The sequence below is a fragment of the Salvia miltiorrhiza genome, chromosome 4, assembly GCF_028751815.1.
Source record: "Salvia miltiorrhiza cultivar Shanhuang (shh) chromosome 4, IMPLAD_Smil_shh, whole genome shotgun sequence".
Taxonomy (NCBI): Eukaryota; Viridiplantae; Streptophyta; class Magnoliopsida; order Lamiales; family Lamiaceae; genus Salvia; species Salvia miltiorrhiza.
The window spans coordinates 24,237,494-24,381,672 of NC_080390.1; the positions used below are offsets into that span (position 1 = coordinate 24,237,494).

Sequence of the window (144,179 nt, forward strand, 5' to 3'; positions counted from 1 at the left end):
AATTGGCATAGTTATAGACTTGACTAAAACATAATCAGTGTTTGCAGCGGAAGGCATGACTGAGATACATGTATGCAGATATATACCCTTTCTGAGCCTATTCTAAGTTCGACAAAAGCTCCACTCAGCAACACTTCATCGTTCATCACAGCTCAACCTGCACATTTATAAACATATGCAGGGCTAAGTACAAAAGTACTTAGTGGGCAGTTGCCAAAAACTAAAATATAAGCTTAACATTTTATTAACAAACCATATATAAGAGACATGAGCCTTCTTTCAAATCCTTTGTTTACTAAACATTTCCAAAACCATAAATAGCGTGAGTGCATTCTTCATCATCGAAAGTCCTATTAATAAGCATCGTGTCGTGAGGAAGGCCTTCCTCAACGAACACAGGCATCGCGCCGCAAGGGAGGCCTCCCTTAGCGGACACGGCATCGTACTGTTGGGGGACCCCAACAGACGCTAGCATCGTACCGTTGAGGGAGGCCTCCCTCAACGGACGCTTGATCGGCCAACCCTCTCATTGACTCACGGTCGCGTTGTGTATTTAAATCCCGGCGGAATAGCTATCCGCTCAAAATTCAAACTCGTTAGCATCGTCACATTTCAATAAAAAGCATAAAGCCTTCAAGCGTAACAAAGCATAAATCACATAGGTGTAACAAAGCGTAAAGACTAAAGCGTAAAATATTTAGGTGTAAACATCATAGCGTAAATTACTTAGGCGTAACAAGCGTAAACAACATAGCGTAAAGCATTTAAGTAAAACAAAGCATAACTCGATTAAGCGTAATAAAGCGTTACTCAATTAAGCTTAATAAAGCGTAATTTATTTAAAAATATAATTTAAAATTTTAAAGCATAAAAACTTTAATAGTTTTACAATAGCATTTTATTTTACGCGTAATAAATGCCCACCTGATAGCAAGGATTTGCTAAGGCGCTGTGATTCCTTGAATAGCTCTCACTCTCGCGCTTGTCCTTTATTACGAGAATATAAAATAAGATATTGACTCGAGGAAAATTCTCAATTAACGAGAATGCATGTGTAATTTAACTATGTGGGACTCTTATTCAAGTAATTATTATTCAGGAATAACAATCCAAGAATTTCTATCTTTCATCCAGACTTATAGGATTTAGGGCTCGTCAATAATATTGGATTAATAACTTTAATAATCTTCTTAGTTTAGGGTATTCTAACCCACTTGCTAATTAAATAAGTCTCGTTCAAAAATAATCCATAACTAAAACTTCCAAGTCCAAATAATCACTCAATTAATCTGAAACTACCTTTTAATCGGGCTTAAATAAAATAGAGGAATAATAACAGCCCAATTATTCAAGAAAGTTCGCACTATTAAGCCCATCTGAAATATGTGAGGAAAATCAGGCCCAACCTGAAGTCTAAAATAATTACTGCCCCCAACAGCTTTAATAATCGGCCCATTGAAGAAAAATAATTCAGCCCATCCCTTAATAAAATCTGGCCCAAAATACTTAACTCCAACCCAAAGGTTTGGCCCAAACCTTCATCCTCAAAACTCACGGCTGTATAACAGTCTTCTCTCTCTCTCTCTTTCTTCCAGTGGTGTCGGCCGCTGTGGCTGAATCCGGCGAGCCGCGCTTCCTTCTCCTCGTCTATTCATCTCTCTTCCTTCACCCTTTTCAATTTCTCACCCCAAGTTACACGCTCAATTTCAAAGATTGAGCTCTAGCTCCTTCCTTCAAATCGTCGCCGAGTCTCCCCTTTTGCAGCAGATCCGCCGCCGCGGTTCCCTTTCCGGCGAAATCTGCATCAAGTCGTTGGATTACCGGCGAGGCCGCAGCCGGCAACTAGCGCTGCTCCCTTCGTCTCTGACTTCCTCTTTTTTTTTTTCCTCCCTTCCCTCTCTATCTCTGATCGTGCTCTCTCCTCTCAATTTGCACGACCTCAGCCGTGCATCCTCCTCAACAGGCTCTGCCATGGCCGAGTCCGGTGAGGTTGGCGTCGGCGTCAGCCCTTGCCCAAAACTCTCTCATCTTCCGTGTTTCTTCTCTGAAATTTCAACTCCAGATTATACCCCCAAATCGAACCCTAATTCTTTCATCATGGACTACCACCGCTGCTGTCCTCTTCGGTGTAGACGGGCTCGATGCCTCATCGCGCCGCTGTTGTTATAGTCAGATTCCAGCGAGGCAGCAAGGGATCGCCGCCGTCATTCCCTCGGCTCGACTGAACAGGTACATCGATCTAGTCCCACTTCCTTTTCTTCTGCTCAAGTTCACTTATCAAATCTACGTTGAGTCTTGGTTCTCTATACTATATGTGCAACGGATTAATGGCGTTGTGGTGTTGCTACTGTGTTAGCCTTTGATTTCTAGATTACAGTGGAAATTATAGACGCATAGGACATTCTACATGACATGGGTAATCTATATTACTGATACGTGATTTTGCTAAGTCCATTACGCATATACGTCTCAATTCTATATTCTGACTTAACAAATAGAAGCATGCTCTGTTGGTGTAAAACATGGACTGAATAACTGAGATTAGCAATTACCTTGTGTGTTTTGGGCTTGGTTGGCTGCTGTGCTAATGAATTCAGGAGTGAATAAACTGAAACATAATTGTGGATTTTGCTGAACCATTTCAGGCTGAACTCAAGAAGAAAATGGAGAAGTTTAAGTTGAGCTTACCTCTTGGGCTCCAGATTGTAGCTGAAATAAACTCTCTATGATTTTTGGTGCATAAAGGAAGAAGGGAGAATCGTAGCTGATGATTTAAAGGGTGGAGTTTTTGGCTGATTAGGTGGACTTCCATGTGAGACTTTGAGAAGTGGAGTATGCATAGAGTGCGGCTGAAAGACCTCCTAGTTGTACCTTAGCATGGCTTCAAATATTAAATTGTGGCTTTTGCAGGGAAAAGAGCATGGCCTTAGCAGAGTTAAAGAAAAGGAGTGATATGCGTGTACTATGCATATTTTATTTCTTGACTAGCTTGTAATTTTATATTATAATTATTATTGTACATTATTTTTTTATTATAGCATATGAAATGATTTTTATATAAATTATTTTTAAACTTTAATTTTATTTGACCAAAATGAATTGCTGGTACAGTTCAAGTATTTTTGTTTGTTAGAATACGTTTACTTTGATGGATAAATTTATCAATAGAAAAGAATGGATAACAAAAATTTATGCTTTTAAATATCTCATTTCTTTTCCCACGTTTTACATAAAACATAAGCGTATCATTTTTTCTTCCTTATTTTCACTTCAAAGATGGATAACATTATCACACCAAAAATGGAGGGATAATATTATCCATCCTTGAAATGAAATAAGGAAAGAAAAATAGTGAACTGGTCTTTTGTGTAAAATATGGGAGAATAAATTAGACATTTAAAGACATAAATTTTGTTATCCATCTTTTTTCATGGATAAATTCATCAATCAAAGTAAACGCACCCTTATATGTTAATTTTTTGTTGAAAGTTAAAATAGATTGCATTTTTATATAAATTTTTATTTGATGAAATTTTCATAAAAAGTTGATGTGAGGTTGGAGATTTTAGAAAAGTAGTAAGAAAAAGATTTAGCTTTATTTGACATAGAATATAATGAAGGATTGATACATCGTATTTTTTGTTAATAGTATAAAGGAAAGATTTACTAATTTTATAGGAGTGTAATTTTTATAAATTGATAGACAAAATTTATGATCACATTTTATATATGAACATCATCTCATTCGAACCTTACAAGACGTTTGAGCATCATCTTGTCTATAGCTTGAAATATCACATTTGACTTTTGTACGTCGAACTTTAATCATTATCTTCTAAAGCTTGTTATATGAGATTTGGCTTATGAGTATCATCTCATCTGCAACTTGAAAAGATAACACTTGACTTGTAAGCATCATCTCATTTGGAGCTCGTAAGACCATAACAGAGTTGTGAGAATCATCTCGTGTGGAGCTTGAAAGACCATAAATGACTTGTGAGCATCATCTCGTGTGGAGCTTGAAAGACCATAACTGATTTGTGAGCATCATCTCGTCTATAATTTGATAGGCCACAGCTGAGTTCTAAGCATCACTGATTTGGAGCTTGAAAGATTGGAGATGAGTGCTAAAAATTATATCATTTAAAGTTTCAAAAGCCATAATTAAGTTATGAACATCATTTTGTTTGGAACATGACAAACCACATCTAATTTGTGACCATCATATTGTTTGGAGCCAAAATACTCGTAAGACCATAACTGACTTATGAGCATCATTTCGTATAGAGTTTGAAAGACTATAATTGACTTGTAAGCATCATCTCGTTCATAGTTTGATAGATCGGAGTTGAGTTCTAATCATCACTCATTTGGAGCTTGAAAAGACCGCAAATGAATGCTAAACATTATCTTGTTTGAAGCTTAAAGGATCAAAATTTAGTTATAAGCATCATCTCCTTTGAAGTTTGGCAAGCCACTTATAACTTATGAGCATCATTTTGTTAATTTGGAGCCAATTGAGTACATCTCGTATGAAGCTTGATAGACCACCTCTGACTTTTTAACATTATCTCGTAGAGTTTGAAAGATCAACGTGAATTTTGAGAATCATCTTGTCTATAGCTATATAAAAACTGCATACTATATATATTTTATTTAGGTTATGAACTGAAAAGGTGTCATAAACATTCAAATAGCATAATTTTATTTTTATAAATCTATTTTGCATAGATTGTACGTTTGTTAAAATATCGTAAAACTAAATATTGAATTATAAAATTAATAAAATATAAATAACATAAGAAAAATAAAATTTATTAATTCATCATCTTAATATTCACATGATTCAATAATTTAATTTGTAAAACTTTATAAAAAAAAGATTTAGGATTCAAAATTTCTTTAATGAAAATTGCATAAAATATATACTTCTGTTTAGGTTATTAACTCAAAAACTATCATAAAAATCAATGGTGAGATTTAAATTTCTTCATTTTATTTTTACAAATTTGTTTTTATATAGATTTTATATTTTCTAAAATTTAATAAAAAAATATCATAAAAATCAATATGAGATTCAAATGACATCATTTTATTTTTATAAATATGTTTTAATATAAATTTTACATTTGCTAAAGTATCGTAAAGCTAAATATTGAATTATAGAATTAATAAAATATAAATAACATAAGAAAAATCATGAATGGAGATTAAGTGTTCTATCTAGATTATTATGAGATTATTTGGAAATGAGGATTTATTTCAAATTAATTTGAAGAACTTATTTATTTAATATATATCTTAGTATCATTTTCTTTATTTCATATGACCAAATTAAATTGAATAACCTATTTATTTAAAATATATTCAAGTGTCATTTTATTTCTTTTATATAGCCAAATTCAATTGAATGTGGAAAACTATTGCAATTATATATAAAAAATATATATGAAAAACTATGTGCTTGAAATACATAATTTAAGTATTTCTTTATCTAGATCTTTAGTGATTAAGTTCAATAGAATATTAATGTGAGAATGATGAAAAGCTAAAATATGAATGAAAATTAAGCTTTTTATTTAGGTTATGAGTTTAATGTGAAAATGATGATTATTTCAAATTATATACATGATCAAATTAAATTGAAGAACTTATTTTTTTATATAAATGCAATTTTATTAAAAAAAGGAAGGAAAAAAGAAAAACCTAAAAAAACCATTGAAAGCACAAAAGGAGCAGACTAAGGGTCAGGCCTCATTAAAACCTTTTTACGGAAAACCCAGTGGGAAAAACCGCAAAAAGGAAAAAGAGTACCTGTCTAAAAAAAAAGGAGAGAGAGCGGAAGAGAAAGTTTCCAGAACTCCGGCCTAACCATCGTCCCCAAACAGTCTTGGCTCTCCCTCGAAAAACAAACGAAAACACAATGGTAAAAGGCCGGTGAAACGCCGTCGCCAAAATACCAAAACAGGGAAAGCTACACGGCCGGTTAGACTCTGTCACCGTTAGCACAAACCAAAAGACCAAAACCAACAAAGGAAAACTACCCGGCCGGTTATACGCCGTCGCCATGAGTTTTCCAAAATTATGATCAGAAAAAACACGGCCGGTTATATGCCGTCGCCGGTTTAAACCAATCAATTGAAGAACTTATTTATTTACTATATATCTTACTATCATTTTCTTTATTTTATATGACCAAATTAAATTAAATTACTTATTTAATTAAAACATATATAACGATCATTTTATTTACTTTAACTAAGTTCAATTTAAGATCTATTGCAATTATAAAAACATGTGGAAAACTATTTGTTTGAAATACATATTATAAGTATTTCTTTATCTATATTTTCCAATGGTTAAATATAATATCAATGTGGAAAAATAGATGACCTAATGTCTACATGAAGATTGAGCCTTTTATATAGATTATGAATTGATGGAGTTTAGGAAAATTTCAATGTGGGATGGATGAAGAAAAAATGTAAAAATGCCATATAATATAGAATTGAGAATGATCAAAATACTAACTTGTGGGAGTGCCACATAGGATAGAGAATAAAAGAGAGGTCTTCAATATATACGGACTGACATTATTGAATAAATTTTATTATTGGTCAAAGTAATATTAGATAAATTAAATTATTTTTTAATAAAAATATAACTATCTATTTGGCCAACTAAAAGTTAATTGATCAAATTAAATTGATGAAGCAAATATATAAATGATGAGATACTACACAAGTATTTATATAATCTTTGATCAAGATGGAGTTTAATTAAAAATCAATGTGGGATAAGAGATATGACTTGTGAAACGATGAGAATGAAGGAGAATGGAGAACTTTTAAAATGATGAGATTCTAGATATGATACATTAGCAAGCATTTTGACTAATCGATATTTAATTAACAATTATAGCAATGTAAATATAATCGATACATTTCATATTTTGTATTTTTTTTTTGGATTGATCGTATGCTTCTTTATTGATTAGTATTTTTATATTTATATGTATTATGAATTACTTCATTAAAAATAATGATTAGATATTATGTAAATATTATTATTATATATTAAATAAAAATATAGTGCGAAAATTTAAAATTACATTATTATATATATATATATATATATATATATTAGATATGAATTTTCCAAATTTATATGCGTCTTATATAAATGCACATTAATATTGCTTATGTAACGGTTAAATATATAAGGAAAGAAAAACAATTATATATATACAATGATTAATTGAATTAATAATAATAATTTAAAACATTAAATGTAGTAAACAAAGAGAATACATAATACTTGTAGAATTCAAAGAGTGTAAAATAAAGAATTGTGAGAGTGTCACATAGGAGAGAGAAAGATTGTGGACTCTTTAACATGTATCTATCAATTCTATAAAGCAATACATTTTTGAGAGCCCACAACAATTCTCTATCCTACGTGGCGCTCTCAAAAGTGTCTATTTCGATTTATCTAAATTCTACCTTTTACGCCTTCGAAAAAACTCAGCTTCTCACAGTAATCAATCTGCAAATACCTTGATTTGGTATTTTCTCCCCATCGCTTGATCTATGGCGCAAATTTCTCTCTCCATATCAATGCAAATGCCCTAATTTGGTATCTAACGCTCTACGATAGGAGCCTCCGAGGCATGCCAGCTCTTCTCTGACGCCCTACCATATATGCGGCCTCTCTTGCTCTCCCATCGCCTCTCTCCCACTCCCAAATCTATAATCCTAAGTCGTCGCCGCGAGCTTCGTCTCCTCCAGTCGCCGCCGCCGCCGGCTGCAGCTCACCAGGGAATGCCCCATTCTTTTCAACATTGAGCTCAAACACGTTTGGTTCCAGAACCGCAGGTGAGTGATAAAAAAAAATTACTCTTGATTTCTAAGAACCATTCATCAATTTAATTATCATTTAGGTTCTTGCTCTTTTTTTTTTTCTGATTTTAATGATGTAAATTTCGATTTTTATGATGTTAAATTTGGAGATGGAATATATGTGACAGCTGAAAAGGCATAATAGATTGCTATTATAGACACGTCGAATCCACTCCCATTGGTATGATAAATACAATATGATGCCAATCCTGCAGTTGTTATTGATCAGGTAAAGAGGTGGATGAGAGAATGGAAAAGTGTATTTGAGGTTTTAACAAAGAATTATCCAATAAAATTAACCAAGAGATTTACTTGGATGAAATTATTTTCTTTCTGATTGAGAATAGAACTATGTTGTAAATGTCAGTTTTTTTAGATAAAGCATGACAATCCATGAATGATTCAAACATATCTTTTGTATTCACTATGATATTCAAATGAATGATTATTAATTTTTTATGCAATGATATGCATAACCAGTTATTAAAAAATAAACAAAAACGTTCGGTGGAAAAAAATTTCTTGGAATTATTGTGTATGTTTTATTAGCCTATAATGCAATTGTTTTTCTTTACAACTGCAGGTAAAATTCCGTATTATACCATGCCTCCCAAGAGGAATGCAGATGAGCCTTCTGAGGCAAGGATCGTCACTGAACTTGCGAAGGAATTCAACATAGATGAAGTTTATAGCAGCGAATCAAGTATTATAGGCAGTTTGAAATCAGTGAATGACTTCAATCCAGTTGAAGTTCCTTCAAATTCCCCTTTGAATTTTGATATGGTGATGCTTGAGGTTGGCTTTCTCTCTGAAGTTCATCTCATATGATAGGGCCTCGTGTGTACCTGTGTGATAACACTCATATTTCCATGGTTTTTAATGTTCATATGATGTTAATTTTATAGGAAATTGAGTGTTGGATGATTGTTTTGTGCTTAATTTGCTTTATCTTGTGAAACATGATTCTTACTCGAACTTTGAAGGAATTTGCAGATTTATTGAGTCCGAATTTGGAAAACTGTGCTGAAATAAAAGTTGTAGATCGTCTCAATACGAGTTCGTGACCACAAACGGTTTGTAAATCCGAGTTCGGACGAGGAAGATATGGCCGAAACAAGAAAGTTGCGCGCAGCAGTGAATAGTACCCGACGGGAATTTCCGAATTTTCGGGATTTTGCGGGATTTTCGGATTTTATCAGTATTTTCGAGCTCTATACTGTATTTATCCCTTGTGCCTATATATAGGTCATTTCCCTGACCTATTAGACACATCTTTTCACATCTCTTCACCTCCTTTCTTTTTCTTTTTTTCAGTTTTACATTCAGTTTTCATAGATTAGATTTATTTATGCAGATTCAAGCTGTTCATCCAGAATTTATTCCGGGTTTTATCTATTTCATTTATTTTAATTGCTTTCTACGTTCTGTTGCCTGTCTACTACTTAAGTTTGTTTAGGAGATAGATAAAGTCGTTTCGTTGTGTCAATCCCTGTGGATACGATATTCGGTTACTTATTATTTTTGCTACAACTGCACCGTGTTAGTTGCGGTATTTTGTGCTAATAATTTAGTGATCACTGTGTATCTCCTCAATAGACTCCAGATCAGCGTGATCTCTGCGTCTAATTGACTTATGAAATATGATTAAGAGTTGATCAAGAAAGCTCTTGGTCATGTTAACCGATTAGTGATTTCCATTTATGCAATTACTACTATTTATTCACTATAATCAATGATACGCAGGACAAAGAACCACCTCATGGCAATGATGACGATCAGCCCATGGCATCTGGAGAAGAAGATGGAAAAGTTAATGCAAAGGAGAAATCTGGTATTTGTTTTAGTTCCATATGGGCTTTTCTTTTCGAATATTTGATTTAGATTAGTTTAACATTGCCATACACGTGAAGCATATTATTTTCTTGATTGGTTATATAGGTTTAAGCTTTATTGAATTGTTAGTGGTGTAAATCAAAGATAATCCGGAGAGGGAGCCTGAATGAGCTTTCATCTTTTGCTGAGAAATAAGAAAGTTGCATACCTGAGGATTTAGACCTTGCATCTGATTTATGATTCCATCCTATACATAAAAGACAGAATATTAGTATCTCAAATTACTTTCGAAAGTACAAGGAAAAAAATGGTAAAGACTATGGAAGTTTAGGGAAATGAGAACTGGCAGTTTGCATGCTACTTGGTAAAACCGGGGTATATCAGAGGTGGTACATATCATGGTGTAAAGAAAAACTAAAAAAATTAGGATAAATATGAGCTTGAATGAAAAAGATAGCAGACCTCTAATATCCCTGGCTTTATCTTTTGATTATATATAGTTATGTTATAGATGACTTTTTCATTATTTCTTTTTCTTTCTCTGTACCTATTTAACTACACTCTCTAATTATTCTACGCAATTGCTCTCTTTCTCTATGTGTCTGCCAAATCAGCGTTTCTTAGTGCTACTATAGATTTAGTTCAGCTAAGATTTTCATTAGTTACTACAATTTTTGAATGTTGAGTAGCATATTTTATAAGAAAATAACAAGACTTTATCAAAATTGAAATATATTTTTGCATGCTGTCATCTTCAGGTTCTGGAGTTGGTCCAGAAGTTGGGGAAAATACTTACTCTGCAGTGGCTATAGGAATAAATATATGGGTGGCCAACGATTATGTACCTATGGTTGAACCAATACTTCACTTATTTATTAGAATGTTCTTTATATTGAGATGCATTACTTATTATTTGTTATTTTGCTGATTTAACCAATGCTTTCAATAAATTTAGATACGCTATGCAATAGCCCAAAGACCCGTTTTTAGCTTCAGTTTGAAGGGCTAAATGAAAGGGACATTCTATGAAAGGGATCCAGACTCGCCTTATCTAATCAATGCCTTTCAGCTGATTGGAATGTCCTCGTGCCTCGACCTTTCTGGCTTCTTTGAGAAAGAGGTAATTAAGGAAGCTCGAGTCATGCATGTTGGCATAAGTAACGATTCTTATACCTAAAATATGTAAAATATGTACATACTGCCAGTTTGTTTCTGAGAGGAATATCAGGTTTACATCAAATCACTGTCCAAAAGAATTACTGGAGAGAATTGAACATACAGTTGTAGAAATGGGATTTCATGCCCATAAGAAAAACGGAAAGGTCGGTTTCATGCCTTATACACTTAATCCTCAGAGAGTGTTTGTCCTATTCCTATGGAATCCTCTCTAACAGTGTGTCTTAAATATGTATAGTTGAAAGTCACGCTATAACTCAAAGATCAGAAAGCACCAAAAATTCTCTCAGTAGCTGCAGAAGTGAGTGAGAGTGAATGTGGAAGGAGATGCTGGTATAGCTAGCTTCCCATGGTCTCTTTATTCTGTTACTTAGGCTCTTCTTATTTTAGTTGGTGATTAGAGACGATGTCATTGTGTGTATGTGGCATAATTCTATTGTTACTAATATGATAGGCACGATCATGCGAGGGCTGTGGAGATTCTTACAATTGTCTTTGAATAACCCAGAATGACAATACATGGATTCTCTTAGATGCATGAGTATTGCTCATTTGTATTCTTAAAAATGTATGTTTTGAGAAAACAGTATAGTATGCATCGAATAGTATCTATTTTACAACTATCAATATGAATTTTTTGTATCAAGAACTGTTTCAGCTATGGTGCTGGCTTGCTCGGTTCTTTGGCATCCATGTGAATGCTTGGCAGTATTGATTCCATGGCCGATGGAGCAAGAGAGGTGATCAAGTATGTTTTCCATCAATTTTTCTTTTTCTTTGATCATTAAAATTTCTTAGATAGTGGCCTACATAATGTGTGTGTTAAGTTGCATTGTAGTTGTGCATTTTTTGTTCCTTTGGTTTTTGTTCGATTCAGAACTTCTCATTGCACGGGAGTAATGGAGCAGCCAAGACTGTTGGTCACATATTACAAGCTTTAGCATGTCTGCCGATTTTATTGTCCTCACTCTTAAGATGAAAAGTTATATTCAGAACAACTTATGAATAGTTTGTAAGTTGCCATACTCTACATAATTTGGTTGTTGTTTATCTGGGTTATGGGCTTCTTACTAAGAATTTGTATGTGTTGGATCAATTATGTGCATAATAATTTAAGCCTTGCAGGGATTCGAGTTCAGAGCCTTAAAGAAGGTCAAATCACAATGGATATTGACTTACGCTGGGGTGGTCATCCTACCAAAACAAATCTGTATTTTGCATCAAGTTTAGCACATCTGATTCCCTTAACATCCTACTCTTCTCATCTCTCTCAACTACTCTGGTACCTTTCATGCCAGTTGGAGATCCCAAAGCAGTTATTTCATCCAAATGTATTCAATGGCTGAATAATTCTTTTCTTGAATATATTGGAGAGGCTTGTCTCGGCAGAAGGACAACAACCGCCTTTACACTAGGTAGGTTCTTATCTATAGTCATTCTATGACCATGTAGTTGGACTTGATTTCATTAATACTTTTGTGTTCCCTTGCTTTCCCCGGGTTTGGGGATGTGAAACTTCAAAACCCAGAAAACAAAGCTTTTTCCCATAAGTTCCATAAGAATTATGCGGGGAAGATTTTGGCGTGCCATCTAAATTTGTTGAATGTGATCCGTGTTGGAGGCTATTTGCCTGAGATAGTTATCGATCTTATCTTGCAATATCTTAGCAATAGGTTCATAATCAATCTTGTATTACATGATTACTCTCTCAATTCCCGTCCCAACCTGTTTTCATGAGCTTATATTCATCTTTGAGCAAGAGATAGGGGACTTTAGTACCTACCCACTATTTTTTAGAATGGGCAGCAACAAACTGTGGTACAAAGCTCATAAATATTAATTACGATTTGTCGATTACCAATACTATGGCATGAGTAGTATGATTGAGTACAGTGACTTTCAAATAAATCCAAGTGTAATTTTTGAAAATGAACACCTACGCTAATTGTTGAGTTAATTTTAAATACAACTAAAATAATTACCTGTCGAAATTCGATGGGTTACACATTAAATTATAAAATAATATATTAGTTTAGAAAAGCAAATCAATTTTTGTAAGTGTATTATGTCAATTATATGTGTATTAAAATTTAAAATGTATATAATATATTGTTTTATCAAATCAAACTATAGAAATGCATATAAGTTTTGAATATATAATTTGTATGTTTAGTATAATACGCTTATCATTGATAGAATATGCTTACAAAAATTGATTTGCTTTACGTAAACTAATATACTATATTATATTTTATCTTAATATAATGACAAAAATAGATGCGAGATTTAAATTGTATCATTTTATTTAGATTTTATAAGCATTTTTTCGCAAAGTGTATGCTTCTTTATAACTGCAGACGAGATGATTCTTAAAATTTAGTTTTGGTATTTCAAACTCCAGACAAGATAACGTTAAAAAGTCAAAGGTGGTCTATCAAGCTTTATAGAGATATACTCAAAACTCAATTTTGGCTCCAAACAATATGATACTCACAAGTTAGAAGTAGTTTGTCAAGATTCAAACGAGATGATGCTTGTAACTTAATTCCGGCCTTTTAACCTCCAAATGAGATAATGCTTAACACACAGCTCCGATTTTTCAAACTTCAAATGAGTGTTGCCTAGAACTAATCTCCGATCTATCAAACTATGCACAAGAAGATGCTCACAAGTTAGTTATGATTTTTCAATCTCCACACGAGATGATGCTCACAAGTCAGTTATGGTCTTACAAGCTCTAGATGAGATGTTGCTCACAAGTTAGTTTTTATCTTTTAAGCTGCAGATGAGATGATACTAATAAATCAAATCTCATATAACAAGCTTCGTATATTATTATGATTAGAAGTTTGACATACAAAATGATGTTCAAAAATCTTGTAAGGTTCAAATGTAAATATGTTCACATGTAAGATGTGGTCTTCAATTTTACCTATCAATTTTAAAAAAATTATACTCTTATAACATTAGTAAATCTTTCCTATATATGATTAATAAAAAATAAAATGTAACAACCATTTATCATATCCAATATCAAATATACCTAAATCTTTTTTTTTCCTTTTTTTTTTAAATCTCAAACCTCACATCAACTTTTTATGAAATTTCATCAAATAAAAAATTATAAAAGGCAATCTTATTTAGCTCTCAACAAAAAATTAACATGTAATTGACGAAAATTGTTAAGATTATTATAGTTTGAACTGTACCACCAATTTATTTTGATCAAATAAAATTAATAAAAAAATAATTTACATAAAGACCATTTCATATGCTATGATTATAAATAATGTAAAATGATAATTATGATATAAAATGATTTCCCGTCGAATTTCGACGGGTTACACACTAGTCTCTTTTATATATTAATAGATTTTGTATACTATGTTGATAGTGTAGGAGACCCTAGGGAGTGGAAAGAATAATGATGATTGTAAAGTAAATAGAATTGAGGTGACTAATAAAAAAAATCATCTGGCTTGATTAATATTAATTAATCAAGTATTTGTAAAACTAATATTGGGTTCTACTAAATAACGACGCTTCGTTATAACTCTCTACGAATTAAATATCTAATTTAACTCGTTCTTATAGTTCGGAATTAGATCACGACTTCCAAGTAAATAATAGAAATAATATTTCTATCGCATATAAATTAATAACTTGACTTTGCTAAGTCAGTTATTAAACTGGATAATAAATTATTGAATGCTTCAATAATTCAATTGCGATCATATCACGCAATGGCATCAAATTCAGATTTCTGAGCTGAATTAGTTGATAACTAAACACTGGATTTACCATAACTGAAGATGCAATATAACAATTATCGCAATTACTGGTCTTAATAAAAAATAAAAGAGCGGGCTACTACAGTTTTTCAATATATTTCAATTCTTTCAATACGATTTCTTATACTGTTACTGACTTGAGTGTCGGAGGCCCTTCCATCGACACCCCCACCGGTGTTCCTAGAAGGGCTCTAACGTATCTGTGGTTTCAGGTTGCTAGTGCCCACCGTCCAGGACGACCCCGACGTCCTTATCCGTAGTTGTTGGACGTACCCCCAACATTAATAATTATAGCAATATAAATATAATCGATACATTTCATATTTTGTATTTTTTTTGGATTGATCGTATGCTTCTTTATTGATTAGTATTTTTATATTTATATGTATTATGAATTACTTCATTAAAAATAATGATTAGATATTATGTAAATATTATTATATATTAAATAAAAAATATAGTGCAAAAATTTAAAATTACATTATTATATATATAATGGATATGAATTTTTCAAATTTATATGCATCTTGTGTAAATGCACATTAATATTGCTTATGTAACGGTTAAATATATAAGGAAAGAAAATTACTTATATATATAATGATTAATTAAATTAATAATAATAATTTATAACATTAAATGTAGGAAACAAAGAGAATACTTGTAGAATTCAAAGAGAGTAAAATAAAGAATTGTGAGAGTGCCACATAGGAGAGAGAAAGATTGTGGACTCTTCAACATGTATCTCTTTTATATATTAACTAGTGTATTACCCGTCGAAATTCGACGGGTACATATTTCTTGTAATTTATATATTTTATGTTATTCTTATGATAATTATATAAAATAATTTTTTATGTAAATTATTTATATAATTAATTAAATTAAATTAAATTAGTAATACTGTCACACCCCAATTCTTGAATGAATAAATATAATCGAGGTGCAACTAATTCATATAAATAAACAAGGAACAACCTTGTAAAAACCCGAAATAGGATAGAAAGTCGGGCTATGCCCCTTTGGATCACAAGTTTTGTTTCATGCTTCTAACAACCGACATTCATTGGCATAAATTAAGTAGTGAAGAGTCTAAGCTCGGTCAGGTATATCATTTGAAATTTAACATGAAGATCTTAAGTTGGGAAAACAAAAGACTGATATGAGTAATTGCTACAGCGGAAGTCTATCATAGGAATTTATCGCTAGCCTCAGCTCCGTCCCGTCAGCACCGGCCAGCCAACCTGAAAACATTTGAAAGTATTTTTGGGCTAAGTACTAATGTACTTAGTGGGCATGCATTTTCTGAAACATCTCATATTTTAATAAAGACAGTTTATCCAATCATACTGGACATGACTTAGAAGGTTTTAAATTGAAATAACTTCTAAGCATGTTAAAACATTTTCTTTCATTTGTGCGCACATGTCACACTCCCTTTCTGTTACTCGCTGTGATCCCGGACCTCTAGCCACCGACGGATCTCTGTCTCCCGCTGACACTTGCCCTGAGGACGTAACTCAGACAAGTTGAATTGACCTCGGGACGCTACCCAGGCAGGCCTGATATTTCTCATGCTCCGGAACACATCCAGCCGAGCACCCTTATAACGCCTCTGGTTAGAGCCCGATGGAGATCAACCCACCGAGTCAACTAACAAGTGTACACAATTCTCAAACAACGTATTAGGTCATAAGAGAATCTCAATTGATTAACTGCGCGAGCCTTAAACAGAGCAGAGTGCACATAAACATTTTATTGGATAAACAGTTTTCATTACATTAAATAAACAATTTGCATTTCATTGAAACATTTAGAGCTTAATAACTCAATCATACTTTGTACATTTGGAAAGTAATGCCCACCTGGATAGGCAAAGCCTGAAGATCATACACATAAAAACCTGTCTTGGGAAAGCAGCGCTAATCCCCCTGGTCACAAAGCCTACAAGAAATTCTATTCTTAATAGGTCTCGTGAAGCTAATCTTAAGTCATGGTGTAGTGCTTATTATTCTATGATTCACTTAGCCGGGTTTTTAATGAATAAATAATTAAAAACATTTCTCTTGAGTTAAGAACACCAACAATATTCTTACTCGACTTTCTTTAATAATTGGAATTATAATTAAAACCAATTAAATCATAAATTCTCTTATTGCAAAATATAATACAATTTCATGTCTTGCTTAACATATAATAAGTAATTTACTTAAAATATGCACATAATAATAATTTAATATTATTATGAAAACTAGTCTTTGAAATAAATTAATTAAACTAATTAATAGTTCAATTAATTAAAATAGGGAAGCCATTTAAATAGATTAAATAGAGCCCATGCTTAAATAAATAATAACCCATATAAATTTAAAAGATGAGGCCCAACTCAATAAAATAGGAATGGCCCAGACTGAATAAAATAAATCGGGCCCAGCTAAATAAAATTAAAAATCGGCCCAAGCTTATAAAAATCGCAGCCCAAATCTATTTAAAAAAATCGGCCCATCACTAATAAAAATCGGCCCAAGTCCCTCAAAGCCCAACCCCCTTCCCTTCTTCTCCCCCCTTCAGCCGCTACGCACACACACTCACAACCTTACGCAGCTTTCTCTCTCCAAGGCTCCGCCTCTCTTTCTCCCTCGAATCTCCTCCGGCGGACGACGCCGCCCCTTGACTCTCCTCTCCCTCAACTCTCTCAACTGCCGGCACAAGGCGCAGCAGGCGCAACTGCCGCGGAGCGCCGCCGTCTCCGGCGTCCTCGCAGCAGATCCGCCGCCTTCTTCCCCGGTGATAGCAGCCGCCGCCTGGCCTCCCTCGTTCTCAGTCAGACGGTAGCATCAAGGCCACCGCCGACCGAAGACCCTCCCCTTTTTTTTTCTCGCTTGACTCCGGCAGACAGCAGCAGTTCACAACCGCCGCCGTCACCTCCCTGACTCAACTCACTCATAGTTCGCTCTCTCTGTGAGAACAGAGCACAACACCCAGCCCTCGCATCTCTCTCTCTCTTGGTCGAACAGCGGCGAAAAACGCCCGCCATCGCCGTCATCCCCTTCCCAACTCACAGCCATCTCCGACCTCCGGCATCAACTGACGACCCCCGACTCCAATCGCACACAACCCACTCCAAAATTGAAGATAAATTTAAGGCTTCAAAACTCATTTTATTCTATTTTCATTTAATCAGGCTTCATATATATATGTATATATGTACACAGATCATGAATGCATATATGTTTTCGTATAACAGTTATTGTAGATGAATGTGTGTATGGGTGTGATTCTTGATTGGGCAGCCGAAGTTTGTGTGTTCTGAAATAAATGGAGAATACTATAAAAACAAGTAGTGAAGTTTTTAAAAGATGAAACCTTGTGATGGTTCTTTGAGTTGGCTGAGGCTTCAGTGATCTGCAAAGCATTTCCAAAGCATTTCTTGAATTGATTGTTGTGGGTTGGAAGATGGAAGCATCAACCCAGCTATGTAAGTTGCGAAAAGGTGGGTGTAGTGGGTATGGGAGTAGGTGGGTATTGAATTAAATAAAATAAAATAAAAAGTCTTTCGGGTTGTACTATGAAAACTGTAATAATCTTCAGGGTTTACTAATTAAAAGCTCGTGAAAATGCTTGAATGCTAAATTAAATAAATATGCAATGCATATAAATTCAATAACTAAATTTACAAATGTTTTTGTAAATCATTTTTGTTGGAATTAAAAATAAATTCTTTTTCTCATTCCGGCGTGAATCATCTTAAATCTAAGTTTAAAATAAATTCTAAATTTAGCTCGGGAAACGGGGTATTACATTCCTCCCTCCTTAAAAAAAATTCCGTCCTCGGAATTGCATATCTGATAATCTAGCTGGGGATACTAGTCTTTTATTTCATTAATCTCTTTCGTGGCCTTTTCCATCCTGTGATGGTTCCACTACATGACGAGAACAATATTATTGCCTCGTAAAACTTGAACTTTGCGATCAAGTATCTGGACTGATTTCTCTTCATAACTTAGGTCCTGACTAGGACTACTTTATCTGGCTTAATCAAATGCTTTGGATTAAACACATACTTTCTTAACTGAGAGACATGAAACACATTGTGTATGTCTCCAATACTGGGTGGCAATGCCAACCTATAGGCTACAGGGCCTATCTTATCTAGGATCTCAAAAAGTCCTATATAACGGGGTTGTAACTTGCCCCTCTTTCTGAAACGTATAACTCCCTTTGAGGGAGAAACTTTGAGGAAAACTCGATCTCCAACATTGAATTCTAACTCCGATCGGCGTTTATCGGCGTAAGACTTTTGTCTATCTCGAGCTTCTTTGATTCTTTGCTTGATGTGGTCGACCTTCTCAACCATCTGTTGGACCAGTTCAGGACCTAACAGCTTTCTTTCACCCACTTCATCTTAGTAAAGTGGTGAACTACATTTTCGGCCATACAAGGCCTCATCTGGATTATTCCAAATGTTGCTTGATAACTGTTGTTATAAGCAAATTCTACGAGAGATAACAAATCCCCCCAACTTCCACCTTTGTCTGCAACAATCGTTCGTAACATAACTTCTAGAATCTGAATCGTTCTTTTTGACTGCCCGTCAGTCTGAGGGTGGTACGCTGTGCTGAAGTTCAGCAGAGTGCCCATGGCTTCTTGTAAACTTTTCCAGAAACGCGATGTGAATCTGGTGTCACGATCTGACGTGATAGATACAGGTACACCGTGAAGGCGTACTATCTCTTTGACATATAACTTTGCAAGTTTCACCAATCCAAATGTCATTTGAATTGGCAGAAATCGTGCTGACTTTGATAATCGACCCACTACAACGTTATATCTCTTTTCATTCCTGTTCATCAGAAAATTTTCTTTAAATTCTGGTGCATCTTTGTACTGCCTGGGTGTGCAGTGTATGGAGTATCATGAGCCTCGCTCATAATCGCGTTCTTTAACTCTTCTTTGTGTGGCACACACAATCTTTCACCAACCATAAGTGCGTTATCATTTACTTCAGTGAATCCTTTCGTTTCATTCGTTCTTGCAGCGAGACGCATCTTCTCCAAGAACCAATCTTCTCTTTATGCTTGCACAATTCTTTCTCTCAAATCAGGTTTAGCTGTCAGTGCAGCTACATAACCCGATACTGAATCTGGGGAACAAGAAAAATCTCTAAACTGAGTGAAGCGAAGTCACGAATCAGCTCCTTCTGTTGGGTAATGAAATACCCTAGCTTAGTCTTCGTCTTTCGACTCAGGGCGTCAGCTACTACATTTGCTTTTCCTGGATGGTAACTGATGGTGCAATCGTAATCCTTTACTAATTCGAGCCATCTTCGTTGTCTCATGTTTAAATCCTTTTTGCTCGAAAAAGTACTTTAAACTCTTATGATCTGTAAAGATCTTACACTTAACTCCATAGAGGTAGTGTCTCCAAATCTTCAGCGCGTGCACAACGGCTACTAATTCTAAATCATGAATCGGGTAGTTCAGCTCATGGGGCTTCAATTGACGAGACGTATATGCTATCACTTTCTGATTTTGCATCAACACGCAACCCATTCCTAGTTTCGAGGCATCAGTGTACACCTCAAATTCTTCATTCTCTCCTGGTATTGCTAACACTGGTGCAGTAGTCAGCCTAGTCTTGAGCTACTTAAAACTTTGTTCGCACGCTTCAGACCAAACATTTTTAGTCATTTTTCTCAAAAGTTGAGTCATTGGCCTAGCCAATTTCGAGAATCCTTCGATAAATGTTCTGTAGTAACCTGCTACACCGATAAAACTTCTAATCTCATTGACATTTGATGGTGCCTTCTATTCCTTGACTGTTTCGACCTTGGCGGGGTCTACTTTGATTCCTTCAGTCGACACTATGTGACCGAGAAACATAACTTCCTTTAACCAAAATTCACACTTGTTGAATTTGGTAAACCATTTCTCATTGCGCAGGGTTTTGAGTACGATGCATAAGTGCTCTTCATGTTGTTCTTCGGTCTTAGAGTATACGAGGATGTCGTTGATAAACACTAAGACAAAACTATCGAGATACTGATGGAAAACTCTATTCATTAGGTCCATGAAAAATGCTGGGGCATTCGTTAAATCTAATGGCATCACTGTGAACTCGTAAAGTTCATAACGCGTTTGAAACGCTGTCTTTGGAATGTCTTCTCTTTTCATCCTGAGTTGGTGGTAATCAGATCTTAGTAAATCTTGGAAAACACACCGGCTCTTCTCAACTAATTTAACAGGTCGTCTATCCTCGGAAGAGGATATCTATTCTTATGAGCTTGCTTCAACTTCTTATAATCAATACACATCCTTAGTGTATCATCTTTTCTTTGACATCTTTAATTAGTGCTCCCCATAGTGACATACTATGTTGCATGAAACTAGGTCTGGTGAAAATTTGGTAATTCATTGAGAAAAATATCTTTGTACTCTCAAACCAGTTGAACTTCCTTAATTGTTTCCTTCGTCCTAAGTCACCTTCTCAGATTGACCAGGGAATTCTAACATCAAACTTTTCTCATCGTCTTCGTAACTTTCACTTCGAGGATTAATGGCACTCCTTCTGCCATGTAAACTCATTTTCCCATTTCCAAATGGTTATTTAATGGGGGTTTTTAAGTTTCCATTGTGGTGGCGTTCCAACTTTATTCTTGCTGTAGCTTCTGGAACTTTAGCCAAAGCATTCACTCTCTTAGCTTGAGCTTACTAGCCTTGGGGTTGGGTTATACCTTAAGTGTAGTTATAGTGCTTTCCTTCTATTTAAGGGTTTCCTCTATTTCTTTCATTTCATTTCCTTTTCTTTACCTCCATCTTGAGGTGGTGTACATATCTTGTTTGTGCGTGAACTTTTTACTTCTCCATTTGTTGTAGTGACTCGGTGGTGAGAGTCTCGTTCATTGCTTGTTCCTTCATAATATCTCCTTGGTTCACTAGGGGAATTGAATATCTCATGACACGATTCATTCACGAACTCCTTTACGCATTTCTTATTATTGTCCACCATGTGGACCACATATTGACAGCTGGTTGAAAACTAATGATAAACTGAGTAATTCTAATCGCTACTATACTTATCGTGATAAAAGAATATTCTATTGTGACAACTATATAGTACGAGTCTCTATATATTGTGATGATGCTCTACCTCGAGATCAAAAATCTTAATTGACAATCACCGAGATCTTAGTCATGTGGGCTGGCCAGACCCAACAAAACAAATCACTCAGTCAAATGGAAGTTTCGCCCCCAATCATGTCAATTTCTAATTCATGTAAGGCTCTGGTCAAACTTCTAACTTAAAACACTTACTAATAAGTACTTCATCATAAGTTACTGATACTATGAAAGTCCATTCTATGTCGTTCTAGCCAAGCTATCACGACTAACATCATAATCATAAGCAACATAAGTTCTTATGTGAAAAACTTAATCTCACTGCTATTGAAATAGCTCAAGTGAATCCTTAGTCTTAAGGCATTGCCTCTATGTTGTAACATATCTATGTTAAACATTGCTATCTTACCAGTCTTTACTTAAATCGATCAAGCGGTGCTATCACGATTAACATTCTCAAAGCATTCTTGGGTGGTACTCAAACAGTTTGTAAGAGGATCCACCATTCTAATCGTATAGGCAGCTAGCCTAAAACGACAACATAAAGCTTTCTCATTCGTTCATTCTCTTTGAAACTTGAAACATGTTGACATTAAATGCCACATGAAACTTTTCTATTGCCGGAAAGATTCAAAGAATCTAACTCGACCATACATCTGGTATTCGTGAAAGGCTCAATAGTCCTAAACACGACTTTAACTCATCTTATCGTTAAGGGCTCGGGTAGTCCCAAACACGATACTTACTTATCTTATCGTTAAGGGCTCGAGTTGTCCCAAACACGATACTTACTCATCTTATCGTTAAGGGCTCGGGTTGTCCCAAACACGATACTTACTCATCTTATCGTTAAGGGCTCGGGTTGTCCCAAACACGATACTTACTGGTTACATGGGTCGGAGACCCAAAATAACAATATGAAAGCGATTAACAATTCATAACTTATAGCATATGGAAAGCGGTAAGCAATTCTCATAGCATCATTCATTGAAAGCGCACACTTTTTCTTTTCTTGGAAACATTCATAACATCTGAAATACATATATGTATATTTTGAAACTATTATCGTACCTTGGTTGCGGCAGTGTGACGGTGAGCTGAGGGCTACTGACATTCTTAGAAGTCTAGAGATACTATTCTAGACTCGACATTGAAAAGCTTATGGTTATCAGAAACATGAAAGGAAACTCATGCTCTGATACCATTCTGTCACACCCCAATTCTTGAATGAATAAATATAATCGAGGTGCAACTAATTCATATAAATAAACAAGGAACAACCTTGTAAAAACCCGAAATAGGATAGAAAGTCGGGCTATGCCCCTTTGGATCACAAGTTTTGTTTCATGCTTCTAACAACCGACATTCATTGGCATAAATTAAGTAGTGAAGAGTCTAAGCTCGGTCAGGTATATCATTTGAAATTTAACATGAAGATCTTAAGTTGGGAAAACAAAAGACTGATATGAGTAATTGCTACAGCGGAAGTCTATCATAGGAATTTATCGCTAGCCTCAGCTCCGTCCCGTCAGCACCGGCCAGCCAACCTGAAAACATTTGAAAGTATTTTTGGGCTAAGTACTAATGTACTTAGTGGGCATGCATTTTCTGAAACATCTCATATTTTAATAAAGACAGTTTATCCAATCATACTGGACATGACTTAGAAGGTTTTAAATTGAAATAACTTCTAAGCATGTTAAAACATTTTCTTTCATTTGTGCGCACATGTCACACTCCCTTTCTGTTACTCGCTGTGATCCCGGACCTCTAGCCACCGACGGATCTCTGTCTCCCGCTGACACTTGCCCTGAGGACGTAACTCAGACAAGTTGAATTGACCTCGGGACGCTACCCAGGCAGGCCTGATATTTCTCATGCTCCGGAACACATCCAGCCGAGCACCCTTATAACGCCTCTGGTTAGAGCCCGATGGAGATCAACCCACCGAGTCAACTAACAAGTGTACACAATTCTCAAACAACGTATTAGGTCATAAGAGAATCTCAATTGATTAACTGCGCGAGCCTTAAACAGAGCAGAGTGCACATAAACATTTTATTGGATAAACAGTTTTCATTACATTAAATAAACAATTTGCATTTCATTGAAACATTTAGAGCTTAATAACTCAATCATACTTTGTACATTTGGAAAGTAATGCCCACCTGGATAGGCAAAGCCTGAAGATCATACACATAAAAACCTGTCTTGGGAAAGCAGCGCTAATCCCCCTGGTCACAAAGCCTACAAGAAATTCTATTCTTAATAGGTCTCGTGAAGCTAATCTTAAGTCATGGTGTAGTGCTTATTATTCTATGATTCACTTAGCCGGGTTTTTAATGAATAAATAATTAAAAACATTTCTCTTGAGTTAAGAACACCAACAATATTCTTACTCGACTTTCTTTAATAATTGGAATTATAATTAAAACCAATTAAATCATAAATTCTCTTATTGCAAAATATAATACAATTTCATGTCTTGCTTAACATATAATAAGTAATTTACTTAAAATATGCACATAATAATAATTTAATATTATTATGAAAACTAGTCTTTGAAATAAATTAATTAAACTAATTAATAGTTCAATTAATTAAAATAGGGAAGCCATTTAAATAGATTAAATAGAGCCCATGCTTAAATAAATAATAACCCATATAAATTTAAAAGATGAGGCCCAACTCAATAAAATAGGAATGGCCCAGACTGAATAAAATAAATCGGGCCCAGCTAAATAAAATTAAAAATCGGCCCAAGCTTATAAAAATCGCAGCCCAAATCTATTTAAAAAAATCGGCCCATCACTAATAAAAATCGGCCCAAGTCCCTCAAAGCCCAACCCCCTTCCCTTCTTCTCCCCCCTTCAGCCGCTACGCACACACACTCACAACCTTACGCAGCTTTCTCTCTCCAAGGCTCCGCCTCTCTTTCTCCCTCGAATCTCCTCCGGCGGACGACGGCAACCATCGCCGATCACGCCGCCGCCCCTTGACTCTCCTCTCCCTCAACTCTCTCAACTGCCGGCACAAGGCGCAGCAGGCGCAACTGCCGCGGAGCGCCGCCGTCTCCGGCGTCCTCGCAGCAGATCCGCCGCCTTCTTCCCCGGTGATAGCAGCCGCCGCCTGGCCTCCCTCGTTCTCAGTCAGACGGTAGCATCAAGGCCACCGCCGACCGAAGACCCTCCCCTTTTTTTTTTCTCGCTTGACTCCGGCAGACAGCAGCAGTTCACAACCGCCGCCGTCACCTCCCTGACTCAACTCACTCATAGTTCGCTCTCTCTGTGAGAACAGAGCACAACACCCAGCCCTCGCATCTCTCTCTCTCTTGGTCGAACAGCGGCGAAAAATGCCCGCCATCGCCGTCATCCCCTTCCCAACTCACAGCCATCTCCGACCTCCGGCATCAACTGACGACCCCCGACTCCAATCGCACACAACCCACTCCAAAATTGAAGATAAATTTAAGGCTTCAAAACTCATTTTATTCTATTTTCATTTAATCAGGCTTCATATATATATGTATATATGTACACAGATCATGAATGCATATATGTTTTCGTATAACAGTTATTGTAGATGAATGTGTGTATGGGTGTGATTCTTGATTGGGCAGCCGAAGTTTGTGTGTTCTGAAATAAATGGAGAATACTATAAAAACAAGTAGTGAAGTTTTTAAAAGATGAAACCTTGTGATGGTTCTTTGAGTTGGCTGAGGCTTCAGTGATCTGCAAAGCATTTCCAAAGCATTTCTTGAATTGATTGTTGTGGGTTGGAAGATGGAAGCATCAACCCAGCTATGTAAGTTGCGAAAAGGTGGGTGTAGTGGGTATGGGAGTAGGTGGGTATTGAATTAAATAAAATAAAATAAAAAGTCTTTCGGGTTGTACTATGAAAACTGTAATAATCTTCAGGGTTTACTAATTAAAAGCTCGTGAAAATGCTTGAATGCTAAATTAAATAAATATGCAATGCATATAAATTCAATAACTAAATTTACAAATGTTTTTGTAAATCATTTTTGTTGGAATTAAAAATAAATTCTTTTTCTCATTCCGGCGTGAATCATCTTAAATCTAAGTTTAAAATAAATTCTAAATTTAGCTCGGGAAACGGGGTATTACAAATACATTTTAAATTATATTAATCTCAACAACTTTTAGTAATTAAATTATTAATTTTGTTGAGATCATAAAAATACCCATTAGTTTTCATATGAAATTTTATAAAAAGTTGACGCGTAAGGAAAAAAAAAGAGTAGAAATACATATAAATTTGACATAGATTGATTTTGTTGCATGTAGGATTGATTTGTTGCATTTGTTGTTACACGATTTATTAATTTTGTTCAATTTTTTTTATTTTGCCTTTTGACCATAATTTTATATGGAGTTTGAAAAATCATAATTGAATTGTGAGTATCATATAATTCCGAACTTCTAAAAGCATAACTAATTATGAAAATAATCTCGCCTGATATTTAAAAGACCATAACTGATATATCGAACATTGTATCATTTGGAGTTTTAAGACCAATCAAGTTGTGGGCATCATCTCATCGCAAACTTGACAGATCACCTCTAACTTCTGAGCATCATCTTGTCTGAAACTTGAAAGAGAATCATCTCGTCTAAAACTTGAAAGAGCATCATCTCGTCTGGAGTTTTGAGCATTATCTCATCTAGAGTTTGAGAGAGCATCATCAAATATGAAATTATATTCAACCATGACTCCAATTGTCAACTATCTAACAAACATAACTCTAACAATTTAGATATTTTATTTATATATGTAATTTTATTAATTCAAACTCTAGAGAGAAAGGAAAGAGAAGAGTTCTTAAAGCAGTAAAAGAGAGAGCGTGTGCTTTATTTCATCGTCGTAGGTATTTATAGGCATTACAGTCGGGGTAAAGTAGTAAATTCGTTTGGTCATCTATTCCACATGCTCGCCATTAAACTAATTATGGCTATTATTAGATTATAACTTGTCAGGTCGTTGTCCCCTAATTACAGAGCTAGATTATGTCCTTATCATCCCGCTCTGTCTAGTATCTCTGGATTTCCTTCCTTGGGGCAGACTTCTACTCTTTGGCTCCGCTCTGCTAAGTAGCTCCGCCTTCTGGCGAATTGTCTCTGGCGTGTGGCTCCGCACTCTGGCTCCAATAGCTTAGCTCTGACTCTGGATCTGGCAATTTCGCTCTGGCTCTGACTCTAACGACTTAGCTCTGACTCTGAATTTGGCGACTTGGCTCTGGCTTTGACTTTAATGAATTAGCTTTGGCAGCTCTGGCAACTTGGCTCTGGCCCTCTGCTCTGGTTAGCTCTGGCTCTGGCAGCTCTGCTCTGGAAGCTCTGCTCTGGCAGCTCTGCTCCGGAAGCTCTGCTCTGGAAGCTTTGCTCTGGCATCCCTGCTCTGGTTAGCTCTGGCTCTGGCTAGCTCTGGCTCTGGCATCTCTACTCTGGCAGCTCTGCTCTGGACTTTTCTCTCTGCCTATTTCTCACAGCTTCTTTGCTCCCTGCTGCTCATCTTTGGTATTCCACTTTGGTATTCCAAGCAAAGCCACGTGTCCTGATCTTAGGACCTTGCATATTTCACCCCTCATCAGAGTTGATAAATCATATTGCTTCCATGCAACAATCACAACACGCTTGATAGCAGATGCCAAAATTCTTTCCAAAATTTGTTCTTTCTAAAATAATAATCATTCTATATTTAAAATAGTGAAACATGTTATTAAAATAGGAAACTAATTTAATACTTACCATAGGTATGTAGGAAGGATCACGGCAGATCAGGAAATGGAGGTATCAAAACAGAGAAGTCGTCGGTGGGGTGGGGTCGACAGCACGATGGACGAACTCCAGGGCTCAGCGGTGACTCGGCGGCGAATGAACCGCAAGCTCAGCGGCGACTATTTAGCCGGAGTCTAGAAGAAGGAACGGCAACGGGTTATAGGAAAAAGAAATCTTAGGGCTCTTGTATTAATTGCTTCGAATGGAGAATTCTCATGGGTTTAAGAAGTGGAAACAAAATCGAACTAATTAAGGAATGGAAGAGGGAGTCAGAGATGAGGCGGAGCAACGCCGCCTGAATTTAAAGGGAGAGAGAGGCAGGCAGTTTAAGGGGGGAATTAGGGCTCGATTTGAGTGTGCAATCGACTTTAGAGAGAGAAAGTGATTGAGAGAAGAGAGAGACAGTGAAGGGGGAGACGACGCCGACCGGATTCAGGGACGGCGGCGATGGGGTGAGGAAGAGGGAGGCGTGACTTTTGTTTTAAAAGTGAGAATGAGAATATATAGATTGGATTCTCAAATGCCCCGTTGGAGATTGAGATTGAAAAGAAAGAATTTAAGGCCTAATCGTATTATTATTATTATTATTATTATTATTATTATTATTATTATTATTATTATTATTATTATTATTATTATTATTATTATTATTATTATTGTAGTAATGGACGAACAGAAACAAATAAAGTTTGCAGAAATGAAAAATATATTTTTCTTCCCTATATAAATAAAATGTATGGATTTATTTTATAAAAAATAAAAATAAAATTTTAATTATTTTGATAGACATAAAATAAGATTTTGTTTTAAAGTAATCAGTTTATATAATTTGTGCCTTATTATACAAACATGTAAATCAATGACCGGACCCGTTTATAATTTACATATATGTGCATGTCTCAATTCAAACTTAATTTAAAATTAATTTTATTGAAAATTAAGAATATAAATATTATATATATATATATATATATATATTCATACAATATAATATATTGCAACATATACATATAATATGTACGCTATTGAGAAATATAAAATTAATAACATATATACATCTAATCACTAACATTCAATTAAAATATTTTATCGTATATAGATTATAATTTTTTTCTTATCAGACATGTAAATCTAATTTTTATCTAGAAAAAATTAATAATAAAATTTATTAATTTAGATTATATGTAATGTTAATATTATTATTATATATATATATATACATTTATTATTAATTATATCTATTATGATTAATGAATCTTTATATAGAATGTAATAGTTAATTAATTAATAAAGGATGAAGATTATATATGGTAAATTTTGAAATGGTGAGATTTTAGATATGCCACATAGGTTAAGGTTTAATCCTATTATATAATAGATAATAGATGACTAAAGGCCTCTATTTATTAAACTGCGATTTTATAAAAAAGAAAAGAAAAAACCTAAAAAAACCCTTGAAAGCACAAGAAAAGCAGACTAAGGGTCGAGCCTCATTAAAACCTTTTTACGGAAAAAAACAGACTAAAGGCCTCTATTTAAAGAGTGATAATCTAAGGTTTAGGGATTGATCATCACTCTATACTAGGAAATATATAAATATATATATTTCTACAACACTATCCCTTGAATGATTATTCCTAAAAAGATGTATAGTTAAAATATTGTCAGGAAAACTCAATGAGATAAAACATGGTTGAAGGAAAAAGAGTACAATTGCTCCCCTTAAAAATAATCATTGTAGATCTTTGACTTAACACATGACGATCTTGATGTACCATCTTTAAGTCAACGATCATGTTGATGTTTGTAATGCTTTTGTGAATAAGTCCATCAAATTATCACTTGGGCGCGTGTGTGGGATGTTGATGTCCCCAACATAGTTGGGTTGTCCTTCGGTGAAACTAATCCGCACAATTTCATGAAAACTTCTCATTGGACATTATTGTTTTGATGTTCATGCATCGTTAAAAATCTTTCCGAAAAAACCTTGTGAAAAAAATACGGTAGTGTAAAAGAGTATATGGCACACATTAGTTCATGTGTTGCACTAATTGTCTCATTAAAAATCTTAATTAGAAAAACCTTATGAGAAAAAACTTAGTTAAGGGAAAAGAGTACAAGCGTTTTAGCCTTCAAGATCATTTGACATTTAGGTATGGATTAACATTGATAGATAAAAATAGTAAGGTTAATATCTTGTTTACTTTGATAGATTGAAACTTTGAGATATCACAAGGCCTTGATCATTTATATTATTTAAACTAGTTTTGTTGATTCAAATCCCATTGAAAGGATGAGAATAGAGAAATCATACTTTTGAGGATAAAAATACTTAATCATGCAAAATAAACGTCTCCTTAAGTCAAATCTTCAGGATTATTTTTAGAAATTATTCCTCCCCCACAACATAACAATCATCCAAGTCTTTTACACTTATATTGGATAAACATATTTATGCAATGAGAGATTTAGTGAAATAATTATCTATTTATCACTAATTATATTATAATTCATCACTCTTTTAGAGCTCACGTGGGTAAACATGTTTAGGTAATGTATGCTACACTATACCTACACAAATATGTGCAACACAAATTGTAGGGGTGATGAACGGGTCGGGTACGAGATAACCGTACCCAAAGTTCGGGTACCCGTACCCAAAATTTAGCATTTACCCGTACCCAAACTCAAACGGTATTTGGTTAATTACCGGTTAAACGGGACAGTTATATGAATCGGTTAAACGGGGTAACCAAAATACCATAAAAAAATTTAGCTATGTTAGAGGGTAGTCATTTTAGTATATCGATTTTTGGTTAACAAAATATTTTTTCTTAAAAAATCATAACCAAACCGAAAAATCGCAAATTTCAAAATTCAAAACCAAAACCGAACCAAAACCAAATTAACCCAACCGAATTAATATTTCAGTTAGGTTTCATTTCAAGTTTCGAATTTAACTGAATTTTGCTCACTCCTAGTCAGCACTTAACTAAGACCTTTGACCGCCTCAATTGCTACTACAACTTCCATGGAGGAATCTCAACGACAACTTAAGAAAGTCAAGCGCACACAGAACAAGTATGAACCGGGTGCCAACAAAAGACTTGAGAATCTTGAAGCATATGTTCATGGCATACTTGAGAGGATTACAATTGTTGAAGAAGAACAAGAAGACCTCGAAGGAATGCAAGCTACCCTCCAAGAACTTATCAATGAAACCTCCCAGACTGATGATGCCATAAAGCGGGTAGGAAACAAAAGAAAAGCAACTACTGCATCCACATTTGCTCTAGCTGCCTAAAGAAAAGCCATCACGAAATCAATAAAATGCAGACTGATAGATTCCATCGAAGATGATACAAATGACTAAAACCATCCACTCTATGAATCAAGGATCCAACAAAGATGAAGATGACAGCTGATGATAGACATTTTGCACAATAGAAAGAAAAAGAGAAGCAAATAATCTGTACTACCTATCTCTCTTGCGTCAAAATATGGAATGAAGCTGAGCTAGTCACCTTTCAAGAAAAATGGTCAAAACAAACAGCACATCGAGTCAGAATTGGAGATGCATGGGCAACCAAGCACTTCAAATGAGAAGTATCAGAACAAGAAGTGTTTGGCGAATGGAATAGAATAAGTGGCAAAAGAACTTTTGATGTTTGGAGAAGAATAAAGAACTAAACCAAGACAAGGATTGGACACTTGTACAACTAACAAAGAAATGGAAGTGTCTCAAGCTCGAGTTCATTATTTGGTATTTATATTAACATGGACTCGCTGAAAATTTGGCTGATGAAGGTTTCCGCCACTTTATATGGTATCATCCTGACAAAGAATTAGTAGACACGGTTCTCTATGTTTCGTTAAGAAATCATAAGGAAATCTTAGTACCAAAGAAGGAACCTATTCTTCATCCTATCATAGTAAAGACCGATGCCATCAACAAGAGCCTCATCGAAGACTTCACTATCCATGCTATCCAGGTGAAAGGCATAAATTCCCAGATTAATACTAAAGAATTTAATGTGGTGAGAAGAAAAATGATGCACTCTTTGGACAACTGACCGATGAAGAGAAAGAAGAGAAACAAACTGCTGAAATAAGAAGTCAAGTGAATCACCTTAAGAAGAATTGATACAAAACTAAATGAGTTGTAATAGATAGTACATGATGTGCTCAAAAGCTCTTTTATATGATCTTTGAAAATAAATCCTATCATATTATATCAGTTTTCCAGTTTATCCCGATGGTAACTTCTAATTGTCTAAGATTTCTTCTCTATTCTTACTGACTAACCCCTACTGAAATTGGTCTTAAAATAACAATGACTTTAGGATATAAACAACTGAGGGGGAAGTACTAAGTAGTAATAAAAAGTTATGATATCAGTTCAGTCTGAGAATATCAGTCCAGCCAAGAAGGGGAAAGACTGATTCCAGACTAGCAATACAAACTTTACTCTAATATGAGAACCAGCTTGGAGCTTCATCTGACGATCAACAACGAGCTCCAATGCTGACTGATCGTACTAATCAAGCAACACGACATAGATTGATCCGAGGCACAACTGCCAGCTCACCAAGCATTAGACGCTCAGACACGACCCAAACCGATAATTTTAAGACTCTTATTATTATTAGCTTTGTTGATATGGCTATGCTTTCTCTATATCAACATGATTATAAATCGTAATACATATGCTCTGATACTCGACATTATTATGATAATTTAGAGAGTCTAGGTTTGTCATAACTTGTGCATTATTGCTCTGGTACGTTATATGTGCTTAAAATTATGAAGATGACTTATCTTTCACTATATGATACAATATTTAGACAGTTATTTTTTTTTCTATAATGTTAGTAGTTTTGGGATCATCAAAAATGGGAAGACTGTTGAAATTTTTTTGATGTTTTGATTAGATACCAAAACCCCTAAACATACAATGATACGCCAAAGCTTTATCTTGTAGATTGCAGCTCATTTATTTGAAAGCGTGCATTTCATATTTACAGGATATCATTTTAGTGAGTGAGTTGGTGGATCAGTTGGACAATTTATGAGGCCAGATTGAAGGACCGAGGTGTTCTTCGTGTACTAGAAGATCAGGTGATACCATCCTATTGAAAGAGTGGCCCGCCCAATCTATAACTGCCACGTGAGCCCTAAAATTGGATAAAGGAAAAACGAAGTCAACCTACCAGACGTGTTGGAAGAGGTGTTAAGAATCAGAGAGGGGTGCATTAATTTGTTATCTAAAGGAAATATTAAATTTGAACCGATCCTTATCTTTAACACGCGCCTCCGGATTAAGTATTTAGGATATCAAACAAAAGTGTATTACCCTAAATACGTATCCTATCTTGGGTTAATATAGGCTACCAATTATTGATGTAGTTCCTCCATCCCACATGCAAAATTTTTCGACACGTTCTAAATTTATCCACAATAAATCTCTTATATTTTATTCATACTTTTTCAACTTATTTGCAAAAAATTTCTTTATGATCTACCTCTCATATCAGAACAAAATGAAATATAAACACATTCAATTAACATTTTTTAAAGGCTTAAAGTGTTTTATGTCCCGAACTTTCAGCGTTTTCCATAAAATATCCTGAACTTTCATTTTCTTCTAAAAAACCCCGAAATTTCATTTTTTTTTCTTTCATAAAATGTCCCGCTATACAAAATTTGAAGACTAAAAGATTACAAAAAAACTCCGAACTTTCAACGTTTTCCAACAATGATGGCTTCTAATATGATTTTCCAACAATGATGGTCCCCAAAATATTTCATTCAACGAGATAAGTCATTTTTGCGTTATTGAATTTTGCATAGCGAGACATTTTATAGAAAAAACTAAAAATTTGAATTTTTTTAGAAAAAAATGAAAGTTCGAGATATTTTATGAAAAATACTGAAAATTCGGGACATAAAATACTATTAATCATTTTTTAAATTACATTTCATAAAAAATGCCGTATGTGTTTGCGGGAACAGAAAGTATTTTTTTTAATAAAAAAAATTAAATCAAATTTCAAAGTTTTCCTAGAAAATGAAAAATAAAAAACTAACTTACAAAATCTGTAGGCTTTCATCGCAGTGAAGGGGGAAGCTGAAAATGGCGGCCTCCAATTTCTCTCTCTTATCTTCTTCTTGCTCATTACGCATCAAACTTAATCCACTCCTCTTCTCCACGCAACCACGTCGCCGTATCTCTCTTTCTCGCTCTTACTACTTTCGTTTCAGAAACGTCCGCTTCACTACTGGTACTATGGATTCGTTTTGTTTGTGTATTTGTTAATGTTGCTGTATTTTTTGCTTCAGAAGCTGGAAATTCGTCGCCTTGTTTATATATCATTGGAATTTAGGAATGTCATTGTTTTTCTGTAATAATCTTCTAGTACAGATAGGATTGGATGCTTGTTTGAAGCTGGCTCTAGTGTGTTGCATTATTTGTTTTAATCGCTTTGTAGGTTTATTGTAATTCGGTTCATGAATTTTATGCATCTGCATTGCTTGACTTTTTTTTAATCATTACTTTCAGTTGCTGGGACGGGGGATAGCGGTGTATTTACATCACCGGAAGTAGCAAAAGCTTTTGATTTTACGGCCGAAGAGAGGATATATAAATGGTAATTCATGTGTTTGTTTATGCTTCTGGTAGTTTTGAGTTTAATTCCAAGTTACATTGCAGATGAAACGAGGAAATAATATTTGTTCTGCCATTCTGACGTGTAGTGGTGTAAGAATGGAAAGAAGAGGAAGGTTTCTTGGTATTAAATGCTTCAGAGAAAAACGTATAGCGTTTGAAGAACAAAATACAATGTGCTGATGCTTTAGTCTAGTGTTTGTGGCATTGAATATTGTATTGTCATGCTGATTCTTCTTTGTCTTAATACTTTGAAATAGAAAGGGATAGTACAGGATAACTTTGATTGGTTTTTGGAAATGACTCCTCACATTTACAAGTTTAATTGTCAAAAACTTCCGAAGTTATTTCTTAATGAATGATGAAAATCTCATCTCAATCGGGCCTTATTAGTATCACACAAAATGGCTTTCTTGTAAACTAACCACATTTTTCTCTATGCTAATTTTAAGCTTTGACATCCCTGTTATGGATTTAGGTGGGAGTCTCAAGGATATTTCAAGCCAAATCTCGAGAAGGGAGGTGATCCTTTTGTAGTTTCAATGCCACCACCTAATGTAACCGGCTCGTTGCACATGGGACATGCTATGTTTGTCACTCTTGAGGTTGGAAAATGAAGATGCCTTTGACCTATATTTCTCCAGTTGCACTTTCATCATAATTACTTTTTTGAAATTTTGTTCCGGTTTCCTGGTTAGTTTGGTTCCTATTTTAGTATGTAATATATTACATAGTCAAACTGTTAGTAGCCTTAGGTTATCTCTGTCTCTCTTATATTGTCCCAATGTTACTAGCCTTTGGTTTTTCTCTCTCTCTCTCTCTCTCTTATATTGTCCTAATGGTACTAGTCTTCAGTTACCTCTCTCTTTCTCTCTCACTCATCACTTCTGAGGGTCAGGATATGTAATTTTGGCTTGAGCTGTACTCAATCTTTGTTGTGTTATGTGAACATTGACCACATTGTATCCTGGGAATTTAATGTTCATTTACCAATCGTCTCCTAGAATAATTACTTCTCAGGAGAAGATTCATTGAATGATTAGTTTTAACTTTTAAGCATGGAAACTTCCAATGGCTTGCTATTGTTAAAGAAACAATATATACAATTGTTGAATATGCATATAAATTCTCAATAATTAAATCAGCATGCTTACCGGTATCAAATAAAGCAAATATTGCCCTAAACTTCATAATTCTCTGTACACCCTATAGGTTTGAAATACCACTTTTTCCGTTCTTTCTGTTTTACATGTGACAAGACTAATGGTAGATTCAAGTGGTTGATTTGCCAGAGCCCTTACTTTTTATATTGTATAGTCAATAATGATATTTTCTCTTAACCTGTATAGAGTTTATATTTTTGGTTTCCAGTCAATTACTAAAAAACTATAAACTGTTGCTAGAGAGTATTGCAGCACTAGTTATCTGTCGACTAAGGTCTAACATATCTAGTTAGGATGTCTTTTTATTTAGTGCACATTGCTGATGTATGCACATACCATGGCTAAAAGCATTGTTCTTTTAGGTCGCCTTTTCATTTTCTTTTTGGGTGGGGTGGGTGCCGAGGGAGTCAAATTTGTAACTATAAAGTGAATAATATGTGATAGCATTTGCCTTACTATACTTTAAGCTTGGAAATATGAATACTTGAAGTATTTGGAAAATAAAGATAGTAAACGACCTTAAAGTTTCCTATTATTGATGGGTTTAGCTTGTGTATTGTCTGCTCCTATTTCATCACTGTCTACAGTATTATCTGCTTCTATTGTCAGCAGGAATATGTTTTATCTTTCTATACATTCAGATCAGGCATATCATTCCATATTGCTATAAAGATCGACGCTTAGTATGTTGCTGGATTATATGAGAATAGTTTGTAGCCTCATTGTTTCTGTAGATTTTGGAACTTTTGAGCTTTCGAAAAAAAAATGGTGTTTTAATTTACAAAAAGTAAAGGGAAGTTTGGGCTATGGTTTCATGGCTCTCTTTTGGCTTTCCTTCTTTTGCTATTCATCATGTAATGCTATTTCTTTTCTATGTCATTTAACTAACCAGTTCTCCCGCACACATAACTAAATGATTTAGCATTTAAAAATTGCACAGCAACATCTTCCGGATTAACTCTGTTACAAATGTAGGATATAATGGTAAGATACAACAGAATGAAAGGGAGGCCTACACTTTGGCTTCCTGGAACTGATCATGCCGGGATCGCAACCCAGGTTGATGCTATATCTAAAACTTCTGTTTTTCTGTGTATATAAGATCAATGAGTTTTGTAGAATTTCTTCTTTTAGCAACAGTTTTTCTTTCGAAAAAGAAACTTAATCCCAGTTTTGTTTCTCAGATTCTAGAAATTTCCAGGACTATCAGGTTATGTGTTTTATTTACATAATTTTGTTCCATGAATAATAATAGGATTGTTGTGTTCTAGTTTGTAGCATTATAGAGTGGTTAAGATCGTGCTGTTTAGTTATTCAAGACAGTGATCGCATGGGATGGTCAAGGGGTCCTGGTTTGAGTTATTTGTCCATCTCATCTTCAATCATTTTTGCTTTTCAGTGTTATCAACTTTTCCCATAAAAATATGTATCCACCCAGAATTTCTTTTAAAATACTCCTAATTATTGTCAGCTACTTGTTTGTCAGTCCCCAACTTTGACATCTGGCTGCACCAGTGGCTGTACTTCGTAAAAACTAGGCCAGTGTCATCTGTCACTTACATTTCTTTGCGAGTATGAGTTACTGATTCCTGTTGGTCTGTAAGTTTTGAAAAAAGAGCTATTCTGTAAATTCTTGTACGGACTAACTTCTCTTTACTTTCAGCTGGTTGTGGAAAGAATGCTGGCTGAGGAAGGAATAAAGAGAGCTGATTTGGGTAGAGAAGAATTTACAAAAAGAGTTTGGAAATGGAAAGAAAAGTAATCTATTCATCCTGCTTCCCTTGTACTATTTTGACCTTACTTTTTTGCCTGTTGTGCCTTTAATTTTAAATTTGTGAAATTTGTCAAAACCCTTGCTAATTTTATAAAAGTGGAAGTAAATTCTTGTAAAATGTCTTGTGCTGTTGATTTGCTAATCTTGTGCGGTTCTTTTCCTTGTGATCTTGTGTGGAATTTGTGAAATGCAGAACAAGTGACTTTTCATAGTTTTGAAAATTAACATGGATTTAATATTGCAAGTTTATTTATCAGCTTTGACATGTAGGCATGGCTGGTATGCAGGAATGAAATAGGAATGGAATGGTCATTCCTATGTCCATTCCCAATCCTATGGCTGGTGTACAACTTTTTTTATGGGAATCATCATTCCCGATGGAATGGATATTCCCATGAATATGATGAGATTAGTCATTCCTGCCCTCTTCTATGGTATTGTATATTCCACGAATATGGATTAGTCAAAAATAAAATTTGATTTCTTTTTTATTGAAACTATCTTTATTTTTTGACAAATTTAATCTCATCTAATAATAATATTAATAACAATATATATTAACAATAAAAATAAAAATAATAGTAATAAATAATGTAATATTAATAATACAAATAATAATAAGTAATAAATAGTATAATACATAATTGTAATAATAATAGTAACAGTAATACAATAAAAGTAATAATAATAATAAATAAATAATATTAATAGTAAAATAATGATAATAAATAATAAAATAAATATATAATTAATAATAATAAATAACTTTAACTATTACTATAAGTAATAATAATAATAATAGTAATAATAATATTAATTATGATGATAATACAAAATAATTATAATTATTTCTATTATTCTTGTTATTATTGTGTTAACTCCATTTCATTCCTATCTATTTGTTCCTTGTAGATACCAGTCATGGAATCCTATTTTTCATTCCATTTCATTCTCATTATCATTCCATTCCTAAATCCATTTCATTCCCATCTAATTCCATTTATGCATGCCAGCCATCAGTACTCCTTATTACCTTAATATACTTTTCTTTTTCCTTTTTTTTTTTTAACCCGTATTGTTGTGGTCATCATTGTCATTTATCTTTTCCGTATGCTGGTTGGCTTTCAGATTGTTGGTTTTAGTTCTTTCCCTTGGAAGGGGTGATGAATTGGGTATAATATTTTCACAACCTTTTTTTTTCTCATCCATTTATCCTCTTGTATTGAAATTAAGGAAGAGCGGTTAGAATATTTATTTATGTTCTTTTTTAATAATAACTTTCTTTGGGACCAATCTGTTCCATGCAGAACCATGAAAAGTACTTCAACTGCTCCTCCCTACTCTTGCTTGCTCATTAACTGCCCCAATTTATGTAAAGGGATCTAGGACTAGAGTTAAATAATCTACCAAATGCTTTAGAGTTTATCAGAATTGTATGCATGTGCATAAGGTAAGTGAGTTGTTTCCTTGGGTATGGTTAGTGAGATATCACAGTAGTTTGCCAATTCATTTTTTTCAATAATGGACGACCATGTGTTGCCCTTTTTGTGATGAGTTGTCTTATGTTAGTGTTACTCTAGGAACTTGCTGCCACTTCAAAGTTAGGTGATTCACTCTGCAGTCTCTGATTTTTCGTATTGATTCTAGTATTGAAAATGCTCATTGTCGTACTTGTAGATATGGTGGGACAATAACAAATCAGATAAAGAGACTCGGTGCTTCTTGTGATTGGACCAGGGAATGCTTTACCCTTGATGCTCAGCTGAGTCGTAAGGCCATTTTTCATCCAGTAAATCCTCCATCAACCATGCATTATTGATAATTGATAATATATCTGCATTCTAAGTCATATAACATAGTGAACTGTTTGGTTCAAAGCTATTATCTATTGGAGGTCTTGTTGGTTATCTACGCTACACTTATCTCCCTCTGCTACTTGCAAAGTTCAGTACTGCCTCCTATCACCTGCATTTAGTGTTTCTTAAAGATTCATTTTTGTACTGAAATTCACTCTTTCAACTTTTTCAGGAGCCTGTTGTTGATGCCTTTGTTAGGCTTCATGAGAAAGGTCTAATCTATCAAGGTAGGGACAATTTACTTTGGACCCATGTCATAGGGGTTGAATTATAACTTGCTTCTAGGGTGTCCAGTTACTCCAGTATAAGAATGCAATACTTCGACCTTGTTAGGAGTAGGTTTGTTTTTTCTCAGTGTATAACAACCAAAAAATGAAATGTCACGACTATTATTTTCTGCGGGAATCATCAGTTATATTCTTTAATTGTGGTCCCGAGAAGAATAAAAGCTATCACATCCTGACAGAACTGCATAAATCCTGACAAAATTAGTATAACTGCAAAGCCCCAATCTTTTGTTTTCTTTGTGGAGGACAAGTCAATCCAGAATAGATAACTTATTAACTGTTACAATCTAGATAACATTCTGTTAAGTGTATGAATGTTTTAGTGTACTGTTTAATAATTAAGAGATCATTAGTTTTAGTTCTTGTTAATACTCTAGCAAATAACTTTCGGGATTAATGTCTTACCTTTTGGTTTTACATTTGTTTCATTCTAATTGGCCTTTTGAATTTATGTAATTGAAATGCCTATAACAAATAGATCATTACAGGATCTTACATGGTAAACTGGTCCCCTAAATTACAGACTGCAGTTTCTGACTTGGTATGCAAATCATGACCTTTTTTTCCAGTTTTTACCTCCTATCAGCATCTCTATTGTTTCTTTGATGTGTGATCAATCTTTCTCTTAGGAAGTGGAGTACTCAGAAGAACCAGGTGCTCTATACCACATTAAGTACCGTGTTGCTGGTGGTACAAGGTATATTCATTAACAAATTATTGCTGATCAATGAAATTTAGTATTGCTTCCAGTTTATGGTTCATGAGGTTCCCCTTATAAATGTCTGTCTTAGACTTCATTTTAACATATGTGTATATATGTGTGTGTGTAGTTTCTCTGGCTGCTCAAACATCTAGCATTGTTTATAATGATATTTTACCTGCAGAAATGTGTGGACTTGGTTTGTCTTTTGCTCAACATAATTTAGTTTTAATAACTTTATTATAGCAGTGTTTCACTCTAGACTAGAGGTTATTTTGGCTTCTATTATCACTGACCCCCCTCGCCCTTTCTTACCTTCTGGTTGGTTTTGAAACTGCCCTTGAAATCTGTGTCATTCACCTAAGAGCATGTCATATTGCTATTTGGTGCCTAGTAATTGTTGATTGCATTTCAAAATGTTGACTTTGTATTCGACTTGGCATGTAATGCTATAACTTTGTGTCAAAGCTCAACTAATCAGGAGCCTTTATTAATCTCAAGTGTCATTATTGAAAAAACATGCAAAAAAGTAGATCACAACAAGTGCTCAGTGAATGGCAACTAGAATAGTTCACTTATTATTGCATGAATACACGCAGGCCGCATATCTGGCTACGATACCAAAAATTATGTATTGTAACATTTCTGCCTGATAATCTTCTACTTATGCTCGTGTCAGATCTGCATTAAATTTGTGTCTAGTATCCTTCCATTCTTTTATCGTTGGTTAAAAAGGTTTAAGTATTATACTCAATGTTGGAATTAATTCGTAAATGCTCTATGTCCAGATGAAGGATTTGTAGAAAGGAGTGAGCAAATAAAAATGTTTAGTAGGAAACCTGAATTCACGTGTCATCGATGAAGTTGGGTATTGAATCTACTAATTGATCACCTGATTCTGAGAAAAGGAAATAAATTAGGAAAAGAAGTATATTCCGACATGAATCAATATGAGAGCTTATTGTAATCCTATGAGGATTAGCGTGCAGCAGCAACCTACATATTTCATTCTCTTAAAGCGAAGAATTTTCTCCTGTACATCACAGGGATGATTTTCTGACAATCGCAACTACAAGACCAGAGACTTTATTTGGAGACACAGCGATAGCAGTGAATCCTGAGGTAACTTTTTATTGTTCTGATGTATATCATCAAAAAGTTCCATGAATCAATTTTTCGTTTGCTGCATAGAGTGATCCCATCTGAAGTGCATTACTTTGGGATACACTAAATGTAAATTCCTCTTCTTGGATTACATATTTGGAGATTCATTTTGGTACATGGAAAAAGATTCCCACATACATTTTTCATGTAATGTCTCATAACAAAAGGCTAGTGGTAGGTGAATCTCAGTAATGGATGCTATTTTTGGAAACAAGTCAGTCTACTGATATATTCTAGTTCCTTTTATCCTACTGTGCTAGTTGGTACTTGGACAGAACCTTCCTCCCTTCCATATTATTTACCCTGCAGATAATTTCTATCCTCAATAACTATGCCTCTCCATAAATCAACTAATATGTGAAAATCAAGACAAGCAAGTGGTAGAATCATGGGACTATAAATATTTTGAGGGCTTGTTGCTTAACGCCTCACAGACTAACTGTCCTCCTTGTTGCTTCTAGCAGAACTCAAATGTTTTTCTTTATATTTAAAGCGGCATATAAGAGGTACTTGACATTATAAAACACATATAAGAAGGGGCCATGTGAGTGTGTAATGAAACTAGACAAAATTTAGGGTTGCCTTTGGGGTCTGAATCCATAAATATTCTAAAATTGTCTCCCTAACAGATTTAGTTAGACACTTGTAGATGTCTTTATAATCTGTATGGGGTCAAGTTATCGAGTTATCGTTATCAAAATAAATATTTTGTTTCTTATTCCAAAAAGAAAATCAGTATTTAATTCAACTCTATAGGTGGTCGCTTAAAGCTCTTGGCCGTTGCCTGTTGTTTCCACATGCATAACTCAGATTACTTTAACATTTGAGCCCCCTCCCCTGAAAATAAAGTGGTTGAAGCATTTTTTTAATCTACATTTAGTTGCTTTGTTTAGTTTATGGTCTCATCTCAAAAAAAATGTTTATGTTTCTCAGGATGAACGATATTCCAAGTACATAGGGAAGATGGCTATTGTGCCAATGACTTATGGTCGGCATGTCCCCATAATATCTGACAAGGTAAAAACCTTCTGTCATGCTTGCAGTAGCTGCTGCTGTTATGAACCTTAAGCTACCTCCTTCTGTAGATTAGGGGAAAATATTGGTGTTCAATGGTCAAACTTCGGAAATATGGGCGTATGATGCTATTTGTTGTATTGTATCATATATAGGGTTTAACTGACTAATGACTATATTAGGACAGGTTAGGAAAACTGGACCAGTGCTCATCTTATAGGCTGCCTTATAGTATCTAATATTTTATAGTTGTCTTCCATCTATAAGACTCTTGTATATATATTTCATCCTTATGTAATTATAATATGTGGTGAAGGTGAATTATTCCAGTATCTTTCTGATTTTGAACTCACTGGTTGGAAGCAAGTCAATCCTGTGAATAGAGAGACCTATTTCCTTTCCTTCCTCCTGTAATCACTCGTGGTGAGGCTGGGAATTTCTGTTATCATGTTGTGTTTGACGATAAAACCAATAGCTTGATTGGTATTATCTTCATAAAAGTGGAAATTATCTACTGATAAGTTGATTTGCATTCTCTTCACGACCCAATATCTTGTTTCTCCTCTTTTTGGCTATAAGCTTATTGAGTAGAAATAAATAAAGAAATGCTTGTGTGATCTAGTCAATGTGACTCATTCTTTCGTACATGAGTGGTGATGTCCTATTTCTCTATATAATTTTTTGTGGATGATGCAGTATGTTGATAAAGAGTTTGGAACTGGTGTCTTAAAGATAAGCCCCGGACATGATCACAATGATTACCTACTTGCTCGGAAGCTTGGTCTTCCCATTCTTAATGTCATGAACAAAGATGGAACACTAAATGAAGTTGCTGGTTTATACTGGTAGTTTTGAGATTAGTGTCAAACTGCTTGAAGTGGCATACGACTTCCTATTTCTTCTAATTAATTTTACTGAAATGACAGTGGTCTTGATCGGTTTGAGGCACGAAAGAAACTCTGGTCAGAACTCGAGGAGACAGGTCTAGCAGTGAAAAAAGAGGCCTATACCATGCGAGTTCCTAGATCGCAACGTGGTGGAGAGGTGTGCAAACTATTAGATATGGGTTTGCTTGAAGATGCACCTTTCTATCTTCCTTCTAATGCAAAGTTTCTTTTATCAGATAATAGAGCCTCTAGTAAGCAAGCAGTGGTTTGTGACAATGGAGTCCCTGGCAGAGAAGGCTCTGCAAGCAGTGGAAAAGGGAGAATTAACCATTATGCCTGAAAGATTTGAGAAGGTATGTAACATTAGTTAACTTTTTCGTGTGCTCGTCATTTGTTTGTTTAGCCTTATCTTGTAATTCTCAATTCAATGTCAACTGCTAGCTTTTGAAGCCATTGATTTTCTTGATGTTGCCTCGTCTTAAGCTTTAGCTTCTTACATTGCTGAGCAGACCTAAGACATTACTCCTTTAATTTCTTTTAATTGGGTTTTTAAAAATTTAGTTATTTGTTTGAAGTCGGAGTAGTATTCTCACTTGTGTATGTTATGGTTATAGATATATAATCACTGGCTATCGAATATCAAGGACTGGTGTATAAGCAGGCAATTATGGTGGGGGCACCGCATTCCAGTTTGGTACATTGTCGGTAAAAAATGTGAAGAGGACTACATAGTTGCTAGGAGCAGTGAAGAAGCTCTTGAAAAAGCTCGTGAAAAATATGGAAAGGATGTTGAAATATATCAGGACCCAGATGTTCTTGACACCTGGTTTTCAAGGTCTGTTGTCGAGCAAATCAACTGATTGCGATTGTCCATCTTATACCTTCCTTTCTCTGTGCAGTGATATTTCTTCTTCTCAAATTTAAGACTGTTTGAACTTAGAATAAGTTATAAACTACCCTGAGTAAGAATGTAGTTTGAATAGTACCTACTACAGTTTGGTGCCAAAGCAGCTGGCTATTCTTATAAGCAATAGTATTCAAAGTCTTATCATATTTCATATAGAATGAAGAAGAAATTGCATATATCGATAGAATATTAATTTTCTGTTGGCAATTTCGCTTTTATCATGTACTGCTGCGTGTTTTCTGGTACAACGAATCGTGTTACTTGGGAGATGTTATTTTCTTAAATGCTTTGCCAAATTATTTACATCTTTACATGTTGCTCAATTCTTCTGTTTTTAGTTGTCCAAACTGTTGGTAATATGCCAACTAGCGAGATGGTCAAACTAACCCTGTTTGTTTTCTCTTAGTGCACTGTGGCCTTTCAGCACTCTTGGTTGGCCAGACGTGTCAGCAGAGGATTTTAGGAAGTTTTATCCTACATCAGTTCTTGAGACCGGGTACTGACACCTCTGCTTGTGCTTTACCTGTACCTTGTGCATATCTTTTAATTGTGCAATTTTTACAAGAAGACCATTTTATGTACTATAAATTTTACTTTTGCATTTATATTAAAATGAAAAACCAGTTACAGACTTACAGTTACCTAGTATCAGATAAAACAGCAATGGCAACTCATAAAGTTTTTTTATTTTTTATTTTTATTTTTTTATTTTTTTATTGCTTTCGACTGCTGCAGCACATAGAAGAGTCTCTATTCATTAGAATGACATTATTTTGTGACCACAAACGTATATCTGGCACCAGGAAATTATGTTATGATTGGTATTCATCTGATCTTTTGTCCTGACAGTAGCACATCTTAGTTTGATATGGGCGCTTCATAATTATCAGCCAGATTCATGCTCCTGTAGTGATATATGTGAACCCAATAAACTGGTTTACTCAGTCTTCAGAAACTATGTTATTCTTACTATTTCTGATTCTTTTCTCCCTCTAAAAGTGACTGTCCTTTTGAAACATAAAGACAATAGAACTGCTTCATTTGAACAGGCATGACATATTGTTCTTTTGGGTGGCAAGAATGGTGATGATGGGGATTGAATTCACGGGCACAGTTCCATTTTCAAATGTTTACCTTCACGGACTTATACGAGATTCTCAAGTAAGCAGCAGAGTGAGGCACAGGATGATGCCTCACGAGGTTATGTGTCATTGATTCTAGTGCCTCTTTGATAATTGTAACCATCTGCTATTAACATAGCCTTTTAGCTTGACTGTGGGTTCATAAATCCTTTTTGTGCTACAAAAGCTTCTGCATTTATCTCTAATGCAAGTCTGGTTGGTGTTAGTTTAGCATTTATTCAGTATTTCTGTTGCAAAGTCAAGTTTATGCTTCTCTTTCGTCTGCTCTCTTGCTCTTACTCTAACTTGATTCATGCTCTTAAGAACTGGGTCATATGCTTTGATGTATCAGTATTATGTTTCCCTTTTCCTAATTTTCATGATGAGCCATGACAAAATAAAACGGACTAGGCAGGAAAGTTACTTTAAAGGGTGTATAGATACAGCTAGTCATGCAGGTGAAGCGTTCAGAATGAGAAGAAATATTTTTATCACCAAGATGTTTGCTCCCTCTGTAGATCCAATTTAAATCAGGATGGAGTATTGATTGAGTTTTTATGTGTATCTTTATATTCTTTTCTTTGAAATAATAAATGATAGTGGTGCTGCTACCCATTATTTTTTACGTTGAGTACTTTGGAGGTGGGCAAATGCTTTAATTTTAGCTTCTAAAAGTTGATTGGGATAATAAATTTGGGCAGACTATAAATTGTGCTCGTGGGCAATAATTAATTAATTATTAATTACTATTTGTTAGTTAGAGGTTAATCAATTTCCAATATATTCAACTCCAACTGTGGTTTATTAATCCCAATTTGGATTTAATTTGTGCGGACACACATGAGCGTGCCTCATTTTAAAGTCATATTATGAACTATTTCTAGATCAGAGAATATAGTTTACTTTTGATAGAATATCCTTACTGATGGTATTCATATTTTTGTAGGGTCGCAAAATGTCTAAAACACTTGGAAATGTTATAGATCCACTTGATACAATCAAAGAGTATGGTACTGATGCTCTAAGGTTCACTCTTTCTCTAGGAACTGCTGGCCAGGTCGGTTTCCTCTAGATATTGTCATCATATTAGCTAATGTCGAATATTATTATCGATGCTGTGTAATGGTCGGAAAACCTGCATATCGCTGTAGAATATGTTTCAAGTCCCAAAAACTGTCTGAATGTTCTCTTATTAATTTTTATCCTGTTCATAGGATCTCAATTTATCAACTGAAAGGTTGATTTCAAATAAAGCTTTCACCAACAAACTGTGGAATGCTGGCAAGTTTGTGTTGCAGAATTTGCCTCCTCAAAGTGATTTATCAGCTTGGACAGCTATTCAGGACTATAAGGTTCTTTGATCTCTTAATTTTCCAAACAGCGAACATTGCTCATCGATCTGGTCCATGCTTCTACTTTGTGCTATAAATATATTGACGATTCTGAGAATTAAGGTTGTAATTTTGCAGTTTGATGAGGAAGAGTCGCTGTTCAAGCTACCTTTACCAGAATGTTGGGTGGTGAGATATAATCATATGGTGGCATTATTATAATGTTTGAGCATTCTTTCACTTTTCTAATGAAATGTGATTTATGCAGGTGACAGAGCTTCATATGCTGATTGATGCTGTCACCATGAGTTATGACAAATTTTTCTTTGGAGATGTGGCCCGGGAAATTTATGATTTTTTCTGGGCTGATTTTGCTGATTGGTACGTCAAATTGTTTTGATTTGTCCTTGTTTTTGTTTTAAGTTTCCCATCTCAAAGTAAATGGGAGATCCACAAATCATTTGAATTGGCTGCATGAATCCTCTTCTAACTGCACCTTATAAGGGGCATCACTGAACATCAAGTTTAGATCCTTAACCTCATGGGATGTAATTGCTGAGCTCTCTCTTTGAAGATCATAGATTGGACAACAAAAGTGTGCTTTGTTAGCTTTATTTATCTCTTGATGTGTGCATTAAGATTGAAGCAGATCCATGTGTTCCATAAGATGTAAATCATTACATTGACAGAAGCTGGTCTGGGAATTGTAGCTCAGAAATCTTGAGATGACATTTGTGTATTGTAGAGGGTGTTTGGCTAAGCTTATTTTAAAGAGCTTATAAGATGTAGTTTCTTAAGAACTTATAAGTTGTCCAAGTGTTTGGATAATTTTGCTTATAAGCTAGAGAGAGAAATCATTGTTAGACAAAGAAAATCGAAGAAAGATGAACTTGAGAGGTGTATGATGAAAATAAAAATTATAGTTGAACAATATTTATAAATTAATTGTTACATATAAGATTATAAAAAAATAAGTTGGGGTAGAAGAACTTATTTTTTGGGGAGCTTATAAGCTCTTGGAGCTTATTTTAGATCTTGTAAGCTGTTTTAGGAGCTTATTTTACCAAATACATTGAAGGAGCTTCTAAGGTTCTAAACAGATTATAAGCTGTTTTAAAGAGCTTATAAGCTCAACCAAACACCCTCTTAGTTGAGGTTTAGCAACAGTTTAGACATGCCTTCATTCTGTAATATTTTTGGTTTTTTGCTTGTGTTGCTATTGCCTATGTCTTATCTCATGCTTGTACATCTGCATAAAAATTTCTTTCAATGTTTGTCGCCCTGCCAAATGCTTTTGCCATTATTTCTGGTTTCTTCCTTTTCACCAGACTCGCGCTTACTTTTCTGGTCAGGTATATTGAAGCAAGTAAAGCCCGGCTTTATAGAGCAGATGCTTCAGCTGCTTCTGTTGCACAAGCAGTTCTGTTGTATGTCTTTGGATGTATACTGAAATTACTTCACCCATTTATGCCCTTTGTAACGGAGGAGCTCTGGCAGGTAAAGAAGTCTCAGATTCGTATAGGCATTTCTCAATTTGCTTGCAGAATTATCCATAATATTATAAGGAGCTATTGCACAACAAGATGCACCGCCTCATCACTCACAATAACTATTGGTTGTCAGAATTTTACATGCCTCAGTTTCATGCTACAGTTATGCCACAAGGAATGCAGTTTAGCTATTTCACACAGAGCCCCAGTATTATAGGTCCTTGATAGAACTGTATTGCTAAATTATACTCCCTCCGTCCCCCAATTTAGTATCCATTTGCGAATGACACGGGTTTTAATAAAGTGGTTAATTGTGTTGTGAGTGGAATAAGGGTCCCACCTTTGTGAGAGTGTTAAAGTGAAAGTGGATTAAGTGGCCCACATTTTATAGGGTTATGTGGAGTACTTTTACTAAAAATAGAAAGGGATACTGAATAGGGGGGCCGACTAAAATGGAAATATGGATGCTAAATTGTGGGAAGGGGGGGAGTACCTTTAAGCTTTTCTGATCTAGCTGTTTGAAACTGGTCATAGTCTGCTATTGGTCACCAAAACAACATATTTTATTCGCAAAGGCAAAAGAACTCGCTTTAGTCCAAAGTCTACCTCATTCTTTATGCCAGGCGCATGCTGTACTATTTCAGCATTAAAAAGTTCTGAAGATGGATTGATATTACATTGGATTAATATTACATTTTTTATTTGTTGTAAATATATCTTTCAACTAGTATTATATCCTTTGTTATGTGGACAATTCAGATATATTCCCAGTATTTTTCAGCTGTGCACTGGCATCAATTCATAGCTTAATTGCTCCGTAGAGCCTCTAGGGTGCACTCTTTTTTGTTTTTCCGAGGAAAAAAACATCTGCAGCTCACTTAGATAAGAAACATTAGAGGTTTCAAATTAAATTACTCAGGGAACACACTTCTGGTATAACCGGCTTTAAAATATCTACATCTCTAATCAACTCATTCACAGAGTCACCAGTTTGGTGATAACACTATAGTCATACATTAGAGCTTCATTGGCCAATGTGTCTCTTCTCAGTAAAGGAAGTATTCATGTTATAATGCTGTTCAGTATTTGCAAATAGACAAGTCTCACCCATCAGATAACATTTCGGGCTGGAAGTCTAGATGTTCAAACCTATCCGTGTTATTTCTCCTGATTTTTTTTCTTTTTTTTTTTCTTGGATTGGAACTCTGCTGTTTGACATATGACCCCTCTATACATTTGTATTCTCCAACCAGTCATTACCCAACAGAAAAGAAGCTCTTATAGTATCAGCTTGGCCATCAACTTCTCTTCCAAGGCAAGCTGAATCCGTGAAGAAATTTGAGAATTTACAGGCTTTGGTAAGTTTTAAACATTTTCTTATTTATCTGGTCATTGAACAGTCATAGGATTCTGAGGATCTGGCTGATTGTTTGCATCTTTTGTACGATCTCAGACAAGAGCAATTCGAAATGCACGGGCAGAGTACTCTGTTGAACCAGCAAAGCGCATATCTGCATCAATTGTTGCAAATTCAGAGGTTATCCAGTACATCTCTGTAAGTTGGCCAATTCTTCAGTCTATATAGCTTTTGTTATTTGTTATGCAATTTTATCTATATGAATTCACATTATGTCCATTTTGTGGTACGAATCATGATGCAGAAAGAAAAGGATGTTTTGGCTCTTCTCTCTAGACTGGATTTGCAGAATGTAAGCTTTACCCAATCTCCCCCAGGTAGCTCTTGCCAGTTGCCATCAATGGAATCACTTTTACGTCTTGTGTAACCTCGCTTTGTTTTTGGCTCTTACGATGTTTTGTCATGAAATGATTTCCAGGAGATGCCAGTCAATCAGTCCATCTTGTTGCCAGTGAAGGTTTAGAAGCTTACCTTCCACTTGCTGACATGGTAGATATCTCTGCTGAGATGCAGCGCCTTTCCAAGCGCCTAGCTAAAATGCAAACCGAATATGATGGACTTATGACTCGCTTGAGTTCTCCAAGTGTAAGTAGTCGAAGATCATTATGTTGCGCTTTCTTTCCTATTTTCTTTTTCTTTGGGAAGAAATTTTTTCCTATTTTCTAGAGCCCGCACAGATTATACCTGACCATGCTTATGCACTAAAATGGATCATAACAAGTGAAAAATTCAAGAAGTCTAGTTATATATACACACACTTGTAAAGTCAGTTTTCTTCTGCATTTACATACTTAAAATGTTGTACAAAAACTCGTGGTGCCATGTAAAAAGCTGTTACAATGGCACTGTAAATCTTCTCTATTCGACAACAGAATCAATTAGCAGAAAATAGATTGTCTTTGTAGAAACCACACGTAAATGTCATAGAGAATCACATGTCTACCATTCGTGTTGATTGTTGATGACTTCCATTTCTTTCCTATGAATTGCTTTAATATGGAAAGCGCAATTGCTGTCCGTTGAATGCTGTTAGATATTTGCATTCAGTGACTCCATAATTGCTTATCTACAGTTTGTTGAGAAAGCTCCTGAGGATATTGTTCGTGGGGTTCGAGAAAAAGCAGCAGAAGCAGAAGAGAAGCTAACTTTAACAAGAAAACAGCTAGCCTTTCTCCAGTCCACAGCTCTCGTGCCAAATCAATCTCAATGAAGTCGATGGAAACAAAGAGAGTGAACTGGTACGATAATTCCAACCCATACTCGATTTATTCCATAGCACGTCTAGTAAAGATAAGACAGTGGATGGTCTAATTTTCTTGCCAAAAGATCAAACCTTATCGTCGTCCTAGTACAGTTTGCTGGGATTTCTCAAACAGCACCAAAGTTGTTAGTGATCTACTACTAGGGCCTTGCCTTGAAATAGAAAAATGAATTGATGTACAGTTATTTGGTTTCCAAAGCATGAAATGTGTAGCACATATGAATGCCAGTGAATGAAGATCTAACACGTCCCCTTTGTTAAAATACTAACTTTTACAAAGCTTTTCAATTTTTCATTCGAAAGCAGAAAAAAAAAATCAATCCCTATGAATTATGCTCCCTCCGTCCCGCTTCAAATGATCCAAAAAAATTAGGCATTAAAATTAAGAAATATGTGATAAAGGTGTAAAGTGGTGGTGGGATAACCAAGTCCAATTTTATTTCTAAATTTGGATTAGGTCATTTGAAGTGGGACAACCCAAAATAGAAATTGGATCATTTGAAGTGGGACGAAGGGAGTAGAAATGATTGTGCCATCTAATGTGATCTTCTTGTGGAGCATTGGAGGAAATGAGGAATAATTTTTTATCCTCATTTTATATATATATATATATATAGGGAGAGGATCATGTGCGAACTGATGAACAACGATGTTCATGTGCGAACCAATGAACAAATACATAAAATACATGAACAAAAACGCATGAGCAACGATGTTCATATGGAGAACCATGAACAAATACATAAAATACATGAACATAAGCACATGAACAACGATGTTCATCACATGAACAATGATGTTCATGATTTAATGTTGAACAATCGTTGTTCATGTCCAAATAAAGGGCTGTGATTGGTTCCCCATTCTCACAAAAAGATGTAATTCTCACTTGATCCCATCCCTATATATATATATATATATATATATATATATCTTTGCAAATTTATGTATCTGTATTCACGCTTAATTTAGTCTCGTTAATCTAATTAATTATTTCTGTATTTGTATTCGAAATAGTTTATGTTAATTATTTTATTTTATGTTGGCAAGAAAAAATGTGAATATTTTACTTAGATGTTCGTTTTTTTGTTACGCTTGTTCAAAAAGTTCTACGTTAAATATTTTATGTTAGCAACAAAATTCAAATATTTTATTTAGTTGTTCGTAAAAAAATTACGCCTGTTCGAAATGCTTTATGTTAAATATTTTATGTTAGTAAGAAACATTCAAATAGTTTATTCAGGTATTCGTAATTTTTTTACGCTTATTCGAAATGCTTTATGTTAAATATTTTATGTTAGTAAGAGAAATTCAAATAGTTTATTTAGGTGTTTGTAATTGTTTAAAGCATGTTCAAAAATGTTTTATGTTAAACAAACGAAAAAAAAAAATCAGATTTCATAGCAGAAAGGAAAATAAAAGCGAGTCGCCGAGAACATAAATAAACAAAACACAATTTATAAATGAACAGATATATTCAAATTTATTGGACGCATAATATCCCCAAAATTCCAAAATTGCTCATTCAATTTAACGAAAAAGAAAATAGCAGTGCACATTATTGCCAAAGACTAGATTTTGCATTTTCAAATTTCTTCAACAAACCAAAGTTGAATTCGCCGCCTCCACCGCTGCCAAACCCTCGAACCTCGATCGATGAAGCCTACCTCCTCCAGGTGTGCACAATCCTCTACCAACAATAAAATTCCCCAAACGCAAAGCTGAACACCAAAATCACAAATCAATTAAAATATGAAATAGAGATAATTAAAACAACAAGATCTCAACAATTGTCATCTCGTCGTACTCCTTGGTCGGCCGCACACCGAATTCAATCACTCCATCAGTGCAACCGGCGAATTCGCTCCCCATCATCACATGGCGGAGATGGAGGCGGAAGCGCTTCGCTGCGCCGGAAGCGATGAGAAAGGGAGAGAGAGAGAGAGAGATAACGGTGAAAGAGAGACAGAGGGGTGGCTAGGGCATGGTGATGGCTCCGCCAATGGTGTTCAATCGAGAGAATATAGGAGATGGCAGGGGAGCGTGGCTGTGGCGGCAGAGGGAGGCGGAAGCACCTCGCCGCACCAGAAGCAGTTTTGAACAAGAGAGAGGCATCGGTAAGAGAGAGAGAGAGAGAGAGAGAGAGAGAGAGAGAGAGAGAGAGAGAGAGAGATGGCAGAGTGGGAGGTTGTTTCTCAATGGCAGTAAATGTTGGAGTAATTATCGGTTCTTCACTCTTTTGTTGATCTACAAAAGTTACTCAAATACCCTTTAGTAATTAGAATGTAATTTTCGACAATTTTAATTGATTAAAAAATCTATAAATTTTGTTAAATCATAGGGTTAATTGCATGAAAATACACGAACTTTAGTCACTTTTTCATTCTGCACACCGACTTTGAAATTTACATTTTAAACCATGAACTTTGCATTCGTTCCATTTTTTCCTTAAAATTCACCTCCGGCCATCGGAAATCTGAGGTGGCGCCACGTGTATGTGACACGTCATTAATGTGTGCTGACGTGTCTAATATTCTCTCTCTCTAATACTCTCTCTCTATCTACTTCTCTCTCTCTCTTTCTTTTCTCTCTCTCTCTCTAATATCCACCACCGTCGTCACAGCCGCCTCAGCCTCAGCCTTCTCTCTCATCCCCATGCACAATCGCTGCTAAACCCCTATTATCAAACAAAATTATGGAAACGAGGAGATAGATCTTGAATGGTGTGAAGACATTGTTAATCGTTTCATAATCGGTCCGCTATGATCATGGCGGACATAGTGAAGCAGATCCTCGCGAAGCCGATCCAATATGCGGACGAGGTGATCAAGCTTGCGGATCAGGCGAGTTTCATGAAGGCGGAATGCGGGGAGATCAAGGTCAGGACCGAGAAGCTCGCCGGCCTCCTCCGCCAGGCCGCGCGAGCCAGCGGCGACCTCTACGAGCGCCCCACGCGCCGGATCATCGACGACACCGAGCAGGTCCTCGACCAGGCCCTCACCCTCGTCTTCAAGTGCCGCTCCAACGGCCTCCACCGCATCTTCACCATCACCCTGTCGCCGCCTTCAAGAAGGTCCAGCAGCAGCTCGACAACTCCATCGGAGATGTCTCCTGGCTCCTCCGCGTCTCCGCCCCCGCTGACGACCGCGACGATGAGTACCTCGGCCTGCCCCCCATCGCCGCCAACGACCGCGACGATCCGGAGAGTGTGGAGCACATCGTCAACGCCGGCGTCTGCCAGGTGGTGGCGAAAATCCTCAAGGAAGGGCACATGAAGGTGCAGATTGTGGTGGCGTGGGCGCTGTCGGAGCTCGCCGCCAACCACCGCAAATGCCAGGATCCCTTCGCGCAGCACAACGTCATCCGCCTCCTCGTCAGCCACCTCGCCTTCGAAACCATCCCCGAACACAGTAAATACGCCATAGCCAGCAAGCACTCCATGAGCTCCATCCACTCCATTGTTATGGCGAATTCAACCCCAAAAAGCAGCGACGAAGGTGAAGAGAAGCACACGAGCGTTACCAATCACCCCATGGACAACCAAATGCCTAGCCAAATGCACAACATCGTCACCAACACCTTGGCGATGAAATCCACCATGTTGCCTAACAAAGGCGCCGCCGGCTCCCCGAGCCACTCCGACGCCGGCGAAAAAAGCGGCAAAGTTAGTAAGCAGCAAAACCAGTTCATCAACCACCACCACAAGCACAAGATGGTGCTTGTGGTACGGAAGAAATCTGGTAGATGGACTCCAAACCCTACGGCGACGTGGAGACGGGTCTCGGCGGCGGTCCGTGCGGCGGCAGTGGCGGCGGCGGCCTCGAGTTGTGTGGGACGAGGGAAGCGCGGGGACGGAGGTGAATATTAGAGAGAGAGAGAGAAAAGAAAGAGAGAGAGAAGTAGATAGAGAGAGAGTATTAGAGAGAGAGTATTAAATATTAGACACGTCAGCACACATTAATGACGTGTCACATACGCGTGGCGCCAAAAGGTGCCACCTCAGATTTCCGATGGCCGGAGATGAATTTTAAGGAAAAAATGGAACGAATGCAAAGTTCATGGTTTAAAATGTAAATTTCAAAGTCGGTGTGCAGAATGAAAAAGTGACTAAAGTTCGTGTATTTTCATACAATTAACCGTAAGATCAAGTGGTTTTGATGGAGGAGATTTATTCTCTAATCTCTATAGATAGGTGGTTTCTTTGTTGAACTTGACCATATATATATATATATATATATATATATATATATATATATATATATATATTTCTATTAAGTTCGATTCTTTCAAGTAGAACTACAAAATTTGGAGAAATGTGTTAATTTTATAGATTACTTGAATATGCAATGGAGGAGGCTTCACACATTGTTCTGTTTTGTAATATGCATACTGTATCAATGAACTCTGTATATTGTAAAGTAGAACAATGCATATTATAAAATTGAACAATTCATCTCGTAACTATAAATCTTGAAAAACATGAATTTTCGACAAAAAAAAAAAAAAATTGGGGGAAGGGGGTGCGTGTAGGGGTGGATGGGGAGAGGGATAAAAAAAATCAGATTTGTCAAAAAATGCAATGCATTTTTTGTACAATTTAATGCATTTTTATGTGTAAAATTATGCATGTTTCTGTGTAATATTATACATGAAAAATAAGTCAATTTCAAAAATCTTGAATTTTTTTTTTGTTAATATTAAAAAATTATATATAGATTTTATCTTTTTGCAGATTTTGCATTGGAAGGCTTTGGAAGCTCCTTGCCATGTGTCACTCTCCTAGCATTTAAAATTAGTGTAAAAAAAAAAATACTCTCTCTGTCCACCAAAAGTATAACAATTTTGATGGACACTACATAAAATTGGTGGTGATTTTTATGTAGAGGAGAACGGGTCCCACCATAAAAAAATACTACATAAAAAAAAAATACTATCTCTCTCCTTAGCTTATTCTTGGATGCCTTCTAATTTTTATGAATGTGTGGAAGAGATGATTTTTGATGTGAATTTCGGGTTAATGTTGAATGGTAGTTATTCTGGTTTTGCTTTTGATATATGTTTCTCGTTTGTGCAAAGAAGTATGAGTTTTGTTGCAACACGGTTGTAAGTAAGTAAAATGTGATTTGTCCGGTAGATGTTAGAGGGAGTGTTGTCATTGTGATTGCCTACGATCGTATCCTTATATGTGAAATGTTTGAATGCTGGAAGTATTGACAGTTCTGAACATCTGGCCAGCTCTGAAAATCGTGGAAGCTATGAGTCTCTGCTCCACTAGTTTAACTATGAGCATGGGAAATCACGTGAGAAGACTTTGGATTACATCCAAATGGTTTTATTCCACGAATTATGGCTCAACTGTTGAAATCTAAGTGATTAAGCACACAAAGTTGTGAAATGGAGATACTGATTATAAAGGCGATCACATTAGGGAATTCACTTCTAGCGAAGAATTAGGTCTGATCGAATTATTTGCATTACTACTGTGTTGCTTCTTAAACTTTAAGTTACTTGCATGATCTGAGATATATGTGTTGATTGGAAAATTTTGAATTGACTTGTTGAATGTTTGGATGGAAATAATCATCGTGGAACACTCTCTTCCTTAGATTCATACTGATTTTGCTTGAAGACAAGCAAAAGGCTAAGTGTGGGGGGATTGATTTATGCCTAATTGTTCTTAATTTGGGGGGTTTGATTGTGCTAAATTTGAGTTAAATATTCTGGAATTTGGTGCGTTTATGAGTCTGTTTGATGTGTTGCAGGAGATTTTGATAAAATAGGAGAAAGAATCATACTTTGGAGATTTTGGATCAAAAATGCTTGTTTAGGCGCAAAGTGGTGCACAGTGCTGAAAATCCCGTGCCAGAGCCAGAGCTGACAATCCATAGCTAGAGCACACCGCATCCAGAGCTGATCAATGCTAGAGCTGACCAAACGCTCCAGAGCAGAGTACATCTCCAGAGCAGACTACATCTACAGAGCATAGTACATCTCCAGAGCTGACTTCGTGTCCAGAGCTGACAGTTGTGCGCTTAGTAGCTAGCGCTGGCAATCACGCGCAAGGATGCCAGCACTGCTCCAGAGCTAGCAAACACTCGCCAGCGCTGCTGTTACTTGCCGAGCACTCTTTCCAACATGAACTTTTCTTTGCTGTCACGATTCTATCTCTTAGGCCCAGTTTGGCTGGGCCGTTCTTGATGGTTTTTAGGGTTGATGAAAGGTAGTCTATATAAAGGGCTTAATGTTCATCATGAGAATTATCCTTCAGCCTTCGAACCAAGATAATCTTCTACCTTAGGCATCAAAACATTTTACAGTTTTCTCGTTTTCATAGTTCTTCAGATTTCCGAGTTTTGTTCTAAGTTAGCGTTCAATTCAGTTTGTTTTAGTTTACTGTTTCAAGTTGTAATCAAGTGACAGTGATTCGCTTCTCGCGACGATTTCGGTATTTATTATTTACGTTAATTCTTTGCTTCTACTTGAATTATGTTTTGCTTTCAATTATGCAATTTCGTTTATGTCAGTTTAGATTAGAAGCTTTTAATTACAGTTGTTTAAATTCTTAGCGTAATATCGTTTAAATTCGAGTAGCTTTACTTTACCGTTTAATTCTGCCTAGGGTTAGTAATTTATTTATGCTTAAGTATTTATGTTTCACCTAGCTAATTCCGAGTTTAATTTCACGTTAAGTTTAATTTACAAGCGTTACTTTAATTTTACATTTTTCAAACGACAACCTTTACTGCTTTCGTTGTGATACAATTAGAAGCCCTGTTAAATCTTCCTTGAGAGACGACTTGGGTTAACTTACACGTTACAATAGATCTCGTCCTATTGCGAGTCAATCTAGCGTAGTGTTTAGGTTGAGTCAGCTCGCAAGAGAACGAGGTCAATCGTAGAGTGACAAGTTGACCCAATTCGTATTCCACGAGAAAGACTTAGCAGGGCTAATTATCTATGTGTTAAACATGTAAAAATAATAACACCTAAACATTCTAACCAATTTTCAAGTGATCAAGCAGTGTATCAAAAACAACGAAAAATAAATTCTAGATAATAAAACAAACAGAAATTCAAGGATTAAAGATTCTAGGACGACGGATCATCTTCTTGGGAAATCAATAAACTCGTGAAGATCATGCACAATTAATAAAATCACAAAATTCTCCTAACGTAGATGCTCAAACCATAGTTTTCACATTCAAGTATGAGTCTACGCTAATTAAATTACATGAATTCATCAATTATTAGACTACACGTTTCCGATTAAGTCTAATTGCAATTCAACCACGGTCAAGCAACGAGTTCTTCTCTCGATCTCACACGTTGCAAACACAATCAAGCAGTGATCAATTGCTAAATAGAATATCAAACAATTGAATCGGATAAAGTGCATCAATACATCACAAGCAAATCAATTAAACCCAATTGAATCTCCAACCCTAGATTATGGAAATTAGTTCATCATGCTGTAGAATTCAAAGTAGGAGAAAAAGTAAATCATGGAATTAAAACAAAGAAGAAAGATAAAGAAATAATTGCGAAATTCAAAGTGCAAATCCGTTCCAATGCGTAAAGAAAGTGAAATAAAATGATAAACTAAAGTTCTCCTATTGTTCTTGCTTCAAAAAGGGGAGAGGATGGAAGTTCTAAGTGAAAAAGATATATTTGAATCTCTAAAAACCGCCTTTCTTATGAGAAATCCCGTCAGAAAACCGTCAGGGTCAACCCGGTTGACTGGTGCGCCGCGGCTCACTCAATATTCTGCTCATTTTCCTTCAAGCAGCATCCCCGATTCATTGTGAGCCATGGTTAGCAAGGCTCAAGCACTCTCTTTTGCATCATTGTGAGCTTACTTCACAATCTTCAAATGCTTTAACATCGACATTCTTCATTTAACACCTAAAGCATCACAATTAACCATTAAGCTCAAATTAACACAAAATCACCACTACTCTACACAATGACACAAATATGACTAAACAAATCCCCCCACACTAAGCATTTGCTTGTCCTCAAACAAAAATTTAGTTCAACGTAGTAGAGTTTGAACTTAAGAGACTTCATTTCCGGTTAACTCAACATAGACATCATATCCTCTTCAGAACCATGGTCAACCATTTCCCAACATTAATGAAAATCAAAATTAACCCGAAGCATGTTACTCGTCTATGAGATAATCAATCGGATCAGACCCAGCCCCCCATAAGAAGTCAATTACCTAATGCAACTGCTTTTATCAACAAGTCTCTGTACATTTATTCAACAAAAACGAAAAACTAAATGAGGTACATCCCTCTTATTCCCAAACTTTTTTTTTCTTTCTTTTGTTTTTTTTCTCTCTTTTTTTCTTTCCTTTTCATTTTTTTTATTTTTTATTTTTATTTTTTTAAAGGCAACTCCTCAAATTCCAACGAGTACAAAATCTCAAGAATGAACTACAACCAAATCAATTCGTACAAGATGAAACACTTCTGAATTAGAGACAAGTATTTAAGCAACTGCAATGATAACACTCATTCAAATTTCAGCCAGACAAATCACCTCAATCTTATTTCATAAACTTGCTCCACAGCAACAAGTATAAAAAATGACCTCATCTCAGTTAAGTCACAATCAACAATGAGTTCCAAAGGTTCAACTCAAATCTACGCGACTCAACCAAAAATAAACTAACTTAAATCAAACCTCTACTATGCAAAACTAAATTACTGCAGGGATTCACAAATACTCACACATTCCAACAAAACAAATATCACAACACCCACAAACTCGTCAATTTACATAAGGAATAACGACCCCCCTCCCACACTAAAACTGAGCAATGTCCTCAATGCTCAAGTGCAAAGAAGTAGTGCAAAGGAGAAAAACGAAACTTTCCTGAAAATCGATGAGCCAGCAACGGTGTGATTCATTGATGGCCCGCGGGTGATGGATGGGGATAACGCTGGGTCCAAGAATCCCAGCTAGTCTCCAACGCAGATATCCTCTGATCCTGAGTATCCAAACGCGCTAACAGGACTCTGCGAAAATCACCAATGACATTGTCAAAATGAGATTGAAAAGCAGTCATAGATGTATCAAAATGGTGTTGTGTGAGTGGTGCATCAGGGTATGTGAGGGCTATCTCGGGTGAAGCAGTGGGCTCCGCCTCGTCTTCCTCGTCCCCATCGTCTGAATGAGAAGATGGACCAACGCCTTGTGCAATGACCGCGGCAGCTTTTGCATTCGCATACTTGATGACGCAGTGCCGTTTATGATGGGGAACAATAGTGTGCCTATCCTTGATGAAATTTCCCCTCATAAGCACTTTGTCAACAATGGACCGAAAATAAGTTGAATCTTGCTCCGGAACAAATTCTGTGCCGCTTGGAATAAGCTTGAAATGAACCGCTAAACATGTGATGATTGGAGTCAAAGAAACATGGAAAGCACTCCGACGCTTAATAAGATCAAGCTGGGACCAAATGAAGTATATAGGACAAATTTTGTCCTTCCGCTTTGCACTCCACAACAAGAAAACTTCATTGGCATTAACTTTATTCCCTTGATCTTTCCCTGAAATATTGTAGGCAAGAAATTTATGCACAACAGCTAGTGCCGGATCCTTGTTGAAGCTACTGAATACACCCGATGCATTTCAATTATCACACCCAAATAAAAACTTCAAGGATCCGACACTAGCTGTTGTGCATAAATTTCTTGCCTACAATATTTCAGGGAAAGATGAAGGGAATAAAGTTAATGCCAATGAAGTTTTCTTGTTGTGGAGTGCAAAGCGGAAGGACAAAATTTATCCTATATACTTCATTTGGTCCCAGCTTGATCTTATTAAGCGTCGGAATGCTTTCCATATTTCTTTGACTCCAATCATCACATGTTTAGCGGTTCATTTCAAGCTTTTTCCAAGAGGCACAGAATTTGTTCCGGGGCAAGATTCAACTTATTTTCAGTCCATTGATGACAAAGAGCTTATGAGGGGAAATTTCATCAAGGATAGGCACACTATTGTTCCCCATCATAAACGGCACTGCGTCATCGAGTATGCGAATGGAAAAGCTGTCGCGATCATTGCACAAGGCGTTGGTCCATCTTCTCATTCAGACGATGAGGACGAGGAAGACGAGGCGGAGCCCACTGCTTCACCCGAGCTAGCCCTCACATACCCTGATGCACCACTCACACAACACCATTTTGATACATCTATGACTGCTTTTCAATCTCATTTTGACAATGACATTGGTGATTTTCGCAGAGTCCTGTTAGTGCGTTTGGATACTCAAGATCAGAGGATATCTGCGTTGGAGACTAGCTGGGATTCTTGGACCCAGCGTTATCCCCATCCACCACCCGTAGGCCATCAATGAATCACACCGTTGCCGGCTCATCAATTTTCAGGGAAGTTTCGTTTTTCTCCTTTGCACTACTTCTTTGCACTTGAGCATTGAGGACATTGCTCAGTTTTAGTGTGGGGGGGGGGTCGTTGTTTCTCATGTGAATTGATGAGTTTGCGGGTGTTGTGATATTTGTTTTATTTTGTTGGTATGTGTGAGTATTTGTGAATCTCTGCAGTAATTTAGTTTTGCATAGTAGAGGTTTGATTTAAGTTAGTTTATTTTTGGTTGAGTCGGCTGGATTTGAGTTGAACCTTTGGAATTCATTGTTGATTGTGACTTAACTGAGATGAGGTCATTTTTTATACTTATTGCTGTGGGGCAAGTTTATGAAATATGATTGAGGTGATTTGTCCGGCTGAAATTTGAAGGAGTGTTATCATTGCAGTTGCTTAAATACTTGTCTCTAATTCAGAAGTGTTTCATCTTGTACGAATTGATTTGGTTGTAGTTCATTCTTGAGATTTTGTACTCGTTGGAATTTGAGGAGTTGCCTTTAAACAAACAAAAAAAAAGAATGAAAGAATGAAAGGAAAGAAAAAAAAGAGAAAAAAAATTGAAAAAAAAAAACAAAAGAAAGAAAGAAAAAGTTTGAGAGTTTGGAAATAAGAGGGATGTACTTCATTTAGTTTTTCGTTTTTGTTGAATAAATGTACAGAGACTTGTTGATAAAAGCAGCTGCATTAGGGAACTCACTTCTTATGGGGGGCTGGGTCTGATCCGATTGATGATCTCATAGACGATTAACATGCTTCGGGTTAATTGTGATTTTCATTGATGTTGGGAAATGGTTGACCATGGTTCTGAAGAGGATATAATGTCTGTGTTGAGTTAACCGGAAATGAAGTCTCTTAAGTTCAAACTCTACTACGTTGAACTAAATTTTTGCTTGAGGACAAGCAAATGCTTAGTGTGGGGGGATTTGTTTAGTCATATTTGTGTCATTGTTTATTATTAGTTTAATAATTTTTTATTGCAAAAGTTGTGTAGAGTAGTGGTGATTTTGTGTTAATTTGAGTTTGATGGTTAATTGTGATGCTTTAGGTGTTAAATGAAGAATGTCGATGTTAAAACATTTGAAGATTGTGAACTAAGCTCACAATGATGCAAAAGAGAGTGCTTGAGCCTTACTAACCATGGCTCACAATGAATCGGGGATGATTAGAAGAAGATTGGGAAGAGAAGGCAGTGAGCCGCGGCGCACTAGTCAACCGGGTTGACTGCTTGAAGGAAAATGAGCAGAATATTGAGTGAGCCGCGGCGCACTAGTCAACCGGGCTGACCCTGACGATTTTCTGACGGGATTTCTCATAAGAAAGGCAATTTTTAGAGATTCAAATATATCTTTTTCACTTAGAACTTCCATCCTCTCCCCTTTTTGAAGCAAGAACAATAGGAGAACTTTAGAGCACTCCCAGCAGAAATCCCAAAATTATGCTCCTATATTCCTCCCTAAAGCTTCCCTATTTAATTTTAGGATCTCGATTTTATAAATGCATACACCAGATCTCCTATTTTCTACATAAAAATAATAATTATGTGTGGGCCCTACTAATTATAAGCTTAAAATAAATTTAGGGTGGGTGTAAATTTAAGATTGAATTTAGGTAGGTGTAAAAAAATTTGTGGCCCCCATCCAATTTAGGGGATCTGCTGGATGCATTTTTTATCTTATTTTCAATTGTTTTAGTCTAAATTTAGAGTTAGTGATGCATTTAGGTGATCTGCTGGGAGTGCTCTTAGTTTATCATTTTATTTCACTTTCTTTACTCATTGGAACGGATTTGCACTTTGAATTTCACAATTATTTCTTTATCTTTCTTCTTTGTCTTAATTCCATGGTTTACTTTTTCTCCTACTTTGAATTCTACAGCATGATGAACTAATTTCCATAATCTAGGATTGGAGATTCAATTGGGTTTAATTGATTTGCTTATGATGTATTGATGCACTTTATCCGATTCAATTGTTTGATATTCGATTTAGCAATTGATCACTGCTTGATTATGTTTGCAACGTGTGAGATCGAGAGAAGAACTCGTTGCTTGACCGTGGTTGAATTGGAATTAGACTTAATCGGAAACATATAGTCTAATAATTGATGAATTCATGTGATTTAATTAGCGTAAACTCATACTTGAATGTGAAAACTATGGTTTGAGCACCTATGTTAGGAGAATTTTGTGAGTTTATTAATTGTGCATGATCTTCACTTGTTTATTGATTTCCCAAGAAGATGATCCGTCGCCCTAGAATCTTTAATCCTTGAATTTCCGTTGTTTTATTATCTAGAATTTATTTTTCGTTGTTTTTGATACACTACTTGATCACTTGAAAATTGGTTAGAATGTTAAGGTGTTATTGTTTTTACGTGTTTAACACATAGATAATTAGCCCTGCTAAGTCTTTATCGTGGTATACAACTTGGGTCAACTTGTCACTCTACGGTTGACCTCGTTCTCTTGCGAGCAATCTAGAGAGTATACTTTAGGTTGAACACAACGCTAATCCACCTAGTCACAAAGCCTACAAGAAATTCTATTCTTAATAGGTCTCGTGAAGCTAACTTAATATCTTAGGGAAAATGCGTAATATTGTATGATTCGTCACGACGGGTTTCAAAATTTAATAATAAAAATTGAAAACTAATTCTTAAGTTAAGGACACCAACAATATCCTTACTCGATTTTTCTTTAATAATTGGATTTAATGAAAACCAATTTAAATTATAAATACTTTTATTTGCAAATGCATAATGCAAATCATTTCATATTTAATGCATATGATAAGTGACTACATTTAATATATGCACAAAAAATGTTACTCCCTCCGTCCCACGAATCTTGACACGTTTTCCTTTTTGGGCCATCCCACGAATCTTGACACGTTTCCTTTTTTGGCAATAATTATTACCTTCTCTCTCCTACTTTATCACCTTTATTATATTCTCTCTTCTACTTTATCACTTTTATTACATTCGCTCTCCTACTTTATCAATTTTATACTTTATTAATTACACACTTAAAACACTAATCTACAACTTCTTAATTCCCGTGCCGAACCCAAACGTGTCAAGACTCGCGGGACGGAGGGAGTATAATTATTATGCATCATCCTTAAAATAATTAAATCAAAGGCCCTTTTTAAAGAAACATGCAGCCCACACAATTAAATAAAAATCAAGCCCAAATAAAAATAAATCTGCAGTCATGATTTAATAAATAGGCCCATTTTAAAATAAAAGTCAGCCCATTTCATCTCTATCCCTGCCTGAACTCCGGCGACAAGGCCGACGCCTCGCCTCTATCCCTGCCTGAACCCTAGATCCCAAAATCGCGGCCACCACAACGACCCACACCCTCATCTCTCATGCTTCGTCTCTCTGTCTCTACCGCAGTCACCGCCGCCCAAAATCTCAGACGACGGCGCCGCCTCTGATCTCCCTCTTTTCTCTCTCAAATCGCAGCCCCTAGCTTCGATTCCTGGTGACCGCGCCCTCTCACCACTCTGTGTCAGCGAAAACCGCCGTCCTCAGCCAACGAAAACCACCGTCGTTGCCGTCATGCCCTGCCTGACTGACCGCCCTCGCTCTCCGGCAACCGCAGCAGTGCCACGGCCACCACCCTCTTTCCCCGACTCGCACCAATAACACCCCATGCTCAACCATAAAATCAAAGTTCAAGAGTCATCTTTTCTTTTTGTTCTTTTTATTAAATATGCTTCATATATGTAATGCACAGATCATGAATTTAGCTTTAAAAAAAAGATATGCATATATGTATCCAATGTATATGAAAGATAAACTGATTTGCTTGATGTGTATATGCATTCTGAGTTCATACAATTGGCAAGGGAGTCTATAGATGAAAACCTTGAGGATTACTGGTGGTTTGTGCTTGGTGGCTTCTTGTGTGAGTTCTTGAATGCAGCAGATAAGAAATCTTGAATGTAGCGACATGTATTTGGTGTAGAATGAGTAAAGGTTTCTTTGCTTTATACTCCCTCCGTCCTGGTCAAGATGCAACATTTGCTAATAATAAAGTGATAAAGTAGGACAGAGAAAATAAGATGTTACATTTGCTTTTCGGTACAGGGTACAAGATTTAAGGAGTTGTAGATTAATGTTTTAAGTGTGTAATAATAAAGTGATAAAATATTTGAGAGAAAGTAATATAGTGATAATAAAGTAAGAAAGAGAAGAGAGTTGTAAATTAATGTTTTAAGTGTATAATAATTAAGTGATAAAGTAAGAGAGAGAAAATAATATAGTGATAAAGTAAGAAAGAAAAGGTAATAAAGTGATTAATAATAAAGTGATAAAGTATTTGAGAGAAAGTAATATAGTGATAATAAAGTAAGAAAGAGAAGAGAGTTGTAAATTAATGTTTTAAGTGTATAATAATAAAGTGATAAAGTAAGAGATAGAAAATAATATATTGATAAAGTAAGAAAGAAAAGGTAATAAAGTGATAAAGTAGGAGAGAGAAAGTAATATAGTGATAAAATAAGAAAGAGAATGTAATAAAGTGATAAAGTAGAAGAGATATTGTAATAAAGAAATACTGTGTTAATTAAGTGTTTAAAATTTCTTATTTTTGCAAAATATAGAAATGTAGCATCTTTGTTGGGACGACTCGAAAAAGAATATGTACTCCCTTCGTCCCAATAAAACTGGCCACCTTTCCATTTTGGTTTGTCCCACTAAAAGTGGCCACTTTCTAAAAGTATTAATATTAGTATTTAATTAAGCCCACTTAATTTAATTAAGGCTCTCTAATTAAATCTCATTTATTTACCACTCTCTCACTCATCTCTCTCTCACTTCTCATTCACAACTGCCACCGCCTCCTTCTTCCCCGGTGGTGCCACCGCCGTCAGCCACGACTGTCGGCCACCCCTCGCGGCCTCACCCGTCACCTTCTCAACTCCCTCTCTCGTCTCTCTCCAAAAACACAAGACTCTCACTGAAGCAGATCTCTCTCTCTCTCTTTGAAGGCTCTGCCGCCCACCTCGTCGGCTTCGCGGGTTTGCACTGGTTTGGCCATCGGAAGTCGACGAATCGGAGGGCGGCACGGGTTTGCTCTTTGCCGCCGCCGCCGATTTGGGGCTAGGGCTTTGTCGACGCTGCCGCTTCGCCTCTCCAGTCGGCACTGCCTCTCTTCTCAGGCCTTATTCCAGCGTCTCTTCGCCGCCTCTCTCCGCTCCGCCACCTCTCCAGTCCGCCGATTTGGGGCTAGGGCTAGGGATTTGGTTTGAGATTTGCTTCATTTTTTGTTTGAGATTTGCTTCATTTCTTGAAGATTTTTGCAAGATTTGAGTTGGTTTGTGGTTTGCAAGATTTGAGTTGGTTTGTGGTTTGATTCATTTTTTGTTTGAGATTTGCTTCATTTCGTTGCACGCACACACACGCACAAATCTGAGGGTGGTCGGTGGCGTGGGCGGCAGATAGAGGACGGTGAGGGCCGACCGCCGGCGCCGGCGCCGTCGCCCAGATGCAGTGAGAGGAAGAAGAAGAAGTTAGATTGAGGATGTCTTAATTAACTCCTTAATTTTGGTGGACCACAATTAATTAAGCATAACTATTTTATTCTTAATCTCCGTGCCCAAAAGAAAGGGGCCAGTTTTATTGGGACGGAGGGAGTAGCATTTTGGGCGGGACGGAGGGAGTATAATTGAAATATGGGAGAGAGGCATGGAGGGAGGTATGGCTGCGTAGGAGTAGGTGTACTTGAGCTAAGGGAGGTGGTATGGCTTGAGGAAAAGGGAGTCATGGACTCATGGTTAATGGTAGATATTGATATGACAATTAAAAACCTTGAGGGTTGAATTATCAGAACTGAATAATCTCTTAGTTGTTTAAATAAATATCTCGTATAAATGCTCAAGTTCTAAATTTAAAAACTATATGCAATGCATATGAATTTAAATAACTCAATTAATTTAAATAACTCAAAATTTACAAAAGTTTTGTAAATTATTTTTGTTGGAATTAAAATAAATTCGTTTTCTTTTATCCGACGCGAATCATCTCATAATTGTAAGTTCAAAATTATTCAAAACGTTAACTTAGTAGGAAAAGAACGGGGTGTTACATCGTGACACGGCTAATATGAATAACTCCCGTTCATACCAAATCTAAAGTACAATTGAAAAAATAATTTTTTTTAAAATATTCAGAGAAGATGACAAAAAATTGAAAGAAAATAAGCAGAGGAAACCATGTAATTGAATTTAAATGAAGAAAGAAAATAAACAGAGGAAACCATGTAATTGAATTTAAATGAAGAAGATGACCGAAAAATTACATACCAAGAAGGGAACAAAGGATAAATATGTACGTCATAAAATGAACGATATCAGAAAATAATATAGAGATAAAGAGAGATACAGATAGCAGAAGAGCTAGATAAGAGAGAATTTTGATTCAAAAATTGTAAAATAAGGACAGTTTGGTTCCTGTAACTAAATTTTGACTACATTTTATTAAAATTAAGTTGACGAACGATTATTAATTTTCACTTCATTTGATTAATTCGCATCACTATATATTTACATTATTTTGGAATCTTGCATTTGCTCAAATCATTCCCCAGAGATTGTTTGTACATCAGCATGAATATTTTAATCTGTCCGTTTATCATATTCGTACTCGACTAACAAGTAACAACAATACATAACTTACAAAAGCATGACTACCGTTTCGGCATTAACATCAGAGGCAATATTTTAATTAACGATTATTACCAGGTGAATTATTACCCTTGTTAGAGGATGCATTAGTACTCGTGTAAAACATAAAGATGAAGAAGAATCAGCTCATCATCCTAGCTAGATGGAGCTTCATTGTCTCAAATACAACCCTTTTACTTCATTGTTGAAATATTAAATAAAGTTTCTGCATGTACTAGGTATAGCATTAAAGTTCCCTCAAAAAAAAAAAAAGGTATAGCATTAAAGTGATGGATGTTCCTTTTTTTTTGATAAATTAAAAATTAAACAAGTAAATTTAAAGACCATATCACGGTAAACTCAAACTCAAGACCTTTGACTTTAGGCGTTAACCATTCTACCGCTAAGCCAACAGACACAAATTAACAATTGTTATATTTGTTTGTTAGTAAGTAGGGTAATAGCTTAGGTTGCTATATAAGGCAACCCCTCTTTCCTTGTAATATCATCTCGAGAAAATAATATCAATGAAACAGTAGTTCTAATCTTAATTTGTAATAATGGCTATCACTCTTGTTTCCACTATTCTATCTTTTCTATCACCTTATAATATACCAATCTTCCTTGTCCCAAATCCCAATCTACATCACTAATTTATAAATGCTTCACTGAAGCACCAAATGAGAAATTTTTGTATGATACAATGTAACTTGCTGTCACTCTATTAGCTTATTCAACCAACTGATCCCTTATTGCAGGTGACGCTGAATAGTTAAGATGCATCAATCAATCTTGAGATTACTCCAACATGTTTTCACATGTCACAATAAAACTGTCAAATACAAATAGCAGGCAAATTTCCCACAACGTACGTAAGATAGCAGCAGGTCTTCACTAATTGAGCTTGAGATACTCAATGTTGGCTAATTTACCCTCCATTTTCTTTCCCAGTGTATAACGAAGGTACTCAATATACTTAACACCATCTTTGAAAATCCTAGGTTGAAGATGATGATCCACCATCGTCTCCAACGGGTTCAACTCCACGTCGTTGCCTGGAATGACGAAGGCTGCAGCAGAAATCCTTGCTTTCTCCAGATTTGTAACAGCCCTATGCTCAATGCTCTTGTACCGCCCATTGCTCCACGCCTCCATAGCATCACCAATGTTGACGACCAAGGCATTGGGGATTGGGTTGACGGGCACCCAGACGCCCTCGTGCTTGATCTGGAGGGCGGTGGTGTCGTCGTCTTGAAGCAGAAGAGTGATGGAGCTGCTGTCGGAGTGTGGGCTCACACCGAGGACTAAATCCGGCCTAGCGCAGCTGGGATAGTAGTTCATCCTTATGCCTTGCTTCACATCGCCATGTAGCTTCTTCAAAAAACCTCTTTCCACTCCCATCAACAATGACAGATTGCCAAATATCTCATCGCTCACCCTCTCTATCACACCTGCATACTCCTCAACTGCCTCCCTGCATGTAAAAAACAATTACTCTCATACACGATAAGTGTCGTCTTTGAGCCGTTCTAGTCTATCCACAATAAGTATGGTCTTTCCAATTATATAAAATATACCCTTTGTAAATATTGTACTGTGTGAATGATGTAAAGTATAATTTCATTCACACACAATATTTACAAAAAACTAATCTCACAAACCATTTATATTTATTACTTAATAAATCAACTCAGTGAAATCATTTCTCTATTTTATACACATCTCCCAATATTTTCTTAAAACACTCATGCCATTTCATCCATACCACACTTATTATAGACGGAGGGAGTATATTTTTCGGATCAATCTTTTAGGAAATTTTTGAAAAGCTCGTAAATTAAATCTAATATAAACAATAAAAATATTCAGAGTATAGTTTAGTAATTAAGTGTCACCTTTTTTTGTGATCATTAGAAAAAAAAAAAGAACCAACAACTAAAGATAATGATATAAAAGTATTTATATGCTAGGTTTTATGCATATATAATATTTTCTCTTTTTAATAAACGATAATATTAATTTCTTTTATTATCTTAAATTCGATCATATATTTATCGTCATTCTTTCGCCGGCACCACAAGTCTTAGATATCATTTCGACATATTCTAAGGTTATGAATAAATGATATTGTATATTGAAATAGAGTTTAAATGAATTAATAGGTGCTAGTTATATGAATAATACGCGTGTTCTCTACTGGCGACCACTCGAAAGAAACTTCAAGGTTAAGCGTGCTTGACTCAGAGCACTAGTAAGATGGGTGACCCACTGGGAAGTTGGCCAAATCATATGCAATTAAGTTCAAAATACATTAGAAATACGAAATACTTGTAGAATACGAAGATAGGTTGATATATAAAAAAAATTAAAATTATAAAAAAATAATTAATTTACCGACGAAATTTTCCGTCGGTAATCCATCGGTAAACGCGCCACCTACCACGGCCAACGCCGGCGCCGGAGACTTACCGACGGCGATGTCCGTCGGTAAGCACCGACGGACAGAAAAAATCCGTCGGTAAATGATTTACCGACGAGCGTTTTACCGACGGGTTAAATCCGTCGGTATCTCCATTTACCGACGGATATTTGATGCTTACCGACGGAATATACCGACAGAATATTCCGTCGGTGTTCGGCCATATTCTGGTTGTGAGCTAGCATTCTGAAAATTAAACTTCTAATGGAATTATTTAATAAATATTTTTATTTGTACTCCCTCATTCCTTATTAACTTGATCAACATTTCTTTTTGGATCATTTCAATATATAAATTGATCAATTTTCTTATATATAATAAATATAAGCTAAAAACATTCAATCACTTATTCACTTTATTACCAAACACACATAAAACACTGGTCGTGTCGAAAAGAAGTTGACCAACTTAACTGGGACAAAGAGACTAATTCAACTATTAAATTAATAAAATAAAAAAAATAGTAATTTATGTGATTGAAGTATTCGAATGAAGAATACTACTACTACTAATATTCAGATAATTATTATAATACAGAATATAAATCATAACAAATGCTTATATTTACTGTAAGTATAATATATTATAAGTCATAAAAAATCATATTAAACAATAAATTAGCAATCATTTGTAGTCCTTAGATCGTGCTATAGATTTATGACTTTGCTAAATGAGTTTGTGGTGTTCAATTTAAATTCAATGGGGGTAAAAATTCCATCTTCATAATAATTTACATCGAATCCATCACATATTACGCTCACCGTTAGCAGTTTATATTTCAAAATGAGTTTAAATAAGTATATACTCCATTTAGGAAGAATTTTTTTTTTTTATGAAAACAAATTTGTATGAGTATGACGTACTTGAAAGCGGGTATTGTGAGAGGCCAATACTTGAACCTCCTGGACGTAGCAGGCAACGTTATCAAGAAAAGAAGGTCGTTCCAGTCCAGCTTCTGATCCTCAGAGACTACGTATCCCTGCCCATATCCCTCAATATCATTTGCTGCCATACCATATCTCTTCTTCTCCGATAATGGCAGATCGAAAAAATCTGCCATTGCGGCCTTCATCTTCCTCAACACATCATCTGCCCCATGGTTTATCATCTGCATCGCATCAATCCAAACACTCAAATAAATTAATAATGCTATTTATAATCGGTATATATAATATAATGTTACCTGGAAGAAACCCCATTCCTGGGAAGCGGCGTCTAACTTGGCTCGTTCATGTTCATCGCCTGCAGCAAGCAGAGAGAGATCTACGATGGGAATATCATCAGAAAAAGAGGTGCTTATATCCGAGTCTCTAGGCCTGTCTTCCACCTTCTTTATGTATCTTTCGGGTATGTTTTGAGCGTCGTTTCGCACTATCTCCTGCGCGCTCGGAACAGCCAGAGAACTTCCATACCCTAATCCTTCATCTTCTTCTTCTTGCAATATTCCCATGTCTGCACTTCTACTTTGAATGTGTTTTTGTGTTTCCCTAAGCTTATAGGCTATTTAAAAGGGTTGTGATTGGGTTTAACATATTTCATGTCCCATTTTCAATTTTATTTATTTTCTTATATATTTTTTCTCTAATTTCAATTTTGTAGGCTTTAACTAGTGTTTGTTCCATCTAATTAGGGTATATAATTATTTTTTATCATTTAGTTTCACTTTAATTAGCTAGTAGATTAATAATGCAAAGTTATGGTATATATACTTTTTTCAATTTTATTTTTTTGAAATAAAAATTAAGTATAATTTGTAGTATTATACTCCCCCCGTCCCTCAAATTTGCCCCAAGAGAAATGACACAAGTTTTAATAAAAATACAATAAAATGTTATTTAATTTGATGGTGGGTTCATGTGCTAAAACTAATAGGATAAATAGTGTTTAAAGGGTTATAATTGTAAAGTTGATCGTGAGGTCATGTGAAAAAATAGAAAGTAATTAAAAGCAAATTTTTTTAGAAAAATAGAAAGTAAAGTAGCTTAGCAAACACCCTCTTCTTCCCAAATGAGACAAAATTGTTATATTTGCACAATGCACTAGGAATCTTACTACTAAATCATTTTGGAGGTGCCCGATTGTTCTCATGTTCTTTCTTCGGCTCCAAATTGTCATGTTGTTATACAGTTTGATGAGAGATCGATAGAGACTGCATGACGGGGTTTTGAATGATACTACATAAAATGGGATAATTCCATTTTTAGATTCTTGCATTTGGCAGTGAAGGATGATTGCTGGTCCGGCAGTAATATCTTAAGTTGGTTTTTCCAATCATCATTGTTTTAGGCTTCCTTGGCCGAATTGCATCGTACTAGTTGTCTAGTTTTGGTTGCAATTAAGTGATGTTCGAAGTTGAGTCGTATTTCTTTTCAAAATGTTTCAATGAAGATGAATTGTTTCTTCTTTAAAAAAAAAAATTAAGACCTTAACTAATTAAAGCTACTAATTACATCTTTATTTTTTTTAATTAAAACATTTTCTGGCCCCAATTAGCCCATGAGCCTCATCGCCAAAAAGAGGGTGAAGACTGAGATTTGGGAAAACTAGGGTTTCAGGCGGTTCAGTGGCACTATTTTGAGTCGGAGATGAGAAGAGGAGTTAGAGAGAGGTGAGAGGCGTTGGCAGTGAGGCGAGGGGTTTGGATGGATAGTGCTGTCGCCGAAGATGAGGGATAGTTGATGTCAGTGTGCGTGCGTGTGTTTGTGAAGAAGAGAGGAGCAACGACTAATTTATGCGAATTAAGAAGAAATAAGGATGCAATTAGTTTGGCTAATTAACTTCTTAATTTCCCTTATTATTTGTAAAAAAAGAAATGTCTTACTTTCGTTGGGACAACTCAAAAAGGAATACGCACCGCTTTCATTGGAACGGATAAATACACTTATTTAATAAAAATAATGCTTTTTATATATCTAAGACTTGCATATTAGTTATTATGTAAGTCGATGTTGAAATGTTACTTATTTATGTGGAGTTCGAGGGTTTTTTAGGACAGTAACTTAGATTGATTTGGAAATTAACACAATAACTTTTGGACTTGTAAAAATAGGACACTAATTTTTTTTAAGAGTAAAATAGGACACTAATTAATAAGTGTTGCATCCGCAGGACATTTTTTCGCCAATTATCGACCAAGAAATGTCCTATTTTTACGATGCTTATTAATTAGTGTCCTATTTTACTCTAAAAAAAATTAGTGTCCTATTTTTACAAGTCCGAAAGTTATTGTCCTAATTTCCAAACCAATCTAAGTTACTGTCCTAAAAAATCCCCTGACTCTATTTATGTGTGTATATATTTATTACAAATATAATATTATCAATAGAAATATATTGCTTAATTTTTTTAAAATAAATTTTTTGCTTGACTAGCCCGATGGGCTAGCCCGAAACTCGAACATTTAGGGTTAGGGTTGAAAATTTTTAATTCAAAAAAAAATTCAATCCGATTAGTCCGCATTCAAATAACTCGTAACCCGATAGGGCTAGATTGTCATCCCTACATATAAATATTAGTTCTTCTCTGCATATTTATAATATTATTGAAGTTATGCTATTTATAAGAGAAAAAGCGTATGAGTTTTAGAAAGTGAAACCTTGAAAAGAGTCTCTGATTACTTCTTGTTGTTCTGGAGTTTTTACAAATGAATGAATGTTTTGTGTTGGCTGCTGGAATGATTAAGTAGAATTGTGGATATTGTATCACAACAATTGTAGGAGGAACTAAGAGATACATGGAGTTAAGTAAAATCTTACCTCTACACTGCACTAGAATATTTCTCTTGTCGAAGTGAAATATGAGTATTGAACTAATAATTTGTGAATATATAGATGAGTTCCCGTAGATAAAGCGAGTTATGTTGATGTAAGTGATGAGGACAAAAATATGCATCCCTACAATATCGGAAGAGAGTAGCTGAGTAAAGGAAAGACCCTTAAGGGAACAACGTTGCAAAGCCACGTAGCAGCCCTTCTCGATTCCAAACTGTAACGACCCGACTTTTTATTAAGGATTATATACTTTTAATTACTGATTTAAGGATTGATTATGGTAATTAGAGTTCAGCATCCATTAATAAAATACGAACTTATATGAATTTGATAATTTATATATGTGATGATTTATTTTTTTTATTTTCAATAGATGATGCACTCAAAATATATTTTGAGTCCATTAATTTATTGTGGAGAATTTAACACTGAAGTGTTAAATATGAATCTTTTATCGATTGTTTACTTAAGCCCATGAGTAATTTAATTTATGTTAGAAGCAAGCTCAAATGGATTTTTATGCTTCAATAAGAATTAGGCTTATATGTCTTAATGTATTTAAATGAGTTTGGAACCATATAATTAATATATTAATCTCTTAGATATTTTAATTAGAATAATCTTAAGCATGCTGAATCCTAAAGCATGCTGAAGAATTTTGAGCGCATGCTGAAGGATAATTTTGAGCGCATGCTGAAGGAAATTCTTCAGTCTTACATGCAGGCTGAAAGTGTTCATACCTGTAAGTTGAAGAATTTCCATCCAAGCCACCCCATTTTTTTCTTTTATAACCTACACCATTTTTCAGCCAATTCCCACCTCTCACATTCATCTACCATCTCTCTCGCAGCCAAGAAACGACACCACATCTTTCATCATTCAAGGTTTATATTTCTAATTTATATATTATAATATCCTTCAATTGTATACATCAACTCCAGAATACCAACACATGCTCATTAACTCAGATTTACATATGCTTTGATAAATGAAGAAAATGAATAGCAAATTCATAGATTTACAGTTACTAAATATGTACTTGTGAACTGAAGTTACAAGGAAAGAGTTAAAACTTTTATTTGAGCAATTACAGTATATGATTCTCGCACAAAAACCCTTTGTGTTGGTTGATTGCGTGTGTGAGTCGAGGTCAGGGAGAGGGCAGCCTCGGTGGCTCGTCGTCGCCGGCGGTTGACGGACGGCGACGGAGCCGCGGTTGTCTCCGATCTGCCAAGAAAGGGAAAGAGGAGTTTCAGTTTTTAATTTAAAATGAAATGAGAATAGGGAGATCCGGGCTTACCTTTGTGAGACGGTGCTCGGCTCCTCCAGCGAGCTGCTGGCCGTCGATCGCGGGCCAGCCAGCGGCGACTCCGGGCAAGCCAACGGCGGCGGGAACTCCGAGCAAGACGAACGACTGAAGGCCAGATCCGTCGACCTCAGGCGAACAGCAGCAGCTCCAGGCGGCCGTGGCGTTGAACGGCGGCGGCGGATCTGCCGCGAGGATGAGGGAGCAGGCGGCGGCCCGGCGATGGCGGCACACCGGCGTGGTTGCGCTGCTGCGCCTGGTTCCAGCGGCCGAGGGAGCGAGGGAGTCGAGGGTGGCGACACCTGGTGGCTGGTCGCGGTGGCCGAAGGAGAGGAGGGGAGAAGGCGACGGCGAGGCGGCGCGCCGGAGGCGGCGCCGCCCTCAGCCGAACGAAGAGAGAGAGAGCAGAGAGAGTAAAGAGAGAGAGCAGAGAGAATAGGGAGAGAGAGAGCCGAGAGATAGAGATAGAGAGAGAGAGGCGCAGCTAATGTGTGTGTTTGAGTGTATTTAGTGTGTGTGTATATTTAGGTTAGAAAAGGGAGCTGGGTTTGGGCCGGGTTTCAACTGGGTTTGGGCCGGGTTGAGCCGGGTTTGGGCCGAAAATTTTGGGCTTTCTTATTTGGGCCTATTTTTAATTTAATTGTTTGGGGCTTATTCAAAGAAAAACATGATAGACTTAATTTATCTAATTAATTTGGGCTTATATCTATTTAAATTATTTGAGCTCTTAATTATTAATTTAAATTGAGCTTGATTAATTTAATTATATATATTGACCTTTAAATTAATTATTTAAATGGAGTTCTTTATTTCAAGTATTTATAAAGGGATTATAAAATAAAATATTTTGAGTTAAACTCTCATTTAAATTAATTCTTTTCAAATGACTTATTAATATGGATTATTTGAAAATGATTAAATGATTTTAAAAATAAGAAAGCATGATCTATGATGATATAATTTATCTATGTAATATTATAGGATTTATTTTTAAATGACGGAATATTTGACTTGATGACATAAATAGAACGAGTTATGATTAATGCGCATGTTGATGTTCGAATAAATAGTTTCGAACCTAAATGATAGTTATGTGATAATGTTTTGAGTCTAAGGTTTTGACGAGATAAGATTAATATTAAAATTTACTAATTACTTTAAGGGTGATGATGGGCTCACTTATTGGGCTTCATGATTTTATTATCTTGGGCCTCATTTGTTGGGCTCTAGAATTTAATTGATGTTGGGCCTAATATTATTAATGCACTGGGCTTCGAATTTGTTCATTTGGGCTCGAATTAAATTCCTTTTGGGCCTAGTTTATTTTATCGGGCCGGAGATTAATTCAATTGGGCTTTGCTTATTTTATTTCCATTGGGCTAATATATATATTGTTTGGACTCTATTATTTTTATAAATGGGCTCTTATTATTTATTTTGATTGGGCTTCTATTAATTATTAATAATGAATTTATTATTTTTATTAATTGAACTCCTACTATTTTAATTGATTAAGTTCAATGAAATTTATTAGTTAAGACCAATGAGATTTATTAATTTAGGCCCATTATTTAAACCTAATTATTTTAATTAGTGATAAATTTTAAGACTTACTAATTATTAATTAGTAAGTGAATTAGATTATTTTAAGATGAGTAGATTATTAAAGATTAATAATCCGACCTCATAAGACGAGATTTAATTCCTTAAATAGGATTAGCATCTCATAATTTAATTAAAGGAATATGAGTCATGCATAATCATTTCACGCATCCTCATTTATTGAGATTTTTCGAGAATTAGAATCTTATTTTATTTTCTCGGATTAAAGGTCAAGCACCAGAGTTAGAGCTAAACCGTGAGTCGGCTATTCAGGTGGGCTTTCTATGTATAAACTAAAATTATATATTAGAATTGTTAAGACTTTATGCTTATGAATTTAAATGATATTGTCAATGCCTAAATGTTTTATGTTTTATTATTAATTGCCTATCTGATGTTAATCGAATTCGGATTCTGGATGGGACCGCAAATCCCTTCGGAATTAGTGTACACCTTGTGATCGTGAGTCATCTAGCGGGTTGGCCGATCATAGTGTCCGTAGAGGGAGGCCTCCCTCTCGGCACGAGTTACTGATATGGTGATTAATGATATAAAATACCTGCGCGGGTTATTGATGAAAGAAATGATATTATGTTTGGTAAATACGAGTCTTTAAAGGAAAACCCTCGTATCTTACTACTGTTGAAAGGCTTGACAATAAAATATTATGCATGTATGTAAATTTCGGCAAGTGTCCACTAAGTACTTTTGTACTTAGCCCTGCATGTATTTTTAAATGTGCAGGTTGAGCGGTGATCGAGGATGTAGTGTGCAAGCGGAGCTTTATCAAACTAGGATGATTACCTCAGAGTAGAGTATATGTCTTCATACATATACTCAAATTGTTATTCCGCTGCGAACACTGATTATGTTAAGATATTATGTCAAACAATATGTATTATTTAATAATGTACTAAAAATATTGAGTACCCCGTTTTGGGATAATATTATGTACGGTCCCCTTGTGGCCTTCATTGATATCTAGATATTTCGATTGATTTCCTTGTACAAGTCGAGTCATCAAGAAACCGAATATGCCCCTTTCTTACTCCCGTTCCTAAATTCCCTCCCTTAGTCGCGGTTTCCCCGAATTTGCTATCCTTAGCAAGTGCGGTCGTGACAGAATGGTATCAGAGCATTTCTTTTGCTCTGAGTACTACTCATTCCTTCTAAGTTGAGTCTAGATTAAGTAAGTAAATACACTTTGAACTAGTTGACAAAAGCTTGGCACTACATCTCGTCACGCTCAACGGAGGTTATGGTAAGTACTTTCAAGTTTTAATTAAGTTAATTTCTTGAAATGTATGAAGCATGAATAAGTATGACTATTGTATGAATCACAAGAACTTAGAACTGTTAAGTTATATATGCTCACTCTCACGACGGAACATAGAAGAGAACTTAGGGAGATGCCTTAACTTTTTCTTCATGTTACGATGACATCGACAATGACGGTCGAAATAAAGAAAGAAGAATCACACGAAGGGTCACATGATGAAACCACGAGCATGAAGATTGAGCAGCGTAACGAACGCCAATAGTACGTTGATGGCATGGGCATAGCTTAAATATTCGAGTGTTTTTCTACGATGAGATCTCGAATTAGCTTGGCCTTTTGAACTTATTTTGTTGAAACTTTTAGTGCTCGTTGCTAGATTTAAGAAAATATCATCATCACATAACAAGCCCTAAGTTCGGTAAACAACAACACTAGAACTATATGATAGTCGAATTAGGTAATCTGTGATTAAGTATTAAGAACCTGTATGACTTGTGTAAATGCTAGATTTAGATGATGAGGTATTTTTGCACGTTATGGTTTTTGAACCGAACATGTTTTCCGATTTTAGATATTTAGAACCTTATCGCCTTAAGTTACTTGTCGTGTGCTACTTTTGACGATAGAATTTCCTTTGTTAGATGGCGAGGACTGTTTTCACCCGACGACGACCACTGCCCCCATGGGCTAGTCCAGAGGAGGTCGAGCGGTCCTACCGCACCTATGCTCCATGTCACGGGGATAACCTCGGACAGTTCCTCGCAGGTTTTCACAGACACTGGGTCGAGGCGAGTGCACATGGAGTATCAGGGTATGACGGTATCCAGAGGTTGATCTTACTGTTACCTTCCGAGTGGCAGGGATGGGCTAGGCAGATCTCTGCCCACTACATCTTTCGCCGAGAAGATTACCACGACCTCATGGGAGACTTCCCTAGCTTTATTGCGGAGCTTCAGATCTGTTTCACTTTGTGGGGCCGTGCTCCTCTAGGGCCCTACATCCTTCCGGGAGACTACGTACAAGTGGGGACGCCTATGCCAGCGGAGACACCCGCTACTACCCCTGAGTCTCCGATGGCCTTGCCACGAGATCCTCCACCACGAGCCTCAGTTCTAGGGCGCCGTGGTAGGCACGATGACGAGGCAGGCCCTTCTCGTCCACGGGCTCGCAGGGATTTCCCATCGCCCCCTGACTCATCAGCCCAGGCTGCTACTCCTCCACCACCAATGATACCTACGGCAGAAGCAAGGCTTTCGACTGCCATGGCCAACGCTGACAGGGTCATGTCCAACCTGAGGGAGTTCATAGATAGGGGCAAAGCCCCTATGCAGGAGGATGATGGTACAGTACCGTATGGTACGATGAGGAGTACTCATCCCGAGCCCGTGCCAACTCCAGCTCCGATCAAGCCTCGTGCCACGGCCAGGATCAGCACCAGAGACGATCCGATCCGTGAGATTGCGGACGATATCTTCCGCTCAGCCCAGATCATGCAGGAGACAGGCGAGGGCCAGGGAGAGACTCCGTTGCCCAGCTGGGAGCCGGGCGAGGATGAGGAGGAGGACCCCGAGGAGGATGAGGAGGAGGACCCCGAGGAGGATCCAGAAGAGGACCCCCTGGCGTCACCGAGGAACAGTCGTACCGCGACTCAGGGTTCGCGGATTTGATAATTTTTAAGCTTGTTGATGTTTTCCGGAAACGATGATTCGTTCCAATGACTATGATTTTATTTATGTTGTTTCTAGCTAGCATTAGTACGGAAATGTTGGTCTCTAGGACGTTCCGTGAATAAAAACCCTTTTGTGATTACTTAACTAGTAAGCCGATACATCATAGGGAATACTAGATAGACTTTACTTACATTTTGGGTTGACGATGTAAAAGCCCTCGATGAGACAATTTTCCATGAGATATAAATGACCCTAGCATGGGTTTTCTGCGACGATCTCGTATATGTTCTATGTTTCTCTACGGGTTTTATTCTTCACGAGTCAGTTAAGAATATAGTAACTTCGAATAATGTGACTTGTGTATGCAACGGTTCCTGTTAATATCTTAGTTTTGGAGTTATGATAAGTTAAATTTAACAAACAGTTCTTTATTAATTGCCTTAGAGATTCCTGTATAGAATGTATTAAAAAGGGTGTTTGTAATTTGCAGAATGCCGCCTAAACGAGGTCGCCCCCCTAGGAGAAACGTTAACAATGATGGAAATCGCGATGAAATACCTGAAGGGCGGCGAAACGACAGGGAACCTACCCCACCCCCTCCACCCCCTGCTAGAAGGACTGAAGAACTGTTTCTTCGACAGAATCCGCCCACATTCACTGGGACAGGCGACCCAGCCGAGGCCGAAGCTTGGATACGCGCCTTGGAGCGTATCTTCACTTTCCTACACTGCACAGAAGAGGAGCGACTCTCGTGTATGTCTTTCCAACTAGCCGGATCGGCTGACTTTTGGTGGGAAGCCCGCCGAAAGACTCTGACTCCCGAACAATGGGCAGCATACACTTGGGAAGACTTTAAGACGGGATTATATGATAAGTATATTCCCAAGAGCTACAGAAAGAAGAAGGAGGCTGAGTTCTATAGCCTGAAACAAGGGAAGAAGACGGTGACAGAGTATGACAGAGAGTTCTGCGATCTATCGCGTTATGCTCCACAACAGGTGGATACTGATGAGAAAATGGCGGAGAAATTTTGTGCCGGTCTGAGGCACGAGATTCGGATGACTCTAGCTAGTCATGGTGGACTCTCATACACTGAGTCTTTGAACAGGGCACTGGACATCGAAGCTGCGATGCCAGTAGAAAGGTTGGCTCCGCCACAGACCTCAGCACCAGTCAACCCACCTGCACGCCCTCAGAACTTTAAAGGGAAGCGCAACTGGAACGACCATAGAGGAAATGAAAACCAGACTAACAAGAGGCCATGGCAAGGAAATGCGCCGTTGGGACAATATCAGCAACAAGGACAAGGGAAGCAACAGGGTCCTGCCCCGGCTGGAGGCAGCCAAAGACAAAATGAAGTTCCCCTTTGTCCAAAATGCCACAAACCACATCGTGGTGTCTGTAAGGCTGGAACTGACAGTTGCTACACGTGTGGCCAGAAGGGCCACTACTCCTCACAATGCCCCAACAAACAGCAGGGCGCGGCAATCAGGGCCACTTATGCCCAGCCACTGCAAGCAGTTCAAGGGCAACACCAGCCCCGCCAACAACAGCCATACCAGCAGCAATACCAACACAAGAACCAACAGCGCCAACAGCAACAGAGGCGGCAACAACCATTGCCGCAGCAGGCGAGAGCCTTTGCTCTCACCCAAAACCAGCCCGAGAAAAACCAGGGAAACCTGGCAGGTATGGGCAAGCTTAAAGGTTTTTCCATAATGATTCTGTTCGATACTGGTGCCTCGCATTCTTTTATATCTGCCCCTTGCGTAGATACCTTAGAAATCGAATCAGAACGAGCTAAGTGTGCCTTAAGAATCACTACACCCTCAGGAGAAAGATCTACCACCACACATGTTTGCTCGAACGTAGAATTTGAAATAGGAGAACTTAAGATGGTAGCGAACAATCTTAATATTCTGCTCATGTGGGACGTAGATATGATCTTAGGAATGGACTGGCTAGCTGAGAATCACGCCACCATCCTTTGTAGTGAACGAAAAATTTCTCTTCGACCACCTGGAAAGGAACCGACGGAATTTCACGGCATAGGTATGAAGAAAAGAGTACCAGTGATATCCGCATTACAAGCCAGAAAAGAGATGATGAAGGAAGGAAGCACAGCTTATCTCGTCTACCTAAACGGGGAAGCTAGTGAAGACAAGAGGGTGGAAGATGTGGCAATAGTACGAGACTTTCCAGAAGTTTTTCCTGAAATATTGCCCGGACTACCTCCAGACAGGCAACTAGATTTCACCATTGATCTAGAACCTGGATCTGCCCCAGTATCAAAGGCACCGTACAGGATGGCCCCAAAGGAACTACAAGAATTAAAGGTGCAACTACAGGAACTCTTGGACTTGGGTTTCATCAGACCCAGTGTCTCACCTTGGGGAGCGCCTGTACTCTTTGTCAAGAAGAAAGATGGAACCATGAGAATGTGCATTGATTATCGAGAGTTGAACAAACTGACGCTTAAAAACAAATACCCTCTCCCAAGGATAGATGATTTGTTCGATCAACTCAAAGGAGCCAGTGTATTCTCAAAAATAGATTTAAGGTCTGGGTATCATCAACTGAAGATCAGACCAGAGGATATATCTAAGACCGCTTTCCGCACAAGATATGGTCACTATGAATTCATTGTCATGCCATTTGGTCTAACCAATGCACCGGCAGTATTCATGGACCTCATGAATCGAGTTTTTCATCCATACTTAGACAAATTTGTCTTAGTGTTTATAGATGATATCCTCATCTATTCTAAGAATGACCAAGAGCATGAAAATCATTTAAGAATCATCCTGGAGACATTAAAGACGGAGAAGTTGTTCGCCAAATTCAGCAAGTGCGAATTTTGGTTGAAAGAAGTAATGTTTCTAGGGCACATCGTATCAGCAGATGGAATCAAGGTGGACCCCGCCAAGGTGCAAGCAGTGCGCGAGTGGAAATCACCAACCACACCTAATGAAATCCGAAGTTTCTTAGGTTTGGCGGGATACTACCGGAGATTCATCGAAGGATTCTCTAAAATAGCGAGACCAATGACGCAATTACTTCGCAAAGGAATCAAGTATAAGTGGAACGAAGAGTGTGAAGCCAGCTTCCAAGAGCTGAAGAAGAAATTGACAACTGCACCAGTGCTAGCAGTTCCAGCAGCCGATAAAGAATACGTGATCTTCACAGACGCGTCCAAAAATGGGCTAGGTTGTGTGTTGATGCAAGAAGGGAAGGTCATCGCCTACGCCTCGCGACAACTAAGGCCACATGAATTGAACTACCCCACTCATGATCTGGAACTGGCAGCAATTGTGCACGCTTTGAAAATTTGGAGACACCATCTATACGGAGTTAGATGTGAAATCTTCACTGATCACAAAAGCCTTAAGTATTTTTTCGAGCAGAAAGACTTGAACATGAGACAGAGAAGATGGCTCGAGCTCGTGAAGGATTACGATTGCGGTATCAACTACCACCCGGGAAAAGCTAATGTAGTAGCTGATGCTTTAAGTCGTAAAACTCAATCCGAGTTAGGACTTCTTCTCACTCAAGAGGACACGCTTGTAAGGGATTTTGACAAATTGAAGATAGAAGTGGTTCAGCCATCGGCAACGACAAGAGCAATTATTGCAACTCTGGTAGCCATTCCAGACCTCAGAGAAAGGATCGTCAGTGCCCAGAGAACGGATGAGAACTTGGAAAAAGTTCGTCTCAAGATCCGAACAGGCACGCCAGGAGGCTACCAAGAGGCAACGGATAACGCAGTTCTTTTTGAAGGAAGATTGTGTGTTCCCCATAACGAGGAACTCAGAAACGAGATCATGAGTGAAGCTCATGACACGCCCTATACCGCTCATCCCGGAAGTACCAAAATGTACCAAGATCTAAAACAGAAGTTTTGGTGGGACGGGATGAAACGAGATATAGCCTCGTTTGTAGAGCGTTGCCTTGCATGCCAGCAAGTGAAAGCTTTACATCAACGACCATATGGGAAATTACAGCCATTGGAAATCCCAGAATGGAAGTGGGAGCACATAGCGATGGATTTCGTGACGGGTTTACCCAAGACAAATAGGGGCAACACATCTATTTGGGTAATAGTAGACCGTCTCACGAAGAGCACTCATTTTATACCGATTCCAATTACCCATGGATCGGAGAAACTAGCCCAACTGTACATTCGTGAGATTGTACGGCTACATGGAATACCAATATCCATTACTTCAGATAGAGATTCAAAATTTACTTCTAGATTTTGGATCAGTTTACAGAAAGAGTTGGGAACGAGATTAAACTTTAGCACCGCCTTTCACCCTCAAACAGATGGACAATCAGAAAGGACAATTCAGACCCTTGAAGATATGTTGAGGACAGTGGTGCTAGACCGAGGAGGAAGTTGGGAATCAGTGCTGCCGTTAATCGAATTCGCCTACAACAATAGTTACCAGGCAACCATTGATATGGCACCTTATGAGGCGCTGTATGGAAGAAAGTGTAGATCACCACTTTACTGGGATGAGGTAGGTGAAAGAAAAATCCTTGGGCCAGATGCAGTAAGCGAGATGATTGAGACCATCCGCCAAATTAGAGCAAGAATTAAAGAGGCTCAGGACAGACAGAAGTCTTATGCTGATACCCGACGAACTGAACTACAATTTCAGATTGGAGACAAGGTTTTCCTTAAAATATCACCCTCGAAAGGGATCATTAGATTCGGTGTTAAGGGTAAGTTGAGACCCCGTTTTGTAGGACCCTATGAGATCCTTGAAAGAATAGGTCCCGTAGCGTATAGGTTGGCACTGCCACCTAGCTTTGGAAACGTCCACAATGTGTTCCACGTGTCACAGCTGAGACGGTACGTGTTTGACCCCAAACACGTGATTCACCAAGATGAAATGATTCTTAACCCAGACTTGACGTACGAGGAAAAACCTGAAGCCATTTTGGACCGAAAGGTGCAAGAGTTAAGGAATAAATCGATCGCGTCAGTCAAAATACTGTGGAGACACCATGGACCGGAAGAAGCAACGTGGGAACTTGAGGACCAGATGAAAGAAAAATACCCAGAACTTTTCACATAGGTATGCAAATTTCGGGACGAAATTTCTTTTAAGGGGGATAGAATGTAACGACCCGACTTTTTATTAAGGATTATATACTTTTAATTACTGATTTAAGGATTGATTATGGTAATAAGAGTTCAGCATCCATTAATAAAATACGAACTTATATGAATTTGATAATTTATATATGTGATGATTTATTTTTTTTATTTTCAATAGATGATGCACTCAAAATATATTTTGAGTCCATTAATTTATTGTGGAGAATTTAACACTGAAGTGTTAAATATGAATCTTTTATCGATTGTTTACTTAAGCCCATGAGTAATTTAATTTATGTTAGAAGCAAGCTCAAATGGATTTTTATGCTTCAATAAGAATTAGGCTTATATGTCTTAATGTATTTAAATGAGTTTGGAACCATATAATTAATATATTAATCTCTTAGATATTTTAATTAGAATAATCTTAAGCATGCTGAATCCTAAAGCATGCTGAAGAATTTTGAGCGCATGCTGAAGGATAATTTTGAGCGCATGCTGAAGGAAATTCTTCAGTCTTACATGCAGGCTGAAAGTGTTCATACCTGTAAGTTGAAGAATTTCCATCCAAGCCACCCCATTTTTTTCTTTTATAACCTACACCATTTTTCAGCCAATTCCCACCTCTCACATTCATCTACCATCTCTCTCGCAGCCAAGAAACGACACCACATCTTTCATCATTCAAGGTTTATATTTCTAATTTATATATTATAATATCCTTCAATTGTATACATCAACTCCAGAATACCAACACATGCTCATTAACTCAGATTTACATATGCTTTGATAAATGAAGAAAATGAATAGCAAATTCATAGATTTACAGTTACTAAATATGTACTTGTGAACTGAAGTTACAAGGAAAGAGTTAAAACTTTTATTTGAGCAATTACAGTATATGATTCTCGCACAAAAACCCTTTGTGTTGGCTGATTGCGTGTGTGAGTCGAGGTCAGGGAGAGGGCAGCCTCGGTGGCTCGTCGTCGCCGGCGGTTGACGGACGGCGACGGAGCCGCGGTTGTCTCCGATCTGCCAAGAAAGGGAAAGAGGAGTTTCAGTTTTTAATTTAAAATGAAATGAGAATAGGGAGATCCGGGCTTACCTTTGTGAGACGGTGCTCGGCTCCTCCAGCGAGCTGCTGGCCGTCGATCGCGGGCCAGCCAGCGGCGACTCCGGGCAAGCCAACGGCGGCGGGAACTCCGAGCAAGACGAACGACTGAAGGCCAGATCCGTCGACCTCAGGCGAACAGCAGCAGCTCCAGGCGGCCGTGGCGTTGAACGGCGGCGGCGGATCTGCCGCGAGGATGAGGGAGCAGGCGGCGGCCCGGCGATGGCGGCACACCGGCGTGGTTGCGCTGCTGCGCCTGGTTCCAGCGGCCGAGGGAGCGAGGGAGTCGAGGGTGGCGACACCTGGTGGCTGGTCGCGGTGGCCGAAGGAGAGGAGGGGGAGGAGGCGACGGCGAGGCGGCGCGCCGGAGGCGGCGCCGCCCTCAGCCGAACCGAAGAGAGAGAGAGAGCAGAGAGAGTAAAGAGAGAGAGCAGAGAGAATAGGGAGAGAGAGAGCCGAGAGATAGAGATAGAGAGAGAGAGGCGCAGCTAATGTGTGTGTTTGAGTGTATTTAGTGTGTGTGTATATTTAGGTTAGAAAAGGGAGCTGGGTTTGGGCCGGGTTTCAACTGGGTTTGGGCCGGGTTGAGCCGGGTTTGGGCCGAAAATTTTGGGCTTTCTTATTTGGGCCTATTTTTAATTTAATTGTTTGGGGCTTATTCAAAGAAAAACATGATAGACTTAATTTATCTAATTAATTTGGGCTTATATCTATTTAAATTATTTGAGCTCTTAATTATTAATTTAAATTGAGCTTGATTAATTTAATTATATATATTGACCTTTAAATTAATTATTTAAATGGAGTTCTTTATTTCAAGTATTTATAAAGGGATTATAAAATAAAATATTTTGAGTTAAACTCTCATTTAAATTAATTCTTTTCAAATGACTTATTAATATGGATTATTTGAAAATGATTAAATGATTTTAAAAATAAGAAAGCATGATCTATGATGATATAATTTATCTATGTAATATTATAGGATTTATTTTTAAATGACGGAATATTTGACTTGATGACATAAATAGAACGAGTTATGATTAATGCGCATGTTGATGTTCGAATAAATAGTTTCGAACCTAAATGATAGTTATGTGATAATGTTTTGAGTCTAAGGTTTTGACGAGATAAGATTAATATTAAAATTTACTAATTACTTTAAGGGTGATGATGGGCTCACTTATTGGGTTTCATGATTTTATTATCTTGGGCCTCATTTGTTGGGCTCTAGAATTTAATTGATGTTGGGCCTAATATTATTAATGCACTGGGCTTCGAATTTGTTCATTTGGGCTCGAATTAAATTCCTTTTGGGCCTAGTTTATTTTATCGGGCCGGAGATTAATTCAATTGGGCTTTGCTTATTTTATTTCCATTGGGCTAATATATATATTGTTTGGACTCTATTATTTTTATAAATGGGCTCTTATTATTTATTTTGATTGGGCTTCTATTAATTATTAATAATGAATTTATTATTTTTATTAATTGAACTCCTACTATTTTAATTGATTAAGTTCAATGAAATTTATTAGTTAAGACCAATGAGATTTATTAATTTAGGCCCATTATTTAAACCTAATTATTTTAATTAGTGATAAATTTTAAGACTTACTAATTATTAATTAGTAAGTGAATTAGATTATTTTAAGATGAGTAGATTATTAAAGATTAATAATCCGACCTCATAAGACGAGATTTAATTCCTTAAATAGGATTAGCATCTCATAATTTAATTAAAGGAATATGAGTCATGCATAATCATTTCACGCATCCTCATTTATTGAGATTTTTCGAGAATTAGAATCTTATTTTATTTTCTCGGATTAAAGGTCAAGCACCAGAGTTAGAGCTAAACCGTGAGTCGGCTATTCAGGTGGGCTTTCTATGTATAAACTAAAATTATATATTAGAATTGTTAAGACTTTATGCTTATGAATTTAAATGATATTGTCAATGCCTAAATGTTTTATGTTTTATTATTAATTGCCTATCTGATGTTAATCGAATTCGGATTCTGGATGGGACCGCAAATCCCTTCGGAATTAGTGTACACCTTGTGATCGTGAGTCATCTAGCGGGTTGGCCGATCATAGTGTCCGTAGAGGGAGGCCTCCCTCTCGGCACGAGTTACTGATATGGTGATTAATGATATAAAATACCTGCGCGGGTTATTGATGAAAGAAATGATATTATGTTTGGTAAATACGAGTCTTTAAAGGAAAACCCTCGTATCTTACTACTGTTGAAAGGCTTGACAATAAAATATTATGCATGTATGTAAATTTCGGCAAGTGTCCACTAAGTACTTTTGTACTTAGCCCTGCATGTATTTTTAAATGTGCAGGTTGAGCGGTGATCGAGGATGTAGTGTGCAAGCGGAGCTTTGTCAAACTAGGATGATTACCTCAGAGTAGAGTATATGTCTTCATACATATACTCAAATTGTTATTCCGCTGCGAACACTGATTATGTTAAGATATTATGTCAAACAATATGTATTATTTAATAATGTACTAAAAATATTGAGTACCCCGTTTTGGGATAATATTATGTACGGTCCCCTTGTGGCCTTCATTGATATCTAGATATTTCGATTGATTTCCTTGTACAAGTCGAGTCATCAAGAAACCGAATATGCCCCTTTCTTACTCCCGTTCCTAAATTCCCTCCCTTAGTCGCGGTTTCCCCGAATTTGCTATCCTTAGCAAGTGCGGTCGTGACACAAACAACGTAACGCTGATCTCAACAAGACGGCCTAATTTCACGGAGATGATCTTATTCCAAGAGAATCCAATATTCGTGTCCAACTAAGTCGGAAATCAAGATTACGATTAATATGCGAAGATCAACATGAAGAAGTATAGTTCGATTCACTACTACAAAAGTATACATACGTAACACGCACTTTTAGGAATAGATAACGGTTTTGCAAAAATCCGTTATCTATGTAGTGTTGTCTATATGCATAGATAACGGTTTCAATTAATTCGTTATGTTTTTGCGTTATCTATTAGTTACATACATAAGGGTATTACAAAACAAACCGTTAAGCCGACCTTTATCTATGTGCGTATTTATAAACTCTTACATAATGATTATTGAAACCGTTAAGACAAAGTGTTATGTATGCAATTATTTCATTTAATTTTTTATTTTCATAATTAATTTATTAATTAAGTAATTTAAAAATATTGTATAATTATATCTCTCAAACTCGATTAGTCGCCGCCGCTGCCGAGGCAAGTTCCGACGAATGGTAGCTATTCACGCTCTTCCGACGACATCGGTTGCCGCGATCTCGCCTCTCCTGTTCTTCTCTGTTCGGTACAGCCCAGCCGTCGCCATCTCAGGCAGACCGGCGAGCTGCGCGACCTAGAGTCCGCCCATCGCTGCTGGTGGTTCGAGGATCGGCGAGCCGATGGTGTTCTACGGCCGGTTCTCTTCTCAACTCCACATAATCGAGGTAGTAAAGGGGGAAAGGCCTAATTCTCCTCTCATCCTCCATCTGCCGTTTCGGCCGTGAGCTTCCGGTGAGGCCGCCGCTGGTAAGCTTTCCCTCTCTATCTCGTCTCTAATTTTCCCAATTCCCATTGAAAAACAAAAGCCCTAAATTTTTTACAGAAAGCCCCAAATTTTCAGATTCGGTCAACCTCTCCTCATATTCCACAGTTCACCGTCGATTTAGAATAGGTGTAAGTGAGTGGCTCCAACTATACTTTTATTCACTATGCTTTTAGATGTTAATGGAGATAAATGCATGTTGTGAGGCAATTTGCATTTTTTCTTCTAATTTGCACCTTGTTTTATATTTGCAAGAGCCTTTTCTGTTAACAAAAAGAATGTGTCAACTGCAGCTCTTGAAGAGCTTCTAATAATTTTAAAACTTGAAAACATATTGTCTCGTTTTCCTTCGTTGATGTGAGTAGTTTTTCCAGCTGTTTTAGCTTCTGAATTTGCAGGTTGAAGCTCTGGCTTTTTATTTCATATGTTGGTGGCTTTTCTATTATATAAGACTTGTTGCATCTGTTGATCTCTTGCTGCAGAGAGAAAGTTAAGTCCAGAGGTTGGGTGAGTGACACATCGTCCACCCAAAGTCTCAAATTAGAGTTTAATCGAAATTGAAGGAAATTAGTTAACCAAAATCGTCATATTTGGTGTTCGAATTATTTCTACAATTTAAAGAAAATTGTGTGTTCTGCTTTCAGATTTATTGCTACTGGTATGGCTAATAGTTCAGCAACTTCTTCAAGAAAAAAAGTCTCAGATTTATTTGTGTGTTCTGCTTTCAGATTTATTTTACTGCATTAGGTTTTATACTAAAAAGCATCATCTCAATAAGAGGAACGAGTAGCACACAAGAATTAACCACGTAGTGCCAACTGCAAAGCTACATAAAGCACAAACGGAGATGTAGTGGGGATGTGCTATACGATCAGAATTATTTTGTTGGTTAGACCTTTTCATTTCTATTTGTGGATTCATATAATTCTCCTTTTACTATTAAGCATAACAGTCCGTTGTTGACAGGGCAATTATTGGCATTTGCATTCTTTTGAGATTACTATATCCTTTAGCTTTATTATTTCAGATTCAAATTCTCTGCTTGCTAAGTAAGAATTGCTTAAGTCACATCCTTTAGCATTCTAATCTGAATATTTGTCTGCAAATTGAACCTATTTGTGTTATTTATGTCATGTTTAAGAGACTTATTATTTTTAATCAAGATCTGAGTGTTAGTGACCTCAATATTTACATTAGATGGAATAATACTGCTAATTTACTGGCATATTACATTCCATGGATGGAATTAGTTTCGCATTTTTTTCAAGAGCTGTACGGATGTCCCAATGGCGAAGAAATTGCTATTTCTTCAAATTGATTAATGCCATTGACAGCTTACTTTGTTCATTAAAGTTTGGTGGATGCCTGCATCTGTTTTTGAAGTATTTTAGATCTGTTTGGATTATTTTTCAAATTGGTGATGGGTTGGTTGAGATTTTCTGAAGCTGGGAGAAAATTTGATTGGGGAACAGGTTGGGCGGAGTCGGAGGAGATGGGAGGAGGATGCAGATTGCTCATGGATTAGGAGCGTCCATGGCTGAGCCGTGGTTAATTGGCTGCTCATGCAGATTTATCTAGGTATATGCTTTGATCCTATTTAGTTGAAAATTGAAATATTCTTGAAATGGAGACTGAAACTTTGTTCTTCTTTGATGCTTGCTTAGTTGATCTTGAAATTTTCTGAATTTGCTTCTGATTTATTGAATTCAATGCATATGATTGGTTTTGGTATTTGCATTAGGCCAAGTGACTTGTGTTTCTTGTCACTGGTGGATGCTTCATGGTTTGCAGATTAACATTTATAATAGTATGATTTTAATATCTTAATATGTTACATGCTTTGCTTAATTTCTTTCCCCTTTGTGAGAGAGTGATACTAGATCAATTGTAAATGATTTTCAATGAACTGACGCTGTTTTGGGATAGATGTTGGCTTCATTGATTCTATTTCATTGAGAAACAGCATTTCTTGTTTTCCATCAAAATATCAGGACCCTTTATCAGCTTGTGGTGACTAAAGTAGCTAAACAATTTTGTTTGTGTTGGGCTTTAAGGATTTCAATTATAAGGTAAATGCACAGTTGAGTGGCTATGCATACCGGAAGATTATTCTTGGATTTGCCAACTAGTTGATGTTGGCTAAAAAATGAGCTTGCTAGAGAACATTGGCCTTAAATTTCTATCTAATTCATGGTGGTATATATAATTCCGGATACCTAAGATTTGTTTATGAACCCTAAACCTAGATTACTACATTTGTATGTATAATAAAGCTCTTATGATGCTTAATGGCAGTACTTCTTAAATAAATCCCCCGTTGATGATATGGAAGGCGTTGATGTGTAGAACAGAAGTGAATCCCCCGTTGTTCTTTCCGAAAGTATGAAACCTGGATTTGCTAGGGTAAGAATAAATCATACTCCATGTTGCTATTATTTAAACAAACAAATTTGTTTTTTCCTTTCCTTCTCATTTTCCATGACTTAAATCTTGAAATTAAAAACTTTGTTGTGAGGAACTTAATCTTTTGGTATAAATATGTTAGATTTTTTTACTTGTTTGCCTTTCTAATTATCACTTGTTGTTTGCTTATTTCAGGACGAATGCAAACAAGTGTCAAAAGAAGGACAAAATTTGAGATTAGATCTGTCAAATAAGTTTCAAGATGTTTTCTGATACTCCCTCCGTCCACCAAAAATATGTCACTTTACTTTCGGCACGGATTTTAATAAAATGTGAGTGAAATTGGTAGTGGAGTAAGGGTCCCACTTTAAATGTGAGTGGAATGGTGTGGACCCTACTACTAAAAATGGATGTGGCATATTTTTTGTGGACGAACGAAAAAGGAAATTGTGGCATATTTTTGGTGGACGGAGGGAGTATATTGTAAAGCTCCTACCCAGTTACGAGTATTTTGTATGAGTATTTTGTGATCTGGAGATAATGTATGAATATTTTGGATGTTATATAATACTCCCTCCGTCCCGCCCAAGATGCTACATATTTCTTTTCGGGCCGTCCCAACAAAGATGCTACATTTCTATATTTGGCAAAAATAAGGAATTTAAACACTTAATTAACACTAATTAAATATTTCTTTATTATCTTCTCTCTCCTATTTTATCACTTTATTACCTTTTCTTTCTTACTTTATCACTTTATTACTTTCTTTCTCCTACTTTATCACTTTATTATTACACACTTAAAACATTACTCTACAACTCCTTAAATTTCGTGCCGAAAAGCAAATGTAGCGTCTTGGTCGGGACGGAGGGAGTATATGTTATCGATGGCAATGTCATTTTGTTGTTTTAAGTATTAATTTAATTTTCGAGATAAATAACATGAAAATAAAAAAATATATATTGCAATTATAAAAAGTGCAAAAAATTGATATAAAAAGTGCAACAAATCGTTATGTATTTCTATCAAAGATAACGGTTAAAACCGTTATAAAGTGCAAAAAATTGTTAACTATGATGAAAATAAAAAATAATAATATATAACGGTAAAATCTTAATACATAACGGTGAAAAATCGTTATGTATAACCGTTATAGATAACGGATGCGTACCGTTATGTATGAGCGCATCATACTGTTATCTATGCTACTATACATAACGGTTGTTTAACCGTTGTCTATGATACGTATCATAGATAACAGTAGTATACCCAACAATTTTTCAAGTCATAGATAACGGAAAAAATCCATTATCTATGAACGTTTTTCTAGTAGTAATTATAACTCAAATATAAGTCCTCATCCTCTTAGGATTCTTAATACTTTGCCTATAAATATATGTAAAATCCTAGTGTAAAATATCGACGATCATTGTTTACTTGTTCTCAAAGCCTTACCCTAAAATCAATACAAAGTTCTACGTTTCAACGCTTTTTCTCGTGTTCTCGTTATTCTCTGTTACGAGGTGTTATTTTTGGGCACCGAGGATACTAGTTTCAGACAATGGGATACAGATCACAAGCGAGAGAGTACAGGACTTTTGCTATCGTATGGACATAGATCAACGTTTCGTGTCAGTTGCACACCCGCAAGCCAATGGACACATAGAATTGACGAATCGCACCATATATATCTGTGATGAAATTAAGAAAAGATTGGAAAAATGCAGAAGAAAGTGGACAGAAGAACTAGATATGGTCCTACGAGCATACAAGACCAGTCTCAAAACGGTGACAGGGCAAGCACCATGCACACTGTTTATGGTTCCAATGCCATCGTCCCTGCTGAGGCAAGACTAACCTCCTACCGAATTCAAACATACGCTGAGGATCAAAATGAGAAGCTGAGGAGAATGGAGCTAGACATGATCGACATGGAACATGAATTGGCACAGATCATGGCTACTAAATACAAAAGCATCATCAAAGCAAGGTAACACAAGAATGTAAACCTTAGGAGGTTCGAAAAAGAGGACTTAGTCCTAAAAAGAACAGATGCATTGAAACATGTTGGAAAGTTTGAACCCAATTAGGAAGGACCATACATAGTTACGGAGGTGCTCAAATGAGGAGCCTATAAACTGGTGGATGAAACGGGTTTACCCCTACCACGCTATTGGAATATAAACATGCTTAAAAAATTCTTCGTGTGAAGAATCACAAAGCCACACCCTCAACAGGTCAGATACAGATACAGTAAACGTAGCATCGCTGCCAAACTCGTTTCTCTTATTTTTATTAATACTTTTTGTCTATGTAACAGAGCCCTTTAAAATTCAATGTCGTTTTACGGGATATTCCCCATAAATAAATTACTCTAGTTAGACAAAGTTCAAAGGCCACGTAAAAGCATGAGTGCATGATCATACCTCACATGTCACCAAAAAGGAAGGGAGGAAGAAAGAGAGAGATAATAATATACACCCACGAACACCACTGCACAACACTAAACAGCCCTATCAAGGCCTAAACAGCCCTGCTAGGATCGAATCAATGCTCAAAGAACGCAATATTCAAAGTATACGACGAAGTCAAAGCATTCAAAGTACCTGAAACACTCGACAACCCAAAGCATTTGAAGCATTCCAAAATAATCAAAGTACACAAAGAAATACCAGGTTCCCAAAGCATTCAAAATTATCAAGGCAACACACAAGACTCTTTGAGACCCAAACTACGAAGGACCCACTCAAAAATCAATAGGAAAAATAAGCAGCGCTGACGAAAAATTAAAGAACTCAAATGCTATCAAGCCATAAAATAAAAACACACAATGTGGGCCAAAGCAACAGTAATAAAGAAAATCGTTAATATTTTGTTGGGAACTTAATGAAATATCATAATCTTAGTTTTGATAATGCCAAAATCCTTAGGTTTCACTTGTAATAGACTAGAACTGCTCGAACTCAACTGTTAGAGTTCTTTTCCTAGTTTAGTCTGAAGACTGAAGACTGAAGCCGGAGGATTGAAGACTGAAGGCTGAAGTTGCCGACTGATGTAACGATGAAAGGCAAAGTCAAATACTGATATTTGACTGACCAGTCAAAGAATCAGTTACGATTGGTTACTTAATGCGAGCCACATGGATTCAGCAGACTGATACTAAAGTCAAGTATCAGTTAAACATTTTTCCTCGAACTGAATCTCCGAAGCCTAAAGGAAGCCACGCACTCCAGAAGTACTGCCGCATTAAATGCAAAGATTTCGAGGATCGTCCTTTCTCTGCAGAGCCTTCCTTTTTGGTGATTACCTTTTTTAGAGACTTATCTCCTGCTCTCAAAGTAGCCCTTCTCACCAAACAAAAGAACATTGAATATTGAAGCCTCAACAAAGTTCAAATCTATCTCCAACGGATGAATTCTTGAAGATCATTTCAGCCAACGGATCTATTCAAGACCTCTCCTATAAATAGAGCTCGAGGATCACTTCAATCTCCACCGATTCAACTACATAAGCTGAAACGATGCCGAAATAGTCACTCAGTAATTTAAAGTCATTCCAAAGTTTGAATCGAAGAAGAGAATTACAAAGTCAAAAATCAGTCACTGCTGATTACATACATTCGCTTAGAACTTAGGCAAATATTGTATATCCAAAGCCAAGGTATAACTGATTACAGAAAACTTGTTCTTTGTAATCTAGTTAGCAAGTTTTCGAACATCTTTTCAACCGACCGAATTGAGAGTTTGAGTTGTGAGGAGTTCAGACCAGTGTTCTGACTCTAAGAAATCTTAGTCTTTGCGGAAAGGCATAGTTTTGTCTCAGTGAAGCTAAGAGTGAGAAATCCAACCCACTGTGTTGGTACTGAAGATTGGATCTTCGGTTGTTTAGGTTTGCTGTGCACCCATAAGCACAAGCCCAATGAAGTTGTCAGTCTGATCAACTGACCGTGGATGTAGGAAGTGTTTTCTGAACCACGTAAAAAAAAATTTGTTGTTTATCGCTTTTAGTATTTACTTTCCTTATCTGTGTACAAACGTTTTATCAACTGAAACTGATTAATAGCAAAGTGAAACACAAATCTGAACAACTTGCTTAATCACAAAGGCTATTTCGAAAGAAAAATTTTTCGATGCCAGTAATATTAATCTAACTGATAAATCTCCGGATAGTCAGTAAGATTTATATTACTCCTCTGTTTTACAAACTCGATTGAAGCCTAAGGTGAATCAGTTAAAGTCTTTGACTTAACTGATATCTCTTTACTGAAGAGTGTTCAGTATCAGTCGCCAACCAAAGTTTCACTAATCTCTTTTAACTGAAAAAGGTTGTCAGTTTGTTTTCGTTTGAAAAATAGCCTATAGGTGTATTCCCCCCCCATACACCTATTCGAGACACCAAGGGACCTAACAATTGGTATCAGAGCAGGTTGTTCGCAAGAACAATTTTGCTTTGACCTTGTTCTAACTGAACTAAATCCCACTCAGAAGGGTTGTCAAGAGTTTTCAAAAGGATTTCAAAACTTATGTTTTCTTCTTTGTGCTAAGTGCTCATTCTCTGCTCTCTCTCTCTTTGTTTCGTTATGTCTTCTAACCCCTGCAGTTCATCCTCACCTCCTCAACCCATAGAGAATGAAGACAAACAGCTTGAGAAAGGAAAAGCAATTGTTGAAAAAGAGTCTGAAGATTCAAATTCATCATCAAAGTCCACTACTTCAGAACTGGATCTTTTTGAAATCAAAGAAGTTGAACAAGCTTTAGCTCTCTACAGTGATCAAAGGATGATTCTTGAGAATGATCTTATGAGGAAACAAAGATTGGAAATGACCATCGCCAAGACAGTCTCAAAGATGAAGGAAATTTCCATGATCACAGCTGAAGAAGATGATGAAGTAGAACTGGCCATTGAGTATGCCAGATTGGAAAGCTTGATGCAGACAAGTCAGAATGAGAGAAATCAACTCATACAGTTTCTCAGAGACGTAGATGCAAATCTCATTTGGATGAGAAGAGAACTTGACACGGCATTGATCAAAATGTCAAATGCGAGAGTCAAGAAAAAGGAATGGGTTGAATTCGACATGAAGGAAGTCAAAGTAAAACTCTTTCCATCTATTTCAAGAGAAAATTATCTTGAAATGAAACAAATTGAAGACGACAAGGGAAAGAGAACTCTGATTGCAAGTTCCTCACTGACGATTGAGCATCAAGAAACTCTGACTGATGACTCTTCATCACAAGAAAGAAGATCAGTCACCTATCCTGAAGCAGACTTATCAACTCGACTGATGGAACTTTCACTCAAGTTTCTTCAAGACTCCACATCAGACGAAGATGATGAAGAAAGAAAGATGAAGAATGAAGAGGAAAAATCTGAAGAGTCCTTGAGTCAGAACATCAGTCAAAGAACTGAAAACACAACTGAAGTTTCCGAAAAAGGCAACAGTCAAGGGGGAACTTCATCAACTGATGATTCATGACTGACGCCACCAGTTAACAACTAAAGAAGGACTAAACCTCAGATCAATCATCATCACGAAATCAACTGGTTTGTTTAATCAGTTGACTTGTAAGCATCCTTCTCAGCTCTTAGAAAAGTTTGACTGAAATGTTTTATCAATCTATTAGAAATAGTTTAAGGGCGTGTTTGATTTTGGGTAAGGGATTAGTCAGTATAGTTAGTAAACTAGATTATTAGCGTGGATAAACATGTGCTACTAATATTAGTTGGTTGTTTGCTATTATGGTTAATTAATCATGATTTTTGTTTTGTATCCATATTTCTAGGTTAGATAAGCTTAAAAATGGACACAATTGCAGGACCGTATTAATTATCCTGCGTAATCCAAGGGGGGGAGGCGATGTTAATTATCTTGCGTAATCCGAATTTTTAGCTCAGGGCCATAAGTGTTATAGAATACCAAACTCTTTACTACTCTGTATTAACTTAACTAATATGCCGTAAAACCCAAAACCAAACACGCCCTAAGTTATCTGCTCTATGTATGCTAAGCTTATTAGTTTTAATGAAAATCTTTTAGATTTTATTTTAAAGCAGTTAGCTCCACGTTCGATGGGCTCCTTACTAATTATCGTAAAACTAAAAGAAGTTTAATGACCATAATTTACTTAATGACGTTTCTAAAAAAAAACTTGCTAAATAACAAATTATTTCTTCAAAAAAGGTAAGGAATTTTCATATTTAAATTGGCTCCAATCACATCAATTGGAAATATTATTTTTAGGCTCCAATTGGAAAATAATCCTCCATTTCCTTCTTTTTTTTTTCTTTCTAAATATACCTCACACAATTCACCCACACTCAACCAATTTTTTAAAATTCGTGTTATTCTCAAAGTATTTGGTTACAAGTTTTAGGGGACAGCTAAGATTATGCAAGCCAAAACATGAATTCCCATACCAACGGCCTGGCTCAATGACTAGCAATTTGTTAAAAACATCAGCACTGCATGTATACATTTCCCAGTAGTCCCAATAGTTTCAATAATGTGTGCACATAATCTTCAAAACATAAGCTCCTGACCTCATGCACAACGAGAAGAAACAAAACGAAAGCCATCACATTCACATATGTTTTCAGCACCCAGCTTGTTGTCAATACAAAAATATTTTAATCTTCACAAACACGAAATGATGCAATTCCTTTGCTGCAAAATAGGTTTAAATAGAAATATGCTACATTTCATTGACAGACTGACAGAACCTCCTCTAACCATTGCAATACAATAACCTCCGAGTTTGGTCATATATAAGGGATGGAACCCAATAGAAGATGAATTACACAACTCCATATACTCAGCTTATAAAGACACAACAATCTAATAATGCCCCTTTCTCAAAGACCATAAATAACATGCTTCAATCACCCAAATTCAATTGCTAAAGCTTCAACAGACTTAGTTTTTCACCTTGAATGAACTACTCTACTTTCATCATTAATAAGATTAATGATTGAATATTTTTATCTATCTACACTAATCCTCACAAGTATAACTACCAAATCCAATAAACTAGACAACCAATATAAAGAACAAATGTTAAGTGCAAGCTGTTCTCAAAATGCATCTCCAACTTTATTGTCATTTCCTATAGATACAATCAATGAATAGTGATGAAGCAGAGCATATACAAGAACACAAAAAGATGAAGAATTCCTTTCCTCGTTCAAAATGAATCTGATACCTGAACAAAACTATTCCAAGCAAGCTCATGAGAATACGTATTGCGGTGGAGCCCTGGAAGCCATACTAGCAATCTGCGACTGCATTTGCATAGCCCTCAATTTCGAACCAATGGCGCGATGGAAGAACTGCTCACGCGACAAAAGCCTCACATTCCTCAAGTATAGATCAAAAGGGACTGCCCCTTCCTGCGCAGCCTTATCCAATGCATAGATTGCATCTTCCACAGCCATATCCGAAGCTGTGCAATCCAACATCTGCTTCGACAGCGCATCACAAGGCTCGAATGCCTCATCCACATCCACACTGCTCAAGTCTCTACTTCCCAATTTCCCTTCATTCTCTCTCAGCCATCCTTCCATGATCTCCCCATTCATCAGCACCATCTGCAGTTGTTGCTCCAACACTTCCTTTTCATCCTGCATTTCCTTCAATCCTCTCCCCAATTCCTCGTCACGCTTCCTCAACATGGCTTGAGCACCAAATAAGCCTTCCATTTCCCCTTCCCCCGCCTTCTTCATCTCCCTAATTTCACCGTAGAAACTCTCCACTAGCCTATTTATTGCATTTTTTCTAAACACTTCAGCTGGATCCTCCATTTCTCTACCACCACCATAAGGCGGAGGCGGCGTTGGAGACGGCAACGATGAATGCGTCCTCGGGGGTATCGAAGGCCGCGCTGCCGTTGACCCCACCGAAGAATTCATACTCCCATAACTCGAATTGTTATGGTTAGGGTTAGGGTTAGAGTCGAAAGGTTTCCTCTGCGAATACAAGGGCGGATCACGAGCGAAAAAATGGGTGAGATTCCTAGCCAATTCGACCAAATTGGAAGAGGGGAAAGCCCAGGAATGAATGTAAGGAATGGAGACGACGCCGTTGGGGGAGACGAAGGGGTGGGGGCGCTTGATGATCATGTCGCGCGTGGGGTTGACGAAGACGAGGGGGGCGTGATGGGGGTAGGATTCCATGAGCCAGATGAGGACGGGGATGTTGTAGGTGACGCCGTGGAAATCCATGGGGACAGTGCCGTCGGCTTGGAGGAGATTGACGGCGCGGCCGTCGTTGTGGGTGAAGGCGGCGGTCTTAGGCTGCAGAGAGGGGTAGGCTTCGGCGAGGTGCATCAGGTGCTGCCTGATGTGCCACTTCATGACCTCCGCGTAGGGCGGCGCCTCCGAGCCGCCCTGCGAGAGCACGCTGTTGAGGAATTGTTGGGTGAATTGCGACATTTCTGTAGGTTTAGTGCGTGTGAATGTTGTCCAATACCTTACACAAGCATTTCTTCAGATCTGTGCTGCAGAGTAAAGAAAAGAGAGAGTTTTGTTTCTTTGGGGAGAAGGAAGGTAAAGAAGATATTTTAAAATTTGGGATGAATAGGTGGGCTGCTAAGGGAGATCGTAAGTCGTAACACGTATTGTATGATTGGATGCACCAAAATACACTTTGCATTATAAGTGGCATTAAAATCTTCATTTTCAATTAATTTTATTTTTGTCTCCAAGAGGGCACCTCCTATTTGTGAACAATGAAATTTCGGGTTGAAACTCTACTGTTTCTCATTTCCAACTTCCCCAAGTTAAAAAAAAAATTAATTTCATTTTTATTCTTCTATTTTAAACTTTAATATTTTATTAAAATAAAAAATTTAACATTACATTAATTAAAATGAAATTAGTATACGACCTGTGCGATGCACAGGAACTATCGTGATACTTCGCATAATATATACACTTTATAGTTATTAATCTAAACTAATACTCCCTCCGTCCCATGAAGCATGACTCATTTCTTTTCGGCACATAAATTAAAAAATTGGTATTTTGTGTGTTAAGTGTGGTAGGTGAAAAAATGAATAAAGGGTAATTTTTTTGCCATTTTTAGAAACATGTTAAGCTTCGTGGGACAAACCAAAAAGAAAATTAGGTCATGCTTCGTGAGACGGAGGGAGTAATATTAACATTTAACTTTTAAAAAAAGCACTTCTTTTTTATCTTGCAACATAATATAAAATGTATAGTTTGTATAAATTTATATATATGTTACATATATATAGACTATATACATTGCATATATGTAGATAATCATTTACATAAATAATATACACTGTTATTCACTTTTTATCATAATTCCTAGTACATATAATGTACCTAAATACAACAATATATATATATATATATATATATATATATATATATATATAGAGTTAGGTTTTATTGAGAAGCTCAAATGTGTTGAGAAGTTGAGAAGCAATCCAATAGATGAACATGTCAATTAGTTTTTATGAACGCGGGTTCGATCCTTGGCGGTGGCGTATTTTTTAACAAATTAAATAGATTCGTATGTTCGTCAGTATATTTGGTATGTTCAAAGAATTTATTGATTTGTGGTCTAATTGCCATGTTCATAAAAATGTACTGACATGTTCATTTATTAGATTGCTTATCAACTTCTCAATACATTTGAGCTTCTCAATTGAACCACTCCCAATATATATATATATATATATATATATATATATATATATGTGTGTGTGTGTGTGTGTGTGTGTGTGTGTATGTATATATTTTGTTGGATCCCGGAAGGTCTAGAATAGGTGTATGGGGGATACACCTATAGGCTATTTTTCAAAACACACGAGACAACCTTTAGAAGTTAACTGATACTGACGAGTTTGAAAGATGTAAACAGTTAAAGACGATATCAGTTAAGCAAAGGGTGAAGACTGATACTGAAATAACTTCAGTGAAGATATCAGTTAAGCACTAGGCTTTAATTGATATACTCGAAGAGGTTCAGTCTTAGATTTGATCAGAGGAGTGTTATGAATCTTACTGACTATCCGAAGATTAATTAGTTAAACTAATAACACTGGCAGCTGAAAACTTATCTTTTGAAAAAGCCTTTTTAATAAACACGTTGTCAGGTTTATGTTTCACTTTGCAGTTAATCAGTTTCAGTTAAAGACGTTTGAGCACAGATAAGAAAGTAAGAACTGAAAGTAATAAACGACAAATGAATTTTACGTGGTTCGGAATCCAATTCCTACGTCCACGGTCAGTTGATCACACTGACAAACACACTGGCTTATGCTTACGGGTGCACAACAAACCTTGAACTAAAAATACACTTTTCAGTACCAACACACTAGGTTGAATTTCTCAATCACTTAGCACGCACTGGGTACTAAGATCTCTTTGGAGTCAGAACACTGGTCTGAACTCCACACAACTCAAACACTCTTTTTCGCTCAGTTGAAAGGAGGTTCGAAAACTACCAACAAGATCACAGAGAACATGCTCTCTGTAATCGGTAACTTAGGCTTTGGAATAATACTATTTGCCTAAGGTTCTAAGAGAATATGTGTAATCAGTAGTAGACTGATTTTGACTTTAGAATTCTCTTCTTCGATTCAAACTTTGAAAGGCTTTGATTGGCTGAGTGGTGATTTCGGCAGCGTTTCAGCTTGTGTATTTGAATCGGTGAAGATTGAAGTGATCCTAGAGCTCTATTTATAGGAGAGGTCTTGAATAGATCCGTTGGCGGAGATGGTCTTCAAGAATTCATCCGTTGGTGAGTAATTCGAATTTTGCTGAGGCTTCAATCTTTGAGGTTCCTTGTTTGGTGAGAAACGGCTACTCAGGTACAGGAGGTAAGGCACCTCTGAAAAGGTAATCACCAAAAAGGAATGCTCTGCAGAGAAAGGACGATCCTCTGTATCTCTGCATTTAATGCGGCTGTACTTTGAAGTGCATGGCTTCCTTTAAATTTCTGGAGTATCAGTTCGAGGAAGACATTTAACTGATACTTGACTTTAGTATCAGTCCGCTGAATCTACGTGACCTGCATTAATGAATCAGTCATAATTGATTTTTCAATTGAGAAACTCATTTAGTCAAATATTAGTATTTGACTCTGCCTTTAATCGCGAACAATAGTCGAGTTCTTCAGTATTTAGTCTTTAGTCCTTCGTTCTTCATTCTTCATTCCTCCGGTCTTCAGTCTTCAGTTTTCAGAACACTAAACAAACTAGAAGGTGAACTCCAACACTTGAGTTCGAAAGGTTCTAGTCTATTACAAGGAAAACCTAAGGATTTTGGTATCATCAAAACTAGAGCTGGCAAAACGGGCGGGCTAGGCCGACCCGGCCCGGCCCAACGGGTTTTTGAGATTTAATAGGCCGGGCTGGCCCGGCCCAAAATCGACCGGGCTGCCAATTTTCAGGCCCAGTCTAGCCTCGATCAGGCTACCGGGCGATCGGGCCAAACCCGCCCAATGATATAGCAAAAATTCTCATTCTTGAAATCAGATACCCAACACATCATCGATGAAGAAACTCATACACCTACACCTAATATGTAATGCTCACATAAGAAATCAAATAGAATAAATTTTTATTAATTATACAGAAAAGAAATAGAAAGAAAGAAAAGGGGAAAGAAGGATGTATGATTGCTAGATAGGAGAGGAGAAGGGGGAGCCGACCAGAGTCGCCGGGCGTCGTCGCGCCGCGGCGGCAGAAAAAGACGGATAGGAAGGTAGTGGAGTCAGCGTCATTCGTCAAAGGCCGTCTGGCCGAGAACGTGAAAGAAGAGAGAGGTGGCGGTGGCTGGGAGGTGCTAGATCTGGAAAAAGGGAAGAGCGGCCCGACGATGGTGGCTGTTGAGCTGTCGTCGTCGGCTAAGGGGGGCAGGCTGCTAGAGGGGTTAATTCTAGTAGGAGAGATGGGAGATTAGAGAAGGTTAGAGAGGGAGAGATGGAATGCCGGGCTCCGATGACGGTGCCGCCGCGAGGAGGCGGCAGAGGATCCAGAATGGAGAGGGAAGGGGGCTGTAAATGTGTGCGTGTGTGTGTTGGTGTGTTTCTGCATTAGTTTAAGAGAGAAATAGTAAGGAGAAGAAATAAAAGAAAAGATGGGGGGAAGTATGGGAAAGCTAGAAACTAACTAAAATATCAAAAAAATTAAAAATAAAATAAAAGAGTGGGCGGGCTTTTAGGCCCGAAAACCCCGGGCTTTTTAGCCCCAAAGCCCGGTAGCCCGGCGGGCTGATTGGGCGGGCTTTTTAGGCCCGGGGTTTTTTGGGCCTATATTTTGTACAACCCAGCCCAACCCTAAATACGGGCGGGCCGGGCTGGCCTGTCGGGCCAAGTTGATTTTGCCATCTCTAATATCAAAACTAGGGCTAGGATATTTCATTAAGTTCAATGAAGACCACTCCCCTACGTGGAGAACGAAGACCGAATCGTGTGCGTTGATTATATGATATCTAACGGTTCTGATTTATTTTAATATTCATAAGAATTTCAATTGTTTTTTTAGCAGGAAGGATAAGTTAGTAATTAATTTTCAACTCATATTCGTTTATTGAGAACGTATCTACCGAAATCTTGTAATTATGGAAAATTATTATTAAGATACGTCAGTTACAGAGAAAACACAATCACATAATATTGCTCTATCAGTATTGTTCGGTATATTTTTTGTGAAGAAGACGGAAGTTCAATAAATTATTTCAATGGAGACGGAAGGTATGTGCAAAAAACTCGAATTGCGGAACACATATATTAATATTCATTGCTGATCGGATTACAAGGTTGTGCTTGGCATGTTATTGATGAATCGGTTTTTTACTACAGTTAGTAATCCATTAAGAATGAAATAAGGTTATTAGTATTCATGGTTTTCTTGTTCGAACAAAACAAACATGAATAAGAAGAAAAAAAATTGCATAGGAATACATTGAACTCTTGATTAAAAACATGAACATATTATCTGATGTTTGTTATATATTGGGCATGAACCTATGTCTGCACAAGGCGCCGATATTTGGATTTAACAGATGTTTGTTCTTTTCGATGTCAAATATTTATATATAGGGTGCAAATTTTTATATCGTATTGTTTTATCCAGTTGTCACCATCAAAACAGTGGTAAATTAGTCAAGTTCGTAATAAAAGAGCTTCGAACCAATTATTCTATGAATTTTACTTATCTAGTGGATCTTTTCAAATCCTGTTTCACTACTGTTCCTTGGCGTTTCCTTAGCAGGTGGAGAAAAATTATCCAGGATATTGATGGCTTACACATCACGATTTCCCATATCTTTCAAGAGGGGAACCGCGTTACAGATTTTTTGGCTTCCTCGATGGCTGATGAGGGTTTCAGGCCTTTTATTATTCCTGATATTATGCAGCTGGTTCGGGATGATCGTCGTGGTCTTCCTTATGTTCGGATCATTTCTTAGGTTTCGCATTCTTGAGGGACGTTTTCAGGTTATGCTCTTTTTACCTCTTCTCTTTTTGCTTGTTTTTTTCTCTGCTTGCTTGTTTGGGTTGTGGGGAGTTAGATCCTCATCGTGGGTTCGCTTGCTGGTTATTGAGTAGTCCAACACTGCTGGACGTTTCACCGTTGAACTCTGGTGTGTGTTTGTTGTGGTTGTTGTCCTGGTCTTTCTTGGTTTTTACTGTCCCTGGGGTGCTATGAGACTAATGTTTTGGATGCAACAGCTTAGTGAGCAATTTCTTGATGTGATTTGTCTAGTAGATGTTATGGGGAGTGTTTTCATTGCATTGCCTAATTTCTTTCTCTGGTGTTGATCGGCTGTTTCAGTTTTGGGTCTCTGCTCCTCTTAGGTTACTTTTGATCTTCATGAGCATGGGAAACCACATGGGATTATTTTGGATTACCTCCGAAAGTGTCGATCCCGTGAATTTGACCTATTTTAATTTGGCTTCTTGTCAAGGTTTATGCTTGTTCTGTATGGTTTTGAGACAGACTATAAAGGCCAATGTATTAGGAAACTCACTTATAACGGAGAATTGGGTCTGAGCGAATAGATTTGAATCAGCTTGTTGTTGCATCTTAAAGCCTTAGCTTGGCACAACTTTTAGGTCTGTATTGACCTTGGGAGAGCTGGATAGGAAGGTGCTTTGTTTGGTTGTGGGTTCATCGGTGTTCCGCTTTGGTTGGTGTGGTGGTTACTTTGTACCTGCTTTTGATCTGCTTTTTGGGGATCTTCTTCCTTGTTTCTTATTTTGGTGGGTTTGTTCCTTGGTTTTGTTTTGGCTGTGTTTTCCGTGTCTGCTCCTCTGTGTTTTTTGTTTCAAGTGGTGGTTGCTCCTGGTGGTTGCCACTGGCCTCTTCGTACGATCGTGCGGGTTGCTGTTTGGTTGGGGTGTTGCTGTCATGTCTGCTTTTGGTGGACTGTCTTGATTTTTTGGTTTGTTCTACTTGTTTGGGTTTTTTCGTTTCTGGTTTGGGTGAACTGGGACTCCTAGGGGTGATGGTTAGGCCGGAGCTCCTGAGGTGTTCCTTCTCCTTTACCCGCCGCCAGTTCATTTTCTGTTTCTAGACGGGCACTATTTTTCCTTTTTTCTTTGAAGAGATTTTAATGATGCCTGGCCCTCAGTCGCATTTGTGCACTCTTGGGTCTAAGTTTTCTTTCTTTTTTAATAAAATTTCTATTTCAAATGTATAGTTATTCAGAATAATTTAATAACAAATAAATTAAAATATATATGTATCATAATACCTTTTGTGGTCTGTAATACCCTTGATTTTCTTTGCCTGACATCTTTGAATCACCGAAGTGCATCTATTAATTTTATGTACAAACACAATTTTTATCAATGTATTGTATTATATTATAATATACTAATTAAAAACAATATATTTCATACAATTATTGAACATTTTAAAACCTGATATGAACTGATTTTACTTGAAGAATGAGGCGTTTCAAAAGGTCCTGAAACCTGTGAATGTCCATAAACACATCTTAGTGAACAAAACCATAAACAGAAACCATTAATTTATAAAAAAAACATCATGTAACTATACCTCGCTGTGAATGACAACTTCTTCGTCCGCATCACACAGAATGAAGCTTGGGATATCTATTTCTTTTCGGTTAATGATCTTCTTCTTATATATCGCTTCTAAGGTGGTAGCATCCATCCAAACATAAAACTCTTCTGGGTAAACTATATCATCATCCAAATCCACAACAACAGTATTTGGACATTCAGATTTAGGATGATTTACCACCAAATGAACACCAGTGAGTTTGAACACCTCTTCAACACTATCCTTAAATGTTTTTTGTTGTTTGTTAGAATAGTTAATGCTTTCATACTATCTGCTATATTCTTAGCATCCTCCACTAGTTTCTTGGATATAACAAATTCATCAACTACACCTAATGCCATTCCACAACTTACAGTTTGTTTATTCTTTGAAATATACCTAGGTGGCAATTTAAGAGGCTCACTCAACTTCCCTTTTCCAAATTTAGGACGATTGCTTTCAATTCGTTGACGTTCCCGTAAATCATTGCTAGACCAGTTCAACAGAATTGGGAATAGTCTCTTAGTTATGGCGCCGGTTATGTTGATACGATCAACATAAAAAAGCTGGAAAAAAAGTCACATGTTTATCATTTATTTAAATATATCTTAGACTGTATCATAATAATAATACTAAAAACTAATCCAAAAAAAGTAAAAATATATTTTTAAGCTTGTACTTACCACCAAAAACAATGATGGACCTATATACATCCTTAAATCATATCCACCCCATGTCTGTCTATTCTCAACCAAACTCTTTATCATGTATTCTGCTCAATCCCATTTATCAAGATTCTCAACATCAAACAGAGTAGTCAGAATGTGTGGGTGCACCGTTCCATTGGAAAAGCTCTCAAACAGGGAGAAGCACATGGCAATCATGAAGTGTCTTTTAAACCAAACGCCTCCGTTCTTGCAGCGAACCATTTCGTTCAACAGAAGCCCAATCTTTATTTTGTCCCGATTCTCAACACCAAAAAAAGAAACCCATTCATCAAAGAGGTCATTACTCATATGACGTTCAAATCGTTTAATTTTTTTAACTCCTTGTGGCACCCCAAATACACGATAAACATCATCTACCGTAACCTTAACTCTAAAACTAGGACTAATTTCTAGCTCACAAGTTTTAGGGTTAAAACTTTTCAATGCCCAGTATGCAATTCTACCAGGAAGCTCTTTCACCTTTAAATCAAGTATATTACCAAACCCAGTGTCCCTAATAGCATTTTTCTGTGCAGAATTTAGTTTCAACAATGTATCATGAAAAGAAGCAAGTGTTGTTCTTGTGTTTAAAGATACAAATCTAGATTTTATTGTATGCGATGCAGGCCTAACATGCATGGTTGTGTTCGTTGTTTCCTTTCCATTATCCTCATCAAGAACAATGTATTCCTTCCCAACTGTATCTCTGGCAGCGACTTGACAAGCATTCTTCGAGTATTGTTTGTGATAAGATGATGCTTTGTATATATAAAACACATAAATTAAGTATTATACATTGCAAAAATATGTATTAAATATGATCACAAAAAATATCATATCACATTTAGGTGAATGGAACATACCATTAGTTATGCCAATTTGAGTCAGTCGACTAGCAGCACGGAATGAAATTGGTCTTTTGCCTTAGTAAAAATAGAAAATATAATACTTTATATGGTTAGAATAATGTATGACTATATCTACTCCCTCTGTCCCAACTTTTTGTATCCACTTTTAGTAGTAAATACTACTAAAAGTGGATACAAAAAGTTGGGATGGAGGGAGTAATAAATAAACAGTTAGTTTGCATTTTACCTTTATCATTTCGTGCATTGTTTGGGTAAATTATCTTCTTTCGTTTCTTGTCCAGAGAAATCGAAGAATCACTTGGTGTATATGCCAAAATCAGAATATATGTTAAATAAAAAAAATGCAAATCTAAACAATGAAGATTTCTAAAGTTCACGTTACCTGGACCTACAATCTCATTTTCAAGGCACAGGTTCCATAACTATGATGAAATAATAAAAAAGAAAGGTATAGCGTAAACAAAATGATGACATTACTTTACACACCATACATATAAATAATCAACATCTAAAGAAATAATTTTAATATACTTAATCATACGTAGAAACTTCCAAAGGAAAAAACTATATACATAAAAAAAGAACTGAATGATATTGTCTACATAAATCGCTTTGTAGTTCATTGAAAAAAAATACCCTGTCTTCCTTTTCAGTTAGTTCATTGCTGAGTAATATTCTACAACAAAATTTAATGTACTCAATATATTGTACGAGATTGAAATTCACCTTTGTGGATGATTCTTTTTCTTGAAGATATGTAAGAATTTGGATTCGCCGTCTTTCTTGTTTCAGAAATTCTTCTTTGTTATCACAATAAATAACCCCCTGCAATAGCGAATAGCGCCGCATCGAGCAGAACAACTGATATTCTTTGCACGAATTGATTCGCCTGTGAAAATATTCGATGAAAACCTAGTAATTTCATCCATTCAGTCGAATTTGTTTAGCCCAGAATGGAAATGGAGAGATTTTCGGGATTTGATCGGCTGGAAGATTATCTCTGAAATTCATATGACAAATATACCCTTATCGTATTTAACAATTAAGAGAAATTAATATTTTAATTCATAAAAAACCGATTCAGAATAATCATGGTCCGTTGATTTAAGTTTTATGAATGCACCAGATCTGGTCTTTGTTCTCTACATAATATAGTGGTTGTCATGGAATGCAACCCTATATGTATATATATATATATATATATATATATATATATATATATAGGGGAGGGCTAGAATAAAAACACTCTTAAGTGTATAAAATATAAATGATTTTCAGCCCTTAGATCATCAAGATCTACGGTTGATTCGTAACCCTGTTGGATGAATTCGTGGTCCTGAGTTCGAATCCCAAAGGTAGCAAAAAATTATTTTTCACAATTCGTAACTATGTTTGATGAATTCGTAACCCTGTTGGATGAAATTCGTACATTAAAAAACGTTTATATTTATATTTTAAGAAGTGTTTTTACCGTAGCCCTCCCCTATATATATATATATATATATATATATATATATATATATATAGGGGTGGGCTAGAATAAAAACACTCTTAAGTGTATAAAATATAAATGATTTTCAGCCCTTAGATCATCAAGATCTACGGTTGATTCGTAACCATGTTGGATGAATTCGTGGTCCTGAGTTCGAATCCCAAAGGTAACAAAAATTTATTTTTCGCAATTCGTAACCATGTTGGATGAATTCGTAACACTGTTAGATAAAATTCGTACATTAAAAAATGTTTATATTTTATACACTTAAGAGTGTTTTTATTCTAGCCCACCCCTATATATATATATATATATATATATATATATATATATATATATTTTAAACAATCAATATAATACTCCATATATATATATATATGTATATATATATTGAAATTGTAGAAACATATATGTCTATCTATTTTTAAACAATCAATATAATACTCCATATAATCCTCCGATAGAAAATAAAAGAAATATAAGAAATGATTTAATATATTAAAATTTTAAATAATCATAACTATTTCATTTTAAATCTAGTTTTTATATATTAGATATCAAATTTAAGATCTTTCATGATCTTAGTGACATATTGTATATTTTATCCAATAACACCTTGTTTGATATTGGATAACGGTATGGCCAGATTAATAATTTATGGTTACCTTTCGTAGATTAGTTGATTTTATTACCCATTATTTTATGTTTGATCCATATAATAGATAAACTAGTAAACAAAAGTTAGTGTTTGATAGCCCACCACGTCTTCCATATAATTAAATTAAAAGACACTAAAGCCCATTCATTAATTAACTATTGCCCACCGTACCCTCTCAATATTGCCCACGAATATATCTGAACTCCTACATCAGTTATAAATATTATCGCGCCAAAAACTAGGGCACAACAATACATAACGTCTTCGTTGGTGGCATCGCAGCTCTGCGAAGATTTTAGCAGCTTCGACCATGAGTTCCACAGCGCAAGGTATGTTACGCATTAGTTCTATAAAGTGTCGTAATTTTTACTTTTCGTTGGTTATTTGTTTTTACCGGATTCCTTAGAATGAAACTTGTCGTCCAAATCTTTTTATTTGCGACTAATTCTCCAAATTTGTATTAGCAACCCCAGGACGTATGATTCCCCAGATTTGTAGCGAACGTTTTTATGATAAGAAATCCAACCGAAGTTAGTCCTCTATGTTCATGCAATTAGTTTCTCATAACATGGTTTATAAATCATGTACCTTGTTGTTGAGATTGCATAACTTGTGAAATCTATTATTTGGTGGAAATGGAGATTCAGAAGTCTCGGACGGTCGTTAGATCTGTATATTATTGGTTGAAACAAAATTTATCAAGTAGCTAATAAAATCCATTTTGCTTTTGGTTTCCATAATATCTGTGTCTTGAATGAATGGCGTAAAAATTCTTGTAAGCCAAACATTCTTTGTGGTTTTTACACATGATATGAATTATTTAATGAACTATATCAGAAAGTACCAGATTTGTTCTTGGTGGTCGGCTGAACAAAACCGACAAGACTCGTCGCAGCTGGGCAACGCGGGAGGAAGAGGTCCTGTTAGCTGCCTTGAAAGAATTAGTGGAGCAAGGTTGGAAGTCCGATAATGGATTTCGCGCCGGATATTTAAACAAACTGGAGGAGGCAATGAAAAAACAATGGCCGACCACTGATTTGAAGGGAAAGCCTCATATCAATTCGAAAGTAACAATATGGAAGAAGAACTATAACTCGTTGTCTACAATTTTGGGTAAAACTGGTGTGGGATTCAACGTGAACGGCGATCACATGATTGACTGTAATGACGAACAATGGGAGGTGTTCGCCAAGGTAAATCTCGGCTGTTACTCTACTTTACAATGCATTCGAGTTTTACTTTATTTCTAATAAACTGAATTTCTATATTGTAGAAAAATAGTAACGCAAAAAATATGCGTTACAAGAGTTGGCCCTACTTGGATGCATGGATTGAAGTTTTTGGAAAGGATCACACAACAGGTGATGTAGCCGAAGATATTATGGAGGCAACACATGAGATATATCGCAACATCGACCGAAGTCAACCACAAGTCGGCGACGATTATCACGTTCCACTAGGTGACGCGATCGAGCAAATTGATATCGATGATAGTGTTAGCCAAACCCAAAAATCGGAAGCTGAAGTTCGTGGTCCCAGTAAAAAAAGAAAGCACGACGAGGGGGGCGATAGGATGTATGAGGCTTTGATTGAGATCAGCCGCTCAACTGATTCAAGACTTGACACTATTGCTGGTCGAATGGGTTATGACTTCGACATATCCAAGGCTAGAAATGAGGTCTTCGCACAGTTGGACTCAATCCCGGGTTTGACTCAAAAAGCAAAATTTGAAATAACCGATTTGCTTAGAAAACCATCACTATTTGCGTAACCATTGTCACACAAATAGTAATGTCCTAGTGAGACCCAAACACACCGAAGCAGAATATATATTAGACTTCTATTTAACATGATTCACACGCATATAGATGAACACAGTAATATATAATATTATGAGGAGTTGTAGTTGTAGTATGTACCCTTTGGAACCTTTAGACCGTGAGGCCTATTTATAGCGTCTCTCAATATTCTAGAGTCTGCTGCGGAACCTTCCCATCTGGATAAAATATAAATGAAATTCATTTTGCGGTCACAAACACCTAAAACATTTGTTGATATCTGTCCTTTCCTTGTCCTATAACGTGGTTTGTCGCTATTACTTACCATCACGTTAATGTAGGTGCCATCTAAGGCGCCTAGACAACCCTATACATAAAAACCAATAGAAAGAATTTAGTATACACAATAATAATCTTCTTCAGCTTATATTTACACAACCACGTATCTAAGACGGCCGACCTTAAACCATTGCCATCGAGGGTCTGTGCAATCATCGAGTACAGCTTCGGGTTTAGCTAAAAAAAGCTCATGCAACCTTATGATTGCTCCTAGGACAACATGTACATAATATGAGATAGTTTGACCGGAACGCCAAAAATCAAATCCCACTACCCTGCTTTTTTGTGATGGGCTATGACAGATAAGAACATTGCTACCTGTTCTTCCACGGTTACGAAACGACCATTTATTAACCCCCCTGTCCCGTAATATTCCGGCACAACCGCCCAAATGTATTACGATCCATACGCAAATTTGATAGGCAATCAATATCATTCATGCTTATCATCCGATCTAAATGCTTCACTTGGTCCGGCATTCTACTTATCATCTCCCATTTTAAAGGACTTAGCCACATATGCAAGGACAACACACAATTTCAGAATATGTACACGCAATATTTCTTGCAATAGCAAATACAATATGTCACTAACACGTGGACATTCTGCTCTAGGCATTTAAATAATAATGTCGGAATGAGTATACACAGAATCTGCAATAAAACGATAATAAACAGGTGTCAAATAAATCAAAACAACAACATATCTATTTTTGGATTTCACTAACAAATATCAATGAATCACCACTCAAAATATAAACACAAGTACTATTTATATAATTGAAATTTATTGAAAGTTATCCAATTACTTGTCATGTTTCTGCACTTCTACTAGAACGAAAAATCTGCACACTAGACACTCAAACTTTACAAACATCAAGTAATATCTGATCATCCTAATAAATTCAGAAGCTTAAAATTTAGGATCAAGTGTGAGCAGCCAACAGAATAAACCATTGAATTAAATCTATTATACATTCCTTCGTATATAGAAAAACCAAATTTAAATCACTTGCCTTGATTTGTTATCCAATACTCTATTCTAGGATGGTGGATGTTGTCCCTTGATCTGCTGGCTACTGGTGCTTCAACTATCAAAACAAGGAAATGTGAAAATATGCTCAAAGACCTAATACTTCAACAATATGATCAATACATAATCAGTAGCAATTTAAATGAAGATAAAAACGACGTGCTCGAATAAACTAGACTAGCAGCAGGACGTTTGTAGAGTGAAATTAATAGTGTCTAACTCTATTATGTTTCTATGGGACCCTTGCCCAAAACAATCCACACAAAATATAATATGACCCATTTTGAAGAAGGGGAAAAACAGCAGCAACTCGATAGATTTGAAAACAATAGAATCGAAAACAATTTGGTATCAGACTAGAACGACAACAACTCGATAGATATGAACCGAGCAAAATGCGTTAAAAAGATATAGAAATAACATGCTTTGATAATTGTTCGAAGCCCAACAATAATTTTGCTCAGAATCGAAATATAAACTGTAAGATTCAACCCTAAAAAAATGAAATCAAGAAAACACATCTCTCCCCAACATTTTGCACAAGTCGAAAACCCTAGGGAAAGCAAGTTTCAATGTAGCAAAGGCACGCTAATACGAATCCAAAAGAAAAAAGAACACGAACATGGATTTGGTGATTCAAGCTGTGGTTGCGATATTCGTACTTACTGTGTGTTAATTCTGCAAATATAGGGTGTAGTGGATAAAATTCGTATAAAGCCGAAACTATATGGTCCAGCTCAGCTCTGCCCGGCAGCGCTCAACGGATCAGCACAGCCCTGCCTGGCAGCGCTCGACGGCCCAGCTCAGCTCTGCCCGGCAGCGCTCGACGGATCAACACAGCCCTGCCTGGCAGCGCTCGACTGTGCAGTGCTCAACCAACCAGCTCAGCTCTACCTAGCAGCGCTCGACTGCCCAGCTCAGCTCTGCAGGGCAGTTCTCGACTGCCCAGCTCAGCTCTGCATGGCAATGCTCGACTGCCCAGCTCAGCTCTGCCTGGCAATGCTCGACTGCCCAGCTCAGCTCCGCCTGCAGCGTTCAACTCACCAGCACACCTCTGCCCGGCAGCGCTCGACTGCCCAGCCCGGCTCTGCAGGCAGCGCTCGACTCACCAGCACATCTCTGCCCGTCAGCGCTCAACTGACCAGCGCAGCCTTGCCTGGCAGCGCTTGATTGACCAGCCCAGCTCTGCCCGGCAGCGCTAGACTAACCAGCGCAGCCCTGCCTGGCAGCGCTCGACTGCCCAGCTCAGCTCTGTAATGCAGTGCTCAACTGACCAGCGCAGCTCCGCCCGACAACACTCGAATGCCGCATTCATCCATTTTAATGGGTGAAATACGTATAAGCCGAAACCATACGGCCTAACGGGCCAGCCCGGTAAAGCGATCTATACCACATTCATAGCATAAAGTCCTAATTAGGCCCATATTTGGGATATACGTGAACATAGTAGGAAAAACCTACTATTAATTCAATAGTGAATTGGGACTAGGTCAGAGAAGAGCCACGGAAGAACGTCTCCTGAAAAGTCGGAACCACTAGGGTTTCAAGGAGCATCCCAACAAACCCTAACCCTAGTCGCCTCCCTGCAGGCCCGTAACCTATATAAACTAACTCACTGACGCTGTCACAGAGATTCAGGCTCAGACTTACGATCTCTCACTCTGATTATCCCCCGCTCTCCCCGCTCTTCCGTTCCGCCTCCACGCTCTCAACTCTCAAGGGTTCCGATTGCTTGACTAGCCCCGCTAGCCCGGACGTTCGTCGCCCCTCATTCCACATCGCTCATCAGCTTTGATTCAACTTCCGGGACACCCCGATCTTCCGGATACTCCTTTTGCTATTGTCTTTTCCTTTATCATCTATTAATTTTCGTTACGTTAGTTACGTTATTATTTATATCAATTCACTGACTTGAGCGTCGGAGGCCCTTCCATCGAAACCCCCACCGGTGCTCTTCGGAGGGCTCTAACGTTGCTTGTGGTCTCAGGTTGCTAGTGCCCGCCGATCCAGACGTGTCTGACGTCACTTCCGTAATTGTCGGATTCACCCCCTACATAGGGTTCTTCGTTGAGTTTGAGGAGAAAGACGCAGAGAATCGCAAATGTGGAGGAAATTTCTATGTTGACGAATTTTTGTGTTTCAAAAATGAGGGCAAATTTGGATATTGGAAGTCATTTTACAAGTATGGAAAACGTATCAGAGGGGGGGTGCCAGTTGCGTTTTCCGGAGTGAACAGAAATATATGGCCGAGCCTATGCATTTTCCCGGACCATTCGTAATTCGTACCCAGGATTTCAAACACACATATATTGTTAGATACATTTGCTAATACAGCCTATAAGAGGATATCAAACATGGCCTAAGAATTTATACAAAAATAGTATAAAAAAAATTGAGTAAAGAATTAATAAATTACACGCTCCATACTTCTTTAATGTACAATTCTAAAGTTTGTTTAATAATCAATCAATTGCATAGGGATTTGAAAAGGTACGTATTTATGTAATTGTAATTTATAAATTTGAAAATAATTTAATATTCAATCAGTTAGATGAGACTATTGAGTTAGTGCTTCTTAATATAAAGTAAAATATTTCTTAATATAAAGTATAATATTATACACTATCATTTTTGTAAGAATTACATATTGTGCTATTAATAATTTTTTAAATATAAAATAAATGAAAATGCATAATTTGAAAAGTTAAAATATAAAATTTAAGACAAAATGAAAATTATAAGTGTTTCAAATATGGATTTTATTCTCTCAAAAAAAATATGGATTTTAGTTTTAAGGAAAATTCCATTACTTATATTTAAAAAATGATTTAGTATGTTTAAACTTTAAAATTGTCACAATTTCTCATTTTAAATATACTTTTTACATATTATATTAAATTTAATGTTCTTTTATGATTTTTGATTCAAGATATATATTATATTTCTACAAAATAAGAGAAATAAAAAACGAAATTAAAATTTTAAAATAATGATGCACATTAATAGCTACAATTGGCAGTTTGAGGTTCTCAAAAAACAAAAAATTCAGTTTGTATATGATTAAACTTGTCGGCAGTTTGTTTTTGTCTTTTTAATGGTCATCAACGTTTTCTTATTTAATCGTGGATTGTAAATTTTTTTCAATTCCAAATTTACCATTCAAATTGATTTTATTGATATTTACTTCTCCATATATATATACTAGCATTTGCATCTTGTGCAATGCACGGGAAAATATTTTTAATTTTTATATTTATATAAAATTAATATTAATTCAATTATTATACTTATAAATATAATAAAAAATAATTTTAATTAAATATATTTGAATTGAATATTGAAAAAATAAAAAATTTGATATTATGAAAAACAAAAACAAAAAAATAAGTTTAAAAAATCAAAAATAAAATACTAATTTAAAAAGAATTAAAAATGTATTATTCAAAAAAAGATGAGAGAGGAGAGAGAAATTTATAAAACTTTAATATTTAAATAAATTTAATTGTTACATTTTAAATAAAATATTTTCATAAAATACATCATATTAAAGCTCTTATCGTGATCTTTAATTTGATATGCATATTAAATATTTTATAATTAATCGAATTTCATAATTTTGGAAAGAAATGTAACAACAAATAAGAAGTTAAAGAAAATGAAAATAAAAGGAAAAATATATGGTTTAAACATAAACCTTCAATTTTATTATAACTACAAAATTGGTACTCAATTATGAAATTAATTTGAAATTGATTTCAAATTGAAAACTCCCTTTTTAATATAGTATAGATATATAGATACTTAATTAAAATAGAATAATAAAAATAAAATTACACTAATTTTCTAGGACTCAATCGGACCAAGACGAGACCAAATGTGCTCCTCCAAATCTGAAGTGAGGTGAACATGTATGTTGCAGTCTCGCATAGAGGCTTGTTGAGCTACATACGCTCGAAATTTCGGCGGAGCTCCGATGTAAGGACGAGCTACGGCTGAGTTACTTGAAGCTTCATTGGTAACCTCTTCTTCCCATTCCGATACATACTTGCTGGGAACTTAATGAAATATTCAATCCCTAATTTTGATGATACCAAAACTCTTAGATCTTCTTGTAATAGACTAGAACCTTTCGAACTCAAGTGTTAAAGTTCATGTTTTCTAGTTAGACTGCAGTTCTGAAGACTGAAGACCGGAGGACTGAAGACTGAAGACTAATGATCACTTAACTGAAGATAGCTGTGAAAAGACAAAGTCAAATACTGAAGTATTGACTGGACAAGAGTCTCACTGAAGTATCAGTTATGACTGAAGTATTAATGCGGACCACGTGAAATTAGTGGACTGATTCTCAAGTCAAGTATCAGTTGACATTCTTCCTCGGACTGAAACTCTTGAGTTAAAAGGAAGCCACGTACACAAAAGTACAAGCCGCATTAAATGCAGAGATATTGAAGATCGTCCTTTCTCTGCAGAGCATTCATTTTTGGTGCAAACTTTTCAGATGCGCCCTACCTGCTATACCTGAGACGCCGTTCTTCACCAAATTAGGAACCTCGAAGATTGAAGCCTCGGCCAAATTCAAATATCTCTCACAGCAGATGAATTCTTGAAGACCATCTCAGCCAACGGATCTATTCAAGACTTCGCCTATAAATAGAGCTTGAGGAACACCACAATCTTCACCGATTCAAACGCACAAGCTGAACTTCTGCCGAAATTGCAACTTAGCCTTCAATTGCCTTCAAAGTTTGAATCGAAGAAGAGAATTCCCAAAGTCAAAATCAGTTTACTGATTTCACACTTTCTCTTAATATCTTAGGCAAATCCTTGTTCTATCCAAAGCCTAAGTTTCCAATTACAGAGAGCATGTTCTCTGTAATCTAGTTGGTATTTCAAACCCATTTCAACCAAGCAAAAAGAGAGTTTGAGTAGAGAGGAGTTCAGACCAGTGTTCTGACTCCAGAGTTCTTAGCCACCCGCTGGAAAAGGCATTTGTGTCTTAGCGTGCTAAGAAAGAGCGAGAAATCCAACCTAGTGTGTTGGTGCTGGAAATTCTATTTTCAGTCTAAGGTTTGTTGTGCACCCGTAAGCACAAGCCCAGAGTGTTTTGTCAGACTGATCATCTGGCCGTGGACGTAGGAACTTATTTTTCGAACCACGTAAAAATCCTTGTGTTCTTTATCTGCTTTCAGTTATTCTCTATTTGCGCTAAAATTATTTGATAACTGAAACTGACTAATTGAAAAGAGAAACTAAGGATTTTATTAAGTGACAAACTTTCTTAAGGCTATTTGAACTAAGTTTATTTTCCGTTGCTAGTGTTATTAGTCTAACTGATAAATCTTCGGATAATCAGTAAGATTCATAACACTCCTCTGTTTACGTTCAAACTCGACTGTAGCCTCATCTGGACTGAAGTAATCTGACTGATTCAGTTAACGGAAGTCATCCACTGATATTATTATCAGTATCAGTCGCTAGCCTCTCTTCAACGGAAAACATATTTTGTGACTTAACTGAAACTTTCAATTGATATTCTTATCCAAAGCTTTTCAGTATCAGTTAAGTTCTCTTATCTGTTCAAACTTCATTTTTCGTGAAGAATTGCCCCACATGTGTATCCCCCCCCCAATACACATGTTCAGTGTGTTGGATTTGTATACTGCAAGCAAGAACCTTTTATGCTTGTATACAATGATTCATGTGTTCACTATTTGATCTCCTATCTGATTGGGTTCATGATTGCATATGTATGTTCTTTATCTCTATATAAGTAGATTATATGGTGTGTTGTAGATCACAGAAGACCGTATAATTGGAATAACCTTAAGAGATATAAAATTATCACAGCCGAAATAACTCTAGGACAAGTTATTGGTTTAGGCTGCGGTATAGATGGAAGCAGTCTGTCTTGGCTACTTATCTATACTGGTACGTTATTACGTATTGATTTGACCAACAGTGAGATATATTCTTCTATCTGACTTAAGTGAAGAATTAAAGATCTCGGTGACTTATAAGATCTTAATACTAATAAGGTTTCAGGTATATATGTTGATTCGTTCATCACTTTGATTTACTATGGGTGAGAGTTATATAGTAACTTGAGTACTCTGTATCTTGGGTGATAGCGGTTAATATATGATATCTGATTATCTGTATTGGTACTCGTATCCGGTATAGGATAATGACATCCCCTTAAGGAGCTCAATAATGTTTATTGCGCTAAAACCCTGCAGGTTGATTAAGTTCAGGCGCAATAATAAGGTTTGAGTGGTACTGCTTAAGGATTACAAAGAGATTAATTAATTAAGGCTGTCAGAGCTAGCTATAATTAATTAATGGATGTTGGATATTTTAAATACGAGGATTTAATAAGTCTAAATACAAGCCCCGACTCATCACCGTCAATAAAGGGGTAAGTCAGTATCGGTTCTCTAGTGGAATGAACTGATATTTATAAATTAATTATGGTCTGGGCTGACCATAGATAAATTAATTTATTTGAGGCCCATCTTTATTCCTTGTATCTGGTCCCTGGACTGGCCCAATGTCTCCTAGCCCAAGTAGGGCTAGAAATCGCCCAGGCCTAGTAACTGGCGCCCCCTCCTCTGTTCTGTATTATAAAATACAGCTGTCAGCTCTCAGGAAATACACACTGATAATTATTAGGGTTTTTGAGAGCAAAGGAGGCGCAGGAAACGTGGGTGATTTCTAACTTGGGACTTTCATAGCTCATTGTCCATCCAACGGTGAAAGCTGAGCGGGATACAGTCGAGAAGATCAGAACTGGAGTCTTTCGATACGATCATCAACGACCTCTGCATCCTCTTTACAAGTAAGTATTCCTAACACCTACGTGCAGCTGTTAAATTCATAGGAGCATGTTTAAGATTAATCGTTGTATGATAAATTAATAATAATCCAAGAAACGATCATCGGGCAAACAGAACGTTAATTCAATTTAATATTCCTTCACAGTGACCCTCCGGGACCCAACAATACTCGTCTTCGTCTTGGATGATCATATTGTGCAAAATGATGCACATGAACATGATTTTACTCAACTCCTCCTTCTTCCAAAGATGAGTTGGTCCTTTGATGATTATCCAACGAGCTTGGAGCACGCCAAAAGCTAGTTTGACGGCCGCCGCCTATACTATTAAACTAGTCGCTATAGACTGATGAAGTGCTCAGACGAAGCTTGCTAGTGATGTTTCTTTTCTTCTTAGCGCGGTGTCGGTTCTTCTCCAGCAGTGGCAGAGCAGGGACGAGGCCTTCGACGGAGGTATGGATATTGACGGTAGAGATGAAGGCGGTGGAGATCGCCGGCGGGGGAATTGGGGATACGTGAATGAGGCAGAGTGGCCAAATTTCAATTTTTTGTGCTGAGGGTAAATTTGTGTTTTCACACAAAATTGGTCAAAATTTAAATTTTTTATGTGTGGATAAATTTTAATTTTACTATAACAAAATGGTCAATTTTATATATTGACTTTATATTTAATTGGATATAAAATGAGAATTCTTTTGCATATGAAATTCATTATAATTGTGATAAATTTTATTTATTGTTTAAATTCAATAACTTTACCTTAGTGGCACGTACCATCCTACTTGTTATCTTAAAATTAGGTAACATTATTATATACAAGAGCACATTCAATAAAGATTGGTTTAATTATTGGATAACTCAAAAAGCAATGCTGTTAAAATTAGCCCCGTCCGATGGGTCGTATTAACCCGCCCGAATTTAAGGTTGGTTGGACTCAATAAAATAACGACTCGAAAAAAATTAGGCCAAAAAGCCCGCCCAGACGGCCTGCTGGGCCGACTGGGCTTTGGGGCTAAAAAGCCCGGGGTTTTGGGTTTTTTGGCCTGCCCGATTTTTTAAATTATTAATTTATAATATTTACTTATTTAATTATATATTTTAAAATTTTAAATAAAAAAGAATTAAAAATAGATTCATGTTCAGATTTCACTCTTATGTTAGCTCATTAATTTAAAAGTTTTAGCTTATAAATTAAATATAAAAAATATTATATCTTAAATTAAATACTTGGTATAAATTAATTAACCATATATACATATATAAATATACATACATATATATATATATATTCATATTTCATTCATTTAAATTATTTATTTTTATGAACCCCTTTATGATATAATGAGTATTATCATTTCTCTTTAACATTATCGTGACCGTGAGTTTGCTCAAATACACTTTAATTAGTGCAGTATGAAATGTCAATGTCTATTTGGTAATTTTATAGTTTAAAATGAGTATACAATTCTATTAATTTTGAGTTTGCTTAATATGTTTACTATTAGGACTTTATATTTGTTTAAATACATTGAAGTGTTATTTAAAAAAATTATCTATTATAGGATTTTTATTTATTTTTTGTTGTGTTCTGACTTACAATAGTATGATTTAAAATTTTAATTTTATCTCTAATTATATTTTTGAATTGATGATTTGATTTGATGTTAGTCGATTTAATTTATTTTATCTTTTTAATCATTTTTATAGCAAAAATATATAATTTTTAAAAAATAATATTGGGCAGATTTGGCCCGACCGCCTGCTGGCCCAATAGGAGTTGCTATTTTGAGGTTCGATCATATTCCGGGCCAACCCTGCCCGACCCAGTATAATTTGAAAGTCCAGTGGGCTGGGCCGGGTTGGCCCGACCTAGCCCATTTGACAGCTCTACCAAATAGTAACATTTGATAAATAGATGAAATAAATATTGAAGGCAGAGTGGTGAGTGAGATAATATAGAGTGAAGAACCAAGTGTATAATTAGACAGTCGACAATATATCAGAGAAAGTGATTGGCAGTTGCGATGATATAAGCAAACTCAGGATTTAATTAACGAAACAGTACACAAATTGAAGGGAGAAAAACAAGAAAAAGAAAAGGAAAAGAAGATAGGGAAAAAACAGAATTTGTATAAACAGCAGCAGGTAGGCAGGAACGTGATAATGGGTTGAGAGCTATTCTAGAACTTTCCGGTCTCAATGGCATCCTTGTTAGCTTCGCCGAGAGCAGCATCCTTCAAATATTTGTCAGCCAGCTGCACTCTCTTGACATTGTCTTGCTCTGCGACCAGCATGTTACCGTAGCTCAGCAGCTTCTCCAGCGTCATCTTCGGCTGCTCGAACACCGGCGGCCCGTCCCGAGAGTTCACCAGCTTACGTCCGATGTTCTCCACCCCAATTCCGCTCACCCACTCTCTCACTAGATCGTCATACACTCGCGCCCGAAGAGCACCGAAGAAATCTGAAAGTAAACAGAATAACGTTATTTTACTGCACCTCAAAAAAATGAATTACTCTTTGCTTATAATTTACAACTACGAAGCTTCCTAGTATAATCTAAAGCTAGCCTCATGCTAATTAAGACCAAAACAATACGTTGAACTAAAAAATTACTATTTTCTTTTATTCCTTTTATCTTTACAACAACAAAATAGATACGTTGATAAAGAGTGGACTTATCATTTCAAGATAGTAAAATAACTAGCCACGAATATAAAAATGATAAAAACAGCCATTTCTACTGTTTTATCCCTTAATTCATAATTAAGAGTATGTAGAGTTTTGAATTGCTCTTGAAATAGCTAGGGCGGGCAATTCGCAACTAAAATTAGGTTTAGTTATGAATTTAGTCTTAAATTGGTCAAGTAAAGTCAAAACAGTATAATAAGTCAAAAAGTAGGTATTTTGTAGATTTGCAATATGAAAATGATTATTGTGATGTAAATATTGAAGTGAAGAGAGAATGAATGAATATAGGGTAGTACCGATGGACTGGCCGGGGAAGGTGTCGACGAGTTTGGTGACGCACTCGTCGGAGACGCCGTCGGTACGGAAGATACCCTTGCACACACCGACACGGTCGTCGCGGGTGGGTGCCCAGTAGAACTTCTCCATACGACCGTCACGGATGAGCGGCGCGTAGAGGGTGGAGAAGTCGTTTCCGGTGACGATGATGGGCACGCGGGGGTTCTCCTGCTTGTTGTACATCCCGGGAAGCTGCACGTTGGTGGGGTTGTCGGCGATGTTCATGAGCGTGGCGTTCACCATCTGGTTGTTGACCGTGTACTGGGTGGTGCCGCCCATCCGGCCGGCCCCGGCGTCGAGGTCGTTGATGAAGAGGCAGCACATCTTCCCCTTCTTGATGATGTCCGCCGCCTCCCTGTAGCGCTGCCGGATCAGCTTGGCCGGCTCTCCCGCGTTGCCGCTCTCCAGCTCACCGGCGCTCATCATGATCGGGTTGATCCCCATCTTCCGGAAGACCAGCTCGCACTGGAAGGATTTCCCCTGGCCCTTGCCTCCCCATATACCCAGAATCAACGGAATCTGCAGGTGCCAACATGTGTTTTTTATTATTAATATAATAAGAAGAAAGCATGTGATGAGGTGGGATGAGCAACCTTGATGTTGGGGAGGGTCATGAAGTTCTTGGAGAGGTGGACGACGAGCTTGTCCATGAAGGCGGGGGCGATGTAGAAGCCGTCGAGCTTGTTGTCGAGGTTGTACTCGCGGAGGCCTTGGCTGAGGTACTCGTAGGAGCTGAGGACGGCGTCGTGGGTCCCCATCCCGGTGGGGGCTTGGAACAGGGGGTCCACCATGCCCTTCCCCCTCGTGATGTCCTGCTGGTCGTCCGAGATGTCCTCGCCCAGCCCCTTCCACCTGTCTTCTTTCGTCTGCTTCTTCTCCGACACCTCCTGCTCCTGCGCCACCACTTTCAAGCTCCCGCCCTTGACGCCTTTCACGCTGCCCGCGCCCTTCTTCAGACTCGTTCCCAGGAATGACGAAGTCGGCACTGCGCCTCCTCCGCTCGATCCATTCAAGTTCAACTGCAACCATACCATACATTATTACATTCTCTTAATTTTCATCAACACTTATACTATATATGAAGTAGCTAGATACGATAGTACTGTACCGGTACGCGGTTGACGGCTCCGATGGTCGACACGGCGGCGGCCATTGTGTGATGAAGTTGGAGAGGGTGGTGGTGGTGATTCAATTCAGTGGCTGTGCTATACTTAAGATAGGAGTGAGTTATTATAGTAGGGGGAGTTTGAAGAGAATGCACAAATTTCATACCACATTGGATTGGCCTATCAGTCCCAATTGGCCACACAATCAAGATTGCCTACGTGACACGTGGCGGCCAGGCGGCCGCACGTTGCGTGGGGGTTTCGAAATTGAGGTTAATATTTTTGCTTTACTCTTCTCCACTTAAATTAGGTCATCGTTTAGTTACCACACATGCACCACTCGGAACAATACATCCCTTTGTGGAATTATAGGCTAAGATCAAATTTTTCTCTCTCTCTCTCTCTCTTTTTTTTTTTCAAGAAATTAAAGTTATCCAGTTAATACATGGTTTAGAATCATGAAAAGTATATTTGTTTGTCTTTATTTTGTTGCCTGTGATGGTTCTGCTGCATTATTGGGGTTTTATCTTCTTTTTTTCCCATTCTTGTTAATTTGTGAAATAACAAAGAAAAATTAATTATGTCTACTATTCCTCAGTATATTGCGATGGATAGAGACTCTGAATAATTACAACCTTACATGTCTCTCTTTGCCTTTGGAGTTTTTGTTTCTTCAATAGCGATTAGGCTTATCAGAATTGGACAGTTTCTATTGAACTATTTATTGCAGATTCAAGTTAATTATATATTTTGATTTAAATAATTTTTTCTTCTTCTTAAGAAGATAAAGATCGATGAGCTCATGTCGACCTCTGAGAGAATTTCAAAGTAATATTTAATTGTTGCAGCAAAGTAATGAGGATAGATTGAAGTTTGCATCGTATGATAAATAGTAAACAAACTATATTGTAGGCGAGGAAATGTTGACAATTAATAGGTTAGTTGATGCAGTTCAGAGCAGAAACCGGGATGCAGAGCAGAGCCGAATTTCAGAGGCTGCACAGAGTGAAGATCCGGTGCACGTGCCCGTTGGTCCAGTGACGAGAGCTAGGGCCAAGACGTTCAAGGCTAATTTAATGACGTTGGTGGAGGAAATCTGGAGGCAAGAGCTGAAAAGGTCAATTGGAGAAGGACCGACGAATCAGAGCTCAAAGGTGGTAAACCTTATTGCTTACCGAGCCGAACCACCAGAGAAGTCTCGATTCCTCTGGCTTTGCCAGAACAGCGGAATCATGTCGTCCAGAGAAGACTCGATTCCTCTGGCTTCGCCAGAGCAGCGGAACCACGCCGTCAGAGAAGACTCGATTCCTCTGGCTTTGCCATAGCAGCGGAACCACGCCGTCAGCGAAGACTCGATTCCTCTGGCTTTGCCAGAGCAGCGGAATCACGCCGTCAGCGAAGAACTCGATTATGCTGGCTTTGCCAGAGCATCGGGATCGTGACACCTGAGAAGACTTGATTCCTCTGGCTTTGCCAGAGCAGCGGAATCAATCCGTCCAAGAAGACTTGATTCCTCTGGCGTTGCCCGAGCAGAGGAATCATTCCACCAGAGCAGACTTGTTTCCTCTGCGTTTTCCAGAGCAGATGGGTTTCTCGCTGGATTTTCTTTTGACTTGCTGAACAAGTTCCGTTATTTCTTTTTTTCTGTTTATTTCCTTTTTACGTAGGGTTTTCTGTTTCCCTATAAATAGGGATGTTATGTGTTGGACAAAGGCAGACCATTTTGATATTATAACAGTGAGTTTAATTCTCTCTCGAGTTTCGAATTCTTCTTGATAAACAAGGATTCAACCTATCGACGAATCGACGAGATCTTCATCCCTCGTCGTGTGTCATTCAGCGTCTCCGAGTTCCTGCGTCAAATGCACGTTGGGGTTTAGGGAGTTATTCGCCTAGATCATTTCGTGGTTTAGATTAAGGGGTTTTGAGGCATTCCGTCCTTTATCTGTAATTTCAATTTGTTCCGTTCAATTTCAGTCTTCCGCTTACAAATCAAATAGATCGGTGATTTCCATATCTTTCACGTTATTGTTGTGTTTTCCGGTGAAACTCCATAATCACCGGCCTCGTTCATATCATCTGGTATCAGTTTCCGGGTTTCATAAGGGTTACGCTATCTATATATTTACAAAAAAAAAAAAAACAGAGCACAATCAAAACGATCTGTCGAACACAAAAAGACGAAAGCAGTACGTATTAAATTTGTGTTTACCCATATCGGATTTTCTTGTCTCTTACCCCGTTGTGTTTTCCTTAATTCTTTGGGTTCACTCGCTAGTTGTGGTATTTGTGTTTTCTGCGTAGCACAGATTTTGGGTTCCAGTCTGCGTTTATGCGTCTATCTTTTCTTTGTCGAGTCCTATCTTATCTGTGTATTTGTTGTGGTTCTTGTGAGGCGTGACATCGAGTGCTCTCGTCGAGTGCGCTTGTTGATCTCGTTGTGCCGTTGGTTTGTGAATCCCATTGGTAGATTGAGGGAATTTGATTCTTTGACAGAGAATTTGAGCGGAAAAAGGCAAGAGTGGTGAGATTAGTAGAGGGTAAAAGCCTTGAATTGTGTGGATACACGAGAGCTGAGTGCTTTCATCTTGAGTGATACACGAGTGTTGGTGAGGTGGTGAGGTCCTTTCATTTTTTTGTTGTTTCACTAACGTTTCTTGTTTTCTGTCCGTGTTGTTATGTCTAAGCAAGCTGAACAGGGTATAGACTTGAGCGATAGCCCTGTTATGGATCCACAGTTCAAACTAGTGATGGAGGCTCTTCGCTCCGAGTTTGGCAGGATGCTACATTCCGAACTCGAGGGCGTGTACGACAAGATTGAATTGCTGGAACAGTCCCATTCTCGAGAACCCAATTTCACACGAGGAGGCAGACGCGGGCGAGGAGGCCGTGGTGGTGGCGGATGACGATTCCACCGTCAGTATGAGGAGCATGTCGATGATACCGGATTTGAGGATGAGGACGACGATGGCAGAGCGTGGCAGGACAACAATCTGGGCAACATCAAGATGAACATTCCGCCCTTCCACGGGAAGAATGACCCCGAATTGTATCTTGATTGGGAGAGAAAGGTGGAACTTATGTTCGATTGCCACACCTATTCGGAACTCAAGAAGGTGAAGTTGGCAGCGGTTGAGTTCTCAGATTATGCACTTGTTTGGTGGGATCAGCTGGTGACGAGTAGGAGAAGAAACAATGAGACATCTATTCAAACTTGGCAGGAGATGAAGGTTGTGATGCGGAAACGTTTTGTGCCAACTCATTACTACCGCGAGCTTTTCAACAAGTTGCAGACCTTGAGGCAGGGCAGTCGGAGTGTGGATGAGTATTATAAGGAGATGGAGGTTGCCATGATTCGAGCCAATGTGGAGGAGGAGCGAGAGGCGACCATGGCCAGATTCTTGGCTGGTTTGCATTGGGATATTCGTGATAAGGTGGAGTTGCAGCACTACGTTGAGTTGGAGGACATGGTCCACATGGCCATCAAGATCGAGACTCAACTCAAGCGGAGGAGCAACAACAGCAGCAACCAGCGCCAGAGTCAGGGCAAGTGGCGGTCTTCGCAACCAATTGCTAGCTGTTCGTCGTCCCGAGGGACCCCTTGGCAGAAGGAAGCACCGCCGCGAGAGGAGAAAAAGCAGTTTGTTCGGTCCCGACCAGAGGGATCCGGTGCAGCGAATCAGGGCAGTCCAGCCGTTGCCGATGGTCGAAATCGAGATAAGAAGTGTTTCAAGTGCCAAGGCTTCGGGCATATTATGAGTGACTGTCCGAACAGGAGAATCATGATCATGCGAGATGACGGCGAAGTTGTGACGGATGGTGATGACACCGATCCTGACATGCCGAAGTTGGAGGATATAGATGATGCCGCTGATGAGGAGGAGTGTGAGGAGATTTTCGCGCCCAATGGACAACTTTTTGTCGCTAGGAGAGCCTTGAGTGTCCAAACTCCACCCCCGGAGCGCGAGCAGAGGGAGAATCTTTTTTACACGAGGTGTCTTGTTCAAGACAAGGTATGTAGTGTGATCATTGATGGCGGGAGTTGCACGAATGTGGCTGGTAGAGCCATGGTTGCGAGATTAGGGCTGACCACGGAGAAGCATTCCAAGCCGTATCGCTTGCAGTGGCTAAATAAGATAGGCATCATCAGAGTGACGAAGCAAGTGAAGATTCCATTTCGCATTGGGACGTATGAGGACGCGATGTGATCCCTATGCAAGCGAGCCACATTCTGTTGGGGCGACCGTGGCAGTTTGATCGCCGTGCCATTCATGATGGCTTCACCAACAAATACTCATTTACCTACAAGCAGAAAAAGGTTTCGCTTATTCCCTCTTACTCCTACACAAGTTTATGAGGATCAAGTGCAACTGCAACGGGAGGCGGACAACCTAAAGTCCAAGGAGCAGCCCGTGGAGAAGAAGGAGCAGGGGTTGAGTCATAAGTCCTTTCTTGCTAAGGCTAGTGATTTAAAGTGGTGTGTTCAAGCGGAGAGGCCGATCTTGCTGTTGCGATATCAGGAGACTTTGCTTATGACTAACGATCTCTCTTCTCTACCCCCTTCTATTCGTGTTGTGTTGCAGGAGTTTGTTGATGTTTTCCCCGACGATACACCTACCGGCTTACCACCACTTCGAGGGATTGAGCATCAGATTGACTTTGTGCCCGGCGTTACACTGCCAAACAGACCAGCTTACCGCACCAATCCGGAGGAGACGAAGGAGTTGGAGAGGCAAATTGGCGAGTTGTTGGCCAAAGGGCATGTGAGGGAAAGTTTGAGCCCTTGTGCGGTACTAGTGCTCCTTGTACCAAAGAAGGACTCGTCGTGGAGGATGTGCTGTGATTGCCGAGCTATCAATAACATCACGGTAAAATATCGCCATCCCATTCCTCGTTTAGATGATATGCTCGATGAATTACATGGTTCTTGTGTCTTTTCTAAGATTGATTTGCGTAGTGGATATCATCAGATTAGGATTAAGGAAGGTGATGAATGGAAAACTGCTTTTAAGACAAAACTTGGTTTGTATGAGTGGTTAGTTATGCCTTTTGGTTTGACTAATGCGCCTAGTACTTTCATGCGTCTTATGAATCATGTTTTGCGTGCTTTCATTGGCCGATTTGTGGTTGTTTACTTCGATGATATCCTCATTTATAGCCAGCATTTTGATGAGCATGTTGATCATTTGAGATCTGTTATGGACGTACTCCGAAAAGAAAAGTTGTTTGCTAACCTTAAGAAGTGCATTTTTGCTACGGACAAGCTTGTGTTTTCTTGGTTTTGTTGTTAGTGCACAGGGTGTACAGGTTGATGAGGAGAAGATACGAGCTATCCAAGAGTGACCAACGCCGAAGAACATCGCAGCAGTTCGAAGCTTTCATGGTCTTGCTAGCTTCTATAGGCGATTCGTGCCTCACTTCAGCAGTGTTGCCGCACCTTTGACGGAAGTCATCAAGAAGAATGTGGAGTTTAAATGGGGCAAGGCGCAAGAGGATGCATTTCAGCAGTTAAAATACAAATTGACCCACGCCCCGGTATTATCTCTTCCAAATTTCTCCAAATCTTTTGAGATTGAATGTGATGCTTCTGGTGTTGGTATTGGTGCAGTGTTGATGCAAGAGACCCATTGCGTATTTCAGCGAGAAGCTAAACAGGGCGACGTTGAGTTATCCCACGTATGATAAGGAGCTGTACGCACTGGTGAGAGCTTTGCAAACGTGGCAGCACTACTTGTGGCCCAACGAGTTTGTCATTCACACGGATCATGAGTCATTGAAACACTTGAAAGGGCAGCACAAGTTGAACAAGCGGCATGCGAGGTGGATGGAGTTCATTGAGACGTTTCCCTACGTCATCAAATATAAGCAAGGTAAAGAGAATGTGGTGGCTGATGCACTGTCTAGGAGGTATGCCTTGATTTCTACTTTAGATGCTAAGTTGCTTGGTTTTGAGTGTGTCAAGAGTTTGTATGCGAGTGATGCTGATTTTGGTGAGATTTATCTAGCATGTGCGCGAGCTGCTAGTGGAGAGTATTTTAGGCATGATGATTTTCTTTTTAGGAGGAATAAGTTATGTGTGCCTCAATGTTCTTTACGTGAGTTGTTATTGCTTGAGTCTCATGGTGGGGGTTTGATGGGACACTTTGGAATTGCTAAGACTTTGGCTGTTCTGCATGAGCATTTCTTTTGGCCTCATATGAAACGTGATGTTGAGAGAATTTGTGGTCGATGTGTTACATGTAAACAAGCTAAGTCTAGGGTGAGCTCCCATGGTTTGTATACTCCTTTTCCTATTCCTAACGCACATTTGATTGATATTTCTATGGATTTTGTGTTAGGATTGCCTAGGACTAAGCGTGGTCGGGATTTCATCTTTGTGGTTATTGATCGTTTTTCTAAGATGGCACATTTATCCCTTGTCATAAATCTGATGATGCATCTCATGTAGCTGATCTATTCTTTCGCGAGATTGTTAGATTGCATGGCATGCCTAGGACTATTGTTTCTGATCGGGATTCCAAGTTCTTGAGCTATTTTTGGAAGACCTTGTGGTGTAAGTTGGGTACTAAACTTTTGTTTTCTACTACTTGTCATCCACAGACTGATGGTCAAACAGAGGTAGTGAATAGGACTTTATCTACTTTACTTCGAGCCATTATTCAAAAGAACATTAAATCGTGGAAAGAGTGTCTCCCTCATGTGGAATTCACTTATAACCGTGCTGTTCATTCTGCTACTCAATTTTCTCCATTTGAAATCGTGTATGGATTTAATCCTCTGACACCTTTGGATTTGACTCCGTTACCCGAGATTGAGCAGGTTAACATGGATGGCCAGAACAGAGCTGACTTCGTGAAGCAGATCCATGAACGTGCCAGAGCCAACATTGAGCGCCGCACGCGGCAGTATGCTGAGCAGGCTAATCGAGGTCGTCGCAAAGTGCTGTTTGAGCCCGGTGATTGGGTTTGGCTGCACATGCGTAAGGAAAGATTTCCAGAGCAGCGGCGTTCCAAGTTACTTCCTCGGGGCGATGGCCCATTTCAAGTATTGGAACAGATCAATGATAATGCCTACAAACTCGATTTACCCGGTGAGTATAATGTGAGCGCTACATTCAATGTTACTGACTTAAGTCCCTTTGATGTAGGCGACGCTGTGGATTTGAGGACAAATCCTTTTCAAGAGAGGGGGAATGATGCAGTTCAGAGCAGAAACCGGGATGCAGAGCAGAGCCGAATTTCAGAGGCTGCACAGAGTGAAGATCCGATGCACGTGCCCGTTGGTTCAAGGCTAATTTAATGACGTTGGTGGAGGAAATCTGGAGGCAAGAGCTGAAAAGGCCAATTGGAGAAGGACCGACGGATCAGAGCTCAAAGGTGGTAAACCTTATTGCTTACCGAGCCGAACCACCAGAGAAGTCTCGATTCCTCTGGCTTTGCCAGAACAACGGAATCATGCCGTCCAGAGAAGACTCGATTCCTCTGGCTTCGCCAGAGCAGCAGAACCACGCCGTCAGAGAAGACTCGATTCCTCTGGCTTTGACAGAGCAGCGGAATCACGCCGTCAGCGAAGAACTCGATTATGCTGGCTTTGCCAGAGCATCGGGATCGTGACACCTGAGAAGACTTGATTCCTCTGGCTTTGCCAGAGCAGCGGAATCATTCCGTCCAAGAAGACTTGATTCCTCTGGCGTTGCCCGAGCAGAGGAATCATTCCACCAGAGCAGACCTTGTTTCCTCTGCGTTTTCCAGAGCAGATGGGTTTCTCGCTGGATTTTCTTTTGACTTGCTGAACAAGTTCCGTTATTTCTTTTTTTCTGTTTATTTCCTTTTTACGTAGGGTTTTCTGTTTCCCTATAAATAGGGATGTTATGTGTTGGACAAAGGCAGACCATTTTGATATTATAACAGTGAGTTTAATTCTCTCTCAAGTTTCGAATTCTTCTTGATAAACAAGGATTCAACCTATCGACGAATCGACGAGATCTTCATCCCTCGCCGTGTGTCATTCAGCGTCTCCGAGTTCCTGCGTCAAATGCACGTTGGGGTTTAGGGAATTATTCGCCTAGATCATTTCGTGGTTTAGATTCAGGGGTTTTGAGACATTCCATTCTTTATCTGTAATTTCAATTTGTTCCGTTCAATTTCAGTCTTCCGCTTACAAATCAAATAGATCGGTGATTTCCATATCTTTCACGTTATTGTTGTGTTTTCCGGTGAAACTCCATAATCACCGGCCTCGTTCATATCATTAGTAGACTAAAAAAAGAAAAAATAAACTTTACTTACAATTGATTGTCGTATTCCATTAAATACTAAAAATCAATAGACAACTAAATTAATATTGTTGGTAGAATAAATTTTCATGGTTTCTGCCCTTAAATATGTTATTATATGACTTTATTTCACCTATATTTATCAATATTCACCCAATGAGTACATTATCCCCAATATTTATATGGCATTGAATTTATGGTGATTGCTGCAGAGCAAGCGTTGAATTTGTTAGTTTTCAACGAAGAACAACGGCTGCAACTTTAATGACGATAGACAAGAATAAATTGAGAAAAAAATAATTAAAGACAAAAGATTTACGAAAGATTTACTTGGTTCGGTAACTGAAACTCCGTCCGTTTTTCTCATATATACACAAATGCTGAACTGTGATCTTACAAAATCTATTTTCTGAAAGGTATTTTAATGGACTAGATTAGTTATTAGTTGGACTATTGAACTAATTAATTGTAGATAAAAGAAAAGTCCAGCCTATTAACCTAGGGTTAGGAGGCGGTTATTATTCCTATAAGAATAAGAATATATTTCTTTTGTCAGACATGACACAATCCTATAAGAATAAGAATATATTTCTTTTGTCAGACACGACACAAGAGAGAAAACACTGTGACTATATATTCAATCAGGTAGTGGATTCAACTGGAGGAAACGTCAGAATCGTTCTACCACACAACAAGTAAGTTATTCTAATTGTTGTGTGTTTAATGTCTACACATGAATATAATTATAAATTTAGATCTTATCATTGATTGTATTTCCGCTGCATATCATTAGACGATGTCAAGGATTTCTAACAGTGGTATTAGAGCTCGGGACTCAATATATAATTGATATTATGTTTTAATTAATTATGGGTTAATTGATTTTGATTTTAGAAATCTGTTTTCGAAAATTAAATTGAGAATTTGATTTTGGATATTGTGATTTGGAATTGAGAAATTGAATTGGGAATTTTCAATTCTGGGCAACGTGTTCTTCATAATTTTGAAACTTCGATTTCGAAAACTTGCTGCATCTATCGTTCACGTCGGATCACTCCGATCGCTGCTGGGCGGCGGGGGCTAATATGTTGAAGGGTCCGAAAATTTGATGCAGGCGACGGGTGGATCGGGGCTTGCCGTTGTGCTGCGACCTACCATCTGTTACTGATTGCGTCGCACCGCTTCGCGACTCCGAGCCTACGCCCGCTGCCTCTCTGTAACAGTCCCTCCGGCGCGGTTTTGGACACCGGCGCGGGAGGCGACTGCTGCTAAAAGAACTTGCACAGTCAGACCCTTAGAGGGGCGGCGACGACGTCGATGTGTGCAGCGGCGAGGAGACCTTTGCTGCTGCTCCCTTAACCCCCCCACCGACGCGGTTCTTGGAAGCCGTCTCGTCGGCGGCTGGAGATGGAGATGACCGGCGAAGGCGTGCCTTAGCCGGACGTCGCAACCATCCTCCAGCATGGCTCTGGCGACGGCGGGCTGACTGGAAAGGGGGCGGCGGCAGGCTGACGGAAGAAGAAAGCAGCAACGGCTGCTGTTGCTTGCTGCAAAAGCAGATCCAAACCCTTAATGGGTTTTGGGCCGTGAATTCTTGGGCCTGGGGCTGGGCTTGTGTTACTTCTGCTAGGCCTGCAATTTTTTTTTTAATAAATGGCCCTTTTGGGCTAAAACAGATTGTATTAAAAAAAAAGACCTTTTATTAATTTAGAATTAATACTTAATATCCCAATTTCAGAATTAATTTATTAATTAGATTAATAAATTTATTTATTTATTTATTTATTTATTTATTATTATTATTAATTTTCAATTTATAATAATAGAAATAAATTTATAAATTGATTAATCCATATTTAATTAGAGAATAAAATATTAATTTGATTAATGATTTTATTCGTAGAGATTTTGTGCCTTTATGTGATAAGCATGCTATTTGATTTCATGCTTATTATTTTACTATAGTAGTAAGAGATCGCTTTTATTTTTGGGTAGGCGGCGCCCAATATATGTAGTCCGCTTTGCTATTCATGGGTAGGCGGCGCCCGATAATTATTTTGCTATTTAATATTGGATATTAAATATAAGCAATTAGTATCACATGCTAAATCCCCATTAAATATAAGTCTTTGTGTAAGCACAAAACGCGTTGTCCATCATAATTGTTTGAGTACCTAACCTTTTCGATCAAGAGTATTTACACCCAAGTGTTTGCTCTAATCTACAAGGCCAAGGCTCATTCGTAGGTTGGCACCGTGTGATGTGGTTGACTTGCTTGATCATTTGTGCATATTAATTAGATTAATCAACCGAGAATTGCAAAATTGTTGTTGTAATTGGCTTAGAGGCCTACTAAGTGATATTATTGCAGTCATCAGCCCAGGCAGAGGCTGCATAATATTGACTTAGATCTCGGACCACTAAGATTTATATAGTTTATAAATCCGTATTTTATATTGGGGGCGTAAAATATGTCAAAAAAATTAGTGGGAGCTAATAAATACGATAGCCCATTGTTTGATTGGTGATACAATGTGATCATAGTTTACTCTTTCTAATTTGCTTTTCTTTATTTATTGATCAGATATTATGTCGAATTTGTCGCTAAAGTGTTTGATGGAAACTAACAAGTTGATTGGGTCAAACTTCACGAATTGGTTCCGTTGCTTGCGTCTGGTCTTAATACTAGAAAAGATTGAGTACGTCTTGGACGACCCAATTTCTGTGATTCCCGACAAGAATTCTGCAGAGTATGCTTCGTTTGACGAAGCTGCTCACAAGAAGCATGTTGAGGATGCAACTACGACTCAGTGTGTAATGTTAACTTCAATGAATACGGAGTTACAGAGGCAACACAAACACATGTTCCCTCATGAAATGCTAAAACACTTGAAGAGTTTGTATGCTTCGGATCTCTTCAAGTGTAAGCTTCATGATGGGGTCAAGTTTCTGATCATGTACTGAAGATGATCGAGTTGATTGAGAGGTTGAGATCGATTGGAACGATACTACCCCCTACTGTCTCTGTCAATCTGATTTTGCAGTCATTGCCTGCCTCATTTGCAAACTTGATTGTGAACTTCAATATGAATGGCACGAAGGCAACTCTGGCTGAGCTTCACAACATGTTGAAGACCTACAAGTCTACCACTTCTAAAGGCAAATCTGTGCTCATGGTGAGCTCTACTTCTACATCTTCCAAGAAGAAGAACAAGCAGAAGAAAAAGCAGAAGAAAGCATTTGATGCTAGAATTTAAAGCCTAAAGGTGAAGGGACTCATAAAAAGTCGAAGTTGCCAAGGGATGAGTGGCTATTCTGTCATGAAAAGGGGCACTGAAAGAGAGACTGCCCGAAATACAAGGCACAAGGTGCATCGGGTATGAGCTCAGGTATGTTTGTTATTGAGATAAACATGTCTATTAACAATTCACATTAATCCTGGGTATTAGATACAGCATGTGGCTCACACATTTGTAATAACGTGCATGGTCTAAGTGAAACTAGGAAAGTGATGCCCGGGGAAGTCGATCTACGCGTGGAAAATGGAGCAAGAGTTGCTGCTTAACGCGTGGAAACTTATAGATTAGATCTTACTTCGGGAAATAGACTAGTTTTAAGTAATTGTTACTTCGTTCCTTCTATTTCTAAGAATATTATTTCCATTCCGATGTTAGACGTTGAAGGTTTTTCCTTCCATTTTGCAAACAGTAGATGCTCATTTTCACTTAATAGATTGTTTTATGGAAGTGTCTCTCTTTTGAATGGTTTATATTATCTTGAATGTGAAAGAAGTGTTCTCAATATACAAAACAAACGACCTAGGTTGAGTAATACAAATAATGCTACTTATCTTTGACATTGTAGACTTGGTCATATCAATGAGAATAGGATAGCAAGAATGAGAAAGTTAAACTATCACCCATAATTTGACTTTGAGTCATACAGTGCTTGTGAATCTTGTCTCAAAGGAAAGATGACTAAGAAACCTTTTTCTGGGAAGGGGTTATGAGCCAAAGACTTGCTAGAACTGATTCACACAGATGTGTGTGGGCTGTCCCCTACACAAGCAAGAGTTATGAGATATCCACCTCTTACTTGTGTAGGGAATGGTCCGCATACATCTGTGTGAATCAGTTCTAGCAAGTCTTTGGCTCGTAACTCCTTCCCAGAAAAAAGTTTCTTAGTCATCTTTCCTTTGAGACAAGATTCACAAGTACCATATGACTCAAGGTCAAATGATTTGAGATAGTCTAACTTTCTCAATCTTGCTATCCAGTTCTCATTTATATGACCAAGTCTACAATGTCAAAGATAAGTAGTATTATTCGTATTACTTAGCTTAGGTCGTTTGTTTTGTATATTGAGAACACTTTTTCACATTCAAGAAAATATAAACCATTCAAAAGAGAGGCACTTCCATAAAACAATCCATTAAATGAAAACGAGCATCTACTGTTTCTAAAATGGAAGGAAAAACCTTCAATGTCTAACATTGGAATGAAAATAATATTCTTAGAAATAGAAGGAACGAAGTAACAATTACTTAAAACTAGTCTATTTCCCGAAGGAAGATCTAATCTATAAGTTTCCACGCATTCTGCAGCAACTCTTGCTCCATTTTCCACGCGTAGATCGACTTCCCCGGGCATCACTTTCCTAGTTTCACTTAGACCCTGCACGTTATTACAAATGTGTGAGCCACAAGCTGTATCTAATACCCAGGATTGTGAATTGTTAATAGACATGTTTATCTCAATAACAAACATACCTGAGCTCATACCCGATGCACATTGTGCCTTGTATTTCGGGCAGTCTCTCTTTCAGTGCCCCTTTTCATGACAGAATAGGCACTCATCCCTTGGCAACTTCGACTTTTTATGAGTCCCTTCACCTTTAGGCTTTAAATTCTAGCATCAAATGCTTTCTTCTGCCTTTTCTTCTACTTGTTCTTCTTCTTGGAAGATGTAGAAGTAGAGCTCACCATGAGCACAGATTTGCCTTTAGAAGTGGTAGACTTGTAGGTCTTCAACATGTTGTGAAGCTCAGCCAGAGTTGCCTTCGTGCCATTCATATTGAAGTTCACAATGAAGTTTTCAAATGAGGCAGGCAATAACTGCAAAATCAGATTGACAGAGACATTAAGGGGTAGTGCCGTTTCAATCGATCCCAACCTCTCAATCAACCCGATCATCTTTAGTACATGATTAGAAACCTAACCCCCATCATGAAGCTTACACCTAAAGAGATCTCGGAGTATCTCATACTCCATGGTCTGAGCTTCCGAAGCATACAGACTCTTCAAGTGTTTTAGCATTTCACGAGAGAACATGTGTTCGTGTTGCCTCTGTAACTCCGCATTCATTAAAGTCAACATTACACACTGAGCCGTAGTTGCATCCTCAACATGCTTCTTGTGAGAAGCTCCGTCAAACGAAGCATACTCTGCAGAATTCTTGTCAGGAATCACAGAGATTGAAACGTCCAAGACGTACTCAATCTTTTCTAGCCTTAAGACCAGTTGCAAGCAACAGAGCCAATCCGTGAAGTTTGACCCAGTCAACTTGTTTGTTTCCATCAAACACTTTAGTGACAAATTCGACATAATATCTGATCAATAAATAAAGAAAAGCAAATTAGTAAGAGTAAACTATGATCACATTGTATCACCAATCAAACAATGGGCTATCGTATTGATTAGCTCCCACTAATTTTTGACATATCTTGCGACCCCAACGTAAAACATGGATTTATAAGTTATATAAATCTTAGTGGTCCAAGATCTAAGTCAATATTATGTAGCCTCTGCTTTGTTGATGACTACAATAATATCACTTAGTAGGCCTATAAGCCAATTGCAACAACAATTTTGCAATTCTTGGTTGATTAATCCAATTAATCTGCATCCTTAAATCATTCTTGGTCGCTTTGCGTTCCAAAATAATTTAAGTCAACCCCATCACACGGTGCCAATCTATGAATGAGACTTGGCCTTGTCGATTTAGAGATTACAATTTTATGTAAATACTCTTGGACGAAAAGGTTAGGCACTCAAACAATTAAGATAGACGATGCGTTTTGTGCTTACACAAATACTTATATTTAATGGGGATTTAGCATGTGATACTCATTGCTTAAATTTAATATCCAATATTAAATAGCAAAACAATTACTGGGTGCCGCCTACCCAGGCATATAAAATGCGGACCACACATATTGGGCGCCGCCTACCCACACATATAAAAAACGGACTATATATACTGGGCGCCGCCTACACAAGAATAAAAGCGGACTCTTACTACTATAGTAAAATAATAAGCATAAAATCAAATAGCATAAAGGCACAAAATCTCTACGAATAAAATCATTAATCAAATTAATATTTTATTCTCTAATTAAATATAGGTTAATCAATTTATGTTAATTCTAAATTAATATAAATTTCCTTCTATTATTATTAATTCAAAATTAATAATAATAATTTAAATTTATTAATCTAATTAATCAATTAATTCTACAATTGGGATTCAATTATTAATTCAAAATTAATAAAAGATTTTTTTTAAAAAAATAAACTATTACTGCCCAATTTGGGCCATTTATTAAAACAGGCCCACCCCCTTTTAATGAATCATATTCGCAGCCCACAGAAGGTCAACAACAGCAGCCCACTTAATCAAATAAACAGGCCCAGACCGGGCCCAAACACTTAACAGCCCAAATTCAATTTTCAGCAACAAGGGTTTGAGAAAAGGATTTGCAGCAGCAACCGCCTCCCTCCAATTCCCGTGAGCCCGTCGCCGTTGCCGGATCCGCGACGCCAACGACGTTGATGAGGAGTAAAGATCTCATCAGCCATCCTATTCTAGACAAGGATCAGCAGCGCTGACTTAGGCCCCAAACATACTTGATTCAAAGAGCATAGATGCACCATATGATGGTCAAAGTAAGTCAGCAGCGCAGACTCAAGTCTGCGCAGAATAGAAGAGACGGCTTGGTCCCAAGATAACACGCGGAAAGGATTCAAAGAAAAAGACATCTTCAGTGAAAGTAAGGATAAGAAGAGCTGCGCAGACAAGACTAGAAGGCAACACATGAGGGGACCGATTATGCCTTATTTAAAGGACATCGCAGACGAAGGACCGTCCCATCTAAGACGGTGCTGACATAGGCCCATCCTATTTTAGGCGGCGTAGACAAAAGTTCGTCTCGATCAAGTCGACACAGCTGAAGGCTCGCCTCAATAAAGTCGGCGCAGACGAAGAATGAAAGCAACCAACGCCGAAAGCTCGGAAAGACCACATGTTCAACATAAAGCTGCAAAGTAGTTAGGAAAGTTTGTTAGAAGATAGAGAATCATTCACGTACACCGCCTGTGGAGAACGTGAATGACCTGTAAGGTCTCTTTTACCCCTTGCCCTAATGAAACTCTATAAATACCCCTTGTAACTCATTATAATAGACACGAAAAACTACTTTAAGGAATTCATCTGCAAGTTTCAAGCAAGTTTTCTCTCATATCGCTACACAGGTTGATCCGATCTCCTTTTCCGACTTGTTTAGATCTAGGTTTGAGTGTTGAGCTTCACCAGACGTTACACGGCCTCGCCTGAAGAAGTCCGCTGGTCGTCAGCATGCTGGAGTCCAAGCCCACATCGAGGGGAGGCATTTTCTGAGGAGAAAGCAGCGGTGCTCTCGCCGCGAGCGCACACGTCCGCCGCGCGAGACCACCGCCAGTGCGACGCCTCTTGCGCCATCTCGCCACCAACACACCACCACGCCGTCGTCTTTCACCACCGAACTCCAAGCCCGAGGGAGCGGGTTCGTTACAGAGGGGCAGCAGTGAAGTAATATTAAATTTAATTAATACTCGATTTGTCCGAGGATCGTCTCTTGGATTATCTTAATTCGCCATACATCGATTAAACCTAGCATGCTCCTATTAATTTAAGTGCTGCACCTTGGAGTTAGAATCACTTAGAATCACTTACTTGTGAATTGAACGCAGAGGCTGTTGACGATTGAATCTCCAATTCGTCACTGAACAGGTCAGCCAACTTCAACGCTCCGTTTGACCCCTCAAACGACCTCCAATCGTATTTTGTGCAGAAATACGACTTCTTCGTCTTCGAAAGAGCTTTCGTGGCATCCTGTTTCACCTCAATCGGAGTTCTGTAGAGGAAGTTATGGCTGTTTTTCGGAGACTGCCAGAACTTGGTTTCCTGCGAAAAACTGACTCCAGCTCAGATCTTCTGAACTGTATCCCGCTCAATTCCCAACGTTGGATGGACAACGAACTATGAGAACTCGGAGAATTCGACCACCTACAAAACGGCGCCCCCTATTGCTCTCTCTAAAACCCTGATTTTTGTGTGTCTTATCCTGAGAGCAGATAGTTGTATTTATAGACAAAACACAGCCCTAGAGCTCCAATAACTGTAGTGGGCGAATTTTACTCCTACTGGGCTCAGGAGACTTTGGGCCAGTCCAGGGATCAGATACAAGGAATAAAGATGGGTCTTTAATGAATTAATTCTTATGATCAGCCCAGATCATAATTAATTCATAAGTATTAATTCATTCCACTAGAGAATCAATACTGACTTACCCCTTTATTACCGGTGATGAGTCGGGGCTTGTATTTAGACTTATTAAATCTCCGTATTTAAAATATCCGACATCCATTAATTAATTAAAGCTCTGGCAGCTTATGTTAATTAATCTCTTTGTAATCCTTAAGTAGTACCACTCAACCCTTATTATTACGCCTGAACTTAATCAACCTGCAGGGTTTAACACAATAAACCTTTTGAGCTTCTTAAGGGGATGTCATTATCCTATACCGGATACGGGTACTAATACAGATAACAAATATCATATATTAACTTCTATCACCCAAGATACAGAGTACTCAAGTTAATATATAACTCTCACCCATAGTAAATCAAAGTGATGCACGAATCAACATATATATCTAAAATCTTATTAGTATTAAGATTTTATTAAGTCACCGAGATCTTGATTCTTCACTTATGTCAGATAGAAGAATACATCTCATTGTGATCCTATCAATACGTTATGACGTACCAGTATAGACAAATAGTCAAGACAAACTATTTCCATCTATGCTGCAGCCTAGACCAATGACTCGTCCTAGAGTCATCTCGGCTGTGATCTATTTATATGTCTTAAGTTTATTCCAATTATATGACCTTCTGTGATCCGTTAATCACCATATAATTTACTTATATAGAGATAAATGATATACATATGCAATCATGAACACAATCAAATAGAAGATTAAATAGTGAACTTAGGAAATATTGTATACAAGCATAAAACGTTCTTGCTTTCAGTATACAAATCCAACAAGCAGCACCTCAGATTTGAAGCGCGACGTAGGCAGCGGAAAGCGATCGGGCGCGGCACACCGGCAAGCCCCGACCACCTGCCGCCGTCTCGTCTGTCACCCACGCTCTCTGCATCGGCAGCGGTCGATGACAGTCGCAGTGATCCAACAAAGGTTCGAATGTTGCCCAGCAATATTCACCCAATTCCAAAACTTGATTTTCAATTTCCAATTTCGAAACAGATGTCAGAATTTCAATTCCAAATTAAATTTCAATTATTGAAAATAGATTTCAAAAATTAAATATTAATTAACCCATAATTAATTAGAACAAAATATGAATTATAAATCGAGCCCCGGGCTCTGATACCACTGTTAGAAATCCTTGACATCATCTAATGATACGCAACGAAAATACAATTAAGGATAAGATCTAGATTTATAATTATATTCATGTGTAGAGATAAAACACACAATAGTTAGAATAACTTACTTGTTGTGTGGTAGAATGATCGTTACGTTTTCTGCAGTTGAATCCACTACTAGAGGTATCCACGTGTATGCAGACTCGATGCAAGAACAATTTCAAGTGCAAGTTTTAATCACGGAAAGCTAGGAAATCCTAATTGAATACTATAGTGCTCTATGTGTTCTCTCTCTTGTGTTTTCACGTATCAGACAAAAGAAATATATTCATAATCTTATAGGAATAGAATCGCTGCCTACTAACCCTAGATTAATAGGCTGGACTTTTCTTTTGTCTACAATTAATTAGTCCAATAGTCCAACTAATAACTAATTAATTAGGTTATTATAATATATCATATATATCATAATCTAGTCCATTAAAATATCTTTCACTCTGGTCTTGAGATTTGTCAAAAAGTATCCATGTTCCGATTTTCATGAGAGATTCAATCTCATCCTTCATAGCCAATATATTCATTGTTCTTGTTCCTTACTACTCATAGCTTCAGCATAAGTGGTAGGCTCATCATTAGTTATTTCTTCTACTATACTCGGAGCATAGAATGCTATTTCAACTTGACTAAATCTAAAAGGAACTCTAATATTATCCCTTCTTACTCTATCATTTGCATGTTGATAGTTTCTCAAACTACTTCTCCCTCTTGCCGATGTTTCCCCTCATTCTTCAATTAATTCTTCTTCCAAAATCTGATTGTTCTGGAGTATGGATATGTGTTTCTTGTTGATCTTGCTCCACTCAAAACTTGTACGCTCGCTATCAGTCCGTTTTGATGTGGATTGGTTGTTATCAGCCTTTAGCAATGGTATGTGATCTTTTTTAAAGATCACATCTCTATTGATAATGAGTTTCTATGAGTTTGGCTTTATGTACCATAATTTGTACCCTTTAGTTCCTTTAGGATAGTCCAACATAACACACCTTAGATCTTTTAGCTCTAATTTGTCTTGCCTAATGTGCGCATATGCACTACAACCGAAACTCTTTAAGTGTGTGTAATTCTCTAGCTGTCCATACCATATGCTATCTGGTGTCATGAATCCTATGGTAGATGAGGGGAACTTGTTTATAAGGTATGCAACAGTAGAGACTACCTCACCCCGGTAAATTGAGAGAAAGCATGAGCAGCGAAAACCCTAACGCCTCCTTTTCTGATTGATGTCGCCGACGGCCGTGGTTTCCGGTC

General features: G+C 37.3%; 7 protein-coding genes and 6 long non-coding RNA genes across 36 annotated transcripts; 5 read left to right on the forward strand and 8 right to left on the reverse strand.

Annotated features, from left to right (window-relative positions):
- The first annotated feature begins 1,576 nt into the window (after positions 1–1,576).
- Positions 1,577–3,062, forward strand: LOC131019508 (uncharacterized). The gene is made up of 2 exons (XR_009100293.1): positions 1,577–2,229; positions 2,646–3,062. It is a non-coding gene; the product is annotated as an uncharacterized LOC131019508 (long non-coding RNA).
- A 4,365-nt stretch (positions 3,063–7,427) lies between these two features.
- Positions 7,428–12,688, forward strand: LOC131019509 (guanine nucleotide-binding protein-like NSN1). 19 transcript variants are annotated; one of them, XR_009100299.1, is made up of 7 exons: positions 8,572–8,693; positions 8,892–9,729; positions 10,490–10,851; positions 10,937–11,053; positions 11,146–11,655; positions 11,785–11,919; positions 12,033–12,592. XR_009100299.1 is itself a non-coding variant. In XM_057948059.1 (5 exons), the coding sequence occupies exons 2-5, from the start codon at positions 8,502–8,504 to the stop codon at positions 10,738–10,740; spliced, it is 426 nt and encodes a 141-aa protein (XP_057804042.1). In that variant the 5' UTR covers positions 7,428–7,874; positions 8,482–8,501; the 3' UTR covers positions 10,741–10,928. The 19 variants fall into 19 exon arrangements, 2 of the variants coding, with proteins under 2 accessions (XP_057804042.1, XP_057804041.1); XR_009100296.1 differs by lacking the exons at positions 10,937–11,053; positions 11,146–11,655; positions 11,785–11,919 and adding an exon at positions 7,428–7,874 and having other exon boundaries at positions 8,482–8,693; positions 9,642–9,729; positions 10,490–10,581; positions 10,687–10,851; positions 12,206–12,688; XR_009100300.1 differs by lacking the exons at positions 8,572–8,693; positions 8,892–9,729 and having other exon boundaries at positions 9,736–10,851; positions 11,146–11,475; positions 11,555–11,655.
- A 2,967-nt stretch (positions 12,689–15,655) lies between these two features.
- LOC131019511 (uncharacterized) lies at positions 15,656–16,901 on the reverse strand. Of its 3 annotated transcripts, none has more exons than XR_009100312.1 (2): positions 16,564–16,901; positions 15,656–15,942 (listed from the first exon to the last, which is right to left on the reverse strand). It is a non-coding gene; the product is annotated as an uncharacterized LOC131019511 (long non-coding RNA). The 3 variants fall into 3 exon arrangements; XR_009100311.1 differs by having other exon boundaries at positions 16,124–16,901; XR_009100313.1 differs by lacking the exon at positions 16,564–16,901 and adding an exon at positions 16,084–16,552.
- Positions 16,902–23,076: 6,175 nt separating this feature from the next.
- Positions 23,077–24,322, reverse strand: LOC131019512 (uncharacterized). 3 transcript variants are annotated; one of them, XR_009100314.1, is made up of 2 exons: positions 23,985–24,322; positions 23,077–23,363 (listed from the first exon to the last, which is right to left on the reverse strand). It is a non-coding gene; the product is annotated as an uncharacterized LOC131019512 (long non-coding RNA). The 3 variants fall into 3 exon arrangements; XR_009100315.1 differs by lacking the exon at positions 23,985–24,322 and adding an exon at positions 23,505–23,973; XR_009100316.1 differs by lacking the exon at positions 23,985–24,322 and adding an exon at positions 23,545–23,973 and having other exon boundaries at positions 23,218–23,363.
- A 9,361-nt stretch (positions 24,323–33,683) lies between these two features.
- LOC131019513 (valine--tRNA ligase, chloroplastic/mitochondrial 2) lies at positions 33,684–50,913 on the forward strand. Its single transcript, XM_057948061.1, has 27 exons — positions 33,684–33,895; positions 34,174–34,261; positions 34,757–34,883; positions 36,417–36,500; positions 37,105–37,199; positions 38,893–39,004; positions 39,244–39,298; positions 39,847–39,899; positions 39,988–40,055; positions 41,105–41,180; positions 42,156–42,239; positions 42,933–43,081; positions 43,163–43,280; positions 43,360–43,476; positions 43,738–43,958; positions 44,437–44,526; positions 45,080–45,191; positions 46,098–46,208; positions 46,366–46,503; positions 46,621–46,671; positions 46,751–46,863; positions 47,835–47,979; positions 49,226–49,330; positions 49,426–49,527; positions 49,634–49,706; positions 49,808–49,974; positions 50,462–50,913. Exons 1-27 carry the CDS (start codon positions 33,748–33,750, stop codon positions 50,597–50,599), a joined length of 2,940 nt encoding a protein of 979 aa, XP_057804044.1. The 5' UTR covers positions 33,684–33,747; the 3' UTR covers positions 50,600–50,913.
- A 1,179-nt stretch (positions 50,914–52,092) lies between these two features.
- LOC131019514 (uncharacterized) lies at positions 52,093–52,786 on the reverse strand. The gene is made up of 2 exons (XR_009100317.1): positions 52,458–52,786; positions 52,093–52,371 (listed from the first exon to the last, which is right to left on the reverse strand). It is a non-coding gene; the product is annotated as an uncharacterized LOC131019514 (long non-coding RNA).
- Positions 52,787–53,418: 632 nt separating this feature from the next.
- On the forward strand, positions 53,419–54,518 carry LOC131023187 (uncharacterized). Its single transcript, XM_057952733.1, has 2 exons — positions 53,419–53,631; positions 53,724–54,518. The coding sequence occupies exons 1-2, from the start codon at positions 53,419–53,421 to the stop codon at positions 54,516–54,518; spliced, it is 1,008 nt and encodes a 335-aa protein (XP_057808716.1).
- Positions 54,519–68,205: 13,687 nt separating this feature from the next.
- LOC131019515 (protein SRG1-like) lies at positions 68,206–71,654 on the reverse strand. Its single transcript, XM_057948062.1, has 3 exons — positions 71,376–71,654; positions 71,056–71,300; positions 68,206–69,187 (listed from the first exon to the last, which is right to left on the reverse strand). Exons 1-3 carry the CDS (start codon positions 71,640–71,642, stop codon positions 68,608–68,610), a joined length of 1,092 nt encoding a protein of 363 aa, XP_057804045.1. The 5' UTR covers positions 71,643–71,654; the 3' UTR covers positions 68,206–68,607.
- A 17,525-nt stretch (positions 71,655–89,179) lies between these two features.
- Positions 89,180–92,710, forward strand: LOC131019516 (uncharacterized). Of its 2 annotated transcripts, XR_009100319.1 has the most exons (5): positions 89,180–89,585; positions 90,330–90,489; positions 91,074–91,179; positions 91,897–92,004; positions 92,200–92,710. It is a non-coding gene; the product is annotated as an uncharacterized LOC131019516 (long non-coding RNA). The 2 variants fall into 2 exon arrangements; XR_009100318.1 differs by lacking the exon at positions 90,330–90,489 and having other exon boundaries at positions 89,207–89,585; positions 92,200–92,593.
- A 6,362-nt stretch (positions 92,711–99,072) lies between these two features.
- Positions 99,073–100,624, reverse strand: LOC131019517 (protein ELC-like). Its single transcript, XM_057948064.1, has one exon. It carries the CDS (start codon positions 100,429–100,431, stop codon positions 99,229–99,231), a length of 1,203 nt encoding a protein of 400 aa, XP_057804047.1. The 5' UTR covers positions 100,432–100,624; the 3' UTR covers positions 99,073–99,228.
- Positions 100,625–112,517: 11,893 nt separating this feature from the next.
- LOC131019518 (uncharacterized) lies at positions 112,518–116,284 on the reverse strand. The gene is made up of 4 exons (XR_009100320.1): positions 115,968–116,284; positions 113,010–113,978; positions 112,691–112,916; positions 112,518–112,567 (listed from the first exon to the last, which is right to left on the reverse strand). It is a non-coding gene; the product is annotated as an uncharacterized LOC131019518 (long non-coding RNA).
- Positions 116,285–122,785: 6,501 nt separating this feature from the next.
- On the reverse strand, positions 122,786–125,316 carry LOC131019519 (ribulose bisphosphate carboxylase/oxygenase activase 2, chloroplastic-like). Its single transcript, XM_057948065.1, has 4 exons — positions 124,888–125,316; positions 124,373–124,798; positions 123,740–124,298; positions 122,786–123,216 (listed from the first exon to the last, which is right to left on the reverse strand). Exons 1-4 carry the CDS (start codon positions 125,047–125,049, stop codon positions 122,936–122,938), a joined length of 1,428 nt encoding a protein of 475 aa, XP_057804048.1. The 5' UTR covers positions 125,050–125,316; the 3' UTR covers positions 122,786–122,935.
- Positions 125,317–138,372: 13,056 nt separating this feature from the next.
- LOC131023188 (uncharacterized) lies at positions 138,373–138,762 on the reverse strand. The gene has a single exon (XM_057952734.1). The coding sequence runs from the start codon at positions 138,760–138,762 to the stop codon at positions 138,373–138,375; it is 390 nt and encodes a 129-aa protein (XP_057808717.1).
- Between the last annotated feature and the right edge of the window lie 5,417 nt (positions 138,763–144,179).

Coding starts and splice junctions, on each gene's coding strand:
- LOC131019509 (XM_057948058.1), top strand. CDS start 8,502: ATGCCTCCCAAGAGGAATGCAGATGAGCCTTCTGAGGCAAGGATCGTC. Junction 8,694..9,641: donor TTGATATGGTGATGCTTGAG/GTTGGCTTTCTC, acceptor AATGATACGCAG/GACAAAGAACCACCTCATGG. Junction 9,730..10,489: donor TAATGCAAAGGAGAAATCTG/GTATTTGTTTTA, acceptor TGTCATCTTCAG/GTTCTGGAGTTGGTCCAGAA.
- LOC131019513 (XM_057948061.1), top strand. CDS start 33,748: ATGGCGGCCTCCAATTTCTCTCTCTTATCTTCTTCTTGCTCATTACGC. Junction 36,501..37,104: donor ATGCCGGGATCGCAACCCAG/GTTGATGCTATA, acceptor CTTTACTTTCAG/CTGGTTGTGGAAAGAATGCT. Junction 42,240..42,932: donor TCCCCATAATATCTGACAAG/GTAAAAACCTTC, acceptor TGGATGATGCAG/TATGTTGATAAAGAGTTTGG.
- LOC131023187 (XM_057952733.1), top strand. CDS start 53,419: ATGGCGGACATAGTGAAGCAGATCCTCGCGAAGCCGATCCAATATGCG. Junction 53,632..53,723: donor TCATCGACGACACCGAGCAG/GTCCTCGACCAG, acceptor GCCTTCAAGAAG/GTCCAGCAGCAGCTCGACAA.
- LOC131019515 (XM_057948062.1), bottom strand. CDS start 71,642: ATGGGAATATTGCAAGAAGAAGAAGATGAAGGATTAGGGTATGGAAGT. Junction 71,301..71,375: donor AGGAATGGGGTTTCTTCCAG/GTAACATTATAT, acceptor GATGCGATGCAG/ATGATAAACCATGGGGCAGA. Junction 69,188..71,055: donor CTCACAATACCCGCTTTCAA/GTACGTCATACT, acceptor TTTTACATGCAG/GGAGGCAGTTGAGGAGTATG.
- LOC131019517 (XM_057948064.1), bottom strand. CDS start 100,431: ATGTCGCAATTCACCCAACAATTCCTCAACAGCGTGCTCTCGCAGGGC.
- LOC131019519 (XM_057948065.1), bottom strand. CDS start 125,049: ATGAAATTTGTGCATTCTCTTCAAACTCCCCCTACTATAATAACTCAC. Junction 124,799..124,887: donor GAGCCGTCAACCGCGTACCG/GTACAGTACTAT, acceptor GTATGGTTGCAG/TTGAACTTGAATGGATCGAG. Junction 124,299..124,372: donor TGACCCTCCCCAACATCAAG/GTTGCTCATCCC, acceptor TGGCACCTGCAG/ATTCCGTTGATTCTGGGTAT.
- LOC131023188 (XM_057952734.1), bottom strand. CDS start 138,762: ATGTCGAATTTGTCACTAAAGTGTTTGATGGAAACAAACAAGTTGACT.